At 39.7% G+C, this 128,940-nt stretch overlaps 13 protein-coding genes, 7 long non-coding RNA genes and 1 pseudogene across 33 annotated transcripts; 14 read left to right on the top strand and 7 right to left on the bottom strand.

Annotated features, from left to right (window-relative positions):
- Positions 1 to 1,740: 1,740 nt before the first annotated feature.
- Positions 1,741 to 21,419, bottom strand: LOC130689379 (apoptosis-stimulating of p53 protein 1-like). 2 transcript variants are annotated; one of them, XR_009422089.1, is made up of 11 exons: positions 21,228 to 21,419; positions 19,513 to 19,717; positions 18,914 to 19,076; positions 18,567 to 18,760; positions 17,841 to 18,446; positions 17,212 to 17,748; positions 16,974 to 17,107; positions 16,711 to 16,877; positions 16,426 to 16,625; positions 16,141 to 16,293; positions 1,741 to 1,751 (listed from the first exon to the last, which is right to left on the bottom strand). XR_009422089.1 is itself a non-coding variant. In XM_057512341.2 (10 exons), the coding sequence occupies exons 2-10, from the start codon at positions 19,621 to 19,623 to the stop codon at positions 16,255 to 16,257; spliced, it is 2,151 nt and encodes a 716-aa protein (XP_057368324.1). In that variant the 5' UTR covers positions 19,624 to 19,717; positions 21,228 to 21,419; the 3' UTR covers positions 15,809 to 16,254. The 2 variants fall into 2 exon arrangements, 1 of the variants encoding a protein (XP_057368324.1); XM_057512341.2 differs by lacking the exon at positions 1,741 to 1,751 and having other exon boundaries at positions 15,809 to 16,293.
- LOC130689369 (uncharacterized) lies at positions 9,227 to 13,278 on the top strand. Its single transcript, XM_057512330.2, has 11 exons — positions 9,227 to 9,360; positions 10,104 to 10,205; positions 11,001 to 11,102; positions 11,233 to 11,376; positions 11,466 to 11,624; positions 11,699 to 11,899; positions 11,965 to 12,011; positions 12,137 to 12,297; positions 12,382 to 12,529; positions 12,625 to 12,988; positions 13,056 to 13,278. Exons 1-11 carry the CDS (start codon positions 9,267 to 9,269, stop codon positions 13,154 to 13,156), a joined length of 1,623 nt encoding a protein of 540 aa, XP_057368313.1. The 5' UTR covers positions 9,227 to 9,266; the 3' UTR covers positions 13,157 to 13,278.
- Positions 21,420 to 21,727: 308 nt separating the features above from the next.
- On the bottom strand, positions 21,728 to 24,545 carry LOC130689373 (inositol-tetrakisphosphate 1-kinase-like). The gene is made up of 9 exons (XM_057512334.2): positions 24,272 to 24,545; positions 23,844 to 23,979; positions 23,678 to 23,776; positions 23,473 to 23,617; positions 23,316 to 23,411; positions 23,207 to 23,250; positions 22,984 to 23,143; positions 22,670 to 22,906; positions 21,728 to 22,496 (listed from the first exon to the last, which is right to left on the bottom strand). Exons 2-9 carry the CDS (start codon positions 23,967 to 23,969, stop codon positions 22,252 to 22,254), a joined length of 1,152 nt encoding a protein of 383 aa, XP_057368317.1. The 5' UTR covers positions 23,970 to 23,979; positions 24,272 to 24,545; the 3' UTR covers positions 21,728 to 22,251.
- Positions 24,546 to 25,159: 614 nt separating this feature from the next.
- Positions 25,160 to 32,468, bottom strand: LOC130689367 (citron rho-interacting kinase-like). Its single transcript, XM_057512327.2, has 15 exons — positions 32,381 to 32,468; positions 31,935 to 32,163; positions 31,698 to 31,873; positions 31,534 to 31,635; positions 31,190 to 31,466; positions 30,254 to 31,125; positions 29,735 to 30,184; positions 29,026 to 29,667; positions 28,770 to 28,955; positions 28,502 to 28,702; positions 27,498 to 28,433; positions 27,053 to 27,424; positions 25,949 to 26,979; positions 25,327 to 25,885; positions 25,160 to 25,242 (listed from the first exon to the last, which is right to left on the bottom strand). Exons 2-14 carry the CDS (start codon positions 32,140 to 32,142, stop codon positions 25,327 to 25,329), a joined length of 6,012 nt encoding a protein of 2,003 aa, XP_057368310.1. The 5' UTR covers positions 32,143 to 32,163; positions 32,381 to 32,468; the 3' UTR covers positions 25,160 to 25,242.
- A 282-nt stretch (positions 32,469 to 32,750) lies between these two features.
- On the top strand, positions 32,751 to 34,013 carry LOC130689374 (proteasome subunit alpha type-4-like). The gene is made up of 5 exons (XM_057512335.1): positions 32,751 to 32,898; positions 32,960 to 33,002; positions 33,082 to 33,141; positions 33,219 to 33,643; positions 33,700 to 34,013. The coding sequence occupies exons 1-5, from the start codon at positions 32,896 to 32,898 to the stop codon at positions 33,940 to 33,942; spliced, it is 774 nt and encodes a 257-aa protein (XP_057368318.1). The 5' UTR covers positions 32,751 to 32,895; the 3' UTR covers positions 33,943 to 34,013.
- A 689-nt stretch (positions 34,014 to 34,702) lies between these two features.
- Positions 34,703 to 35,685, top strand: LOC130689375 (uncharacterized). Its single transcript, XM_057512337.2, has 2 exons — positions 34,703 to 34,818; positions 34,900 to 35,685. Exons 1-2 carry the CDS (start codon positions 34,798 to 34,800, stop codon positions 35,626 to 35,628), a joined length of 750 nt encoding a protein of 249 aa, XP_057368320.1. The 5' UTR covers positions 34,703 to 34,797; the 3' UTR covers positions 35,629 to 35,685.
- Positions 35,686 to 36,979: 1,294 nt separating this feature from the next.
- LOC130689368 (vacuolar protein sorting-associated protein 16 homolog) lies at positions 36,980 to 41,496 on the top strand. 2 transcript variants are annotated; one of them, XM_057512329.2, is made up of 15 exons: positions 36,980 to 37,312; positions 37,382 to 37,419; positions 37,484 to 37,554; positions 37,708 to 37,764; position 38,041; positions 38,417 to 38,568; positions 38,625 to 38,687; positions 38,749 to 38,959; positions 39,025 to 39,237; positions 39,328 to 39,644; positions 39,705 to 40,264; positions 40,324 to 40,636; positions 40,698 to 40,945; positions 41,005 to 41,101; positions 41,170 to 41,490. In XM_057512329.2, the coding sequence occupies exons 1-15, from the start codon at positions 37,161 to 37,163 to the stop codon at positions 41,431 to 41,433; spliced, it is 2,757 nt and encodes a 918-aa protein (XP_057368312.1). In that variant the 5' UTR covers positions 36,980 to 37,160; the 3' UTR covers positions 41,434 to 41,490. The 2 variants fall into 2 exon arrangements, with proteins under 2 accessions (XP_057368312.1, XP_057368311.1); XM_057512328.2 differs by lacking the exons at positions 36,980 to 37,312; positions 37,382 to 37,419; positions 37,484 to 37,554; positions 37,708 to 37,764; position 38,041 and adding an exon at positions 38,187 to 38,314 and having other exon boundaries at positions 38,379 to 38,568; positions 41,170 to 41,496.
- A 3,140-nt stretch (positions 41,497 to 44,636) lies between these two features.
- LOC130689378 (myogenesis-regulating glycosidase-like) lies at positions 44,637 to 49,290 on the top strand. Of its 6 annotated transcripts, none has more exons than XM_059497661.1 (8): positions 44,637 to 44,839; positions 45,994 to 46,052; positions 46,128 to 46,311; positions 46,405 to 46,536; positions 46,600 to 46,960; positions 47,023 to 47,420; positions 47,659 to 47,853; positions 47,922 to 49,290. In XM_059497661.1, the coding sequence occupies exons 1-8, from the start codon at positions 44,708 to 44,710 to the stop codon at positions 48,975 to 48,977; spliced, it is 2,517 nt and encodes an 838-aa protein (XP_059353644.1). In that variant the 5' UTR covers positions 44,637 to 44,707; the 3' UTR covers positions 48,978 to 49,290. The 6 variants fall into 6 exon arrangements, with proteins under 6 accessions (XP_059353644.1, XP_057368323.1, XP_059353645.1 ...); XM_057512340.2 differs by having other exon boundaries at positions 44,638 to 44,839; positions 45,991 to 46,052; XM_059497662.1 differs by lacking the exon at positions 44,637 to 44,839 and adding an exon at positions 44,978 to 45,329 and having other exon boundaries at positions 45,991 to 46,052.
- On the bottom strand, positions 49,196 to 52,652 carry LOC130689380 (uncharacterized). The gene is made up of 9 exons (XM_057512342.2): positions 52,572 to 52,652; positions 52,081 to 52,261; positions 51,548 to 52,026; positions 51,067 to 51,420; positions 50,803 to 50,991; positions 50,389 to 50,739; positions 50,129 to 50,326; positions 49,827 to 50,069; positions 49,196 to 49,757 (listed from the first exon to the last, which is right to left on the bottom strand). Exons 1-9 carry the CDS (start codon positions 52,635 to 52,637, stop codon positions 49,593 to 49,595), a joined length of 2,226 nt encoding a protein of 741 aa, XP_057368325.1. The 5' UTR covers positions 52,638 to 52,652; the 3' UTR covers positions 49,196 to 49,592.
- Positions 52,653 to 53,130: 478 nt separating this feature from the next.
- On the top strand, positions 53,131 to 54,091 carry LOC130689376 (small ribosomal subunit protein eS17-like). The gene is made up of 4 exons (XM_057512338.2): positions 53,131 to 53,266; positions 53,476 to 53,627; positions 53,697 to 53,868; positions 53,932 to 54,091. The coding sequence occupies exons 1-4, from the start codon at positions 53,264 to 53,266 to the stop codon at positions 54,028 to 54,030; spliced, it is 426 nt and encodes a 141-aa protein (XP_057368321.1). The 5' UTR covers positions 53,131 to 53,263; the 3' UTR covers positions 54,031 to 54,091.
- A 216-nt stretch (positions 54,092 to 54,307) lies between these two features.
- Positions 54,308 to 55,203, bottom strand: LOC130689377 (elongin-C). Its single transcript, XM_057512339.2, has 3 exons — positions 55,087 to 55,203; positions 54,648 to 54,835; positions 54,308 to 54,564 (listed from the first exon to the last, which is right to left on the bottom strand). Exons 1-3 carry the CDS (start codon positions 55,099 to 55,101, stop codon positions 54,423 to 54,425), a joined length of 345 nt encoding a protein of 114 aa, XP_057368322.1. The 5' UTR covers positions 55,102 to 55,203; the 3' UTR covers positions 54,308 to 54,422.
- Positions 55,204 to 55,428: 225 nt separating this feature from the next.
- On the top strand, positions 55,429 to 79,054 carry LOC130689370 (tRNA (guanine(37)-N1)-methyltransferase-like). The gene is made up of 3 exons (XM_057512331.1): positions 55,429 to 55,544; positions 55,611 to 57,023; positions 79,045 to 79,054. The coding sequence occupies exon 2, from the start codon at positions 55,652 to 55,654 to the stop codon at positions 57,008 to 57,010; it is 1,359 nt and encodes a 452-aa protein (XP_057368314.1). The 5' UTR covers positions 55,429 to 55,544; positions 55,611 to 55,651; the 3' UTR covers positions 57,011 to 57,023; positions 79,045 to 79,054.
- Positions 65,304 to 86,779, top strand: LOC130689371 (fibroblast growth factor receptor-like 1). 2 transcript variants are annotated; one of them, XM_057512332.2, is made up of 8 exons: positions 65,304 to 65,681; positions 76,626 to 76,919; positions 80,140 to 80,504; positions 82,290 to 82,500; positions 83,811 to 83,894; positions 84,300 to 84,427; positions 84,892 to 85,063; positions 85,197 to 86,779. In XM_057512332.2, the coding sequence occupies exons 2-8, from the start codon at positions 76,814 to 76,816 to the stop codon at positions 85,319 to 85,321; spliced, it is 1,191 nt and encodes a 396-aa protein (XP_057368315.1). In that variant the 5' UTR covers positions 65,304 to 65,681; positions 76,626 to 76,813; the 3' UTR covers positions 85,322 to 86,779. The 2 variants fall into 2 exon arrangements, with proteins under 2 accessions (XP_057368315.1, XP_057368316.1); XM_057512333.2 differs by lacking the exon at positions 83,811 to 83,894 and having other exon boundaries at positions 65,305 to 65,681.
- A 5,686-nt stretch (positions 86,780 to 92,465) lies between these two features.
- Positions 92,466 to 93,660, top strand: LOC130689396 (uncharacterized). Of its 2 annotated transcripts, XR_009000725.2 has the most exons (3): positions 92,466 to 92,489; positions 93,243 to 93,374; positions 93,439 to 93,660. It is a non-coding gene; the product is annotated as an uncharacterized LOC130689396 (long non-coding RNA). The 2 variants fall into 2 exon arrangements; XR_009000726.2 differs by lacking the exon at positions 92,466 to 92,489 and having other exon boundaries at positions 92,755 to 93,374.
- A 2,470-nt stretch (positions 93,661 to 96,130) lies between these two features.
- Positions 96,131 to 99,160, top strand: LOC130689365 (solute carrier family 4 member 11-like; annotated as a pseudogene).
- Positions 99,161 to 100,946: 1,786 nt separating this feature from the next.
- On the top strand, positions 100,947 to 102,314 carry LOC130689395 (uncharacterized). Its single transcript, XR_009000724.1, has 4 exons — positions 100,947 to 101,345; positions 101,566 to 101,739; positions 101,825 to 102,190; positions 102,256 to 102,314. It is a non-coding gene; the product is annotated as an uncharacterized LOC130689395 (long non-coding RNA).
- Positions 102,315 to 105,758: 3,444 nt separating this feature from the next.
- Positions 105,759 to 106,591, top strand: LOC130689394 (uncharacterized). The gene is made up of 3 exons (XR_009000723.1): positions 105,759 to 105,825; positions 106,379 to 106,469; positions 106,538 to 106,591. It is a non-coding gene; the product is annotated as an uncharacterized LOC130689394 (long non-coding RNA).
- LOC130689393 (uncharacterized) lies at positions 106,141 to 106,811 on the bottom strand. Its single transcript, XR_009000722.2, has 3 exons — positions 106,751 to 106,811; positions 106,524 to 106,595; positions 106,141 to 106,444 (listed from the first exon to the last, which is right to left on the bottom strand). It is a non-coding gene; the product is annotated as an uncharacterized LOC130689393 (long non-coding RNA).
- Positions 106,812 to 112,447: 5,636 nt separating this feature from the next.
- On the top strand, positions 112,448 to 115,879 carry LOC130689386 (uncharacterized). Of its 5 annotated transcripts, none has more exons than XR_009422102.1 (7): positions 112,448 to 113,108; positions 113,216 to 113,304; positions 113,474 to 113,667; positions 113,736 to 114,447; positions 114,505 to 114,843; positions 114,914 to 115,247; positions 115,308 to 115,879. It is a non-coding gene; the product is annotated as an uncharacterized LOC130689386 (long non-coding RNA). The 5 variants fall into 5 exon arrangements; XR_009422103.1 differs by lacking the exon at positions 112,448 to 113,108 and having other exon boundaries at positions 113,183 to 113,304; positions 113,736 to 114,202; positions 114,269 to 114,447; XR_009422101.1 differs by lacking the exon at positions 112,448 to 113,108 and having other exon boundaries at positions 113,184 to 113,304; positions 113,736 to 114,202; positions 114,263 to 114,447.
- Positions 115,880 to 117,475: 1,596 nt separating this feature from the next.
- Positions 117,476 to 118,209, top strand: LOC130689387 (uncharacterized). The gene is made up of 3 exons (XR_009000719.2): positions 117,476 to 117,647; positions 117,840 to 117,983; positions 118,093 to 118,209. It is a non-coding gene; the product is annotated as an uncharacterized LOC130689387 (long non-coding RNA).
- Positions 118,210 to 120,690: 2,481 nt separating this feature from the next.
- Positions 120,691 to 121,361, bottom strand: LOC130689397 (uncharacterized). Its single transcript, XR_009000727.2, has 3 exons — positions 121,298 to 121,361; positions 121,071 to 121,142; positions 120,691 to 120,991 (listed from the first exon to the last, which is right to left on the bottom strand). It is a non-coding gene; the product is annotated as an uncharacterized LOC130689397 (long non-coding RNA).
- Between the last annotated feature and the right edge of the window lie 7,579 nt (positions 121,362 to 128,940).

Below are 128,940 nucleotides of genomic sequence, written 5' to 3' on the forward strand. Positions count from 1 at the left end.
ATCCGCATTTCAGGTGGTCGATGCAACTCTCGTCGTCTACTTTATCACACACACAAAAAAAAAAAAGGATCAAGAGAACAGTTGGTCTGTTCTATTAAAAAAAAAAAAAAAAAAAAAAAAAAAAAGAGAGAGAGAGATTTCAACATGAAATATTCAATTGGTTTTGCGGCTGTTCTATTGTTGCGCCCGCTTTTGCCCATCCAAACACGGTAATCATTAACAAGCGTGACGGTGCCGTATGGCGATACCGACCCCTACGTTTTCCCTTTGTTACGTCAATGTAGCGTGAAAAAAAGAAAGGACACAAATGTCCAGGGAAGTTTTTTAAATTTTCCCACACACGATTATCGAACGGCCACATTTGTTCATTCATCATTTGATGAGCTCGAATGTTTGGCTGATTAAAAGAAAAAAAAAATGCCTGTTAATTTCAATGAAATTTGAATAGACCAGGTAAGTAGAGGATTTCCCAAGTAAAAAGAAAAGTCAAACCAGCTGCTGTTCAACTACCATTTTCTAAATAAAAATTACCTCAAAAAAGAGGGAGCCAACACAAATGATGAGTCGCAGAAAACGGCCTTCGTCCGCTGAAAGACTCGCCGCCTCTCCCCCCTTTTTGTTTGTAGCCCATTTGATTTTTAAAAATAAAATAACCTCAAAGTGGGGAATTTTTGAAAATAATAAAAAAAAAAAAAAATCAAAAGATATACAATCAGTTTTAAGCGGGCGCTTATTTCTTTTTTTTTTTTTTTTTTTTTTACACATGGTGAATGAATGGCCTCTTGAAGAGGAAAATGGGAAATCGGACGAGGATGACACTTTGCTTTTCTTGTTTACCCTCCCCCACTTTCGTTATAGTCCTCACAGAGAGAGAGAGAGAGATGCCGCCTTTCTGTTTGATTCTCTTTTGTGTTATTACTAGTTTTTAAAAAAATATCTCTTAAGGAAAAATTGGAGGGGGTTGGCTATTAAAAAGAAAAGATCCAAACTTGGAAAGTCGATTGACCAATGCATACGTAGCAAAGCCCCCCCCCCCCCCCTGTTGATTTTATATGACGAGGGTGCACTGAAATTTTACTTCTCTCAAACCCACCCTCGGCTGATTAAATTTGATTTTTTTTTTCTCCTTCTTCGTTTTGTTTTTACAATCCAAATTAAATCTTCGCAACGCCTTTTGTGTGTGTGTGTGTGTGTGTCTATGGTGATTATTGCCTTTACCATTCCCTAGCTAATAATAACTCCCCTCCAACTCATTTGCGTGGGGAGGGATATTTTTAACTCCTCGGTTTCAACTTGCTGACACAATTTCTATTCCAATTTCAACGGTTTTTTTTCCCCTTTTACAACCGTCTCCGAATGTCTTCTCTTTTTTTTTTTTCTTCAAAAATTTCAATTCAAACACGCCAGCAATGAGCTAATGTGCTTATCTACCCAGACACGGACAAGTAGAAGCGGAAACTCCAAACTACGCAAGCGAACACAACACGCGTGACTCGGTTTCTTTTTTTTTTTCCTAACCCCCAAAACTTGGAGTGTCTATCTCGCAGAGTCATTCATCAGCGACGTTTTAAAACTCGAAAAAAAAATATGGATGGATAATATTTAGGCCAACAAAAAAAAAAAATATATATATGCAAGCGAACCGTACAGAACCCACAAGACAAGTTTGCGTTACGCGTGTGTATGTGTGTGTATAATAGATTTCACGCCAACAATCACGCACGAATCGTAAAAGAAAAAAAGGGCGAGAGCGGTTGAGGCGACGAATAATGGCCGTTGCCAAACCCCACTTATGTGTTATCTCGTTATGTGCCGCATTTAAAAAACAAAAAAACAAAACAAAAAACAAAGCCGCGCGCAGTTGTATATAAAATAAAGGACGCACACACAATTATCGTGACACGGCGCACTACGAAAAAGAGATAGAAAAAGAATGAGTTAATCTAATGCATTTCGTTCGTGTCATTGCATCCCCCGAACGTAATGCATAATAATTTCCCAGCCTGTCACGAAAATGTTTCAAATGTGTGCGTCTTTGTGTGTGTGTGTGTGTGTGTGTGTGTGTTTTTTCTATTTAACGTGAAGACGTTCCACTTCCGGACATCTTTTCGTGATCGTCGCGATGTTTCGGGATTTAGATTTTCGGGCGGCTGTTGAACGCAATTGAATACGGGCAACGTCGTTTCGCTATAATCCTAAACACAAGCAAAAATCGAGTACGGCTGAAATCGGTTAGGCACGACGTCATTAACATCTGATTCAACTGCCATAGAGAGAGCAACGTCGTTTATTAACAATCCACCGGGGATCGGAAAATGTGATGCCGCTGAACGCCGTCGATTTCCACGTCCTCCGGGTCTGCGTTAATCAACGACGTTCTCTTGATGGCGTACGCTCGTAAACAACACGGCGGGCGTGTTGACGGGTCTTCCCGTTAGTACAACTCGCAACGTGTAAGCCAACTAATGTTAGGCACACGGGCAGCAATTTATTATCAAACAATATTAAACTGCTGTTCGATCGTGCCGCATGTTCCAAACTTAAAGCGCTTGTTCATTGCGCGTTACGATGCAATGTTTGCCTATGCCTATTTTGGGGGAAAAACAAAACAATGGAACGTTCGCTTCTTCGCTTTCTGTTTGTAGCTGTTGACATGGAAGAATATGATGTCAAAGCAACCAAGATCAAATGTCCGCTGTTTTACAAAGAAAACTAAAATATAAACTCATCCGGCTCACATCGAAAAAAAAAATAAAATACTTTTCTCCCTTCCCCCCCCCCTTTCCGTCCACTGTTCAAATGGAGAAATACGACCTCTTACCAGGAATACCAGAAGTTCACGACAGCTCCCCTTCTTCCCCCCCAAAAAACGGAAATAAAAGGAATTTTTTTTTTCTTTAAAGATAAAAAAAAGAAAAGAAATAGAACTGTACTGCAGAGGCGGAAATGTTCAGACTTGTCGAACAGGAACCAAGTACAAACAAGAGGGTTATGTTCCTCCTGTAAAGAATCACCGCATTTGGGCCTCGTCCGTTTTCTTTTTCTTAAGTGCGAAAAGATCGATAAATTCCCACACACACATACAAAAAGAAGGGCGTCGCGTAAAAGGCCACCCAGAAAAATGAAGGAAAAAAAAGAAATTGCTTTTTATTTTTTTAAACTTAATAGGAAGTGCGTCAAAAAGAAAAAACGCCCACGTACGATGCGAGTAATGCGAGACGACGTAACGTTTTTCCTTGTATTTCTGTTGATTTATTCAACATGTAAAACGGGCGACGACACCTGGGCTCACTTACTAATGTCCTAACTGTTCTGCATACATGCAAAGCAGGGGGCACATGTACGACAGAGAGCGACGGCTAAGTCTATTAGACGACAGGCAAAGGCAAGAAAGTGTCACCCTACTTTATCGTTCCTCCAACTCCCCCGCATTTTACGATTAAGCACATCCACCGTTTTGAAAATCATTCAAGTCCCTCTTCAAATGTAAAGAACAAAAGAGCATCGTGCGATATCAAACGTCCACTGCCATCTATTCCAGTCATTGATCGTCTTTAAGAAAAATTAGCCCCTCCACTCGTTTGTTTACGTACGATGGAGATTAATGCAGAGCGAACGAGCAGCTGCTACAATTAAAAAAGGATAAAAGACATTTAGGCCAAAAGACTCTGCCCCCCCACTTCATCTCGAGTGGATTTCGACGGAGCAAATTGGAGTAGCGTAGAATTGTTAAAGAAAAAAAAAATGAATTTCAGTCTTACAGTCACTTCAAGTTGGGATTAAAGACTCTCCGCATTTCACCGAAGAAGGACCCGTGAAAGGGCAAAACTTTCGCTTGATTTATTATTATCGCACATCTCGTGCAACAACAATGAGAACATAAGAAAAAGGCCACGTCTACATGTGACCGCTGCTCCGCCTCCTCTTTCCCAACTATTCAATTTATTTCATTTTTTACGACGAAAAAAAAAAAAAAACGCGTTCCAGAAAAAAGGTTTGTGCGGCTATGGAAAAGTGGTCAGCATGACGACAGGAGGGCCCCCCCCCCCTTTTTTATTCATTCATTTCTTTTTTTTTGTTAGTCCATAGCCGCTAAGGTAAGAACGTTGAGAAAGGAGCGAGACGGATGGACTGGGGGATATCACACATTTTCAACATTGAAAGGATTTTTTTTTTTTTTTTTCAAAGCGTGGGACACCTCTGCTATAGTTAGAAGCCAAAAAAAAAAAAAATGGACAATAGTCAAACTAGTTTGAAACGGGAATGTGCGAAAGAATTTCAGTTATGGGCTGTCAGTGAAACGGGCGGCATACAAATTTTTTCCTTTTTTTTTTTCTCTCTCCTCATTATTACAATCGATGCGAGGTGAAATTCTGAAGAGAGGGAGGCACAAGAAAAATGTGTTACATTTTCACGCCTTCCGGATTGAAAAAGGTAACAAGAGAACAAGAAAACATGAAATGATTCAAACACGAGTAAAACGTAAGAATAGACGATCCAAAATGGGGATACGTACTAATGGCAGTAAACGATGGAATGTGAATAAAAAAAAATAAAAAAAAAAAAAAAAGAGAAAAAGGTTTGAACATTCCCGCCTACCTACTTGACACCCAAAATGGCTGCCAAAGAAAAAAAAAAAATCGAAGGGCCTCTTTAGAAACCGCGTAAGATCCAACTGTAATCGACTATTGAAAAACTAACAAAAGAAAACAACTACCGTTTTTATTTCATTTTTTTTTTTTGCCGCTCTTTTGCTATTTAAAAGTGAATGGCGCATCATCGTGTCGTGTGCCCACCATCACCAGACACGCACGCAGACAATCAGCGTGATTCGATTCAGGCGGCGCTCGCGATCGCAGATTTGGGAGGGCCGATAAAAAAAAAAAAATGCGTGTTCCAAAGCAAGCGCTAGTCTTCCCCTTCAACGGGACTCGTACGATCCAATCTCGCTGGTGAATATAAATAAGAATAACGATCTTCATTCGAGTGACGTCAATGAGTCCCTTCGCCGTTTTTGCAATCAGTTTGGTAAAACCGGGAGCGCCCCCCCCTCTTCAAAAAAAAAAGAAAAAAAAAAGGGGAAGAACCATTTTCAATTTGGGTAAGGAAACGGAGCATCTATTTTGACTGGCGAACATTATAAATCAAGTATGCAGAGCGCATACCATCGACGACTTGATCCCGAAGATCTCCTCCTTGCTCCCCTCTTATTTATATTGGATAGAACGACGAGGGATGGGTTAAAGTAAAAACAAAAGTAATCCCCGTTTCCCTTTTTTATTGCCAACCGTCCTCTCCACCCACCTCTCCCTCCCAGAAAAGATCGTGTGTCATGGTTACAAATAAATCGTGATTCGCACATCTTTCTCGACTTGACTCACGAAGCGTGAGACGGCAAAGGATATTACAATTATCGACGAAACTATAAATAATGATCTTTTATTTCTCTCTCTCTTTGTGGAAAGTAAAAGCAAAAAAAAAAAAAATAATAATAATAATAAAGAAAGGCTTCTTGTTTTCAAACTAATCTATTGATACATATTATTTCGGCTTCGCTCCCCTCCCCAATGTGTCGTAATCGATTGTGTGTGTGTGTACGCAAAAGTCATCCCTTTCGATGTTACTCCGTGTCTTATGAAATAATCGGCTTTAGAGAAACGTCTTTTCTACACGCTCGCTGTACGGGTAAGGAAAAACGTTAAACCCATTTACAAAAAAAAAAAAAGAGAGAGGGGGAGAGACGAGCAAGAGACGGCCAACGGTGCCAGTGCAGCTAATGGTTTTAAACTGGCCGTCTCTTGTTGGAATCGTACAAAGATGGCGAACAATAGGGTGTTTAATACTACAAAGAAAAAGCGGAAAAAAGAGGAAGTCGTAATAAATGATACAAAAATTGAGAGGAAAAAAAAAATGCATGACAAAAGAAAAAAACGGCGCAAAAAAATGGAATTGATCGAAATCTCCCCTCTACTTTCCCAAACGGATTAGTCAACTCAAAAAAAATAAAATAAAATAAATATTACGAGCAGCGGATACAGCAGACAAAACCCCACGGACAATTGGTAAAAATAAAATTAGATCCTCTCCTTCCTGATATTAAAACATCCGGCTTTTCTCGTTGATAAGCTGAATTGCATTTCATATTTCATTTTCAAACTTCCCTATTCAAAGTTTCCACAGCCACAAAGTTTTCTATTTTTCCTTAAAAGCCAATCAACAACCAGTGGAGGGCCGTGTACCGCGTTACTCATGTTCAGCCCGTTCCGAAGCTGACACAGATGCATCCCAACGGGCACTGGAACGCCGAGTCATCAGTCTTGTATGCGATACGTGGAAAACAGACGAAAAGAACCCCAGAGACTACCAACCCTAGAGCATCTCGGAACCCTATCTTTATCTCTCTCTCTCTCTCTCTCTCCGTTTCTTTTTACACGTCTACCGTGTCCGCACCATCTACATCTAGCAGGATGTAATATTCATGACGTGAAAACAGAGTACCCCATGCCTATGTACACCGTTACGCTTACGCATTCTCTTAAGCAACATTGCCGGCCCGATTCCTAAAGGCGTTATCAATATAGATTGCATGCATGTAAATCCAGCAGCACGAAATGTTGAGTAGAAAGAGACGGGATGATGGGAAATTCATGAATAAAGAAACGTCGCACTCTTCCTCTGTTTTTGCTACCGGTACTTTTTTTTTTCTTTCGTAATGTTCTTACGGTAAGCCGATGATGCCTTGCCGACGCAGCAAAATAGGGCATTCATTATTAAGCAAACAAATCTTCTTTGAAATGATGCTGCATGTTTTAGTCGCATTCGGGATCAAAGGGGAAACAAGCAAGCGATTTTAAATGAAACATGTGGCCTTAAATCCACGTCAATGTCGCGTATCAACGAGGCAATAATCGTGTCAAGAGTTCCAAATGTTGTGACCAAGTTTGATTGGTGTGACGGGGGAAAAAAAATGGATGGAGGAAACCGTAGGATGTGGATGTACGGCAATAATGCATCGTACAACCCGATTGGATTGACGCGGAGCTTTCAAATCCTTCGACAACGGCGACAACAAAATAAGGTTTCGAAGACCGCAAATATAAAATATAACGGGAATGACGTCAACAGGATGTTGTGCAGCTTTGTGTGGTGACAGGACGCCATTATGCCATTCAATGTGGGAAATCAAAGGAGATGAGATTAAACTCATAAACAGCGACTTAAACAGCGCGTTGCAACAAGGAAAATTCCCATTCAAGGTAAATCAAAACATCCAACATTGTTGGTTTTTACATTAAATCCGAAGCTCCCATAACATGGTGCCACCTAGCGGTCAGTCAGGTAACCGCTACGATTGAGCACAGTAAAAAAGTGAATGAAAGAAAAAAAGAACTCAGAGGCTGTATGGTAATCCATTTTTACTGACATTGAAGTTTGAAAAAAAAATGTAAGTCGGAGAAATTTCAAATAGATGGCAATCTAGAGTGCTTCTAAAAGCACTCCTCATATTAATGTAGATTGATTGCGAAATGTAACCGCCCATCTTGAACTTCCAGTCACTTACGTCAAAATTCAAATTATTTCTAAAGCCGTCCTTGACTTTGTAACAACGTGATATTTGCAGACAGGAAGATTAAAAACAAAAAGGAAAAATTTTCTTTTTTTTTTACACCGTCTCGCCCAAGAGAAAAAAAAAAGAACGTGACCTCTACCGCAAACGACATTAGATGCCGCTGAGAGAGGAGCCAAAAATACCGAACCCTCCTATTTGTTAATTCCGCATTATTTTAATAAATAATTCATTTTCCTTTTGCAAACAAATCCGGTACGGAATTTAAAAAAAAAAACAAAAAAACGTTCGAGGAGTCACGTCGCATTCGAAAAATGCTATCGAACACCCGACCCGAGTCATGGCCTGAAATAAACGTTTTCCATCTCTCTCTCCCAACAAAAATAATAAAAAAAAAAAAAGCTTGGCAACGCACGAAGCCAAATTTGCATGACAACTACTCCCTTCGACTGCAAAAATTACGGATGAAACCAAGGTTGCATTCTTCCCAAACGCCTACACGCCTATAGGTATTCATTATTTCATATGCAGCTGCAAAACCCTTCCGATGTTCAAATCCTCTTTTCTTCCGCTTTCCCCCCGTTTGGCGTATGTCTTTTTTTATTATTTGCAACAAAACGTCATCCTTTTCGACTTTAAAGAAGTCTTCAGCGAAACCGCAAGAAAAATAAAAATTAATGATTTTTATTTATCTTTTTTTTTTTTTTTTTTATAAAGAACTCGAGTCGAAATTTTTTAAACGGTACAGCTTTAGATGTAACGAGTAGTTGAAAGTGCTGTGTGCTTTTTATCTCGGAAACCTTAGTCAGATATTGCATTAGAAAGGTTGGAACACGTTTTACCAAGAAAACGCGCAATTCATTATCGCATTAAAAGCATTTTTGAAAAAACCTTTTTCAATCGACTGAGTTTTTCTGGCGTTAGCCGACGCGCAGTAAATTACAACGAACAAAAACCCGCATTGAATGACGCAGTTGGCGTATTTTCCGTGAAAAGAGAAATGAGAAAATTGTTGAAGAAAATGAGAAACCGAATCCACTATCACGACACACAACACAGCCCAACGGCTAATGTACAAAAAAATAAATAAACTAAATATAATTTAAACAAAAAAAAAAAAACCTGGCTGCTGACAGGTAATACATTATCAGTATAGGATGTCGCCCCTGAACGCGCATCTTTTAAACGATGACGACATTTTAGTAGGAATTATCCAGCGTGAAGCGGATTCCCAGAAATAAACATGCGGTAAGAGAACAAGAAAAAAACAAAAAAACAAGTGCGCAATAAAATCGATTCGACATCGCTGATAAGAATCGCAGCTCTGCACGAAATCGAATTGCATTTGGCAGGCTTGAAAATATCTGGCCGCGATCATCAAACAAAGTCCGATAGACCTATCTCTATATCTTCTATACCGTGACATTGGCGCTGTCATAAATCAAAATGGAATTCACGCAACTATCAACATGCCTACCTGTCGCACAAAGAGACAGAAAAAATGGGCAAAAGAAACCGACCCGTTGGATTTGAAACAAAAGAATTGTTTTTCGAAAAACCCTAGTGGCAAAAAAAAAAATCAGGTGGATCAAATGTTACGATAAAGTTGAATGCAACTAGAGGACTCTCTTTTTCACCTGAATTGTCACGTTGGAAAAAGGCAGGGAAAGGCGGGAATCGAGTGTAAGGATGAGATAACATGGCGTACCTTTCTGCCATTTTTAATCGAAAGTTCAAGGCTTCAGGTGTGCCTGCGCAGCAGATTACTCTCAACAAACGAACACGAAACGCAGGTACGTCAGTGGAAATCTTAAGTTCTCAACGTCCTTTTCCTTTTGCAAACCAAAACTAAACATCAAATCAAACATACATAAAAAAAAAAAAAAAAAAAGAGAAAAGAAAAGAAAAGTAGCTATTTCTGTAGTTCGACTGATGACGAGTGATTGAACGAATTGCGATGACAGTCGGTACATTTTTCAGCATCGTCACGCTACTGGCTGCTTCCAAAGTCAGGCCATTACAGATAGCACTTGGCAAGACATGCATCAGTGCTCTTTCTCTGCCTTCGGAATTCGTTCAAACTATTTCAACAATCCCGAAAATAGTCTACATGGCCTTTTCTGTGGGTTAACAAATGAAAAAGAGCCTTCCCATTTGTTCTATTTGAATAAGAACTTCAAAATGTAGAATAGGTCGACTTTGTTTTCATCTGTTCTCACCATTGACATCCCTGACTGTGTTTAAATCAAATCCCACATTGTGTGGCGAAGAGAGCTCGTTTATCAAATCGAATCCCGTGAATACTGCAAACGTCATGATTGGAAAATTTACATAAAGGCAACAACACGTTCGAGCAGCAGGGATCACGAAGAAGGTGGGAACGGGCGAAAAGATTAGTTTCACAAAAAGCAAACTAACTCTTTTGGCTTTCTACCACGCCCTCGCGTCACAAACATTTTTTTTTTTAAATTCTATTTTCCCATTTTAAAATCTTCTTTTAAATTGTGATTTAAAAAAAAAATGTATTTTATTACAGCGTCGGCGTCGAATAGGATGAAACTCCGTTGGATCAATCTAACCTTTCAGTCTCGTCTTTACATTCTCTCTCTCACGATCGCATTGGCTGTCTGCTCAATTGGTAAAAAAAAAACTGCACTTCTTTTATCGTTTAGGATGCATAGATTTAATTTCCCCCCTTTTTCTTTACGACATTGTTAAAAAAAGAAAAAGGGAAGAATGAAACAAAAGAAAACTAAGAGGTTACAGTTTTTACGAGTTCGTAAAAACGGGACCTCTTCACAGTTATTCCTTTCGTTTTACAGAGCATTCTTCTAGCGTTCCCATTGACTCGATTTCCTCGGCTTCGTTAGAGAAATGATTTCGATAACACGGCGTTTCGCTTAAATTGGCCTGAATAGTTTTGCACTGCGTCTAATCACTTTAACAAGTCATTAAACGAAAAGGCAACGTCTCGTCAAATCGCACGGCGAAGAGGGGAAAAGAAAATGAGATTGCATTCCGATATTTTTGCCGACAGCATTTGTTTGGAGCGCCTTGAAAAGCTTAAAAATATCCAGATTAAATTGCACACTAGCTGAATAACTTTCGTTGATTATTCAACTAATTTTTACGAAGCTTTTTTTCACTGCCAATGTTACGGATCTTTTGGTTACAATTATAAATTCTTATCTCCGAAATAGACGGCTCGTCCTCGGCAATAACAAGTCCTTGAAATTCAAATGTCAACCATAAAAAATTCGAAATGTTACGATCGACTATTCTTCTCGGTGGTCGGGTTAATTTTATTCAGGGCGCTCTACAAGAATATCAGCAAAAGTTTCGCAATGGCAATTGTGCTTATTTATATTTTTATGGCATTGTAAAAAAAAAAAGAAGAAAAAGAAAAAGAAAATGTTCAAATAATAAATCACAGATGGACGCAATGATAGCGATTTAATCGGCAATTTCAACCACACCCCTTCAGCGATTTTCCTCAACTTCACTACAGAACACTGGAATGCCAACGAAACGGACGGTAAGATTGCAATCGCCTGCATAATCTTTAAAACATTTAAAGACTTTTCTTCTCTAATGTTCCGAAACAATTCCATTTTAACTAAAACTTAAACAAATACAACAAGAAAATGTTTTTTTTTTTTTTTTAGGAACTGACACCAACACAAATGTAACGAGCGAGATGTACTCAGGAAACTACTCGTTCAATCATCACACGAGCGAATCACCTAGTCCTGCTAGCGTTACACATGCGAACGCTACCACAACGAGGGGCATAACTCTAAGATATCAAGGTGAATCAATCAGTGAAAGTCAAGTTGCCTTTGTGGGTCGTAGAAGAAAAGACATTTCGAAAAAGAACCTGACTTTGTTGGTATTGCAGAGCTAGAAAATAGGAACTCTACGATGGACTTTAATGATTCCACGACATGGGCGCCAGTTTCTACATCAATTTCTCAATCAGTCTACAATCAAACGAGCGCGTTCATGAAAACTACCTCGACAACCCAAGCGGCTGGCCATCTGAGTAGTTTCCGTGAAGGTATATGTTAAAGGCGACGATAATTAGAATCGCATGAATATTTTGGATGAAAACAAAAAAAAATTCGTGTTCAGGAAATTCTTCCACGAAGCCTTGGTTTCCACATTCTACTGTTGCAGTACTTAATTCAAATTCAACCAGAAACCGCCAAAAGGGAAGCGCGTCATTGCCGTTTTCTTTGCACGCAAGTGAAATTTCCACACCGAAATACGGAAACAAATTGAACAGAACCAAACCGGAATTTCGGAATACGACGCGAAATCCAGAAATTTCCGGTAACGTGAAAAAAAGAAAACATGCAAATAAGCACTTTGTCCTGAAATACTGTTTCCCCACCCAGACAGGAGCAATTATTCATCTTTGCCGTTGAACACAACACCTCAAAATGTGAACAGGAAAAAGCTGAGATAAAACAAAATTACAAAAACAAAAACAAAAACAAAAAAAAAAACGCCAAAAAAATGTACGGAACTAATATGCGCTCTTTCGAACTTGTTTCCATATTATAATAGCTTTGGGGATTTCCATTCCATAACGCTACGAGCGAGACCTTCAACTCAAGTCAAACTACTATTTCACCTGCTACTGCTACTGCTACCCTGTCGTCGCTATGGCCAAGCACTGCCCGTCCTTCTGCTCAAGAGTTCCTTACCGGCCCGCCTTTACAACACCAGTATTTTTTTTTTTTTCTTTTCTTTACGTTTTCACGAACGCACAACGAAAAGAGGCATCTCGTGCATTCTCTTGTTGTGCGCAGATTCTCATCAAAGTTCGAACGCCAAAAACCTTGGAAAAGGTCCGACACTCCGACAGCCCATGGGCAAAATCATTTCAATTCGATCGTCAACGTCAAAGTGGATTCCAGCGCCGAGACCTTGGACAAAATGATTCGTCTCGAAGCAACGGTTTGTTTAAACGCTTTTCCAACATGATTTCCAATTGAACCTTCAAAGCGTAAAGTAATAATAAGCACCTGCCACGTTTCGTTTCATATATAAAGATCTCAAAGAAAATGAACGAGATGGAGAAGCTGGCAAAAACGTTGGCGGGAGATTTGAAATTGAGATTGAATCGCCTCGAAGAAGTGATCCAGTTGCGCAGTACAGAAACACGACGGGCGATTGCCGACGTCCAGGAAGTGAAACAACATCTCGTATCTCTCATCGACATCAAAAGTCAAACACTCGAGACGAAATTGAAAGAATTCAAATGCGGCCATCAGGGCGCGGATAACGCCCATACGACTAACGAGCCGATCACGTCCGCGATATGGGAATTGAGAAATTTGCCTACAATTCAACAACCACCCAAGGTAGAAGGAAGAGATTTGGATAGCAATAAGGATGGTCTAGCCGAATGGCGAGGTGAGTAACCCTTCCCTTCTTCCCTTTGCTTCTTCGTGGTTGTTAAACTGGAAACATTTGTATTCAGCAAAGCGCACAAAGTTGATGGAGAGATGGGAAAGCAATTTTCAAAGGGGCTTTTCACGCCAAAGGAAGTTGACTAAAAGATCTACTCACAACCTGTCGTAAAAAAAGAAAAAAAAAAGAAGTGCGTACCTTTTTCTTCATCGTTTCATTTATCGCCGCGTTCCTCTACTTTATTTTTTTTTTTACGTGCCTGCGTGCAATGGCTTTCAATAATTTAAGTCCATTTAAAACGTCATATACATATATTGTTTAAATGTTCCTTAACTTTATATCGGCCATGCAATCTTATGACTTTATTCACACTCCCCCCCCCCAAAAAAAAAAAAAATCTGAAACGGGTAGGGGAAAAAAGGAAACAACGTTTTGCTCCACTAGGCAGGTGGTGCGTGTGTAATCTCCCATTTAAGATCCACAGCAGCCAACAGAGCAAAACGGAAGCGTTCAGCTACATTGTAGATTGTGACACCTGTACAAAGTGTTTCGGATAACGGTCGTCTTCACTCTACAGAGGTTTCAACAAACAGGCCACGCAAACGTATTTGCCAAAAGGCGGAAAATTACCAACATTTTGTTTGCAACTGTTGTTATTACGATGTGGTCTAGAATTTACGAAACAAACACGAGAAAAACGGGTAGAAATCGCTGGCTGGCTTTCGCCAAAGGCAAAATGGCGCGACTAGAAGCCATCAACAAATCGTCCGTCTCGCCCAACAACAACCACTAGCCCCTCAGCTGTTTAAAACGAACGCTGGGCAAACCAAAAAGGATTTCCTAAGCCGCTACATAAAAATAAAAAAAAAGCTGATTGAACAACAAGCCTACACGGGGAAACGAGGCACGAATCAAGTGAGCTGCTGATTGGACAATTACGACATGTTTAACGCCCACGAAAATACAAAAAGTTCAAATTATTTATTTTGAAAAAAGAGGTTCAAAAAAAAAACAAAAACGAACGTTTAACGGAGTTTAAGGTTTAAATCAACAGTTTGTTACGGGTAAATGAAACGCCAATGAATCGATTCAGTTAAGCGCAAAGCTAACGGTGCGTTCAATGAAAATTCGTTTCTACAACATTCTCGATTACGATCGGAGGGGAATGAAAGGGGAACATTAAGTCAAATTCAACCAGTATTTATTGGATTCGGGTTGGACAATGGAATGTGGCAATGACTGCTGCTACCGCCGAGCAAATCAATTTTTAAGGTCACGTTTTAAAAAGTCATATGCTTCAAAAAGAAAACAAAAAAAAAATGAACGGAACGCGCAACTTTCTCTGACCGAAATAGTCGACTTACAAACCATGGCTAACTAAGAAAAATGTGCGTAATAAACAAAAATAAAACGCCACGTTTTCTATAGTTAATTTTTTTTTTTGCATTCGACTGGCCTACTTTGCTATCAAATTTTTGGCAAAATAAGGTTATGTTGGGCAAAGAGACAACGGCACTATCATACCGCCTGAATTCGAAATACATTTATCAAGATGTCGGCGACGGTGACCTAGACTTGAGACGGCTCGTGTCGCTGCGATACTTGGCACTCGTTAAGAAGCGAAAATCCCGTCTAACTCGCTCTGCGCACGCGGTCATTTTCTTGCACACCCCACAATAGCACCGAATGAAAATAATAATAAAAAAAAAAAATACAACAAAAACCCGTAGTGCCTTTTGTTTCGATGCCGTTAACGTTCGACTTAGAACGGATTGCGCAAACAGGTTCTGACGAAAAGAAAAATGAGAAACAGCGGACGCATCGGATGTAGAGAAAAAATTTTTTTAGACAAGAGTCGATATCAAAATTATTTCAAGAAAAACATTCTTTGAGTCGATTGAGCGCGAGTACTCGTCAAAAAGTTTGGGCATTAAATCATTCCTTGGAAACGAGAAAAATACTGGAGGAAAGATAATGAGTCCCTTTTGAATACAAAAAAAAAAAAGAAATTGTGAAGAATGATGGAGACTTCGAGTAGAAAAAATCATCTTTAAACAAGACGGAACGCGCGTGAATGTGAACGAAATGAAGCCGTCTTTTCTTGTTTGAAGAGACAGTTATGCATAAAAACAAACAAATCCCTTAAAAAGGAAATGGAAACTACTGGCTGATAAGGACAATCAGATCACGATTTGTTTTGAATTAATGAATAACTTGAGGACAAAACAGGTTTCTTATGCCAACCAAAATGAAAAAGAAACCTCCAAGAAAAAAGAAAAGAAACTAGCACACCGAACACGTTACACTATTTACGTGTGTAACCTGGTAACCTTTTGGAATCTTTCACCAACAATCAAAACCAAACCGATAACCGACCCGAAGCGAAAACAAAAAAAGTGTTTTGCAAACCTGCAGCAAGGGCAGGTGAATGTATTGCAGGTGAGGCGAAACGTTAGTTTTCTTCTTTTTTTTTTCTTGACGACACAACGAGAGAGTTCTTTTTATCATCACCCAGCCCAATCAAATCACTAGAACATTGTTGTTTTTTTTTTATATCTTTCGCTCATTGTTTTGTTTATATGCATAAAGAGTGGAGGAGAGTAAAAAAAAAAAGCTAATCGTGACAGAGGAAGGGAGTCTGCCATGAACAAAAACTTGAATGGCGACGACGACAAAAAAAAAATAGGGACGTAACAGCAACAATGAAAAATGCGTTTGGAGGGTGAAAAAAAAAAAGGGTAGCCAAAAAAAGCGATACCTAAAGCGATATGTGACACAGCATGCGGTCAGATTTTAAGGTGAGATAAAACCGTTTCTTTTTAGCCTCCTCCTTACACTCGAGGCTATTGAGTTTCAAACGAAAAAAAAAAAAATTTGTTTTCTCAACGTACCGAAAAAACAAGTCCAATTCACAGAGAATCCTTCCCGCGCGATGAGGAAGTCGAAAAACCCAATTTTTTTTACACGCCTATTGAGTTTCGCTGCGAACGCCGAAGGGCCCTCCAAAAAAACATAACATAACACACACAAAAAAGGGGGAGAGATTGTCAAGTCAGCCGGAGCAAATAAAAATCGGTTTTGCATGAATAGGAAGTCTATCCGACCCAACATTCCAAAAAAAAAACAAAAAAAAACGAGCCGCGAGAGAGGGGGAAAAAAAACGGGTAGATAACGATGAAAATAAAAACCGCGAGATGTTGCGTGTAGTGTGTGATGGCGTGTAAGAGCGTGTCAAATGCAGATCATCATGGACGAAAAACACGGTTCGATCACTCTTCCGATTCCTTACGTTTCATCCGAGGATACAGCTACATCATGTCATGCACGAGATAGAGAGAAAAAAAAAAAAGAGAGAAAGAACCAAAATGAAAACACTGGGCGTTTCATGTTGATTCAACTATGAATTCGAAAAAGAAAAAAGAGCAGTGCGGTTGACTTACCCCGAGTAAGTTACGAGGCACGTAACCTTCATGATCGCTGAGACGGGACCACCACCATTCGCGCTCGTAATCGTCTCCTTTACGCAGTACGATAAGTTCGTCTCCCATCCGAAAAGTCAGCTCGTCCGAGTTCTGCGCCTCGTAGTCGTAGACGGCCGAGACTCGACCTCCATTCAAGATTCCCAGTTTCTCTTGGATGCCTATAAAAAACGAATCCGATCGTTATCGTCAATCAAAACGACTGCGATCGCATCCGCAATGAACCGATCAAAATCATCGACTTACTGTAGAGATATTCGGAGCATCCGTCGAAGCCTTCCTCGTCTTCCTCGCACTTTTCAGCTGCCGTTTCTTGGTCGCTGAGCGTCGCAGCAAAGATACAGGCTCCGTGCTCCACCAAGAACTTCACCATGGCCAGATTGTTGCACGAAGCGGCACAGTGCAACGGTGTCCTATATATTTTTTTTATTTTTGCCGCAAAAAAAAAACAAACAAAACAAATCAATCATGGCGGTTAACGGAAGCCAATAAAACATGCTCGTTTTTACCATCCATCACTGTCTTGGGCATTGACGTCACAGCCAAGTTCGACGAGGAACCGCACGATCTCTAAATGGCCGGCGCATATGGCGTTGTGAAGCGCCGTAATTCCTTCGTCATTGGCAGCGCTGGGATTAGACACCTATACACACATCCAATTAAAAAATAAATAAATAGACAAGCTTCCCCCTCCTGTAATTCAAGGACGGGTGGGTTTGTAGAAAAAAACAAAAAAACAATACGCACCTCGAGGGCCGTCTTCTTAACGAGTTCTAGTTCGCCTTCCAACGAGGCGTCCAATAGCAAAGCCAACGGATCGAAGCTGACTCGACGCGACTTTCGCAAAGCGTCGGCTGTGCCGCTCTTTAAATTACCCTTGCGCAATCGTCTGGCCACGCCTTCTAGTGGCGGCGAGGGATCGCGTGCCTCTGTCATTAGCGATGCCGCTGCTCGATCAACCCCCGAGTCTTCATCGTGGATGGGTGCAGAATGTTGATGGGTCGATGCCATCGGAGATTCGCCAGACTGGTCCGAATACGTGGCACCTACTCTGTCATCCGCCGTTTGTTCTATTTGCGGATGCGACGATTCATCGTCCCGCTCATCCTCGGCATCCATTGCCTCATCTTTGGTTATCTCGGTCAAGAACTCCGGCGGCTGCGACGGCGGCGGAGGCGGCAAAGGAGGTGGCGGAGGTGGAATTACGTGTTTCTTTAACGTTAAAGGTTTGGGTTTGAGCGGCAGTTCCGCTTTGGCCAACAAATAGTCCATACCCTTCTCATCCTGAAAATTGACGTCCCGAGAATTTCAAATGAAATGAAATTTTTTCTCTGAAAATTTGGCGGTGGAAAATCATGTTTCGGTGAAAGACTTACCGAAGGGGGTTGAGGCGGGTCGATAGAAGAATCTTTGTCGGGATTCTGTCTGGGCGGCAGAAGTGGCTTATAATTCACGGCAGGCTTTGGCGGGAGAGCGGGTTTTTCGGCCACCTGCGGAGGGACCGAGGCCACCTTTAAACCTTTCATCATCGTCGGCGAGCCCCTCATATTGTTGTTGTTATTGTTGTTATTGTGGAAGTTCATCGGCAGGAAACGGGTGTTGTAGGGCAGTGTTTGATACTTTGGGTCGTTCTTGCTGAAATCCGTCACATCGTCGTCGCCGCGCTGATCGCTGGCGTTCGATTGTTGCGGCTGCTGTTGGCGATTAAACGGTTCAATGGCTGCCACCTGAGACACTGAATTCTTGGTGGGCCTCTGCTGCGGCGGCTGCTGTTGTTGTTGCGATAGAACTTTGTTGTTCTTCTGTGACGAATCACTAAGTTGACTGGCCAGTTGCTGATTGAGCATCTTCTTTCGCTGCAATCGTTCGCGTAGTTCATTGATTCGAATTTCCATATCGCCAACGTTTTCGCGATTCTCCAGCAGCCTGGCCTTCTTTTCCTTCAAATCGGCCGCCTTCTGTTCGTTCAGCTTGTTCCGATACTAAAACGCAACACGACAAACAAGCGAGAAACAACAAATAAACCCAAATGTTTGGCTGTTGGCTAGAGGGCAAGTACATAAACATCGGCGAAGTAGTCAAAACAAATAATAATCACATACCATCAGCTCGGCTCTGAGACGTTCAAGGTGAAGCTGGACAAAATACGCCTTGCTTCCCGGATGAGCCTGGGCGTGGTGAGTCTGAGCGCTGAACTGTTCCAACTGGCGAGTTAGCTCCTCCACCTGGGCCGCGGCCATGCTCAGCTCCTTCTCCTTCTCGTTGAAGAGCGCTCGGATCGACGTCAAGTCCGCAGCTGTGGTGGTGAGGCAATCCGATCGAAATTGATGAAGAAGACGAAAGAAACGAGAACAAAAAAGAAGAAAAAAAAAAGAGTTACGACATCATAACGCGCGATCATAACGAAAGATAAGATCTTTCGTTTTCTTTTTTTTGCTCTGGTCTTTACACAATGATCCATTGGTGATCCGTTGTTGGTCGACCTGGCCCCGCAGAGCTCGCAGCTTGCGCAATTTGGCCTCCTGGGCTTCAACTCTCTCGCGCAATTTGCGGACTCGCTCCGCCTCGCTGCTGGCACTAGCGTCATTGACGGCCTGGACCCCCTCCTGCACCTGTTTAAACATACGCAGATCGGACAGAACAAAAAAAAAAAAGCCATGTTATTTAAAGTTTAAATTGCAGCACACAGCATTGTAATAATTGAACAGTTATACAGCGGGACAGCATCTTCCTGCAATTTTATTCCTACGACTTTTCCTGCTCCACAATTAAACGACAGGCCGCTTTTCGTGACCGACTCTAATCATCCATGAATGTGATTGTTCATTCTTGTCTTTTTTTTTCGAGACAATTGGCAAAGGCAATTAAACACGTAAAAATAACTGTTGAATACAATTCCCAGCTGCTACTTTCTCCATTAACGTTTTTTTTTTAGAACAACATTTGCAAACAATGAACAGATAGAAGGCCAAACCATTTAGTTGGAACACGGAAATAAAAAAAAATGTTTTGCGTCTTTTTTTTCTATGTTTCAAAGCAATAATTTACCTGTCGCAAACGGTGCTCGCGGGCGGCAATCAGCCTTGCTTGAGTGTCCAGCTGCTGCTGCTGCCTGGCGGCCAGGGCCTGCAATTCACTGGTGGTCGGCTCGCCCCTCATTTTTGATTTTCCTTCTCCGTCTTGTTTTCCGCTTGCTGTCGACAGTTTTCAATGCTGGACAAACTGGCGAACCGAGTTCCTACTTCCGGGCATCCTGATTTTATCGAAGGGACAAATGGGCATTCAGTACAATGTAGAATGGAAAAGAAACATGGGGCGCATGTGAGCGCACTTGTGACAACATTAAAACCACCACACAACTTTCCCAAAAAAATTCGTGTTTTGAAAAGAAAGGAAAGCTCGCGCATTTGCCGTCAAACAAAAAGAAACGATTTGCGGTTATCCTTTATCGAATTCTTTATGTGAAAAGGAAAAAAAAAAATGAAGAGGAAGAAAAAACAAGTGTCACGGCGCGGCGGTAACCTGGCGTGAGAGACGCTAAAAGAGAGGCAGATCGTTGTGTACCCCACCTAGAATGGGATGGTTAACCTACTGCCCTAGGTGAAATGAGAAAAAGAAAGAAAATCTATAGGAAGACCCGGATTTCTTGAATTCTCTCCAGTCCTTTTCCTCCTTCTAAAACGGCCGTCCAATTTGCATCGACAACACACTACGACCGCGTTCTCCTTCTGATCGATCCTCACCCACCTCTTACCTAACTACTTTTAACCGCACACACCAGCCCCCCAATCCCCCCTCCTTTTCAATCATATATAAGATTAGGTTTTGGGTAAAAAAAGAACAAGACAAAAAAACACCTTTTCTGTTTGCATTATGAATAAACAAAGTCGACAACGAAAAAGAAAAAAAGAAGAGAAAAAAAGAAGGTAAAAGAAATGAAGGACGCTAAGGGTCAGTTCATGTCCCGCGGACATCCTACTTCTATTTTAACGGTAAGAAAATAGTGCCTTACGCCATGATGTTACACATGTTTTCTCCTACGTCTTTTTTGGCGCCCAAAGGTAAAGCTCGCAATCCAATGGGACTCGTGTGGCAAATGTGAAAAACAAATTGAGAACAAGCTTACAGGATATATCGAATAACAAAATTAAAAAAAAAACTTTAATATATCTCGTGCTAGCAACGTGCCAAGTATTCATGGTAACGCCCAGGAATTTTCGTCGATCACGTAACTCTGCAAAAAAAAAAAAAAATGGCCAAACATCAAATGGCTGCTGGGATGATTCGAACTAGCACTTGCTTCCAGACAGAACCTTCTTTTGAACATGGAATAGAATGGACGTCTGTTTTGTTCGAACCGTTTTTATTTTAGAAATAGCTCTAGCCTAAATTCAAAAGAGTTGAATAGCTGATGCTGCATTCCACCGATTGGATGTTCTAAAAACTTGGAACACCAGAATAAAGTAGAGGCGTGAGAAGGAGGGGGCCCGAGGGGGATCGAAATTCCATAAAGTTAATAGGCTTAATGAACAAGAAAATTAGCAAGTTTTTTTTTGTCACAATAAAAGTTCTCTCGTGAAAATGAGGTTCTGTGAAAAAAAAAACTTTGATTTTTTCTTTTCGTAACGGCGTGTGCAGCCAGCCTAGCAAACCAATACTGTTTCCAAAGAAGACCCACAAGCCAAAACGTCGAGTGTACGAAACTACCACTACAGGGATTAAAAATGGCCGGAATTGACAGCGTGTTGAATGCTAATACGTACACGGACAAATTTACGAAGTGACGGTTCGTCAAAGACTGATGTAGAACTGAGATATTTCCGGTTTCTCGCTCCAACAATCACAATCTCAGTGCACTCACACACTCGATACTCACACACACACACAAACAACTCTCCTCGATCAAGCGATGCACTTGTAACTTTGGCCGAACCAACAGAGACTGCACAGGTACTAGCAATTCAGCCCCACCAAAATGGATGGTAAAATGTGGGAGGGGAGAAATGCCGATGTTTGCCCTCAGGGGGAAGCGATCTTCGAGCCATCTAGCGTTCGATATTGCCAAATAGGACGAAATACGTTCTGTGTGTACGACCTGTTTGACAAGAATAACGACACATTTTTCAAAAGAAAACGTCCAACTTTCTTTTCTTTCTTTTTATTTAAATTTTTAAAGGAAAAAGACTTCAAAGTCTTTTCTTCAACAGCACTTTTTTATGTATACATGTATGCCTTATGATTAAAAGATTGACATCTCAACACACAGATGTTACATGTTGGTATGCTACCGTTTGAATTTCAATAACTGCACAAACAGGAAGAACATTACGGTTACGAAGGAAAAGAACGAAAACACGATGCCCAAATGTCCCGGGGAGTCCAACACCCCAATCCGCCGGATATTTCCCTCTATTTTTGCACGCATCTCGATCTTTCTCATGGAAAACATAAAGTTCACAAGGAAAATATACACAAGGCACCTAGTTCATTTATATATCAAACGATCATCATCGCAATGAATATACGCTGGGATAGATAAAAACTTGGAAGCTGATAATAATATGCAGACTAAATGACTTTCGACCTCTTCGTCTGAAAGCCCAAAAACACTCGAAGAATATATATATATATAAATTGTAGTTGTATACAAAAGCAAAGAAATTAAACATAAGAGATGAAAAAATTGTCGCAATGGCAAGGCTGTGTACTCCTGTATCGTCACGATGAAGAGGCGTTGTGAAGCTCTTGTGGTTTTCTTTTGTTTTTCTTCTTCTTTTGTTTCCACACTCAAATCTGAATGTTAGTGGTAGCGTTGAAAAGAGCGGACGAGCGTTTCACTCGCGAGCCTTGATTGTTCTGCTGATGGCGTTTCTCGTCGCTAGAGTCGCCTGTATCGATTCCAGAGTCCTCTTCTCCCACACGGCTAGAGGTGGTGGTAGTAACGGAAGATGAAGAGGACACCGGACTCGACTCAACTATCTCTTTCAGTACTTCAGTGACGTGAGTGAAGAAGTCTGGAACGCCTTCATAGCCTGAGAAAAATTGAAACGAACCAGACATCCATACACAACAGATTAGTTAGCTGTTATAAGATACCAGCCCACACGATTAAATTACGTCAGCAATGGCCTTAAACGAGGACACACAACTGATAGGCTGACCAGCGCAAACCGCCCTAATCAGATTAGATTATCTGAATGCGTACCTGGAAATGCATTGATGTCAATAATGGCATAATGCCCAGTATTCTTTTCCACAACAATGTCAACGCCAAAAAGATTCATTTCTAGGGCGACACGCAGCATAGACATGACCCTGTCGAGTAGGTCTCCATTGATAGTTGGATGGGCATTGCATTTTTCATCGTCATCTAAAACGCTCAATAGGGAGACGGAATCAGGTTTCGATACATCGTGGCTATCGAAAAATATGGTTGGTATTTCTGCCATGGAAAAAAAAATCAAGATTTAGCCACGTTAAATTTAGATGATTAATTCAGTTGAAACAAACTATTTATACCGGCAGCGCTAAAATTCTTTAGCGATGGTCTTTCGACCACAAAGTATTTCTTGCCAATAACAAATATCTTAAAAAGCACGGCATCGTGGGGAATAAAAGTCTGAGCAACACATGGTGGTTCACAGTCCTTGACTGCTCCTTCATGAAATATTATTGACATCTGGAGATGTGCACAAATTAGTTAAATTTTTGTCTAAAGTCAAAAGCTAACAAAATATCTTACCTGGTGAGCCATTTTGGAGCCATGGGCAACAGCAGGTTTGCATACTATAAGACAAATGCAGGATCAATGATTTTTTGTGTCTTAAAGTTGTGAATAATAAATCACCTACCAAATGGATATCTTACTCCAGCTTCTCTGAGTTTTCTTATGTTTTCATCAACATCAGAACTAACTAAATCAACAAACGGTGGGACAAACACTTCACCTGTAATGTTAGAAAAGATTAAAGTTTTCCATAAAAACTGACTAAACTATATAAAGCATACCAGCCTTATGCAGATCACTGTTATTAATTTTGCTGTATGTTTGATATCTGTCAAGGAGCTGACGAAGATTGTCAAATGGATCAATGATTTTAATTTTAGGATTGGCACAAATAAAGCGTTCAAAAGATTGAACAATGGTAAGACTCTGTAAAAACAATTTGGATTAAAGTTGATGAAAAAGTTCTATCAAGGTCTAAGATGTTACCTCTTGATCACCAAGGTCAGCTTGTGCTATAACATCAGTCATCTTGTGAATGATGACAGAAAATGGACCCTGGTCTTCAATTGGAAGGTTAAAGTTAATCTGAAATCATTTACATAACTCAAATTTAACCTGAAAATCAGTTATCATGTTTAATGTATCAACATACCTTGACCAAGTCAAGTCCAGCTTCATCACAAATTCCATGAAACTCTTCTAAATTAAATTTCTTACTTTTTTTTTCACTGAACCAATAGCCAACTCTATGCCGTGGTGAGGTAATGTCAGTACCCATGATGTGACAGCTATAAGGTTTTCAAAGAAAACACCATTAAGCACTCTCAGCAGCAATGGGGAATGTAACTCGATTGAGAGCTAGAAACACTTCCAACATAGAAGGGTTTACACATGTGTCTCTCACAGATTATTGTGCTAACTGCAAACCACAAATGATAAGACAGCCCCTCAAAATGTTGATACCTAATCTAACCATAACCTAATTTGCAGTGAAAAGCACCATATAAAAAACTCTATTTGCTGAAGGTGTTTTGGGCAACACCATGATATTAAAACTATAAAATTTCATATATATGCTACCTGCTTCAGATTTCGTCACGTGTATACCGAAGGGAAACCTTTCACAAACGAAAGTATAAGGCCAATCAGGAAGACCAGCAAACGTTTGGCGTTTTCCATAGGCTCGTCCGCACTTCTAGCCTTTCGTTGATAATGATAAATTTCGAAACAAACTCCAGTCTTTAAAACTATCGCTGGCGATCGCGATTGTATACACAACACACGCACACCCGGTTATTCAGAATAGGCCCCAGCTTTAAGACGGGAAAAGATAAGGGTATGTCAGTCGGTCCCTGTGTATAACAAATGGATAAAATCATTCCGTTATTCCGCGCAACGACGCTTTCATTTTTAAAGATTTACTAAACTTTTTCTTTAATGAATAAACCACAATTTTGCTGGTACTGCAATAATTTAACAAATATTTTATATTTTTGTATAGTAATAAAAATTAGATTTTTAACCATCTAGTGGTTTTAACTAATTCTTGGATAAGAACTTTCGCTTCAGAAATCCCACGCTATAGCCTTGAAACTTAAAAAAAAAAATTCTGCGTCGTTGATTTTAACCGAGGGAACTATAGCTAGCAGCGATAAAAAAAAAAGTAAAATAAAAACCATAGATTGACGAAATCCCGACGTCCCTTTTGCGACGCAAGCTGCCATATGAAAGAAAATACTAACGATGCGGTGCTGTGGTAACTTTCAAGTCAGGTTTCATAGACAATGCTCTTTATCCTACGATTACGGCTATTAACATAGCCTATAATGGCATATTTCTCGTTAAGAGTTTTTCAGCACTGATGGTTCTGTTGTGCTGTAGAATCCCATTTTCGGAATGTGTGTCAAACGTGGAAATGTACGCCACAACGCATTAAACACATGGATAAACAACAAAAACGTAACATGGTTATGTCAGGCTCTCGCATTTTTTTTTACTTGAAAGTTACGACACTAGTTATTGCGAAGAACACGTTTACACGCGAAATCCACCTAAAACCGGAATCCAATTTTGAATGGAAGAAATTCTCAGGAAAAAAAAGCAATCTTATAAAACTATGTTCACATGCTACTAACTTAAAGATCGCTCTCAAATTTTACGCGTTTGTTTTTCGTGTTGGCTTCAGAGGCAGACGTAATCCGCTTGAAGGGCAAATTGTTTGAGTTCCCTACACCAGAACTTTCAGTCGAGTCGTCCGATTGGTCCAGAATTTTGGCAATGGAAGGTGTAATGCTGAATTCCGAACCGCTAAAGCTGATATCGTCAAGGTGAACTGGATAGGCTCCATCGGTTTCTCCGAGAACGACTGGGGCTTCGAGCTGGACAATATCCATCACCTTATTATCATTGCTGAAGAAATAGTTGGAACCGGGAGTGGGCGCCGGCCCTAAGTAGCGTGGACTTGGCATATCGATGAACACACTGGGGGGAGGAGCGATACTCTCTTGGCTGATTTCGCTGTCGTTGGGACTCGCAGGTTGATCGGATTTGGATTGTCCTCGGAAGGAGGTCGAAGTAAGACGCATTACCTCCACCGAGTTGAAATGCAGCACAAAGAGATAAGGCCCTCGATAGGCAAATGCCAACGGCAATCGAGTCCATTTGACATCCTCTTTGCGACTTCGTCTTCCATATCTGGACAAATAAAATAGTTAAACTTAGAAATGGTATTTGTAACGGAAAGCTATTCAAACATACCCATCGACGAAGATTCCAAACTCGTGGTAACACAAGAGAAATTCGGTTTCGCCTCTTCGCGGTGTCACATCCAATATCGCTACAGGGAAGCTGTGGACTTGTTTTAGACCAAAGACCACATACGCCAATGAAGCATCTGAGGCATCCAGGAATTCTTCGGCCGAATAGTTGCTCAAATCGACTTCGTAGAAACGATCGCAACCGACCAGCACTGAATGCTCGGTAAAATAGATGCAGCTACACGTTTCCGATACGATGAGTTCTTTTCGCAAAACAAAGGCGCTATTGTTGCTGTTCCATTTGAACAATTTAACGCGATCTTGCGTAGCCGCGCAAAGGAAAATATCATCCTTTTCCAAAGTTGATATGTCAAACAAATGACAGTCATCGCAATTCGGAACAACTTCCACTTCTAAAGTCGGCTGAGCGATTTGTATGGTATCTGCGCATCCCTGTAAAACGCGCAATTCTGTCAAAACCAGTTGACGATCAACGCCAACGATCATCAGGACAGCGCTTAGTTTTGGAACTAGGACGATTTGCTGGACGTTGGTAACACCTTCAATCTTCACAAGATCTTTGCGGCTACTCTGGGGGCGGTAACTAAACAAACCTTCCTTGGCTCCAATGAGTAAGACTCCTTCGCTGATTGGGACGATGCAGTTGACGTCGAGCGGGTTTTCCAATCGCAAAACTAATTTGGGTTTGCGGTGCGCTTGAATCGCTGATTGCCGATTGGATTCTGCTTGAGTGACGGCTTCAAGAGCACTCACCCAGGCTTTTTTGTGCTGGAAATTGAGAGCCAGAACCAACAAAGTACGGCCGGGCCAGCAGGTCGTAAGTGGAACTGATTCAATCATGAACATGTATGGCACGTCTGTTTTGGCAGTGGCAAAGACTTCTGATTGCGCCACAGCACTGTGTATGGCAACAGTGCTACCGTCAGTTGGCCGCAAATCAAAAGTGTCGGTCGGTTGCATGTTATCCGAGGAAGGTTCATGGTCGTAAATACAAAGTTTAGTACCCATTAGCTACGAAATTGACAATGAAAAGAACGCATAAGACTTTGGAGAACCAGGATTACAACATTCTTGTGATTAATACCTTCATATACTTGCGCTCCCAGCAGGTGGCTTTTCCAGGTCGGGGAATTTTAACCCAGCCTTTCATGTGTAGCAAAGACGCCGGAATACTATCACCATTTTGGCTGCTTGCCTCCTGGCCAAAAACGTTGCCGAAATGTTCAGCTAAACCCACTGGCAGACCGCAAGTGCTTGGCAAATGAGCAGCACACTTTGCATGAGCAGAAGCTCCGCAATCTTGACACACCGAGACTTGACGTCCAAAGTGGATCGAATCTAGACAGACAGCACAATTGGTTGCTCGCATGACCATCTGTGACTGGAGACGATGGGGAATGTTGTGGTGCATACGTTGGCTAGCCAACCCGATGCTGCTTGTTGATGGCGAAGATTGCTAAGATATCACGTTAAGACATTAGTAAACGTACCTAGCAACCTCAAACATCAGAAAAACAACGTTTAATTACTTGTGTTCCAGGAGACTGAGTCAAACGGCTTAACGTTCGATGAGGAATACTCGGTGTTGCCATTTGGCATTTGACGACATCATGGCTCGCGGTTGGCGTTTTGGTAAGATCTTTGGCACTAGATGATCTAGAAGAATAATCATTCTTGGCAGCAGCCAATTCAGCTTTGCACTTGTTCAGTTGCTCAGTCAGGGCACGGCATTGAGCCGTCTTCTTCTCAAGATTGGATTCGAGCTCCCGGTATGCCAGTGGAATACTTGGTTGGTTTTCCTTCTTGCTTGATCCAAAGATTTTATCAGTGAAAGTCGATTTTTTCTTTGGTTGCTCTGCCTTTGCCTGCAGGAAATCAATCAATTTGGTTTGTTGGGCAATTGTCGATTCGTACTTCAATTCCCGCTCGTTGTGCATCACACGAGTAGTTTCAATTTGAGCTTCCAAGCGGATGATGTCGTTTTTGTATCCTTCTGCTTTCGAGATGGCCTGCTCCAAACCTTCGCTTAAAACCGCATTGGAATTCTTGACTGAAATCAATTGAGTTCGCAAGGCAGATGATTCTTCTTTAAGCTTAATATTCTCCTCGTCGAGGATTGCAATTTTTCTCCCCATGCTTTTCACCGACATCTCGGAATCAGCCAACTGCTGATCAAGTTCACTGACTTGCGCATTTAATTCGTTAATTGTAATAGCATTTTCAGATGTTTGCTTTTGAAGTTGGCTGATGCGTGATTCAGTGTCAGACTCGCAACTATTGAGCCGCGATTCCACGTCACGCAGTCGGCTCTCAGTGAATAATTTCAAAGACTTTTCTTCATTAACTTGTTGCTTGGCCTTACGAACTTCTTGTTTCAGACGATCTATTTCCTGTGACAACTCTGTCTTTTCTTTTTCAAACTGAGATTGTTTCGTGTCTATTCCTTTGACAATATTATCATAATCCTGAAATAAAACCATAAGCTAATGTAGCTTACTGTTCGAAATAAACCTAAATATGACAAAACAAATACCTGCAGTTGCTCGTCCATCAGCGTCATTGTTTCTTTAAGTATGTTCAGATTTTTCTCACCTTCTTCAACTTTCTTTTTCTCTTCCTGCAAAAGTGTTTGCATTTCTTTCTTTTCTTCAACCAACCTTGAAATTCTCTCTTCTGCTCTCTGCACTTCAGATTCCAAAGTGGATTTCAAACGTTGGCAGATTGACATCTCGTCCTGAATATTGGAAAGCAAATTTAAATATTAGAAAGGACTCTGACAACTTCAGAGAAAGCGAGACCACCTTAACGAACTGAAGTTCTCGGCGCAACTCCCGAGCAGCACTTGCGGTTTTATTGGCCTCTTCTAAGTCTTTCTCGTTATCGGCGTGCGCTTTTTCCTTTTCGGTTAGAAGATTTTGCAGAGCTGTGAGTTCGCTTTTTGCTTGCGCTATGTCGCTCCGTAAGGATTCGATTTCTTCGTCTTTAACCTGGTGAATAAGGTAGAAAAACGCGTCAGGCCAATGTACTTAAACTATGAAAAAGATAAAGCGAATATACCTTCAACTTCCCTTCCCACAACTTGGAATCTTCCTTGAGCTTTGCGATTTCGTTTTCGCTGGTTTTAGTTTCGCGGTTTGCGATGCGCAGATCGATTTTGGCATCATTGAGCTCCTTTTCCTTCTTATACAATTCCGTCTGAGTTTGTCGCGATTTTTCGCGTTCAAGCGTCAAATTTTCACGACTTCTCTCAAGCTGCTGTTCCAGTTTAGCCACTTGACCTTCCAAAAATACAATCTTCTGTTTGCTTTCCTCCAGCTCAGGGAAAACGGATTGATTGTTTGACTGAACTGACTCGTGGTTAGAGAGCTGAACTACGAGGTCTTGATTCTTCTGCTCCAGACGTTCAACAGCTTCTCGCATGTCCACAACGATGGTTTCATACTTTTGTAGGTGCATCGTTTCTCTCAGCGAAATCTCAGCAACCTGTTTTTGTAGCTCCAGCCGCATGTCTGCCGCGCTTCGTAAGTCAGCTTCAAGTTGCTTCACTCTACTCTCTAATTCTCCTTCGCGAATCGAGAAGCTGGTTTCGAAGCCGGTTTTCCATTGAAGAGTGTCGTCTAAACTTCTCTGAAGTTGATCAGCCCTCTCTCGCAACTTTTGACATTCGGTCAAATACGTTTTCAAACTACCTTCTAATTCCTATTTTGGTGGCATAAGAAAACGAATTAAAAAACCAGATCATTTTCACTTGCGTCGAATAATTTACCTTAATGCGATTTTCCTTTTGTTGAAGGATTTTGTCTTCCAAATAACTGATTTTTTCTTGGTATTCAGATTCTCGCTCATTTAACTGTGACATCCAACGTCGCTCTTCTGATTCGAGTCGCTTGTTATAATCGGCCTCTGATTTCTGAATTTGATCTTCCAGTTCTTGGATTTTCTTCGACAGCTCTGATTTAGCAGTTTTCTCTCGCTCAAGTTGGAGTTGAGTTTGTATCAGTGCGTCGCTCGATGGAGGCGTTTGTTGTATGCAAATACTGGCGCGTTTTTCTCCCATTCGATGACCACGAGCAGCAAGCTCTTTGTATTTTGTAGACTTTGCTTTCCAATTTTCGCAGTCTCCCTCAAGTTTGGCTACGGCCGCTAGAGAAGTTTTCAAAATTTCTTTCTGTTCGGTCAATTGGTTTTCAGCTTCCGTTAGTGCTTGTTTCCATACCTTTAAATATAATACAAGATTACATAATGTTACTGACGGAACAAAATGTTTTTATCTATATAACATTACCTGAGCCTCGTTGCGCAGTTTATTTTCATTCTTTTCTGCAATTTTTTCCCAGTTACGTTTCATATCGTTTACCATTTCTACAACTTTGGCTTCGTTTTTTAGTCGCTCAGATTTTTCTAGTTCTAATACTCGACGGTTGTTGTCGGCATCCTTTTGCGCGCGTGCCAATTGTTTTTCTAGAGTGTCACGTTGCTGTTCCAGGCGAACAATTTTCTGGTCTTGAAGGTCTTTATTCCATTGCTTATTGTCATGCTCCTGCTGAATTTTCTGTTTTCTCAATTCAGAGATTTCCTTAGTCTTCGAACTCAGTTGAGCTTCTAGTTCCGTAATCCTCTTTTTGAACTCAATGGATGAAGCTGTCGATTCAGCTTGACTGACAAGACTGCCTTCTTTAACATGAGTGAATCCAATAAAAGGTAAATTTCTACCACTAGGGGATTGCGCATTCTTTAAATTGATGGTCGAGGGGGTTTTGAGATAGTCGCTATCGAAGTCCTCAAAATTTGAAGTATCGTCCAAACCAACTATGACCGGTACGTAGGGTGGCGATTTTTCCCGCAAGGCATTCCAATCGATGCTTGCAAAAAATGGATGGTGGATCAATTTCTGATATCCCAATCGTGATCCAGCATCGCAGAGCAGGCCTGATATCAAGTTGCTAAATTCTGGACTCACTACCTTCGAAGGAAACGAGAAGGAGTTTTTGAAATTCATGATGTTGCCATAGGTGGTGCTCATTTTCTCAGATCCAAACGGTGTAGAGCCGTACACCATTTCATATGCCATAATACCCAAGGACCAATAATCGCATTCGACTCCATAACCGCCAGCGAAGTGTCCAACGTTATTCATTGAAAGCAAAACTTCAGGAGCTTTTGGGTGGCAAACAAAAACCATTAACGTTAGCCCTCAATTAAACTAGCAAAAACAATTTACCGATATATTCGGGCGTTCCGATGGCTATTTCGCTTCGAACGAAACCTGATGAATCCAGTTTGGCTGCCGAACCAAAGTCTGCCAACTTCATGTGTCCAAGTCGATCAAGCAGCACATTTTCAGGTTTAATATCTCTGTGGACGTACCCCATGGAATGAAGGGTATGTAAAGCAAGGACCATTTCCGCTAAATAAAAACGGGCTTCGTCTTCTGCCAGTGTTCCGTCACGACGGCTTAATAAAGACAGTAAATCCCCACCTGGGTGAAATTCCATTACCTTAAGGAGAATAGAAACAGCATAAGTTGAAATTATTTGCACAGTTTTTCCCAAAGAAAGACATTACAAGATAAAGATTCTCCTGATCTTGAAAGGAGCAATGCAATGCTGTCAGCCATTCTGACTTTGCTTTTGCCATGATGTCTTTCTCTTCTTCATAAAAGGAAATCTATTGATTGAGAAAAAAATTTAATATTTGTGTGATATGTGACACAAAAAACATTATCTTACATTTTGTTTGGCAAGGGTGTCAGCTTTTTTTATAATTTTCATTGCATAGACATCTCCTGTCTGTTTTTCTTTGACAAGATGGACTTCTCCAAAATGACCCCGTCCAATCACTTTTCTCAGCTCAAAATCACCAACATTTACTCTGAGTTTCCTGAGTTTGGTTACAACTGGTTGATCTAGACATTTGCAATAAAAAGTTTAGCATTTAACCTTAAATTTGTTTCACTTTTATCATACATCTGTCCACAAAGTTTACGGTATGGATATCCTTTTTTGTAATGTCAGTGCTGCACTCATCATAGAGTACCAAGAGAGCATCTATGAGTCCATCTTTTGTAAGCTGTCGCTGATCCTTGTCTCCATCAAAAAGATTCCTCCGCCCCAGTAAAATATGTTGTAAAAGAGAGTTCCTCACACAAATGGGTTCCGATGACGGTGTCGTCATTTCTGTGATTTGAAACGGTTTCTAAGGCCCAATACAAAATAAAAACATTCATCAAATGGTGCCTCAAACTGTGGTTAGGGAAATTGAACATCTAATCACTTTTGGATGCAAATCTGAAAGAAAAAACATTGAATTCACTGTCTAGAGTGTTTACTATCCAACTTCTTTTCTTTGTCACGTATACACTTTTCAGTTTACGAAAAACCTATAACAACTTTTATTAGTGTAATTTACTTACCAGTTCCAGCCGTTTCTCATCGAATCCCGCCGTTGAATGTTGACTGTTGAAAAATACGAATTGGTTTGAATATCAGTCCTACGTTGCCATTTTTGTTATTTTCAAATGCAGTTCCAACTCCGAATGAACCCGTGGAGCACCAACCCCCCAAACGGGTGGGACTCAGCTACCGATTACGTCAAATGACTGACTACCGGAAGGTACTGTACTAGCACGACACACGAACATGTTTTTCCTTAATTTTATTTTTCAGCTTCACCGGCTTCACGCCGGTATCTTCGGGTAGCAAACTGGTTCTCAGGTAATCGGGGCCGAGCCCTACGAACAGACAAGAGCCAGACCCCATTAACCGTCGTAGGGAAATGAAAAGTGTGGCAACATGCTACATGACGAGGTTGAATTGTTGTCTGTCAGTGCACGACAATTCACTGCTCCGGCTTTACATTTTGGTTCAATAAAAAAAAAAACTTGGGCCATCAACTTAGAATACTAGACGCAGTTCTCAGTTTTTCATCATGGTAATATAGTACAATATTATTGAAAGTCTTCATACTTATTTTGAATCTTGTCTTAAATTAGGCTCGTCGTTATGACACACGTACAACCATCTTTTCCCCTGAAGGTATGCGTCAAAAACAAATTCTTCCACAGAGTTTGACTAGATTTAAATGTTCAAAACATAATGAAATACAAATTTTTAGGTCGACTGTATCAAGTCGAGTATGCCATGGAAGCCATTGGCCATGCAGGAACTTGCTTAGGTAAGGTGTTTTCATTCTTAATCAAAATCAAAATCATTTAACCTTCCTTTACCAACAACAAATACATTGCTATGCAGGGATTTTAGCTTCAGATGGTATTGTGTTGGCAGCTGAGAGGCGCAATACCAACAAACTCTTAGATGAAGTTTTTTTCTCTGAGAAAATCTATCAACTCAATGCTGACATGGTCTGCAGTGTAGCGGGAATCACTTCTGATGCCAATGTCTTGACTAATGAACTCCGCCTCATCTCTCAACGATACCTTCTTCAATATGGAGAATCTATCCCATGTGAACAGCTGGTTTCTTGGCTGTGTGATGTCAAACAAGCTTACACTCAGTATGGTGGTAAAAGGCCTTTTGGTGTGTCACTCCTGTATGCAGGATGGGATCATCAATATGGCTTTCAACTGTACCAGTCAGATCCTTCAGGAAACTATGGTGGATGGAAAGCAACTTGCATTGGAAATAACAGTGCAGCTGCAGTATCCATGCTTAAGCAAGTATGTTAATTAAATTCTATAAATTGCTTTCAGATAAACAAAGCCATTTTAAACAGGAATACAAAGAAGGAGAAACTAAAATTGACGACGCTTTGGCTTTGGCTATCCGTGTTATGAGCAAAACCATGGATGCCACTAAGCTTACTCCTGACAAACTGGAACTGGCTACACTCACACGACATGATAATAAAACCTATATCAAAGTTCTCCCCGTCGCTCAGGTCAAAACCCTGATTGCCGATCATGAGAAAAAAGAAGCTGCTGAAGCTGCGAAATCCAAACCGACTACCGCCTCTTAAAAATCTTCTTTGTGTTTCACAACTTTGATTATTTTGGATTCTGAAACTTGGAAATATACCTTTCTGGTATTAATACCTGTGCTCAGTTTCATTTATTTCCGTCTTCGATTTCATTTTTATTCCTATGAAGAAACGTGATTTTAATTATGAATACGGGAAACGGTTCTTAAAGATTTACATGACAAAAATTCACGGTTTACTGAACAGTAATGCATAAGTTGAAAGTTTTTCAGTTTACGGTGATATAATCGTTTGATAGATCAGAATGAGAAGCTAGGTATTTTGTAGCCGTTAAGGCCTTCTATCGTTCTTAATTAAGAAGAACAACAGTTCCTTAAGGAAATTTAAAGTAGCTTAATTATATGGCCAAGACTTCCGTTCGGGTTTTTAAAAACCACGACATTTGTCTGGTCATGGGGCTCTCTGTTGGCAAATGTACTGTCTCAGTTCCCAATCGTACAATTTATTGTGGCGAATCGTTATTAGGGTGGATTACCTGACATGGTAAGGTATCGTTGCCATCCTTTTGCGGTTAAATTTTGCCGAATGTGAAGACCGATCAGCAAAGAATGCCACTGTCTTCCGCTGTACGAAAGCCCGGAATTGCAAATTGAACAGAAGGACCGGTAACAGAGGATGGTAAACCACAGACAATCGCACTGGTGAAAGCAAGACATAACGTTACCAAAAACTAGAATAAGACGCTGGAGATGGATTGGCTGGGCGTGAAGGCGGAGCCATTTCAGCTAAGTATAAAATACGAACGTGTAGGTTACAATTGGCATCAGTCCTCAAGTTTCATTACACGGCAGCTATTTCAAGATAAAATCCAAAGGTATTAACTTTCTAGGCATCATGCGAAGCAGCATTTCCCAGGTACAGGCAATACGAGCCTTTATTTATTTCATCACAAAAACAGACCTAGCACATGATTGATACATTTTTTTTTTCTTTTAGTTTGTTACTCTTCTTTCACTGACAGTTTTCTACTTAGTAGTCATCGGATTTAATGGAATCTTGGCAGAAGAATATGCCAACCTGAGAAAAATGGAAGTTGAACATCGGCGTAATCTTTTGGGAAACCTCACCGAGACGCGCGATCATTACAGTGGACATGGTTCACATGGATATAATAGGGGACCTTATTCATCAACATCACAAGACAAATATAAGAGACCTAAGCCAGACTATTTAGCACCAAAACCACAATCTAAACCATCAACGTCGTCACATTTACCGTACAAAGCTTTGAATCAAGCTCCGGCTTATAAAGCACCATCTTACACTCCCCCAGCCTACAATCCAGTAGCATACAGCCAACCTGCTTACAGTCCTCCAACTAACAAACCTCCAGCCTCCAGTTCGCCAGCTTACAGTGCTCCAGTATACAATTCACCAACTTACAGTCCTCCTGCTTATAACCCACCTGCATACAGTTCTCCAACCTACACTCCGAAAGGTGTTGAATCTCCTGCTTACACAGAATCACCAGGTAACAAATCACCAGCCTATCCTTCCTCAGCATACAGCGAGGCCCCAGCATCAGAGCCTGAATATCCTTATCAAAACATTCCAGAAAAAAATAATGGTGTCAGGAAGGGAATTTTTCATAACAGTGATTTCCCAAAGTTTGATGACTTTGTTCAACATGTTGAGAGCATCAAATTTGATCAATTTAAAATTTAGGTTATGAATTAACTATTGCCTATATTTATGCATTACATAGCAAGTTGAAGCAAAAATTCATTCTGCAATTCATCCCTTGATTTTTAAAACATACCTTACCTTGTTTGAATTTTATTCTAGAATGTCTTTGCTCCATCACTTCACTTGTTATTTTCAATGATATTCAACAAAATTTGTAAACCTATGTTTATTGAATAAACATATGTATGTCTAATTGTCTACAACCGCTTTTTTGCGATAACTGTAACAAGAATGTGAAAAACAAAAGGCCACTGTCGAAACAAGAGAATATAAATCTACAAACAGTTGAAGATCAATGCTCACTAGATGAGTCATACATTTGAATGAGGCGCTTCAGAGGCTAACGCATGACGCCATGTTGAATATCGCCTTTCGTTGCGCGATTGTTTTTCCGAACATGCATCGTCTGCACAGTGCACTCTTGTTCGTCCCAATTCACGACTAGATCTATTTAGTTCGCTGGGCTATTTAAATTCAGTAGTTTTTATCATTCACTTATAATTCACCATGTCTTTAGTCGCTAAATTGTACAACAACGTCCTGCGTCGTTCTTCTACGTACGCTTTGGCCATTGTTACCGGCGCTTTCTTTTTCGAGCGAAGTTTCGACATGGCCACCGAGCACTTGTACAGCGAAATCAACAAAGGGGTGAGCATAAAAAAGGAAAAATTACAATTTTTCAGCTAACTTATCATTACCTTATTCTTATTGTTCTTCTATCAGAAACTCTGGAAGGACATCAAAGACAACTATGCTCCTGCTGAATAAATGAAATCTCAGGAAAGGGACAGCAGCTGTAAGAACTTCCCCAGCAAGATTCTGTTCATGATCCTGTGTAGTGAACTAATAAAATTGTACAAACCTTTCTGCCCTCTTGTATATGATTTCTAAAACCACATAATATTTTAGATAAATAGAATATGCCCTAGTACCAAAGTTCCAGGTTTGGAATAATTATGGTTGCCATGTAATGTTCATGTAAAAAGGGCAAAAAATGTAAAACAGGCTTACCCTATACATATTCCATGTGTTTTAATCTGATAACAATACAGGCAAAAGGTAAGAATAACTGCAAAGACCCTAATGTGTTAAGGTGTGTTTGGTTCATCAATTCACTAAAATGGATGAAACCTTAGCTTGGGCAATTAGACTGAGAAACTACAATTACATCTAGTTTAATATGACTTTACAAAAGGTACATTTGATATTACATTAAAACATGCATGAAATTCCCTTTTTCTATTTCTACAGTTAGCTGCTGATTACTTCTGAGTTCAGCTGGCTCTTAGCTGTACGCCTGTTGGCTCATTGGCCGTCTCCTTCTCCCTTCCCTCGGCTTTGGCGTTTTCTGCGTATCTTTACGACAACTTGGCAACGTCAGGACGCTTCTTGTACGTTTTTTACTCAACCTTAAATTTTGTTTCAATTCCGATTTTGAGAACAGCAAATTCAATTCGAATCGGACTACATCTTTTTGATCAAGTACCCACTGTAAAATCACTTAAGACAATATGTCGATCGGTGTTCCAATCAAAGTGCTCCATGAAGCTGAAGGACACATTATCACCTGTGAAACGAATACCGGAGAAATTTACCGGGGAAAATTGGTCGAAGCCGAAGATAATATGAACTGTCAAATGACAAACATAACCGTAACTTACAGGTAGTATTTTGTATTTGCATTACAACCCTTTTTTGCAGTCAGTACTGAGGTGTTTAACTTGCTTTTTAGGGATGGTCGAGTTGCCCAACTGGAAAATGTTTACATCCGTGGATCAAAAATTCGTTTCCTTATATTACCTGACATGTTAAAAAATGCACCCATGTTTAAAAGGCAGGGTGCAAAAGCTGCAAGTTCTGGACCTGCCTCAGGAAGAGGAAAATCAGCCATTCTTAGAGCACAAGGTAAACAACTTCAAAAAAAATAAGCCAGGTTCACTCTAATATGCTGCCTTACAATAAATACTGTTAGTTTGTCATCACTTGTAGATCTGAAATTGAATAGCTGTATATGCTATTGTAGTTCTATTAACTAACATCTGTTTTTGTTGTCATTAGCTGCACGTGGAAGAGGAAGAGCTAGAGGAGGAAGTTCAAGAGGCTGGACACCTGGAGGTGGTGGAGCTCAGGCACCTGGAAGAGGAAGGGGTGCACCTCAATAACTTACTGAAGTTCTCGTCAAGTGTTGAAAATTCAATACAACTTTTTTTTATAAGTGTTCACATGTCTGGCTCTATGTTGATACAAGTAAGTGAGCTGAATCACTTGAATCAGCTTACAGAAAAATGCAGTTCATTGGGTTTCAGTGACATCTTACATTTATTTTTTGATTTCTTTCTAGTATATAAATAAATGTGAGTACGTGTAATTAATTTCTTTCTCTCGTGTAAGAGTGAATCCCACAGGGCTAATTAACTAGCTAAACTATGCTTGGTTTGGATAAAAAGAAAATATTTTCTTAATTTATGGCAATGTCGAGAGAAGACCCAAAATATTAACTTGTTAATATAGTAGGAGTAAATATAGCAGACGACACTCGGATGTCAACACTTCCCTAGAGGTCCAGACAGTCCTCTTTTGATACATAGTTTGACGCAAAATATAAAAATAGCATGGCACTTCTTACTGCGGACTGGAACCCTCTCGGAAGAGAGGCATACTACAGGTTTTTAATTTGTTGAACATCATAGAAACTCGTAATTCGCTATTTCAAGGTAATGTCTATTTAGAAAGTTTGAAGTGTACTCTATGGGATGGATCGATCAAGTCAACCTTCAGGACTTAAAAGTAACTGTTGCCCCATCGGGTGGACCTATCGCAGTGGTCAGGGACGATACGAAGTTAACGCCTGTTCAAACTTCAGGAAAACCTATAATTTTCATTTTTTCACCTTCAGGAGAATTAAAATCAACAATCAAAGTCAGTATTTCTTATTAGAAATGAAAAATCATCTACATAATTTTTTCTTTTGTTAGTGGAGTGGTGGAAAAATTGTGGAAATCAATTGGTCTTCTTCAGAAGAGCTTCTTTGCATTCAGGTATTTTTATGTTCCGAAAGGGTTAACAGAATACAGAACATGATTTTTATTTTAAATTCAGGATGATGGCAGTGTATCTGCTTATGACATATTTGGAAACTACCAAAATTCATTCCAAATGGGTCAAGAAGCTAGAGAAATGAAAATTATTGATGCTAGGACTTTTCCCTCTTCCACGGGTACAGGTCTGGTAGTATTGACCACAAACTTCAGATTTTTTGTTGTAAACAACATAAAAGACCCAAGAATCAGGCGGTTTCCAGACATTCCAGGTACATATACTACATGTCTCTCTTTCTTTGAGATTGAACTAAAAGCTATTCTTGTCATACTATAGGTGTTAATATTGCCCCTAGCTGCTGGACAGCAATACATGGTGATGATAGGCAGACACGAGTTATAGTAGCCAAAGAGAAAGACATTTATCTCCTTGATTACAGTGAGCAGCATGTAGCCCAAAAGATTCCCGAAATATCTCACCATCACCTCTCTATAATTGCTATGGCCGTATCGCCGTGCAGCAAACTAGTTGCATTGTTAACCGATGCCGGTAAGTAAATTTATCGCTATAGGCCAATTCTGTTACGTCGCAGCCATTATGGCAACGGAAAAAATGAAATGCAGTTGTTTTGGTTTAAAGGTGTGATATGGATCGGTGCGTTTGATTTTCGAAGAAAGTTCTGCGAACATGATGCCCAGTGTATGTTACCAGCCGTGCAATTGGTTTGGTGTGGATCGGGTGCAGTAGTTTTGAATCTGGGATCTGTCCTGTTAGTTCTCTCACCCAACAGGGATAACTTCACCTTAATTTTGGACTCCACTAGTCATGTTTGTCCGGAAGTAGATGGACTGCGCATTATTACCAATAGTAGCCATGAATTTCTGCAAAAAGTTCCACTACCGAATCAAGAAATATTCAGAATCGGATCGATGTCCCCCGGTGCAATTCTCGTCGAGGTTTTACAATTTTTCCGTTATTTAATTTGGCCTTTACCAAGAGAAATTTCACCTGTTTAGGCATCAAGAGAATTTCAGAAGCGCAGTCATCGAGCTGAAGAGTACATTCGGCTAGTGAAGAATCAATTAGAATTGGCCGTGACCCAATGTATTCAGGCGGCTGGGAACGAGTGGCAGCCTACCGTTCAAAAGGTGCTGCTTCGAGCCGCTCAGCTGGGAAAAAGCTTCCTGTTTGACAAAGTCGACTCGGAGTTATTTGTCGGCATTTGCCAGACTTTACGGATACTGAACGCTGTTCGCAATTATAAAATAGCATTACCGCTGACTTTTCAACAATACGAGCAACTGGGAAAGACAGGCCTACTAAATCGTCTTATTCTTCGTCGCCAATACACCGTAGCCATTCAGATCTGTCAGTTCCTACAAATGTCAGAGGCTGATGGCATACCACGCGTGTTAACAGAATGGGCGTGCTACAAGATTAAGCATGGTCTGGGAAAACTGGATGCAGAACAGCTAGCGAGTGAAATATCTGCGAAGCTTGGCACTGGTTCTAAAGTTTCGTACAGCAGTATTGCACTCAAGGCAATCGAATGTAAACAAGAAAAATTAGCAATCAGGTAGAATATGGACAGTTGTTTTCGTACCAAGTTGTTGGCCTTCATTCGAGTTCTTTTAGGTTATTGGATTTCGAACACCGGGCTTCAGAGCAAATTCCATTGCTCCTCAAACTGGGCCAAGAACCTCAGGCTCTGGCCAAAGCTGTGGAGAGTGGTGATCCAAATCTTATCTACTATGTGCTAGTCGTTATGAAGGAAACCTATTCTGCTGACAAATTTTACATGACCATTCGTCATTATCCGTCTGTGAATGCACTTTATGCAAAATTGTGCCGCACCATTCAGATGGGCTCGCTGGAACAGATTTACGAACAAGAAGACAATTTCAATGCCCAAGCAATTCTCAGTGTTAAAGACAGCTATCGCGCCCAGGTTGTTCCTAACCTTATAATTGACTTTTTAATGGTGCTAATTTGGAATGTTCGATTGGCAGAAACTTGAGAACAGGTCAGCGATGCTAACAACTGCTGTGAAGCAGTACCGACAAGCTAAAGCGGAGATAGCTGCTAGTCTGACAGAAGATCAGCTCAAATTGCTGAAGACCCAATCAGGTTACGAATCGAAATTTGGCTGTCCGGCAATTGATGTTTCATTGAATGATACACTTAAATTACTCATGCGGCGAAGAGATATAAAAGAAACCGAAGAAATGGTTAAGAAATTCAAAGTTCCTGAACGACGGTAAAATCCCAGCATGCATTATGTATTGTTTCCGTGTAATTAAATTCTGTCGTATCTAGATTGTGGTGGCTAAAAGTAACAACTTTCGCTGAAATCGGAGACTGGGCCGAATTAGAGAAGCTCAGCCGACTAAAAAAATCTCCAATAGGATACGAGGTAAGGAGGGCAAATCCATTCCAAGGAAAAGGGAATCACATGGTATGTAACTCTCTTATTTGTATTAGCCATTCGTCGACGTTTGTCTACAGTACAACAACATCACTGAAGCGCAGCGCTATTTACCGAAAGTGGAAGAGCATCTTTCCATCAAATATTATGTAAAAGCCAAGCTGTATACAGAGGCTGCTCAAATCGCCTTTCAGCGCAGAGATACGGAAGCATTGCATTACGTTCAATCTCGTTGTTCGTCCAATCGTGATGTGGTCGACATGATTAATTCCTTAATCGCCAAATTGGCTAATCCTTCAGAAAGCCAAAACAAACGTTAGGTCGCTGTTTCATCCCATTGCGCTGTCGTGTTTTGATACTACGTTTTTGCACGGCCAAAACATTTTCAAATGACATTTTTTATTGTCAAATATATGATTATATACTTATAGTGGTATGTAATGAAAGTTGCGCTGACCTACTGAAAATGGATATTCAGTATGTGAGTGTTGTACTCAATTTAACAGCCACGAGAACAAAATCCTGAATTGCTTTAATCAAGGGATTTTCTCGATTTCAAACTAGTTTACGCCCGACAAGAATAACGCCCTAAACTTGTTAAACAGGTCTTATCCAAGGTAGCCCTCGAAAAAAATGTCGCCATTTATTTTCTAAAATCGTCAACAAGGTTGTAACTTGGCGGAAAATCGGACCATGGTTATTTCACCAAATAATTGCACGTCTGTTTACGAGGCGTATTTGCGTGAACAAAACGTGAAAAAATGTTGTTACGTAATACTGATATTGAAAAACATTTTTATCTAACCAATAAAATTTTTAGCTCCAAACCTTAATAGATTCAGGGCGTTGCTCGAGTATCGGTGTCAATTGCCTAACACAACTACCTTTCACACCTCCCATTAAAGAAACACGGAAAAGCCAGCCTTTATTTGTTCTAATCGTATGGCGGGTACCGAAAATATCGAACGCGAAGATTATGAAATGGAACAAAACGAGGATGATACCACTCCGGATACAGGGGAAAATCCAGAGGAAACGAGCGTCGAAATGGCAGATTACGAAGAGCCACCGTTTTCCATCCATGATGAGCGTGAAAAATGTATTTGGGGTTTGTGGATTGCGTTCTTAGTGACGCTCGTCGGTGTCGTCATTGGCACGACGCTTTACATAAACCACGTATACTTCTTTATCAAAGATCCGGAACCAACATTTACATCTACCGACATCCTGAACGGTTTCCGTCACGACTTTTTCCATGAAGCCAGGACATTCAACGAGTCCCAAAGAATATGCTTTGCTCGTAATTCGGACTTAATCGTATTCAACAACACAGAGGAACATACCCGTTTCAACGTCTATGTGACCGAGACCTTCCAGCCTTTTATCCGCAATAATACGGATCGATGGAAGAGGGTTGGACTTCAAATCTGGACTGGAATTAGAATAATTTTCCAAGCAGGTGAACTCACGCATTTTGATTGGCCTACTAAAGAGGAGTGTCCCGAGGAAATGCGAAGATTCTATTTCGTTTCGCAAGAACATCGCTTATGTAATATTGGGACAGTTGAAAGAATGCGACTAATCCGGAAAGCAATGCAAAGCAAACACAAATCGAGACAGTTTATCGTTAAAGACTTTACAGGAAAAGCCGAAAATGCCATTAATGAAACTGGTTGTTGGCAGGTCCGTATACTTGAAGAAAACGAATCGCTTATTTTGCCGTTTGTTTGCAAAAGCCGAACTCCCGAACAGCTTTGATACGGAGAGCATAGGTGGCTGATACAAGACATCTAGTATCATAAATCGTTGTGTTCATTAATTGTCAAGTTCTCCAAATAAAAAAATTTCATACGAAAAAAATTGTTATTTGTTAAAAATTATTATCAGTGTTTTTAGGTTGGCGAACTTTCCCATCGTCAGCAGACTTGAGTGTCTTATCAGCAGCACGTGAGTTTATCATCTGTAAACAAAGCATAAAAACACTCGAATATCTGAAAGTCCCAATTTCATATTTTTTTCTCAGTCAAAAGGAATGAAATAAAACGAAGTAAGTCAACCGAGATGATGGCAAACATAAATCTCGATACCGCAAGGGGACCGCGTGATTCGTTCATCATGTGGTTTGTACGATGACGTATCACGAATTGTGATGCAAGACAAAAAGGAAACGAGAGCTGTTATTCGTAAAAATGCCGGTCTATAGCGCAATGCATGCATTCAAGGTTATTGTGTCCAGCGGGTACTTGGGGCGTATGATGACTGATAGGAACCCTTTGGTTATCATCACGAAACAATAGCACGTGCTTTAATGAACTGTTGTCATGGGAAATACGAGTCGCTGACTGATGGTACAGAAGGACGGTAGGTATTCCATCCTCTACATGGCGTTTCAAATTATTTACAGGTAATACGTATTCATTTCCTTCTTTCGTCAGTAGCCTAGGTATGGAGATGAAATTGGAAACTCCTATCTTTAGTAGCAATCGCATAACAATTCTCACGTGACTAATCACGAGCCGTCTACTAGACAAGGACATTTTCGTGAATGCAACATCGGATTCGTTGGATTTTGTTGCTATTTGAATTCTGGAAAAAGTGAAAGGTGTCGATACACCTATCTCCAAGGTCGAGACGCATTTTTCTTTTTTTTCCTTTTCCGAAAACACCAGATGGTGGAAAGAAAAAATAAAATAACATGTTCTGCGGGTCAACAGGTGCAAGTTGGAGCATTGATCTACTAGAACATTCCTCGTACTTTGCATAGTCCCGCACAGGTAGCAATAGTTTTCAGTCTGGTGCATTTTACGCAGTCGTAGCGCATTAAATTTACATATCACATGTCACCTACAGACGTCAAGATAATTGATGTGGACATGAAATATTGTCTTATTTCCTTTCTTTTTTCTTGTGCTCTAGTTGACTATCGGTTTTGTACAAAGACTATTAATAAACATAGAGCGCAAGGTAAATAATATAAATAAGAAGTTTCAGAATGAAGCAGTGTTGTACGGTCTATGGTTGCCAAGCAAACTTGCCACTACAGGTTGGCTTTGTTTGTGACAGCATGAAGGTACGTTACAAGCGGTATTACCAATAACGGGACTTGTTCGCCTTAAGCTTTGATCCACTATGATAAAAGGAACCGGTGGTTTCTCAAGAGCTCGGAAAGCTAATTCAAAAATAACCGAAATTGCTTATGCAAATGTAGCAAAAGTTAGGAATAACAAAAAAGACAAACACTGTTTTACACAGATACTGTTAGGTCACATGGAAAGCCAAGAGGGAACTCCCTCAGACAAGTTTCCCTAATTTTTTTTCGAATAACACTTAAGAGATGGCTGTGTGAATTGTTTGCTCGCTTTTTCTCATTTAAAAACTGGCTAAATCCGGTTTCTACTATTTCCCGCGGCCATTAAGGCTTATTATTCGCATCCTGATTCATTGCGCTTAGTAACTCCCGAAAAGACTAGGCGTCTATTGTTTGCGGTCGTAGTGGTTAGTAGCCAGAACCTCGTGCTACCGCACGGTTGTCGTCTGGTGCGGCCAATCAGTTCCACAATCATTGCCTGATTTTAATCAAAGTTGGGTGCGAAGATGAACGATGATAACCAGCAAACCGTTCCATTGCTGGGTTCTGGTTTGAATTATTCCGCTGGTAATCCATCATCCGGAGACAACCAGCAACATGTGAGAATTGTCAACAATTTTGCGATGGCACAAACCAAGGTACTACTATTTAAAAAATTTTAAATTTTTGGTTACGGTTTTCCCTTTAATTGTAAATAAAGAAAAATAATACTATCGCATCCGCTGACTTCTGACCCACTGGGGTAGTTGCTGATTGGTTGATTGACAATTAAATAGGAAAAGAGGAAAAACAGGAGGAATGGATTTTGTGTGGCGTTGCGCCCATAAACAACTGACTGTCGCTTTCCAGCTTGACAAGCTCCCTCACGAGCCCAGTATTCAGTCAGATTACGTAAAGGGACGCGAGTGCACGCTTCGTGCTGAAGCTTAGATAAGTCGAGAAAGGTTTCTTTTTTTATCAAAAGTGTGCTTACCGAAAAACCACAGAGTAAGAATCCTCAGTTTGTTCCAGTCTTCAACAAGTGGTTTTCTGGTTGGGTGGTTGGGGTGCGTTTGCCGTTTCTAGAATTTCTGCTAAACTATAGAAGAAAAATCAAAGTTTCTGGATTAGATGGATGATAAGATGAAGGTAAATATAAATATGCCTTGCCATGTACCAGACCTTTGCTGAGATTTGAGCGTGGCGAATCTGTTATTTAGCATCTGTCATAGTGACGGAATTGCCTTGTTGTAGTTGATATGGAAACTGGAAACCTCGTCCCCATTTATGGCGCCCTAACGAAAGGGAAAGGAAGTCATCTGCCCTTTAATCTTCTTTTATTTTTCGGGCACAAAACTAAATCGAGACACTCGATCAAATAGGATTCAATCTGACAAGTTGTGCTACGGCCTTGACGCCCAATCTATTGCCAAGACTGTTTCTCGTAAAATTTATGGTCTTAGCTTCTTGTTGTTCTTTATTTTTCATTTTTTATTTAATCTACTTTAGTAGTCTATTGTTCTGAAACCCCTACGGCACGATTTTTCCTGGTCTACCTGTAGTTTTCAGCGATTACCAACGTGGGGCATGCAAAGTCATGCACGTGAATAACGTGCTGTCCTTTGTGCTTTTTTGTTTCGTTACATTTTTTTTAAGTGGTCCCACTTCCTTTCCCTCAAATTTACCTCCAACCTAATTCAAGAGATTGTCTAATAGATAATTTTTGTGGAATTTGTGAATACCTTGTGTGGAAATCCTGACAGATTGGTGATGAGCACGGTTCGTTAAGCAAATCCTTTGTTCTTTTCAGCAGACGAATATTGCTGTAACACCAACTGACGATGAATCGGACGGTGATACAATCACGTCAAGGTACTTTCTTTCTCAAGATAAACGTGCTAGCATTATGTATATATTAATATATTATTTTGAAACTATGTAATGAAGAACTCTTCTCAAGAAAAGGACTGGATTTGTATTGCCAACACCATCCAATGCCGACGTCGAAAATGGGAAAAAGGAAGGAGAAGCCGATGAAGCTGATAAAGCAAACTGCACGACACCGTTGAATCCTAACAACCAGAAAAATGGCAGTCCTTCCTTTACCGACCGCCTCAAAGATAAAATAAGTGTAAGTGTTTGAATTTTCAGCTGTTAGGGGTAACAACTGACAACCTGTGGGAGATTTTTTGGTGATTTAACATAATTTATCACTTTGTTACAGATTGCAGTTCCAAATGTGATCCAGAAGAAACCACGAGAGTACAAACTTAAGGCCTTTGTTGGATTTTTATTCCTACTTGTTGTCTTTCTTGTTGGCTTTGCCTACATATTTTACTACCAACAACTTGCTAGAGTAAGTAACTTTTGAGTTTCTTTAATATTTTCAATATTTTAATGTTAGCCTTTTGGATGTTAGAAAACTTATTTTGAGAGAATTCGTTTTACTAAAGAAGATCGTATTATGCGAGTATACGACGACAAGGGACTAGAAGCTCTAAGGGGTCACATGGGAGCATCGTTTCCTACGTCACAAAAATCTTACAAATGCCACGACAGAGATCGTCCACCCAACTCTACGTTGTGCCTAGAGTGGATGGGGCGTGGTCGATTTTCCCTTGCTCAAACCCCAAATAAAAATCAGGATGATAAATCGCGGTGCTACAGAATCATATGGCAATCGCTTTCTGCTGACACCTACCCCACAGACTGTTACGAAATGAATAATCAGCTGTGGTTTGGAGCAGGAGCTGTTTTAGGTCAACAACACGACTTTGCTGGTAATTGTTAAAGATTAGCTGTTTTAATTATTGAAATGAAAACATGATGGATTTCTCTTTAGGTTGGCCTCTAAACCGAGCTGAAGTGCCAATCAGTCCATTTGTCACGGGTAGTGAAGTTCGAGGACATAATGGCTGGGGTCAAGTTCTTCGCCGATATTTCATGAATTCCAAAGCGGCTGCCATTATCGTGGACGATTCTACTCCGTTGTGGGTGTCAGTCAATGCCAATCAAAGCCAAATGCTTTGCCTCCAATCCAGGAGTAGTGGCTTCCCGTTTTTCGATCATGGAGAAGAGTCTATTGCTTCCAATACGAGCACCAAGAGAAATGGGACCAAAAACAACCCAATTGTTCATTCAGTCTTGAACTATACAATTTGCACAGCTGCCGATCTCGAAACGCTATTGACCTCGTTGGCTGACGCTTGGTGGGACGGACTAAGGAAAGACGAAATGGAGGTAAACTCAAGGATAAGTTTATGACTGAGCCAAAAAAATTTATATTTTGGGGAAGGGGAGGCGAAAAAAAAGCATAAATAATAAGCTGTTTAGAAGGGAAAGTGTCCTTGATAGTCTTCATTTCTATAGAAAGTAACCATACTCGACACCAAATCTTAACAGCTGTATCTCTTTGAATTCGCTTTAAAATAGGTTGTTTATTCGAAAACGATAATGTCATGATTTTCTTTTTTTGAAGGTCGTCAAGAAACTGATGGAAGATCCCGTCTGGAGATTCCAACCGTCGGCTGATGATAATCAAACTGTCCAAAGCTTGATGAAGTACACCAACAGCATAGTCGGCTCGGTCTGGACCAGTCCAGGTTATTTGTTGATTGATACCCCATGGGAAGAGCGTCCTGGTGATTTAGAATTTGATGCAAATCGGTTCCAGGTTAGCCCTCCTTTTTTGTGTGTTAAATTTTTCTATTTCTGTTGTTAAATATTTGCGTTAAACTTTAGGGTTTGAACGAAGCTCTTGAAATCATTCATCGAAAAGGATTCAAAGTTGCTGTTACCGTGCGTCCTTTCGTCAGTACGTTCTCCAAGACGTACAAGAGTGGATTGGACTTTTTAATGCCCAATTCGTCGCGTGATTCTGTTGGGACATGGATTCGTCAGCCATACGGCGAAGGATCTCCAGCATTGACGAGCTACAATGGGGATCACAGTCTTGCATTAGCTGACGTTACTTCACGCAACATCTCTGAATGGGTCGCTGATCGTCTTAATACCCTCATCAAGAACTATGAGTTGGATGGAATCTTTTTCGAAAGCGTCACAGCAGATTACTTGCCCCATTATTATGTAACAGCCAAGCCTTTAACTGATCCGTCAAAGTTGAGCAGTCTATGGGTGGATGCTGCCCGCCAAGTTACTACAGTTCTCAGCGTCACTTCGGCCACCCAAATGCCACGGCTTCCAACGTTTGTAGCCATTCCTCGGCTTCCGTCCACGTGGGAGGGTCTCACTCATCTACTTCCGTTGGTCTTGACGCTCAGTGTCTCTGGCTACCCGTTCCTGATCCCCCCTCCAGTTGGCGGCATTTCAAATTCAACCAAACCTGACAAGGAACTGTACATTCGCTGGCTTCAAGTGAGTACCTTCTTACCGGTATTGCAGTTTGCAACTATTCCCTCGTCGTATGATGCTGAAGTGGAACGAATGGCCAGCAACTTGACTGGACTCAGGCAATCGACCGTCCTTCCTATCCTCCAACGTTATGGCGGTAGTTCTGTATTCGACGGACTGCCAATCATCAGGCCGCTCTGGATGTTGGATCCTTTTGACAAAGAGGGATTAGATGTAGCAGACGAATTTTGTGTCGGTGACGAGTTGCTCGTTGCCCCCGTCCTGGAGCCGGGAGCGCGCGAAAGAGAAGTCTATTTACCCAAAGGTGTTTGGAAAGACGGTATTGATGGTAGTCTACGTAAGGGAGGAAGATGGATACACCACTACAGAGCTAAACTTGATCAAGTTCCGTTCTTTACAAGAGCAGCAGAGGGAACGCGCTTATAAATAGCGGGACACGATCAACTTTCACCTGAACGATTGGGTTATTTTTGTAGATGTAATGTTTTTGTGTTGATTTTTTAGGATGTATTTTTATTCGCGAATATGTGTCTTAGTTCGTTGACATTATGTTGCCAACTGTCCAGTGAAATTCATTTCTTTTATAAGGAAAGAATTAGCATTTCCTCCTTTGGATCCTCTATGAAATAAATTTATCTACCGTATTTGTGTCTGTTTTAAAACTTGTTGATTCCAGAAAATCTAGCGACGATGTAATATAACTTGTCCAGAATACACTCGTAATTTATCCCTTCCACGATTATGAAGTTCTTGTGCTTGCAATGCAAGGCGACAATGGAACATACAATAGCTCATGCCCCATTGGGCTGACGAGGCAGCAAGCAATGTAAAGTCAACTTTCGAGGATTCTTCCACGTGAAAAAGAAAATTATAAGTTTTAATGGTGGTAATGTAAAAAAAAAAAAAGAGGGAGGGAGGGGATACTAGGTACACGAAAGGAGGTAAAAGAGAAGAGAGATGATGGGTAGAACATTTTATGTTAGTTGTTTTTTTTTTTGCCAAAAATATTGATTTGAAAACGATGGGGAATTGAATAACGTTTCAACTTGGTTTCTGTCTATTGTCGATTAGTTCCTGCACAGCGTCTATTAGAGTCTGTACGGCGTCCTGATTGGAGGCAGGTTCAGTTTTAATTTCTCCAGATTCATCTTCCTCGACAGCTTCCGTGTCATCCATCGTCTGAGCTGTCGCATAAGCAACGGCGGTCTTTAAAAAAAAAAAAAAAAATACAGATTAATAAAACGTTTAAATGGGCACGCCAGATTGGAATTTTACCTGTGTTCCGTCTTCGTGGGTTTGTACGAGAATTAGTTGTCCATTCTCCGTTTCGACCAGTTGTCCACCTGCAGGCGCTAAAACAGCACTTCCGTCAGGTTGGAGGATAACAATTTGTCCCGATTCGACAAAGGCGTGACCGAGATCTCCACGCAGCATGCCATCCTCATCGTCGTCGTAAACTCCACCTTCCACCAGATCATGTTCGCCATCTGCTCGACCCGGTCCGACCATGAGTCGCATCTAATTTGGGGATTAGGGATTTAAGAATGAATTATTTCAAGAATTGATCAATTTAATACCTGGCCATCCTCGCCGTAAACTAAGTGATGAGTAGATAAAACTTCTTGTCCAGACATTGGTTGCTCCAGTTGAACCATCTCTCCTACGTCGATTCTCACTGGTTCTTCCTCCTCCTCCTCTTCTTCTTCCTCCTCTTCATCGATCTCAGCATTCTCGTCCAGTTTGAACATTTCTTCAGGGTAGCCTACCACCTCACCCTAAAATCAACTCAATCATGAAATGAAATCGCTGGCTAACAGTATGTTATAAAGCCGTTTACCGTTGAAGTCACGAAGGCCCCTGTCTGATCATCCAAGAGAGTCTCTTCTGCTGAATATGGACCTATGTCGAACTGGCTGTCCGGCCTCTCAGAAGGTCTGAGCTCTACAACGGTTTCAGGAACCTTTTTTCGTCGAAGAGGCCGACCACTTGATCCAAAACGTTGTATGGACGGCCGGAATCGCCATATTTGCGTTCGCTCCATGAATTCATCCCAATTGTCCCAATACGTGGGAGGGAATACGACCTTCGGCGTTTTAAGCCCAGCGAAAGGATCAGTAGACAGGCGATTACTGATTACTCCGCGTTTGGTGTAGACAAGAGCTGGAGTTCCCTTATTTCCATTTAACATCTAGTTAATGAGAATGCAATGAAATTAGCTTCTATGTAAAAAAGGAAACTAATGGGATAATACTTTGTTAACCACAACAGGATCGACTTTTTTCTGACCAGTTTCCATGGCGCCACTAGTGGAAGGACCATCTTTGCTCTCAACTTCTGGCATTTCTGCCGGAACTGGTTCTAATTCAGTTCCTGGAATTGGATGAATGTATCGAACATGATTCTCCCAGTATTCTCGCTTTCCAAACTTGAAACCACAGACCTAGAACAACAGGAAAAAGAGCATAAATAATCATGTAAATATACTTAGTAATCGATTAAATGTCTTTTTTTATACCTGACAGTGATGAAAGAGTTTACGATCGTGGTTACTTAGATGCCAGCGTAAATTCTTTTTGTCGCCAAAAGTGCGATGGCATTTGCTGCACTTGAAAGGCCGATCTTTGTTGTGCACCACTTTTATGTGGCGTTCCAAATCGCCACGTCGGGTAAAGCGGGCGTCGCACAAATCACACGCATGTGGTCGTTCGTGGGCATGGGTCTTCAAATGTGCCTTCAACGAACCAGGTTTCATGATACGATGGCACGACAGGCACTCGATCCTGGCCCCTTCTCCCTCACCAACAACAATGGTGCGCACTTGGATACGGCCTTCGCCGTCCTCTTCAAACTCTTCTAAATCCTCAGCATTCTACACTCATGCGAATGGAACAAAGCATCTAGATAAGCTACACATTCTTTTCTCTTGCACTGTCAACGTCTTGAAATGAATTCGCTTTAAATCACTGAAAATATAATGCTTAATGCGCAACACTCACCGTTGGGACGATAAAACTATTACTAGCAGTTATTTTCTTCTTTTTGGCGGGGGGTGAGTGGCTAACCGGTTCTTCTTCATTCTCTAACTTCCATTCAAAATCACTATCATGGTCTTTAGTTGATTCAAAGGTAATTTTCTGGTGTACTTCTAGATCTTCCTGAGAAATTTGGATGTTAGCATGTTTACTGATTTCCTTCTGTTCTACTTCTTCTTCTTCTTCAGTTTCCATTGTGACACTCATTGATTGCACAGCCAATTCTAGAACTTGACCTAAGTTTACTTTCTCCTTTTTGGGTGGCTCTGTATTTGTATCCTCAGATTCTGCCATTTCTTCAGATTGAATGCTCAAAATGTTGACTTCAATTGGCTTAATTTCACTAGATTCTTCTTCTTTTCGTAAAGCAGGTGCTGTATATCTTCTTGGGCGGCCTGGACCACGTTTGATTTCTATTTCCTGCGTAGCTTTGTGTTTTGCACCTAGGACTTTAATACATTTAGCACAACTAAGTGAACAGCAAAAAGTTTCAATACCTGGAGGCCTTCCTCTTTTCCTTTTTACTTCTTGAGTGTCTGCAGTTTCAGATTCATCAGCTGTGGATTCACTCTTATTGCCTTTGCTGTAGTTTCGTACAGCTGGAACGTAATATTCATAATCCTCATCATTATAGCGTTTGGCCATTGATCTACGCCTTGGAGATGACTTGTTGCTCATCTGTTTAGAAAACCATTGAAGAAAAAAAACATGACCAGTCAAACTAGGTCCAGTCACTTTTAAACACAGATGACAGAATGATAAAGTTCAATTCTTTTCTTTTTGAATGCGAATGTGCCCGTACAGTTTACGATGGCGATGGCGTCCTCTGCCAACCAGGAGACGCTTTTTACTTTTGCACCGAGGAAGACACAGTGATCGTTACAAAGAAATTATATGGTTTGAATGAGAAATTGCAACCGCTTTTGAACAAAAATACTCAAGCCTGTTCCCGGGAACAATCAAATATTTTCGTGTTGACCGTGCCTACCTTCTTTCGAGGTGATCCAAATCGTCGAAAATGGCCGACAGCAGCGCTTTTTGATAATGATGGCATGAGAATGGGATGTTTATATTAAATTATTCGTACACAAAAATTGGTCTATTAACTCAAAATATTTTTTAAATAAAATTTTTTTAAAATTTCGAAAATGAAAATTTGAATTAGAAATTGCCATCTAACCTTAATGAAACGTATCTAATTTCAAATGTCCCATTTAACTTGAGTGCCGATTCAAAACAGACTTTGGCGGGAAATAACCGATATGTTTAATTAAGCTTGTACAATTTTTGTTTTCAATCCAGGCTGTTATGTGATATTTTCTCCCATTGATTATTTCCCTATATTGAAGTATCAAACCCATGCTGGAGGCATCAAAACGACTCAAATGACGGTATGGAGATCAGTTAAAAGTTGGTTAGAAATCAAAATGTTGAGAAAAAAATGCATTATAATTTACTTCTTCGTAAATATGTTTTTTAGCAATTTCTATGTATAAAACATTTATTTTTCGTTTTGTTATGCAGGCTACACAGCTGCAGAAGACGCCAATCCCCCTGGCATTAACAGCGTCGTCTTCGTTTTCAACCGACTTGGCATCGTCCATTCTTTTCCGACTTTATTTGGTCTATCACTCATAGTGTTCTTTTTCCTCAGAGCCGTCGTCTATACCGCTTCTGATAATGGTTGGTATTTTTACGTTTTTCATCTGTCAAAATCCCGAGCATCGTTTAATATTTTTGTCGTAAAACTGATGGTGTTTGCCAGCGGTATTTTTGCTGACTAGTTCTAGATGACTAGAAAAGTGTTGAAACTTTGAATCTAATGTCATGTCGATGTTTGGGAAATGGACGTTTGTTTAAAATCATGGTTGTATATTATGTGGTGATTGTAGGGCCGCGTACGTACCAAGACCGTGAAGAAGGCTGCCAAGCTGATCATCGAGAAGTACTACACTCGATTGACGCTTGACTTCCACACCAACAAGCGAATCTGCGAGGAAATTGCCATCATCCCTAGCAAACCGCTGAGGAACAAGATCGCTGGGTATGTTTGTCTTGATATTTCAGTAGTATGAGGAATTGTTCAATAACCATTTAAATTAATTTTCATCAGGTTCGTCACCCATTTGATGAAACGTCTTCAACACAAGACTGTCCGTGGTATCTCCATCAAGTTGCAAGAAGAAGAGCGTGAGAGGAGAGATAACTATGTCCCTGAACAATCTGTCTTGGATATGGACACTATTGAAATTGATTCAGAGACCAAGGAGATGTTGAAAATGCTGGTCAGTATCATTGTTCTGCATAAATTCAATATTTTGTTGTATACATGTGGTTCTTAACTGTAGGAATTGGAGAAAATCCCAAAGCTTCATGTGGTCAATCCCACACCAACTGGACATACTGGTGGACATGGTGGTCATCCTCATGGTGGTCAACGTCGTTAAAATTTCTGTATTGCCCATCTCCTTGTTTGGTTGTAAAATACAATCTGGTATCAAGGACAAATTTAGTTTGTTTTTTCTCCACCAATCAAGAAATTTGAAGTGGATACATGGTCAAATTAATGATTACAATAGCTTTTAGTTGAGTAAATGTTATTTAGAAATAAGTGTTTTAAAAAAGTCTCAGATATCTTTGAGTTAAAAGCAGTTTAATATTGAAAAGGTTTTATTCCAAATAGTATGAATATATCATGTTCATCTGAGAAAAGGGTAGAAACAATTTACTTTTATTTAACCAGCTGGTGCTGATAATGTATTTTCATCAGCATAAGACAACCACATTTAATAAAGTGAGAAATTAAATTCATGGAGATTGTTCAATAACCTTGAATGTTTTAACAATCCAGAAAATTTGCAGCCATAAGCAGCTCAAGAGCAATTTCAGGGGCAATAGGGAATTCAGGAATTTCCGTTGAACTATTTGTGTAGCGCACCTTGTATGTAAAATACATGCATACCTTCTGCAAGACATGAGATCTGAAAGTTGAAACACATCCAAAATTAGGGGAAAATTTTAATTTGTAATGCATGTTCACTATTAAAATTTGCAGAAGTCTTACGGAATTTCACGAAAGTTGACTTCATTGGTTTCATTTTCAGCAAACTGCCCTGGTCCAGACAACATAGCCTTAATGGTTCCAGATGTCAGAGCATGTTCTCTCTTGACAATAAATTCATGTCCATCAGATGAAATCAGCTTAACATACATGGCATTGGGTCCCTCACATCCCCCATAAGAGTTGTTTTCCTGTAATGAGAACAGCACCAGTTGTACTTGATTGTATATCTCAGGCAAATTAATCAAGGGAAACACGAACGGAAAGAGGCACAATGCATTTTCAGGCAGATTAGAGATTTAATGTAATAAACTTCTCAATTGGCCAATCGAAATGACTCAATATCGAATGACTTCTTAGCTTGCCGCGTTTTCAAACAGAAAATATTCTATTACATTTCTGTAAGGAAAGAAGAGGAAAAGGAGGAGATTGGGTTTCTTACATTTCCATCCGACATACTGACGGAAATTTCACTTTCTATAAAAAGTTAACAGAATCAACTTTTCGCCTAGAACCAGAAATAATTTTTTAGCTGGATTGCTAAAGTTGTCAACAGAAACTCGGCGTTGCCATTTTCAATAAAAGATCTCCAAATCCAACGTTTGCCGATGAATATGAAATTTAAAATAATGAAAATCTATAAGAAACTATAACCTTAACTGATGTTTTGTTATTGCTCTTGTTTTTTTTAAATATTTTTGATTATGTCTTTCAAAGCGAAAAAACACAAGGTCTGTAGAAAAGTAGATTAGTAATGATTCGCGAAAATTCTTGTTGCAGACGAAAAGCTGTGTCCCCACGTGGCGGTTCTCATTGCTCGCCTCTCATTTTCAAATCCCCTGGCACTGGAAGAAGTTGAATTGTTGGCACACCACACACATTTACATGAAAAGACACATGGTATTTATTATTAAGTTCTATTAGAACGATTTGTGTAGTTGCTAAAAGTCTTTTCTCCAATGACAGAATTTGGTCGGATGATTATTCTGTGAAAACCCGTTTTTCTCATGGGAGTGGACTGCGGGTTTCTTTTCAGTAGACTAGCCAAACCTACATCCATTGGTTTTCCATTTCTGCGAAGTGTATGGACAAAAATGGATTTATCACTCCCTCACGTCCGTGGAATGACTGAACTAGACAGAGCAAAATTTACTAAACAAGTGACTGTGCCATCTGTGGAAATTCTGAGTAAAAATGTTGGAAAAAGTATGCCAGTATTCAAGAAATATCTCCTCAAAATGGAGAAGCTTAAACCAGTTACTGAAGTTCAAGGAAATGATGAAAAGAGGAAATTACTCTTGGATCCAATATTATTTGAAACATTGGACAAACTACGGGAAGATGACCAGCAGAAGCTTTCTGAACTAGATGTAAGCAAGACTAGCTTCTCCAATACTTGTCTGCAATTAGAATACCATAACTACAGAATTGATGATGTCTTCAAAGCTGTTCTACCAGAAGGAAAGGAAGGGTGTACATCCTATTCACGCATTGGTCACATCATTCATCTCAATCTTCGGGATCATCTGTTGCCTTACAAAAATCTTATTGGTCAAGTCTTAGTGGACAAGCTCATTGGAGTTAAAACAGTGGTGAACAAGAGCTCGTCCATTGATTCTACGTATCGCAATTTCCAAATGGAAGTATTGGCGGGAGAAGCAGATTTTGTAACTGAGGTGAAAGAAAATATGTGCACTTTCAAGTTTGATTTTAGTCAAGTATACTGGAATTCAAGATTGTGCACCGAACATGAGCGGATTATCAAACTATTACCACAAAAAAGTGTATTGTTTGATGTTTTCGCTGGTGTGGGTCCTTTTTCCGTTCCGGCCGCTAAGATTCGCAAATGCCGAGTTTTTGCCAATGATCTCAACCCATCGAGTTATCATTGGCTCAAAGAAAACGTCCGGCTCAACAAAGTGGAAAACATCGAAACTTTCAACCTAGATGGGCGCCAGTTCATACGTGAACAAATGCCACCTTTCCTCCTTGCAAGGCCCAGTGAACCGATTCATGTGACCATGAACCTTCCCGCGCTTGCAGTCGAATTCCTTGATGCCTTCATCGGACTCTTATCTGGTGTTGAATTAGATCCGCGTCTAGACATTACGGTCCATGTCTACAGTTTCTGCGAAGAGTCGTCTGCCTTCTCAGAGATGCGTACTAAAGTGGAATCAGCGCTGAAGCATTCAATCGAAGATGGACAAATCGTCGAGTTGGTCGACGTTCGAGATGTTTCACCCAAAAAGCATATGCTACGCCTGTCTTTTCGGATTCCGCCAAATGTTCTTACGAAGGCCACTGAAGAGGAAACATCTTCTGAACCGAAACGTCTAAAGCTGGATTTAGAAACGCAAGGTCGATGAAAATGCCAAAAAGGTTTGAGTATTGAAAAATTGCAACGTTTCCTGGCACTTAACGAATTAACAATTTTTGGGTATATTCTTTTTTGTAGGAAGATGGCGGGCTTGATGCTTTGTATCCAGTTCCGTTAGATTTTGATGTTTTTGAACGATCGATGTAATAAAAAAAGAAGTTTCAGCTTTAAAACCCATCGAAGACCTTGATTCTTGGTAGGTCTCTATTATATACTGTTAGTAGGCAACTGAAAGAGCAATGATGCCAATTACAGTTCTATGGCATTTTCATCTTGTCAGACAGTTTCTTTGATATTAGATTTTCTGTTTCTCAAAAGAGGCCTATCTTCTTATTCCCGACAGGAAAACGAAATTCTGTGACTTGAAGCGTTATTTTGATTTCGGTACGAGCCGGTTAGCTTTCGCCCATCTGCTAGGATTCACCCTCCCGCTAGATGTTTCCGTGCCAACTCGAGGAATAGCCAGCAAAGGTAAGGGCTGCTATTCTATATTATACGTCTTTGTAGAGTTGCTCTGGAGAGTTTTCGTGGAACTCTTCTATCGTCTCATGATCTAGAGTCCTGAAATTCACTTTCATCCATGAAGGTGAATTAATGACAATGCCGAAAAATGCAAGAGTGAACGCGATCCCATTGTGTTTTTTGATGAATGGGACCAGTAAGCGAAAACGAAAGATGTTTTTCGCGCTGACATGTTTTCCTTTCCCTTAAAAAGGAGTTAAATAGGTTCGTTATTCCTTTTGATCCGACCGCGTTCTCAGATGGTCGCGCTGTCATCAGCGTAGACGTTTTACTTTTACTTTAATGGCTGTCGCCAGAAATACCTCGGGACTAAATAACGATACCAATGGTGCATTGGTTCAATTTTGTTTTGTTCTTTTTCTGACATTTTCTTGGCTACAACAACTCCCCCACCAAACAATAATGCAATCATCGAAAGTGTTCGGCGTGTTAACCAAATGAGCGAAGAGCTTGTTGTCTGGGGGGATCCAACCAACTGATTGATGAACTCTCGATGGGTCGTCCAATCCGCTCGATAAAAAAAAACATTTTTAGGCTTCTTGTATTACGCTTGTTTGACTCGTGCACATCTCTAAAGAAAATCTTTGCAACCAACAGTTGTGCAAGTGTAGCGCGCCGTATAAATCGTTGCCATAGTGCCGACTCCCACAGATGTAGGCGAATTTTGTTGAATCTATTTGTACCCAAACTTTCCTCCTGTCTCTACACGATCTCTAGTGGCTCATTTGTAGGGTTTCTTTTTTGCGACACCATTAGCGAGCTAGGCTGTAGGAGATAGTCCGTCCACACTCTCGGACTGTGTCTGTTGGCTTACCCTGCGAGAAAACGCACTCGGTGTGTGTGTGATTCACTCAATCGCCTGGCTGGTCGTGGATACGCGCTTCTCTGCGACAGAGATGGTCGTCTAATCAATTTACATGGAGCAACAAATCTCCCTCCGGCCAAACGAAAGAATACCAAGCATCCTAGATTGATGAGGTACGTAGTTGCTGCAGCAGAATTGGAGAAGAAAATCGCGTTGCTAAATTGGCAATTAAAAGGTTCTGGCGTTGCTCTCGCTATTCTGTGCCTAACGTTGGATACGTTAAATCCTGCACGCGCGCGCGGATGGATTGGCGGAATAGCGTAGAATGAGAGATTTCAGAATTAAGAAGGGAAAAACAAAACATGACGATATTTTTAGACGAAAAAAAAAACTTGATTATTTGATCAACAAAATATGCAAGTTAGACTTTGTGCCAAATGAGATCATTGATGAGCTTGTATAGTTCATCATATTTGTTGCCCTTTTTTGGTTTTCCCTTTTTTTAATAAAATGTCGCGCTGATACACTCAACCGAGTGACGTAAGAGCAGGCAAAAGGGACTTGAGTCAATCAGCGCTTCATGAACGAGGGACTCTCCCCACTTCTTGTTAGCATATAAAGTATAGCAAAGGGAGGGGGGAGGCCTAGTAGCTATTTAAATGAAAAGGAAAAAAAATTGCGATTTATCAGGATTGGAGAGCTGTTTGAATAAGTTTGGTGAGGCAGCAGCGGGAAATCATATTTCTTGTCAGACAACTCTGTCTCGATGGGGTGGTATGTTCCTTTTCGGAGAAAGTGTGTGTTGGCACGTCTCCGTGCAGCCCTTTCCGTCGGGCGCTTATATCCACGAATGGCTATCAATTCTGATTCTTTGGATCTTGAAGCTCCCTATACCACTATTACGATGTTGCCGCCTACCATCATCACGGGAAAGGGTGTGTCTATAAGCTTTCAGCCTTTAAAAGAAAAAACTGAGCCGTAGACCTCGTCGCCGAAAACGGTTGGCCAATGTGTATATGCGATGTGCGTAGTAAGTGTATATTGTCTATCGACCCGTGCTAGCGAGGCTGTTGGAAATATCAGCACGCAGATGCTCCTTTACCCCTCCCAGTCTACATACAAAAGGTTTTTCTTCTTGCACTCGATGAACTTTTGTATTATACTCTTTAATGACCAATCTCCGTTGCACAGCAAGTTCTTGTTGCCAAACATTTTGCATCCCGTTCAAGTTTTGCAGAACATCGTCTCTTGTCTGTCGGAGGTAAGTTTCAAAACTCCCTTTCGACAGCAAGATTCGCGAAAATTGTTATGACTAAATTAAATCTATGGTGCAGTGATTCATTCTGCACGTTTGCTTCGTTAACGAGAAGTTTCCGGTCTAATTCATTTCAAGAATAGCCAACTTTTTGTGCCGAATTTTCTTTTTTCTCTCATTCTTAATAGTCGAAAAACATCCAATCGCAAAATTAAATTTCTAGCCCAAAGGTTCGACTCTGGTTCTTTTTTGTTCCTAAATTGCAAAAAAAGAATTAGGATCAGTTTTTTTTGCCTTATAATGTCTGCAACCGTAGAAGTAGATTGTTTGTGCGGAATTGGTGGGTTCAATCGACAAGGTCCAGCGCAACAAAGCCCGCTTTCTTTCGTATCAGAAGCTTTTCTTCCAACTCGCCAATTGGATCGTTTTTTTTTTTTTTTTTTTTTTTTTAAGTGTCTTTGGTGGTGTCCGTTACCGAGATCAATAGAAGTGGGGAGGGGGGGGGGTTGCAGCTAGACCATTTTCGCTTCTTGTATCCATCGTCGTACACTCAACCTTTCCTCATACGATAAAAGGCTTATGCATTCATGTGATAAACCTTGGAAAACATCCTTTCCTGCTTGACAGACGATGGCTAAAGAACAAACCAACGTCCAGCAATTGGGCAAAAGGTTATATCTCTTTTGTACTTTTTTTTTCTTTTCTGGATCGTCCTATAGACTCTTGAAAGCTTCTGTTCATTTGACGATACACCGCTGACGTTCTGTTTTCTTTTTACGATCTGCGTAACATCAGCTTTTTCAAATACCGCAAATACTTGATGATCACTGCGGAAACGACCTATCGTTTGGAGTGCAACCTCTTGTTCGCAATTCATAGAATGATTCATTTTGAAGAAAAAAAATCATTTGGAGTTTTCAAGTTAAGAAACTTGCTACTTTTTAGTTGGTCATTCAGTCGATGCATTTTTATGCAAACGCCTTCATTTGCTCTTAAGAAAAGAAATTCAGGCCACTTATTGTTTTGCCTTACCAACTTGACTTTTAAATCCCAAACTCTGGATGCGTTATTTATGCGAATTTAGTCAAACTGGTTCGTGCGATGAACTAAGAGAGCATTTAAAGCGATAAAAGGCCTATACTGAGTCTACAATGGCATCACAAGCTTTTCTCCAACACATCAGCCATTGAAAAACGAACATTTATATCGTCCTACTCTCTTTAACTTTGTATTTCAGTGACACCTCTTTTTTCATTAACAGATAATTTTTCTTTTTCTGTTGACTTTTCTCCAACTTGAAATCTGGGCGCGTTTGTGTTGGGATTGATGCTTTTGTTGTGCGCTCTCTGTTGCCGGGACTAAATGAATGATCAGTAGAATTGTAGCATCCCATAAATAACGCACGCTTTTCATCTCCACTCTTGTTGGCCAACAAGAGGAGCTACGAGCGAGGCAAAAAGCATCGAGAACATTAATGTAGATCATTTATTGATGAGACGTGCACTTCTTGGTGCAAAGGGAGACCTGCATCAACCCCTCCCGGCCTGGCAATCGTTATAATCGAATAAAAACTAACGATGTAAGCCCGGAGTAAATAAACGTGTAGGTTAACAGATAAGATAAAACAGCAATGAGTGTGTATTTACGCAGCGAAGGAGAAATCGCCTGTGGGGTGAAGTTGTGACAATCCGTCCATCAACTGCGTTGCATTGTAATTCATTGTGAACTATTCGTGGGAGGGTTGCGTAACACTGGTCGTGTTTAATGTACCGTCGCATGTGGATTTAATTTTTCGAGTAGATGCGGGAAATTACGGAATCTAATGATAAGATTATACGCTAACCGGGAGAGAAACTAGAAAAGTAAGACGATTCGAGATTCAAAGGCATTTATGGAAGCGACTGACTATTTATTGCTTATCACATCCATCATTCCCGTCGAGTGGAAAAGAAATTCTCTTTTGCTAGCCGTGACATGCAGTGTCGTTTCATTTAGAAAGGGAGGCTGTTGAAAGTGGGCGGGATGAATCAACAGAGAGAATTATGTTCAGTAAATACGCACATGGAGATAATAACCCGAGAGACATTGAAAAACAACCGGATGAAGATAAAAAGTTTGTCTTTTGTTGCACAAAGCGGCGAGTTCTTAATGTACATTTTTCTTTTAAAACAACGGCTGGAAAGATTAGAATTCCAGCTGAGCAAAGAATCGAACGATTCCAAGATTTATTTTGTTTTTACGCTTTTTCTTGTTTTCTTAATCAGGACAAAGGGAAAAAAAAAAGAAAGTCCTGTCGGATATCTTCATAGTTTCATTTTTCTTGCTGACTGATGTCCTGTTTCCTTTGGGATTTCATCTTGAATTTTGGCGATATACATCGTTGTATTCGCTATTTTACGGAAGATGGATGAGCTCTGTCCAGTAGCAATCGCTATAAATATCTTATTGAAAGGATACGATTCCTCATTTGGATTCATCCAGAAGAAGCAGCGAAATCATTTTGCCGAATTTTGTACCGAGGACAGCAGATAATTAACTGCATTTTTAATCAGCGTTTGTCTTTTTGGCTGTCTATGACAGTTCCTATTGCTCTTTCAATAGCTCATTTGCATTATGAGCCAACGTTCGTATCTTTGAGATGTTTTGCAAATTTATCTGCCAAACAACAATTTGTTTGTCTACAGGGCATTTCTCTTGAACGTGCTCAGTTGATTCATTCGTTTCGTGGAAAATGAGCCGCCGTATGGAATTTAGATATTATGTGTGCATGGCAATGTGTGTATCCGCTTTATTTCATGGCATCATGCGCAGCGCAAACTTGACATGGTTGGCAGCACGACCGGTCGAAGTGTGTAGTTGGTTCTTATTTTGAAAAAAAAAAAATGGGCTCAGCCCGTCTCTCTGTTGATTTATTGACCATCATCAAGTCAACCGCACTTGTGCTGTGCGGACTGGCTGCTTCTTTCATAGATGAATGAATATCACTGTTTTTGGCATGGGTAGTTTGAGGTCAAGTTCAAGGCAAGATAAAGAAATGGCTGATTTTTTTTTTTTTTTTTTTTGGATGAGGGTTGAAATGTTGGATTCGGCAAATGCTTTCCCGTCACAGACAGCGCATTTGGCAATAAAGCCTATATACATGTCTACAAGCTTCTTTTTTTCTCTGTCGAGGGGAGGCTCTTAAGGAGCGACGTACAGCACATATAAAGATCGAATTGAATATAAATTCGCCAACAACATCTGGATCGAAAAGAACTATTCAATTTGTTTATCAACATCTGGGGTACTCTGCTGCTAGACTATTTGATAAAGAAAAAGAAACAAAAACAGTTTACTTGACAACAAAGGAGTGCTCAGTAGTCAAGGCACTCGTCGTTTTTGTTTAAACTTCAGCAATTGTTTCAATCTCCCGAAAAAATTTTTACGTTGACGACTGTATTCACGTAAGATCGTTTGAAAATGAGAAGCAGTTGAACTGAATTCAATTGGCGCAACATTTCCCATGTTTGACTCCCGCACGCCCTCGTGATGGACTCGACCATAATGTGTCCCTCCTTTTTGTGTGTCTGCCGAATCCCCTTTCTGAAAAACAATTGAGGACCGTTCTTGTAGTTTGCTTGGTCGCGCATCATCCAAAGTCCAACTTGGGAGAGTATAGCCCCTCTTATCTTCTTTCGCCCCCTCTTTTTTTAAAATGCATTTTTCGCTTTTAAAAGAAGGACCTCTACGGTTGGCTAAACAGTCGAGTTAGAATATCGCGAGCTACAAGACTTTTCTTTATCCACCAGTATAGGGAGGGAAGAGCGCAAACTGTGCCAACCAATACTTTCGTCTTTTATGTTGATTTAGCTTCAAGGGATAGCCTTTACGTGCGCTTTGGCAATGTGAAAGACACCAAGCTATTGTTTTGTCTATATACATAGAGGCTTTTATACGTTTGACGTTATTATTGTCGGGAAAACAATGGATCGAAAATCAAAGCGAAATCAATATTAAATATTGTCGGCTATTGCTTTTCGATGAAGCTTGTTTTGATTTTTGTTTAGTAATTATACGCGAAAACTGCGCAATACTCGGGCGAAACTCATTTTTTGATAGATGATGTTCGATCAAGCTTTTTGTTCGGTGTGTTGCTCTAGTTATGACGCATTTGCCTCCCACTATATTTGAATTTTAATTCTTGAATTTACGTGCATTATGATGTTTTTAAACCTCGCTATTTAGCGCGTTTCAATTCAAGATGCTCAACCTTTTGTAGTTGTTGCTGTGCCGATTTTTTTCTTTCTCTCCTCTTCCGCCTTCCGGAAGTAAAACTGCTAGAGACTTTTACCATACGTTATTGTATAATGTGAAAAAAAAAGGAAAAGATGGAGAAAGGGGAACATTCTTTAGCGCATATACAGTAGCAGTATATATATGTTGCCCGGCAGCGTCAGCAGCGTGTCTATTCTTAAAACGCCACACACTCTCAACGAGTCCTTCTTTTTTCTTTTGTTGATATGAAAGTTTGCCTCTTCCCCATTTTCGAACACACGCGTGTAGACGCCAGCCGGTATACTACTTATACACACTCACACATACTCTGTGTGTGTGTGGCATTCTCTCCGTTCGACAGACAACGATGCTGAGCAACGCGCGTTGGGCGTCTGTAACTTTTGAAACAAACGCGAAAACATGACAACAATCACATAAATGCCCCCTCTTTTTTTTCACCAAGTAACAGCAGTACGGGAGAGTTTAACTGTAGTTGTAGCTTCACGTGGAGTTAAAGGTGAACTAGCTCAGGGGTTAAATGCGTAAAGCGGGGAGGAGGAAAACAGACGTCAACAAGGATGTTTAGAGCAGCCGGACGCAGGAGGTCTTTTTCTTTTCTTTCCAGAAACCCGGATATTATTCTTCCTTTATTTCATGTTCAGTTACGCGTCTGTTTTTTGTTTCTGCAATTTTCGTTTGAAATATTTCAAAGTTATTTGCGCAGAAAATGTGGAGGAAAACGCGTAAAAGCGAAGTACATTGGTTGAAATGCAATCGAGGAAACACGTAGGTTGCAACACATCTGTAGAAGCTGTTCTTGACATTTGACAATCATTGCGTATGTATGTAATTATCCGTTTGATTATTTACGAAAACAACAGAGCGCAACTGTGTTTGTCGTTCTTGAACAGCGGAAAATCGATTTCCTGTTTCTCCTCCTTTTTTTGATTTTGCCGTTCGCTTTATTCGATTGTCGAAACTGTCTGCAACATTAACTTTGCTACATATAATAGAATAGAGTATACCTATAAACACAGTAGTGAGCGCAAGGAGTCGTAGCGAAGAAAACGTTCGGAGCAAATGCGCAATAACTTTCTAGCGAGGCTTTTAAGCATTAACGCACGCAAAGTAGAGGCGAAAGAATGCAACCGATCTTTCGCGCATACCAACATCGTCTTCAGCTCCTGATGGCAAAGCAATAAACAAAAAGAAAAAAAAAAACGCGCATCGGGTGTGTAACGGACGGACCGGAACGATGGAAGACGAAGCAGGGCATAAAACTGAATAAACGTACGTGTATAACAAACGGAACCTGATGGAAGAGTCGTGGAGCGAAGCGCCGCGCGTTTTTATTCGGGAAATGGCGAAAAAAAGAAGCGAGGGTTTGCCGGGCACAGTCAAGTCAGACAGGGTAGAGACGGTAGGCGTCAGTGCCGTCGCTGACGTCGAGCCAAACAGTCGCTCTCCTACACGATCTGCTGGAGGTTGTTCGTTTTGTTTTTTTATGGTTCTAAGTTTTCCCCGAGTTTTCAAAGTCGTTACCGTCGATCATTTCTGCAAACAAGTTTTTTCGTTGTTTTGTTTTTTTCGGGACTGTCGTTTATGATCCCCGCTGGCTGTTTTTAATTGATTTATTTTATCTTTGGTGACAACAATCGTTTCCCTCAATCAAAAAAAGACTTGAACTGTGCCAAAAGTAATTTACGGAGGACAGTTTCTCTTTGGAAAAATCGGTCCACTTGATTTATGTATTTAACGAGGCTCAAGTCTCGGGTGCGGATCATCATGTGAAAGGACTTTGGCTCAGCGGATCATTGACACCAGGTCAGAATGAACTGAACATTTATCATAATCGCACGTCTCTTTATGTCTTGCACTGTTGCATATTCACAATTCTACATCATTACTTGATGTATTGTGCGATACATGCAAACTAGTGTCTTGTCTCTAATTGACTGTGCAGCAAGCGCCATCAATTGTAATCAGACAATTACGTTATAATCTCAAGAGCCCTGCCCATTAGGTAAATAAGAAGACAAACAGAGCAAAATGTGCGAAAGTTTGTTTTCACGTTCTCCGTTCCCAATCTTCTGTTAACGATAGAAACGGATGTGTCGCCCTTCACATTTAACACATGATCTCTCCGTTATTATCACATTTTTCTGCATCTTTTTTTTTTTTTTTTTTTTTTTTTTTTGAAAGATTTTTTTGTTGTATGAGGGTGGAGGAGGCTAACTTCAGAATCCAACTGTTCTTTGTTGACTCGATAGGGTCTGACACGCAGAGAAATGCTGCTTGCGTTTTTATTGCTTCCTTTTCTTTATAGTTTCTCATCTGTAAGGTTCGTCTTTTTGGGGTTGCTTTTATTTGGCAGTCGTGTTGGTTTTGGCTCATATGGGTCATTCATTTTTTGATGCTTCATTTCAACTTTTTGCGTGCCCGCTTTTATAGACGTGCACATTTTGTATCACCGTCGTGTCCCGCACGGCTTTAAGATATGAAGTCTGCGTCAGCCACACGGTTTCTATGTGTGTCGTTTTATGATTTGGAGGGTTGGGTTTCGCGCTTTGCACAATAGCGTCATTTTTTATGGCTTTTGGCCTCTTTCGAATGTGTTTGCTGGAAGCGTCAGTTCGCGGATCGTTTGGGTTTGTCGTATAAAAGCGTTTGTAACGAATCACCTTGTTTTTACTATTTTTGTTTTGATTTATTGAACGTCGTTGTTTTATCTGGTTAGGAATTTTGGTGGTTTAGTTTGATCGACTGATGCGTGCGTTTACTTGAACCAGTTAAATTTCATAGTTTTAGCAATATCGAAATGGGCTGGATTTTTTTTAAATAATGCAATACGAACTTGAAATTCGTATTGCGCATTTATATTTTGTTGTATATGTTTGGCAGCCTACATATTGGATCCGTCTAACTTAAATCTTTTCCGTGACTGTCAGTTTTGCGCCTTCGTCACCATCAAGATTTCACACCGACTTTAACGTCTGTGAGGTTTTCTAGATGTGAAAAAAAGAAATATATTTCAGACAGGAGATTGGATTTTCTTTTTGGGTTGGGGGTGTTCGACAGATGAAATTACTTTGACCTTCTACCGACTTGCAATGAAAACACCGAGAATTGTAAAGGTAGTGGGAAGATTTTTGTGTGGAGCAGAATGGGACATACAACACCAAGGTGAAGCTTTTAAAAAGAAAAAGTGGCAATGCCTCACTACCCACGCAAAATAGGAGACAGTCCAATTTCTTGTGAACCGTTAAAAGAAAAATTAGAGCATTTTTTCCTAAAAAAAACAAACAAAAAAACATAACAGAATCGATGTCTCGTGCTGATTTGTAGAACGAACCTTGTGCCACTAAAGATGAAAATTTATATTTCGCCTGTCTCCTGGAAAGAAACAAGACGTGCCAATGTGATTGGGATCACCATATTGAGCGCACCGGAGCGTGTTGATGTGTATTCTGTCGGGTGCGTGACTGCAAGGAAGGAAATGGGAACAGCGTTGTCTTTATGTAAAGAGTTGTATTTCTTATTTATCCTTTTTTTTTTTACTTTGCCAACGTTCGTCAACTGTTTTCCTCCCTTGAAATCATCATCAAATACTTTTCCCTCCCATTTTCTGTTCGGATCATCGATCGATAGTTAAAGGTTGGATTTTTCAAATAGAAAAAAAAGCAATTGGGAGCGAAGGAAACACATTGTGTCACATGAAAATAATAGATTCGTTAATTCTACGAGACAAAATATTTAAATAACAAAACGACACGCATTCTTTCCTGTTGGATTTAGTTGAATCCGTGGGCCTGTGCCTGTGTAATAAGAGAGGAGTAAAGCGATCCATAAACAAGTCAAACATTCGCGTCTTATTACGACAGTTAGACTGATGCGAAAAAATAAAAGCACGCTGGGGGAGGTGGGGCAACGAAATATTTTTGCTTCGTGGCACGGGTGTAGTGGATCTCATATTTTCTTTTTGGCTTTCCAATGATGGAGTGTAAACACTTTTCAAGAAAAAAAAAATTCTGTTTGTTATTGGTTTACTATCCGCTTTGGAGACAGCGCAAAAAAAAAATGTAAGGGCTGATGGATATGCATTGCAAGTGGATATGTACGCTCTGCATACATTGACGAGGCCGAAGTTTTGTCCGCGCAAAAGAAGTTGGCAAGATTAGTTTTTTTTTTTTTTTTTTTTTTGCGCATATCGAGAAGATGTAATTTTTCCCGTACTCTTGTTACGGTTCACGTCGTAGAGCTTTTCGAAATAGGAGAAAATGGCTCTTTTATAAACGGGAATGAAAATCCGGTTTGCCAAAGAAGAAGAAACGTGGATGTGTTGTGGAAACGAAGCAGAAAGGCTTGCGCGTTGCAGAGAGATTTTCAATAAATACCGTTGATACAATGTTTTGTTACGTCTAGCGATACTACTGTCCATGATACGCGGATCATGTGGGGATTCTTTTCTACGTTGTCTGGAGGATAGCGACCATCCGTCATTTTTTCTTGTGGCTCTCTCCCTTCTTCCGGATGCTTTTTTTTTTGTTGCGTGTCCGTGCTGTCATAGCAATTCCTTTCGGACATTTGTTTGATCTCTTTTTTGTGATACGCGCCTGTCTTGCCCGATAATCTCGTATTCTTCTGATGCACACCTCTTGTACTACTTACTTTTGTATCGTAGATTCTTATTCTTGGCCCTAAACAACACGTGTTACAGCGCTTTCTCTCTAGTGCGTTTTCGGCTCAGTACATGAGCAAGAAGCCCCTTTTTTTCCCTTCCGTTTGTCGAGCGGGTGAGGATGAAGATGGATTTATTCCTTTTCAGACCTGTCATCCGATGGACATAACGTAAACAAAAACGAGGAATATTGTTATTTACGATGAAGGATCTTAGCCGTCATAGCCAAGATGATCCGGCTGACATCAGCGTATCCGCAAATGTGTTAGGCTTTATTGTTCTTGGCGGAACTGAACGAAAATGTCGATTCGACAGGATATTATCGACATCGCCATTTTTTTTTCGTAGCACTTTTATACTGAGTTACCAATCGATTTGATAATCAAAGCGGCACTTGTTGCCAAGGGACCCAAATTCTTGCCCAATCAATCGTGCAAGTTCGTAACTCAATTGCCTTCATTTGCTTTCCGTTTCCTTCTTGTTATCGCCAAACTTTTTCCTCAAACATTAAACATGTTGCCTAGCACGACGCCTTGGCGTCGCTGAGCGTCTTCCTTGATGAAGTTAATCAAGGTAGCGTGTAGGGAAGAGACAAGACACTATTACCTGCATCCATCAACTCCCATCACGGAAGCCATTTTCCAATCAGACTCCGCTCCGAGAATCGAACGATGGATAGTTTTCTCATTTAAAAAAACACGAAAAAACATCACCGTATCCGACGCTTTGAATGCGAATCCTTGTATGCTTGGCCGTGTTTCCATAGCAACGACGGGAACAACGGATGCCTCCTTAGAGATCGACAATGAAAGACCACACATCGTTCACGTGAGTGCGCGGGTACTCCCTCTCTCAAAGCAAAGAAGGTGTCGTCTCTGTAAAACGCGTGAACCTTGCGTAATCGTTATTAAAAGGAGTAAATGAAGCTCTGTGCGTTGAGACAGTAGAACAATAATGAGAAGCTACAGGCCCGTGAAAAAAGGAAAAAAAAAGGCTGCAGCGTGAAAATAAAGGAATGGATCAGCGTGAAAAGAAGGATTGGTGACAGCGATACGGTTGCTGCGGCTTACGTGAGGGGTTTAGTTCTTCTTGCATTGTAGGTTCGGTGGTGCCACAATTCTCTTGGCCGGTTTCTCGCCCGTCGGTTAAGCTTTCTTCCTCTCCAACCGTTCCTCCTCTCTTTCTCTCTCTCTCTCTCTCTCTCTCTCTCTATATATATATATATATACATATACATATGAATGTGTGGGGGGGGGGGGGGGTATATAAATATATTTAGCTCTGCCGCTTTTTGGCCTTTTTTTTTCCCCTTTGATCTCTCTCCTATTTTTTTCTTCTACTCTTTACAATTGTCGGGTTTCTGACGTCGTACTCTGTTCGTTGTATTTATTCGCAAGAGAAATAGTCAAAAGTAAAACTATTTACTTGAAGACGGTGCACGTAGAAGATCAATGCCGCGCGGACGCGTTTGATTCCAGCCAAAGAAAATTGTATATGACGGAGCCGGGGAGATCTCTGATTTAGCCAATGTCCTACATCATACGTATTATGTAGCGAAAACAGTTGATTGCTGATGTCGCGTGGTGGCAAAAGCCACGCCTTGATCCCCCCCCCCTTTTGAATTGCTGTAATGAGTTGACACAACCCGAGCGTGATTATCTCCCACCCGTTTTCGCCGACGTTTCGTTGTGTGTCGCACACGTCGTTCTACAACTTTCTTTTTTTTTTTTTTTTTTTTTTTGTTTTCGCCCCGCAATCTTCTTGGAAGACATGCGTGGGTGATGCGCTTCATCTTCTATAGAAATGCCTAATTATTGATGCGTTGAAATTATTAACTTGTCAATTTGTAAGACGGCAGTAATCACGGTAGCGCACTCGGCGTATTTCATATCCAAATAGCGTGGCAATCAGTGCGACATCCGCATGAGCGAAGAGCTAATTACACAATGCGCCCGTATATGTATACTTTAACTCTATTTAATGCGTCCGTTGTGTCCCGGAGGCGTCCACTCGTGAGTTTTCGTAGTCGAATAGGTGTAGCGCGTAATAGGCTTTGGGCGTCTCACTCAAACTCTTTGGGCTCTGTGTTTCGTGGCAATGGAGCGAACCCGTCCAAGCGTCACATATATTTACAAAAGAAAGGGTCGCTAGGTGTGGCGGAAAAAAAAAATAGGGACGGGCTCATTATTATACGCAGACACAATTTGTGTTATGAAGAACACACACACACACACACACACTTCTTTTTGCCTGTTATACCTCGAGAGGCATCATAGTGATGCTGAATGCAAATTCAATTAGCGCTCTCTTGGTGTTCTGTGATGATAGCGTTTCTCTTTCATCCTCCACTTTGTGTCGGGTTCTTTCCTCCAAAGAAAAAAGAAACTACGAATTTAAATCTTTCTTCTTTTCTTTGAAAAGTTTCCTCTTGAAATTGATAACCTAACAGGTTTTGTTTGTTTTTTTGTTTGTTTTTTTTTTCAAAGGAAACAGCTAACGGCCGCAAGTTTGATAGGCACCGTATAGACATTATTGTAGTTTGCAACTATCCATCATTTATTTTTCCTAACTTTTTTAAAGTAACATTCTAGGGAAGTGAGGGGGGGGGGGATTTCTTTTAAATGAACCGGACTTTGATTTCGAACAATGGGGTGGATATACGAAAAGTTAGGCTAACCAGAAGAAAAGAAACCATCGAGAAACTGAAGCATCTATTGATTTTTGTTATTCTTCGCGTTTACAATGTATCGATTTATTGGCATCATCTTTTTCTTTGTTGGTTCCCAGTCCAAGTCCTTGATTTTTTCAGGGAAATTTGTTATTCATTTAAATTCAGAATTCCAACCAAAGACGTCGTGTTCAATAGACTTGAGAGATCCGTCAAAAATTAAAGGGAACATTGGCGGGGAAAAGAGGGGTCCGTCTGTAGGTTTTGGCAACCAACCAAATCTTGTTGTACACTCTTATTGTTGCTCTTTATAAAAAAAAAAATGTTTTTCTTATAAAAAAGAAAAAGAAGAAGAAAAACTTGGGCGTCGTGTCGTGTACAGCAACAAAGAAACAATGCGTGTCGTTAGGTTATCACTTTGTTGATCCTGGACGTCGGTGACAATGAGCCCCCGTCAGTAGCGCGCTGTCCAGCCAAAAAGACATTTGTGCTGGCCCAGGCGGCGTAGTGCAAACAAGGAAACAACAACACAATAAACTCGACAGGAAGGAAACGGAAAAAAGTTGTTTTTTTTTTTCCTTTTTTTCGTCGCTACTTTTGATGGCTTGTGGCAGGTCGATTGGCGTGTGCCAAACATTTTTCTCTTTTCTTGTGGTTTGCTTTTCTTGTCATAGGCGGTTTCTGTTGAACCAGACTTTGTTCGTTCGCTCGCCACTTTTTAAAATCTTGTTTATTTACAAAAAGGCGATTTTTCTTGATTGTTTTATTTTGTTTTTAAATATTTTCTTTTTTTTTTTTTTTTTTTGGGGGGGGGGGGGGGGGGGGGGGGGGGGGGGTGTGTTCGTCTTCCGAGAACGGAAAACGTCAGCAGGAAGAGGTTCTGTTTTTGGCTTTAGCTGTCGCCTGTGCGTAACAAGTGCACGCAGGCAACGAAACGAGCTCAACTGGCAATCGATAAATGTGGGGGACTTTTTTTTTTTTTTTGTATTTTATTTAGAGTCACTAAGCGATTTCGTTTTCTCTGCCATTGTTTAGTGTAGAGCAATCGGAGACAAATGAAAGTTAGACATTTGTTTCAAACGCGCTTTGTCTCGTTAGTTTTTCCAGAGAAAGAATCAGAAAAGAAACGCGTTTCATTATTTTCGACGTTTCTCTGTGCAAGAGTATTTCTTTTTCGTTATGTATATATATGTACATGAAAACGAGCTCGACAGGTTCCTCTTCCTTTGAGGCTGACAGACGATGTCGAACGAACCGTAACCCGTCGACTTGGCGGAAGAACATCACAGAGAGAATCCGCCGTTTGAGGAGGAAAAATCCCCGACGACATATTTCAGTTCTAATCCCCATCCTCCCTCTACTCCACCCTTCAATTTACATAATACAGTGTGTGTATATATTTATATATACACACATCTCTAACGATCGATACATCTCTCTCCGTGCGTGCCTGTGTGCCGGTGCATTTATTCACATTTGCCCTTTTCAAAGAACAAGTTGGATAATGGGGCATCAGTAGAAATGAGGAAATAAGAATTTGTGCCTTTTATTTTCGTTTGGATGAATTGGGCAGAGAGAGAAAAAAAAAACGTGAAAAACGAAAGTTGTAAGAAATTGAGCAGATTATTTATTTTAGCTTTAGCGCACGACGTATATAAGAGGATCGGATTGGTGCAGCACCAGACTTTCATCCATTGTCCGTCTTCGCTTTATTTTTTTTTTTTTTCAACGACATTCCACCTGACTGAAGTCTTGCCCGTTCTTCAGTCTTTTTTTTTTTATTTTTGCCCCATTCAACCAGACGGAAGTACGCTTAAGAAAAAGTGTTTGAAAAAGGGAATTATAGATTTTTAATATTTCAAGAAATAGAAGTTTGTTTGGGTGATGTTTCTAAGGATTGGAAACGAGCAAAAATTGAGCCCCCCCCCCTCTCTCGAGAAGTGCTGCAAGTGCTCCTTGTGATATAAAAGCTTTGTGAGCCGATTGCGTAGCCAAGTGTAACTACTAAATTCTAAAGTGAAAAAGATGGAACTCAAATAGAGGAAAAAAATGATTTTCGCACTCTCTTTTTGCGCCCAGCACTTGAATAGAAAATTGCGTCCGCCCCTCTGACGCATTAACGTTCGATTGTTGGCAAAATTTGATTCCATTCAAATATTATTCGTTCTACTTAAATGTCACGGAGCAATGTATCATCATCATACGAAAATGGCCGAGCGGATGTAGCCTCTGGCTGCAGGTCGAACAGGAAATGAAAACGGTCACTGAGGATTGTGTGTGTGTCTCTGCGTATTGTCCGTCCCTGGGAAAATCAAGTCGTATATCTTTTTCGGCCAACGACGGCCGTTATGAACTGCCATCACACTCAAACGCAATGATGGGAGGTGGCCCTTTTTTTTTTCTTTTTACAGGCCAATCAACTGGGGCGTTGCCATTTTCTCCGAGGGGGATGGGTGAAGCACTTTTAGACATGCTACGTTTACAAGTGACATTTGAACTTATCCTTATGCCCGACGGTCAAAAAGGTCCAGCTCTTACAACATGAGAGCGTAACCTTTTGGCTTCATTTAAACAAACAACACTTTTTTTTGTAAACGATTTTTTTTTTCCCCTGGTTAGTTAAGAGGGAAACTGATATTGATGCTCATTGTTATGTTGGAAGTGAATCAGCATGAAATGAAACAGTTGATAAGCAAATAACGTTTGTACAAGTTAGAAAATCGAGCCAAGGCAAACCACGGCGAGTATCTCTCTCATCGTCCGCTTGCATTTACGGTCCTGTGTGTGTTTATCCTCGAATAGAGTTTGCTTTTCGTGCAGTTTGGGCCGAAAGAGAGGCCCTTCTGGCAGTCTGACGTTGCCGAGGGAACAGACGGGATCTATCTCGTTTGGGGAGCCCAGCTGAGATTGTTCAAACTCTGTTTGCAGTTTGCTCTCCCCGCTCAGCTTTCAAGTGAAAAAAGAAAAAGAAAAAAAATACTCACCAGCGTACATAACCCTGGCTACTCGGCCTCAAGCGAAAGATACCGTACAAACTAGTCAGCCATTCTTGTTGGATGATGGCACATTACGAGCAAAAGTTTTCTTTTGTTACAGAATTGGGATAGGAAAAAAAAAAGAAAAGAAACTTTCTATTTTCGCAAAAAAGGTTATGTAGTTTTAGGTGTATGCTATTAAGTGATTCTATTTCAGCTCTAGGATATGGCAATCTTTTATTTTTTTAAATGATGGTGAATTTTCGGAAACAACATTCGACATGTTTTGTTATGTTTTACGATTCGGCTCGATCATTTAGCGGCCGTCCTCTCGTGTCAATGTTACTCCGACTGTAGCCAAAATAAATAGATAATTGATTGAATAGACTAAAGGATGCCTTGTTTTGCAAGTTATCGATTGTATTATGTTGATCTTCTAACAAAGAAAAACGTCGTAACTTTGATCAACAACCATTCCATTTTGTCGACTGTTTTTAGAAGCCATAAGATTCTTACGACAATGCGAGAGAGTTGGTCCGAACGACGACGTGTATAAACGACATCAAATCAAATGCAATCGTATTTCTTTCCTCCTTTTTTTTTTTTTTTTTTATCTCTACGGGCAACCAAACCGTCTGTATATTTTTATATCCGTCGTATAAACTGAAAGAGACTTGAATCCACGTCATTCCGATCAGACAAGAATGGCTCTCGAGGTCCATTGGGTTTTTTTTCTTTTTCGTGCAGATTTCCAGGAGAAGCAAAGTAGTTTTTCGTGGAACTCGAGTGTTTTGTTTGACCCAACGAAGAATACGAGAGAGCCAAAAAACCCTCCCCGCCGTTTGCACAGTTTCCTTCAAGATCATCCCGAGAAAGTATATGATGCCTTTAAACGCTTGACTTCTTGCTTTTACTGGATTTCTTTCCCCGATTTTTTTTTCCTATATAAAAAGAGAATCTCTAGGCCCTTGCAACGAAACCTATGTGTATACATTTGCTGTGTAAAGTCGTCGAGCTCAAAGTATGGCCGTGATGCCATGGGCATTTCAAATCGAATCCGGTCCTTCTACACACACACACACACTCGAATTCGAGTGGGCAACGGGGGCAAACCTCCACTCGCGCTGTTACATCGATACGGTGGTGTATAAGATTCCTTTTTTTCTTTTGTCATCGTGCCAAAATATCCTTTGTTTGGGACTTTTTTTTTTTTTTTCCGCTCTCTCTCTCTCTCGTCATACTGCTGGAGAAGAGCCCAGGTTTTTCTGGGGGGGGGGGGGGGGGAGCTTTAAGGAATTGCGTTGGTCATGCCATTTCTTGTTTTTTTTTTTTTGTTTTTTTGTAATCAGCTCCCGATCTACCTTACGTCTAGCGCAGTTGTTATGTACGATTTGAAAGAAAAATAATAATCAACTCATTTCTTGTGTATTGATCCGAGGGAAACGCGTGGAAAATTGTATTTTCCAATGATATCAAAAGTAGACGAGCCCATTATGCAAATCAACGGCCGTGTACACATTTCAATAAAAAAAAAAAGGGGGGGATGGTGGGCGATGCATCAAATATCAACTGGGAACGGGCGGTACCGCGTGATTTGGCTACCTTTTTTTTGTGAAGGGCACATGCGATTCTCGAGCCAAAAGAAAAAGAGTCTTCGATATATATATTTTTTAGTATTATTATCTGCGTGCCCAACGACGCGGTGGATGTCTCGGTCCGTCTGACCTATGGACACCACCTCCTCCGTTCCGTAGAAAGAGGGCGTTAATTATCGTAATGGAGTCGACTTTTGCGGTCGACTACGTTACAAGAACACAGTCACTATGGCTGGGCATTTTTTTTTTTTTTGTGTTTTTTAAAAGCTATAGCCTATTTTTGGCTACGCACCACACGGAGAGAGAACAAGGCGAAAATGGTTTTTCTTTGTAAAGACCTGCCCCCCTACCACAGCAGCCGGTTCTAATAATATGAACATGGCGGTAGAAAATGTTTTTTTTTTTTTTTTGACGTCATCTTTCCCTTCGCCGTGAAATAGTTAACTGTCTCACGGCGTGCCCCGCTACATTATGCAAGTTGGAAATAGACGATGGCTTTCGAGTTCGTCCGCTTTGCCCACCTCCACTGTTTTTTTTTTAATTTATTTATTTTTGAATTATTGCAACTATTGCCGTGTCCCGACGTTACGTCCGTAATACTTTCCCAATTGGCGACGAAGCGTTTGAACAGACGCAGCACCGCCTGAATCATGTCGATGATTGAGATAATGACGTCGAAAGTATTTAGCCAACAGATTTTACTTGCCCATATTTGTTTTTGCTTTTTGTTTTTTTCTAGCGACATTAAAATTTGGCATCTACGCCTATTATGAGAGCCCCTTTGTTTTCTGAATGTGTTGCTAAACATTTTTTTTTTTTTTTTTTTTTTTTTGCTCTGTTCTATTTATACAGATTGCGGGTAACGTGGAAAAAGCAATCTCAACCGACTTGGGCCCAACGGACCTTTAAAGATAATCATCGCTGGAAGAAATCAGAAAAACAAGTTAAGGGGAGTGTAGACCTCCCCTTCTGCCGACATTTTCAATACAGCTGGAAAGAAGAAAAAAAAAAAAAAGGGGCACATCGGGCCAGACGAACGAATGAAGAGAATGAGGAACAAGACCCTTTTACTCCAAGTGATGAATAAGAGCACTTTAGCGCCGCTGTGCGTCTTTTGCATCATTTTGCAGGCGTCTCTCTCGCGAGGTATGTCAACAATTTCTATATTTCTTCGTTCACCATTTTTGCGGGAGTCATTCGCGCGGTTTGTCCCGCACTTTTATTGACTGTTTATTTTTCGCGGCGTGCGAGATATCGATCCCGTTCGACGTTGTTTCTCAGCGTAAAACTTTGTCGCCATTCTGTTCCGCTCCTGCGATTTCTTTTGTTAGTTAGAGGGCAAATTGTCAGCGTCCTTTTTTGTCTTTGTACCTTGTAGTGCGAACTTTTAGACGTCTCGCTATTCCCTTCGTTTGCTTTGGAATGACGCCATTTTTCTTTTTGTGCAAAAAAAAAAGGGAAAAGAAATCGATCGCCATCGATTTTTCCGTGGTGTGTGGTTTCGATGTTTATTCAACAATTTTTTTCCTTTTCTTCGCCCCCCCCCCCCCACACACGGATCGTTTGTTTTTCTATCGCCTCTGATAGTGCAGAAGCGGCGGAAATTATAATGTGGGGGAGAGCCGAGAGGCTCCAGTGAAATTTAACGTACTCCAGGCCGCCGTGTCTATTTGCCAGGACGATGCGCCTCATTGGATTCATCCAATTGATTGACTATTGTCCTCTGGTGTGGAACACTTGCCAAGAAACTTAAACCCTCACCCGAAGACATTCTAAGTGTAGTTTGTAAAGCAGCATCTTAAACTTGAGGGCATCCTCTACATCTTTTCTTTCCTTTTTTTTTTATATTTTAACTAACATGATTGAGCTCTTGTATGCAGATGTGACTAGTTTGCAGTTCACTGTTTCCACACACACACACACACTCACACGCACACAATTACATATATTAAATGTTTATGGATGAAGTACTCTGCAAGTTTAGGGCATTTGTCTTCAGAAAGCAGTTTAACTCCTTCCAAAAGTTGATTGCTGCACTTGCCCTCGCCGCATTTCATTCCAGACTCGCACACACGCACAATATGTTTGACGTAGTCGTCGCGTACATACTGCCACGCCCTTATGGAGGCTGATTCAAAACGTCATCGTAGAGCGTCTGTGAATGACGTGTTCCATTCTCTCGTTTGTTTGTTTTTTCTTGTGGGGAGAGGCTGTAATAGAATTTGATTCCGAGTAATAATGGGCAAGAATGTAGTGAATTGTTGCGAACATTTTAGACATCCTTTCATAGCAAGAGAAATTGTTGAATCAAAATCACCGTAACAGCGTCATTCACGAGACCAAAGTCGCGAACGATCAATTAGTTTTCTGCGCAAATCTCGGCATTTTTGATCGGATGCCTCGGATCATTTCGCGGCGTGTTTCAACCCCAGGTTTCAGCATAATGGGTTACTCATTTGGTAGCTTTCGCTTGAAGCGCGAGCTGCATTACAGTTTGGCTCGGAATAATCATTGTCGAATGCGGAGGCAAACGGGGGAGCGCTGTAATCCGAGTCTAAACCAAAGTGCACTCTCTGATCATTAAGACCTTTTCTCAAGAGCGGGGAGCTGTCGTAAAACAAGAGCGAAAAATTTAAAAAAAAAAAGGAATACAAAAAAAAAAAAAAATGGCTAATTGAGTTAGTGAAAGAGTAATGGTAGGTAGCGAGCTCGAGTATCACTTTTCCAATTAAGCAAGAGCTTCGACAATGATATGAAACGAAATAACGCTAGAAAAAAGGGAGGGAAAAACAGGAAGAAAAAAAAGGGATGGAACATCTTTTGAACTAGAACACAATCGAATTCTTACATCATTTCATTCCGCCCTCTCGCTTTCACGCACATTGAGTTACCTGTAGACGTATGCGCCACTCAATTTCGGCCCTCACACTTTCAAAGATGTAAAAAAAAAAAAAAAAAAAATGCTTACTAAGCAGGTCGACATCAAAATTTAGATGTATTTTGTATGCATAAGCCAGGGGGGCGGCGGCAGCAGCAAGAGAAGGTCGATGAAAGAAAAGCCCGGCGCGTGATACGTCCGTGTTGCGTGCGTAGCGGGGACGAGATAAAATTCCAGATGCATTTCGTGATGCGAGTGTATATAGTGAATGCCCCACACATAAAAAAAAAAACTGAGCAGAAACTGAATTAAAGCGTAGCGTTGCGCATTGTCACTTACGTCTTATTTAAGCCGAAAAAAAAGAAAAAGGAGCTTAATAGAAGAAGAGGAAAGAAGATGGCGGACGATCGTGCAGTGAAAACCAAGGACACAATAAGCAACAATGGCACGCTGCTGGCAAAAGAGCAAATGTAATACATTTAAAAAGATAGAGCCTCATTTTCTGGCACGTCCAGGAAAAAACTTCCGTATATCAAACGAAATAAACAACCGATAATAATAACGCACCCCGTACAGATACGATCTCCCCGTATAACTAGGGACATTATTGGACTGTATGACGTCAACAAGGCGAAGATGATTCCATGGTTTTTTTTTTTATTATTATTATTCACTTGTGCTTGAGATGCCAGTTCCCTACTACCTTGTCATATGATAGCGTATGGAAATCGCGTGGGATGCCCGTATATCCGTTAAGACTTGACTACGCTGCAACGTCCATCCATAGTAGTTTTATATAAGTAGGGGGGGGGGATTCGCTTTCCACTGATTATGTACGTACGGGTGGGCGATGGGTATACCGAGAGTATCTGTCAAACCGTGTCAGACCAATCCCGCAAGGTGAAAAGTGAGATGACGTTCAGAGACTGTCGCGTGAAACTTGCGGGAATCGAATCAAGAAGCGTCAGACGAGAAATCGTCCGATGGATTAGTGAATGCGACGTTGCATTTCGTTTTCTCCTAATATTAGAGGGAGGGCATGGTAGAAGCTGTCTTGACTTTCAGTCGCAAATTCAATTGACTCAAGGGACTCTAAAAAACTGTTACGTGTGCCGTGACGAGTGCGTAAAATGTCCGCTATTGGACTTGAGCTCGCAGACGCAATTATTTCATTTCTGCAAGGTTACGTCAGTTGCAGGCTTCGCTTCAGTAACAACAAACCAAACCAAAAACTGTTTATAACTTGTAGATGATAAAACACGAATGTCATGGCCAAAATATCCGCACGTCACGCGTTTCTTAATGTAAAAGAATTGTTGATATTGGCTCAGGAAAGCTGTGTTGCGAAAAGCAAAAGGCAACTGCTAAATTTAATATCACGTTAGAAGTTGATGGAGTGGCGCTGTAGATTACGAAAGAAGAAAAAAAAAAGGGCGTGATTGTTCTGTGTTTCTGATGACGTTTATTTGATTGATTTACAAAAACAAGGAGCAGCAGCTGCGACGGTGGCGTCAACAGCGGCCATTGAGAAGAAAACGGAAGCGAACAAATCGTTTTCCTTTTCGGATCCAGCCGGACTTTTGCTGGCTCAGGCGGACGCGCCCTACCATCAGCAGCAGCATCCGCAACAAGAGCAACTGAACGACGTAGCCACTCCGTCACAGATGGACCTGTCAACGGGTTTGATGGGATTGGATTCGGCCAACACGGACGAGCATCAGAGCGGCCCTGCAGCCAGTCCCGGGAGCGAGTCCGGTCCGCTTTTCGATCCGACAACTGAACGCAACGTGACTGTCCTCGTCGGTCGAACTGCCAATTTGCACTGCCGTGTCCGTTACCTTGGCAACAGAACAGTTAGTTTTTTTGTTTTTTTTTCTTTTTCTATTTATTTATTTTTATTTTCCAAACTTCGGACTTGTTTGTTAGTGGAACAAATGACCAACTCGTGAAAATAAGCGGAGGAAGAAAAGACCTTTATTTATTTATAGAGCACATCCCATTCTTTTTTTTTCTCGAGATTGCGGAATAGCTAACGCTTTAGAGCATCCTGTCCGGCCCAAAAAATATTGTTATGGCTTTTGATTGGCCATGCTTTAACTTTATGAACTGTCCCTTTTTTTTTTCTCTCTCTGTTGCAATGTCGGGAACTCGAACTATTGTTAAACATTAATTTATCTTTTTTAAAAAGGAGGTTGGGGGGGGGGGGGACCAAAAATAGTATGGAAAAGCGGATGCTTTCTTAACGGCTATTGTATTTTTACCACATCGTGATGGCAATTTAGTGGCCAGGGTAACCCATTGTGATTTCAACCACAAGGCCTATTATTTTAACTTTGATTTGTTTCATCCCCCCCCCCCTTTTTTTTTGTTACTTCTTTCTTTAAGATGACAAAACTTGTTTCGTTTGTTGCCAGTCGATCATAACAGACAGTGTGTCACAGGAAAATATCCTTTTAAAAATCGACATCGAAGCATGTACACACAGATGGGTGTTGTGTGTACAGCGTCAAGGGGACTTCAGCGGATCGTGTTCGATCCAATTAAAGGAGCCTCTCTCTCTTCAGTGCCACTCGCTCAAGGCAACAAACAGTGGAAATCTTAGTGGTTAACATTGGCTCGCTGCCGTCCTCGTTCGAGGGTAGGCTTCTTCGTCAATAGAAAAACCCATCGTACTCGTTGTTGGCTGACGGCTGTACCTGGAGGATCGGATTGCTTTCGCTTCACTAGTTACGACAACATCCTCGATAATAAGTTGAAAACGAATTTCACCCTTTGATGATTGTCGTGGATTTATATCGGATACACGGACGAGGATGACAGTTCTGCGGAACAAACGTCAATTCCAGTTGACCAATGTCCTTCGATTAAAAATTAGATTTATAACCAGCCGATTGAAAGGTTAGCTCATTTTTCAATTGACTTTGACAATTGTAAAAAAAAACACACTTGAAAAATGAAAGCTAGACAGATTACGTGTGTTCAAGTGGTAAGACAAGTATGTCTACGTGACGAAATCAAGAAGTTGGTTAGTTCTGGATGGGATCAATAATGCTAGCACATGCCAATACTACGTCCGTGTGTGTCTCGTCTTGTGGTTAACAAGAAAACAAGTCAAGTTGAAGTAGACGGCGGGGCAAAAAAAGAAAAAGTAATGTAATAGAATACTTGGGTATCATTTCCTATCTATTCAGTGCAGGAGAAAAAGAGAAAGGAGTGGCGCTTTTGCAGTGAGGTTGTCTTACAAAAAAAAATTTTCCCAACGTTCACTTCCAGGAAAAGCCGCCATCTTGGCTGTGAAGGCAAAAAAGAGCGAACACGTTTTTATTTGACAAATGTCTTTTTTTTTTGGCCGTCAGTTACAAGATGTGGCAGCGCATAGATGTCAGCCCGGGACCCTATAGATTTGCCCCTTTTTATATATATATATATATATATATTTTCGTCAGTCGTGCAATCGAATAAAAAAGAGGGGGTCCTCTTTTTGACTCACGCGTTCACTGAGTGCAGAAGGACATGCCTACCTTTTTTTTCCCGAAATGTCCTGCTAGTCGCCATGCTATGAATAATGAACGCATCATGCACTAACACCAATGCCTTGCTATCATCTTCTTCTATTTTTTCACGAAAAAAAAAAAAAGGTGAGCTGGATCCGACATCGTGACGTCCACATCCTGACAGTCGGTCGATACACGTACGCGTCCGACCAGCGCTTCAGCATTGTCAAAACGCGCCCGTCCGAGGATTGGACACTGCAAATCAAATTCACGCAAGCCAGAGACGCCGGATTATACGAATGCCAGATATCCACTCAGCCGCATCGCAGTCAATTCATTCGATTAAATGTCGTCGGTTAGTTTCTTTTATTTGTCTTAACGCTGAACTGTTATTTCATCGCTCGCGTATATTAGGTACGCTATTGACAAGTAGTTTTTGATTTATTTTTATGGCGTCCTTACTGGATAGAATCAATATATCACACTGCATTAGGAAAGGAGACCTCCTTTTTTTTTTTTTTTTTTTTTTGCTCTCCAACTTATAAGCCGTTCACGAAAGGAAACAAAACTGTCGTTTTCGGCTGTTGCTTGCGTTTCCGCCTTTTCTTTTTATGGTCGTGACACTCACGTCGCGACGTCAGTCTTTTTTTTTTGCAGAGGACGAAGAGAACGAAAGAAAAAAAAAAGAGCGAAAGTCTACTTTAAAAATTTATTGTACGGGCTCTCTGACTGTGTGTTGCAACTGCAGTTGACAATCGTAAAATGTATCCGAAATAAAGGGTTATCATATTATCCCGAATGGCAGCAAGGTAACGTGTCCCCTTGCGTATAAAATGTGTAAAAAGCAAAAAAAGCACAAAGTTATCACCCGAAATAAAACAATAGCAAAACCGAATTGAGTGAGGGTTTTTACGGAGTTAAAGATTGCGTTTGTCTTTACGCGTCGAATGCGATTTGGTCTTTTATTTGCGTGCGTGTTTGCCATCATGAAACGTCTGAAGAAAACGAAAACAACCTATGGGATTGCAGAGGTTAACTTTAAATGAATGATGATTGTGCTCTATTATTTCGATTGCAATGAAACCTCTTGATAATTTCAAGAGTAAACTACGAGATTTAAAACACTGTGGTTAGGAAAACAGTAAACAATTTTTATTTACGACGCTCTACTCAAAGTTAATATACGGCGCCTACTACTAGTTTCTGTTTAAAAAAAAAAAAGGAGGAGGGTGATTGCCATAAAGTATAATGCTGCAAGGTCGCGTGCACTTGTTTATGTATGAACGATACGCACCCATGAAACATGTAAAGACCGTTTCTTTTGTTTTTGTTGGCTTTGCAATATTCTTTTCTTGATTTACTTTTATTGCTCGATCGTTACGATCCCGTTAATGTCGACTCCTTATTTTTTAGGGTGTGTAGCAATTTTATAGTCCCTTTTTTTTCGTATTTGTGTGTGTGACAGACTAAGCTCTCCCGCTCGTTATTTCCATTTTTTCCCCGTTTTGACGTCTAGTTGCATAATATTTCTTCTTTTTTTTCGTTTATTTTCTTATTTATGTTTTAATGTCAATATTTCTTTCATTCCTTTTTTCAGCCAACAAAATTTTTCAGTTACTATTTTTTCCGTTTCCCCCTTTTTTTTTTTTTTTTGTTGATGTGTAGATGACAGTCCTGTCGGTGATCAGGGTCACGCGGCCACCGGATCAAAGTCATCCAAACTGGGCAAAAAGAATCTCGCCCAGTACAGTAATTTGAGTTAATTGAGTTCCATTTTGTTACTATGGTTGCCACTTTTGCTGTTACTCTATTGAAACATCACTTTCATTTTTTCTTGCGCTTACAATAGTTTATTTTTATTCCTCTCTGTCTTTCTTTCTCTACTTTCGCCTACCGCATTTTGATTGAAGTACATCACATGACTTCCATCATTAAATTCTCATCGTTTCCTTTTTCAGAAAAAAAAATCATTACTATTACTCAAATGAGCAGATATTAGCATTTGTTAATCTTTCCATCTCTTTAAATTAACTTTTTTTTTTTTTGCTTAAATGAAAACTGCTCGACTTTCCTTTCAACTTTGGTTTATACTGTACTGTTGTAAACAAAAACAAAAAAAAACGAAAACAAAAAATCTTCTGTGAACGCTTCCAGCTCCCAAGGCGGTGATTCTGGGCGGACCCGAGTTCCACGTCGACGTCGGCAGTCACGTCAATCTGACTTGCATCGTCCAGTATAGTCCCGAACCGCCAGAGTACGTCTTTTGGCATCATCACGATCAAGTAAGCCTCAATAATGAATGATTTTTTTGATTTTTTTGTTTAATTTAAAGAAAATGTTTCTGTCTGAAAACGTGAAATTCGTCGTCGTGTCGTTTCGTTTCCACTCCGATTTTTGGCTAATCATCCAAACGTGATCGAATACTTTGCATACTAGAAAGCCACTCAGTCATTTTCACTCCTCTCAGACACAGAAATACTCTGCATATTATCGTCGCCAAAATGTGACATTTGACGAATTCTTTCCAGCGAATTTCGCCTTTTTTTTTATTATTATTTAACGCCCCGCCTTCCTTTTCTCATCCTTTTCTTTTTGCCTCATTGTACACGGACGATGTCACACGGCTGAATGCTGATGTTTCCCATATTCACTTTGCACCATATATAACGAGAAAGCTAGTTTCCCGTTCTCTTTTTCTTTTAAAATCAAGAATACACATTTTCTTTCTTTTTTTATTTGTCAAAAGGAGCTGAGACACGACTCGTCACGAGGCGGCGTCGCCATCGTGACGGATAAGACAAATCAAGTGACTTCAACTTCGCTGCTGCTTCGCCAAGTCCGTCTCTCCGACTCGGGCAAATATTCGTGCACGCCGTCCAACGCTGACCCGGCATCTGTCACCCTTCACGTCCTCCAAGGTTTTACATCTTATTATTTATAGCTGTTTTTCGTTCGTTTGGCTCTTATGAGAGATTTTTTTTTTATAAATTCCGCTTTATAGTCATAATTTTTTGTTTGATTGGTATAATTTCTGTGTGCGAATATCATCAGGTGAACGACCGGCTGCCATGCAAAGCAACGCTGGAGTTTCGTCGCATTCGATCCGCTCTATTCTGCTGTTTCTTCCGCTAGGATTTGTCTGGCTCGATTACCGCCTAGTCGCTTGGGTCACGTGATCATCCTCAATCATCATGCGTGACCAGTTTGTGAAACTTTTGCGGTGGAGTTACAAGAGGGGAGTGCGTGAGTCGAGCACTTGAAACTTCATTTCATTTCTTTTCTTTTCTTTTTTTTTTCTGAATTACGTTCGATTGACAGCGTCGACAACCCATCAGTTTCCGTTTTCCGCGGTCTTGTCGAGTATTTTTAACCATCATGTTACCCTCGATTAAAAAAAAAAAAAAAAAGAAAGTAACGAATAGAGAACAAAACTGATGGAAACTGGGAGGGACTATTAAGAAAAAGTCACGTAACGGCGGGGAATTGTACGATTTTTAAACAAACGCCCAGAATTATGAAAAAAGAAATCCAAAAAAAAAATCGAGTTTTATATTTATCTATAACTACACGCATCTACGACGTACTTATCTATCTCATTAATAACCATTCATTCATGTCTGCCCCGCCTCTGATCCCCTTATGATATGCATCCATTACTAGTACACACGCGTCTAGTCCATCATTTTTCCCTAGGCAAAACATGCGTCCCACCTCACTCCCCTTTTGTTCTATTGTACTACTATTTACTCACATCGATCGTTGGCCGTCATTATTATACTAATCATGAACAACCGGCGTCTGTAAACTTCTCATCCAAACAGGAAATCTTGATGCGTGTTTTGTTGCCGTTTTCTTTTTACGAATCATTTCTTTTCCAACTTTAATTGTTCCCAACACACAGACACGCGGCCATTTTATTCGTTCACTCATGGAAAAATCCTTCTTACAAAAACGTGTCTATATAACAAAAAAAAGAACTCGTACCTTGTCAAGTGTTAGTGTGCATGATCTAGCAATCTGTTAGCTTAAGGGGGAGGAGGGCGTGGTTATGTTGTGGAAGAGTGCGGGGGGAAGCGTGAGAATGTAGGGTTATATAGGCTGACTAATGAGGCAGCAACGTTATGCATCATCATCGTTTGAAACTGCAATCAACACGGCCGTTTTGGAATTGAGTTGTAATTCCGTTTGTTTTGCCAAATTGAAATGATTTCAACTTTCTTTTGCAAATCATGGAACAAAAATGGGAATTTTTTTCTTTCTTCTTTTAATCTCATCTCTATTTTTTTTTAGCTTCCCATTTTTTTTGTTATATTCTTTTATTGTACGGTTAAGTATAATATCAAAGCTCCCATCACTTGCATTTCATCAATCGTCTTGTGTACATACATTATTATTGTCTGCGACAGGTGTCCAAAAAAAAAAAAAACATTAGTCATCATTTGGAATTGGAAAAAAAAATTACAGTCCCGTCAGAATCATCATTTGAATTCCACTATTGTACCACCCCAGGTTGTTTTTCTCTTCCTTCCGATCTATCAACAGGTTCACATTTTTGTTTGAAGCCTCCCCAAAATACCAAAGCGATGATGACATATGAATGATGTTGTTCTTCAATACATACCATTTCGAATCGATGTTCATGGTGATTCATTTTATTTTCTGTTAATTCTGCAAATAATTTAATTTTTAAATGAGACAATTCTTAGGCTCACCAGGTGGCACTTGCAAATATCGATCATGAAATTGTTGTTTACTTTTGTTGTCTGCTAGTTAAAATCGCATGCAGGTTATTGCCAACGTTTAGGGAAAACGCAGCAACAACTTACCACTTGATACAACGGCTGAAAGATACACACACCAACGCTGAAATGGGTAAGTTTGCCACACTTTTGTTTTTCATCCATTCGTTTATTTATCGCCGTATGCCATTTGAGAGCCAGAACAAAATAACTTGTCCTTTTGCTATTTGTCAGGTGTACACTGTATCTGTTTTACTCTTTTGTTTTTCAACACTTTCCTCATCTTTTTGGTTTATTCAATCTTTTCTGGAGTGTTTGCTTTGAAAGGCTTCTTTTTTTCTCTCCTTTGCAAATATGCCCTAGCTTCACTGTTGCTTATTCTGTGAACAGTTATTCAAACATGGCATACAGAGTGCTTTAGAGCTTTAGTTAATTCAGTTCAAGGTCTTCCAGGATTTCCAGGCATAACTTTTCCTTGGTGGCACAGATTAGAAGTTGAAAAGTCAACGGAAAAAGTCTTTTGCTTTTTTTCCTTTTATGATACACATAATAATGCCTGAGTCTATATATATTTTCGTGCGGAGTTCCGACATTTGGTTTTTGTTTAGTTCGGTTCATTGGGCGAAAGCTTATACATGATCGATGTGTAAGAGGATCTCTGTCGTAAAAAGAAAAATCTAAAACAAAAAGAAATTCATGAACTTTGCAAGGCTGAAACCCGAACTTTCTTACCTTAATTCTCTGTAAATGTCAACTTTGCCTCACGCAGGTTGGCTCAGCTCGCAAACATCAATCATGTTTTCGATACTATTTGAAACTCTACTTGAAAGTCGACCCCATTGCTCCCTAATTACTAATTATTCATGTAAAGCCTTTCCCTGTGATATTTGATTTGATCTCACGTCGCATCAAATGATATGACAGTTTACTCCTCCATCCCACATTTCGTACGACTTGAATTTTACAGCTCGCTCAAATTGTATTACTGTCGTTTCTTTCTCCCTCGTCAACGAAAAGAAGAAAAGAATCTTTACTTTTTTCAGAAAGGACTGCGTGTTGTCGACATGCAGAGCCTTGTAATAATCGCATTAACCCCAGCTGCATCCGTTCCACACAACTTCCCACATTGTATACGTCACCAATTATCGACTTATTTTCGAGGTCAGGGCAGTTCGAGTCGCCCTCTTCTTTTATTTTTTCTTCCAATGGATAAAACCCATCGTATTCTGAAACTCAATACTCGGGCAGTGAAGTCCAGCCTGTACATCCACTGATTGCCGGGCACAGTAGAAAAAAAAGAGCAAAGAAAAGTAAATTGGGAACCTTTATTGCAAGTCCACCAAACCTTGGCTTTCGAACACACACACACATACAAAGACGCGAAATAAAATTAAGTCTTAAAGTATATACTGTATACTGTAGGTCAGCGAAGTAATCTTCAATTACTTGCACACGAACGGTGGGCAACATTTGTGCGTGAGCTGAATGACTTTTCGGCGACAGCAACTCACCGCCGCTTTGCTCCATACATCAACGACCTAATGAGTTGACATGTCTCTCCTTTTTTTTTTTTTTTTTTTTTTTTTTTCCAATTCTTCTTCTCGTCAACCGACACACTCACACACACGCGCGCTAAAGTCACTACAATAAATAAAAGAAAGGGAAAAGGAAGCTGTTGTTTTATTGATTGCTGCGGGATCGTGACTGGGCAGGAAGCGCGTGGGCAAAACAATCAACTGTTTTCGGTAGGCCAGCATTATATGGCTATTGGCAGGGGCAACGAATCGAGCCTTTGGTCTTTGATGTCTTTCGCCCGCCCTTTTTTCATTCTTGCTGATGTCCTTAGATTCTCAATATAGGAAGATCCCCCCCCATCCTTTCTGATGAGTGGCCTGCCATTTACAATGAACAGGGATAGAGTTTATATCAGGGGAAAGGGCGACACTATCATCGAAGAAAGAATCGTCTTTTTATTTCTTCCCCCTAACTGTAGACGAGTACGATATAGAAAAGGGCGAGAAGGAGACGCAGATCAGGTTACGTAACAAGGTGCACATTGGGAAAAATGTCTCTTTTTGCGGATTGATCGCTTGCTGAAGCCGTTTTTCCTTTGTTCATTTTGTTTGCCGGTTAGCTTCCAGCGAAAGGAAATGGCTCGAAATCTACTTTGAACAGGACCTTTTATTTTATGTTTCTATTTGCGGCCAAAAGTTTCGGAATCACGTCGTATTGATTTGATTGATTTACACGGAATTATGCCGCTGGTCCAACCTTTTCTGGCGTTGCTTCGACTGATCTATTTGATGTTCCGTTTGAGGGGAATGGAAATAATAATAATAAAAAAAAAAGATAAGAAAACAAGATCTCAAGTCTCGTTCCTGCAATTCCAAAGTTTCATGTCGACGCCGTGATGAGCGGCCCCCCATTTTTTTCCGCGTTGGAATTGGGCAATGGTCCAAGCATTTGCATGGACCAGCTTGCGGATTCCTTGCAACTGTCCCGATCTTTTTTCCCACTTCTTTCTTTGTATTTCCAGTTTGTTGCAAGCCATTTTGAGTATGCGCGAATTACTGTTTTCAAAGTAAGTAGAAGTAAAGATTTTCTTTTTACCGAAGCGATTACGTAAACGACAAGGGAAATGTTTCATTTTCGGTCTACTTGCCTTTGATACGTACAGGTTAGATAACGTTTTTTTTTTTTTAGCTTCTTGTTTCTTTTATTTAGTCCAGAAAGCAAGGAGAGTAAAAGTAAACATTGAAAACTGAAAGTGTGTGATGTTGCGTATGAATTAAGTGTCGGAAGAGTGGAAAGCCAAGAGCTTTTTATAACGAACTGAGACAGTACAGAGAGCTTCCTTTTTTTTTCTTTTTTTTTTTTTTATGTCCTTCATTAACAAGTCAAGAAAGTGCCCCTTTTTTGGAAAATGCATTTCCTTTTGAGAGACTTCAAAGCCTACAGATTTCTTTCATTTCTAGCGAGACTGTTTCTTTTTCTGGGAATGAAACCTTGCAGAGTAGAAACCGGACACCATGTTTTTTCCATCGCTGTCCATTTTCTTGTCTTTCAATTTGTTTTAGTATTACTTTTGTATTTATTTGTGCCACTGTGGGCATAGCAACGCGATGGCTGAAACTGCATTTCTTTTGGTTATCGAACCCATCCTTGTTGTACCCGAAATGCTAGACGCACGAGCAGTGAAACTAGGCAACAACCGTAATTGCGTCATTCACTTTGATTCGGGAGTAGTGATACCCGTAGACTGAGAGTACCTTGTCATTATTCTTAGCCACTTTGTCCCCACCAACCGCCATCTTACATCAGTTCCAATTTAGGCAATTAGAGCGGTCGGCAGTTTCTATTTTAACTAGTGTGATCACAAGCTACCTCGATCAACCAACGATAATCTATGACATTTTATCGAATTTCTCTTTTACTTAAAAAAAAAGTGTTTTTATCGCAAGACTAATTGTATTTCAGTGGCCTAAAATGTGGAATTCTTTTGACGAATGTCTTTCAGTACCCACCGCCTTCATTAGTTCTTAAAAATAAACCAACGCGATAAGCTGGAACCATGCCTTGGCATCTCTTAATTCTTCAAGAAATGAATAACGGAGTCGTGCGAATGCACCAGAAATAAAAAAATGAGGATAAAAAGAAATGAGGAGGAATCGGATTTTCTGCGACCTACTTCACATCGGGAAGGGACAGTTCATCTCTTTTTTTTTTCCATTCGTGAGCCTATCGTTGTGCCTCTGCTAACAAATAAAAATGCCCTCATATGTTGCGTGACTCCTCAGATCTTGTTGTGCGTTATGTCCTAGTCGTAGAATGGCTTCCACGCGACAATAGGAAATGGAGGACGAGCGAAATATTTATATGCCAGCCCGGATGCGGACAACGAGTACATTGCGCAATTTGCAAAGCTGTAGAGAGCATTTCGAGTTGGTAAAAGCCGCTGAGCCGCTGTGCGTCACCCGTGACTCGAACCAGCATTACAATATCAAAAGAATCCGCTTGATGGCTAAATTTTCTCCCATCCGGTTTGCTGGGCGGAACGTTTTTTTTTCTCTCTTTCGTTTTTGCGGTTGAAATTTTTGCGTAGGTGATTCATTGTGTTGCTTCAGGACTCCCGCTCCGGCCTTGTTGTTTTTAACTTTTATAGAAGAATCGTTCCTATAGATGAATAAGATCTCAATTTGTTGGAGCGAATGAAATCGGCAGTTGTGTTCAAATTGTTTTCATGCGTTTCAGCTTGCCTCGTAATTCATGGACGCGTTCTGTCGGGTCCAATAAAACATGTTCAAATATTTATAGGCGTCGGTCGTTAGTTTATGCCCAATGTAATTTATGTACATTGAAACTCTTTTTCGAACGCCTTTTCTTCAGCGTTTTTCGCTCGGCTGCGCTGTACATGTAGATCTCGCCACCGGGAGCGTTTCTCGATCTTTTGCGCGTTATTTTTTTTTTTCTTTCTGCCTTCCTATTCCGCAAAATGCCCTCCGTGCCACGCCTCCTGCATGAATTCATATAATATTTAGATTGAGCAGCCAAGAGAAAAGCGAAGAAAAATGACGATTCATTTCTCTCTTCCGCTCGTTTCTCTTATTCTCCGTCCGCATCGTCGATGAAGACTCGAGTATATGATTCGATTACGGCATCAGCTTCAGCCATCATCATCGCAGCGGCGGATGCAGAAGAAAAGAAAGACAGAGATATGATACGGAGGAAAGCGAGGACGGCCCGTGCCTGCTGGCCCAGGCCATCATGAATAATTCACGAACAAAAAAGAAGGCGATCGTTTGCGGCAGCCAGTTTTCTCTTTCAGCCGGAATCATCCGCACACACATCCACAACGACCTCCGTTGTTGCCTGGAGACAGTGTGACGTGCGCGCTGCTTGTATTGTTCAGCTGGGCAGATGGTGAACGCAGCGTGGGCAGGAAAAACATTTGCGGAGCGCACCAAGAGTCGACAGAACTTCTCCGTAAAAAACCAAATTGTTTATTTTTATTTTTTTTTATTCAGCGCTTGTTTTTTAAATTGTGAATTTGATTAAGTGGCTTTGTTCCTCTTCTTTCAGGTCTCTATTTTTGCAACGAATAGATACGGATACGGATATGCTACGTTTTAACATAATGAAAATTCAAGTGATGTGTGTTTGCCGTTTCTCTGTTAGGGTTGTAAAAGAGCCCGCAATCTCAGCGTTGGTCCAATCTCATCAGCCAATTGACGAACCAACCGAATGGGTGACAAACCGAATACTGACGCCTACGCTGAGTGCAGCAAACACGTACATACTTTTCGGCCAGCCTTCCATCGAGTCTTAAATGGATCTCCTAACGTCCAATTAGATCGGATACGTAAAATACTTAAGAATGTTTGAGATTTCCGAGAAGTTTGGCAGCTGAACGTATGAGAATAAAACGGAGTTAAGGTGGAAATCGGCGAAGAAGAGGATGGCATGTTCTATTGTAAGTGCAGAGAAAGAGCGCATTTATTTTAGATTGTCAACCCATTGTTATTTTCAAAGGTAACTGCGCTGGAGGCCCACGATTTATTGTTACGACGTCGACGCGGAATCGCTGCAACATACAAGTTTAATCGCGGTGAGTTCTATCATTTTTACTGTGAAAGAGTCCATTTACTGTCAAAAGCCATTTTGTTTAGGCACTTTGTAAAAAAACAAAAAAAGGAATATTATCCTTACGTAATACGGTTACCTTTTGGTTTGTCCATCCGCGTAATGCTGATGTCGGCGGTTGATAATAGCGCTCCATTTATTCCGCTTCGAGGGTAGATTTGGCCATCAATCGATTAGCATCTGAAAGGCTGGCTTGCTTTTTTTTAAACAAGAGGGGGAGCTGCGCCTGGTGTTGGCTGATTCATTCGCCTTGTAATGCTTAATTGAAAACTGGTAAATGGAAAGTTTTCGATCCGACGTAGACTTGCATCAGCGGAGATGCGGACAAAATAGAAAAAAAAAAGTTTAAACAGCAGTTGTAGTGGAAGCGAAACGAAAATGGGAGGGGGGTTGAGGGCGGCGTTGCTGTAACTAATTGGGCAAACTATATATAGCGACAGGAAGGAACTGGCGGCCTGGAATTCATTGTGAACTCGTCGGACGCGTTGATTGGTCTTGCGTCTTTTTCTCTTTTTGTTCGGCAGTACAAGACGATTATATCGTATACATGTGTGGGGAGGGAAAATAGCTAATCGCTTGCCACGCTATTTTGTACGGAAAGAAAGAAAAATGGGCGACGATCGATCGACATGCATTGCGGGTTTGTGGCAAAAGAAAAGAAAAAAAGAAAACAAAAAAATTTCCCTTTTTTTTCCTGATTTTTCTCTTTCACGAATAGCGGGGATTTACCGGTACTACCGTAAGCCAGCCGGCGTGGAGGAAATAAAAAGGGAAAACACACCCCGACAGCATCGCTTCGTTGAGCCGTTGCAGATCGATGGCTGCCAATTCAGCAGGAGGAGTTCCCACTGTCTGTATATGTATACATTCTTTCTCTTTTCTCATACACAGACTTGACGTTTCTTTTTGTATAGACGAAAAGAAAAGAGCTTCGCAGATTGGCCATGTGCTTTGCGGGATGGAGTGTGTGTGAGCTGGATGTAGCAAAGGCGAGGCAATGAATGGGCACAGTGGGTGAATGATGTTATATTGTTCCAATTCGATGATTTGGCGCCAGGGAAGGACGGCCACAGGAACTAGGAGCTTTTATCCTCTCCCGTTTTGCTGGCCTTCCAAATAATAAACGATGCTTCGTAGAGTTGTATTAAATGTAAGGCGACGGTTAAGGAATAGCCAAAAACTGCCGAACGGGCGGGGTTGCGCTCAGCATGCGTTGCCTTTATTTTCGTCTCCTTTCTCTTTTGTTGTCTCTTTTTGTTTTCCTTTTTTTTATTGTTGTCTTTTTCATTCTTCTTATCATTTTCCACTCTACTCATCCTTTCTACCCCTCTGAGGCTGTATTAAGGCTACGGGACGGAAGAGACAACTATACGGCCAGTCCAACGAACTAGCAAGTCACAGTCCACCGCTGGCTTTTCATTAGCTCTACAATATAGACGACGATTTCAAACTGGCTGTCATCAAGGCTTCTTACATAGCCTATAATGATAGCTCCGTCCCTTCTGTTTGGCCTTCCGCTTTCCTGGCTTGTTTGGATTGCCTGTGCCGCATTCACTACATTTATTTTGGTTGCCGAGGAAAATAACATTCCGTTAGTCCGCGTCCTGGTACCATTTATATTTTTTCTTCTTTCTCTTCTTCCCAATGTCAATGTGCTCGTTGATGCTATGAGCTTCGTTAGCGATTCAAGCCCCGTAGCCTCATCTCCCGAACGTCGTCGTTCCTTCTTTTGATGCAGCCAAGGCTCTCATCATCAGCCGTTCCCGCTTGTTCGTGTCGTGGAGGCGGAATGCCTGGACTTGTATTACAAGCAAAGCAACACCCGCATAATTTGTATATTGGGCCAGCGACCTTCATTTTTTTTTTACCCAAAAAAGAAAATCATTCGTTTCAGTTTAGTGTTCTATAATTGATTGTGCAGTTCAACTCTTCTACGGTTCATGCATTTAACCACATGCTGTGGAAGAGTTCAAACATCTTTGCGCTGTCAATATCTCTCCTGCTGGACGGAGGAAGGAGTGAAGACTCTGTAATTTCCTTCTTTCTCTCTTATAGTTTCTGCCTGCACTTGTGTAGGTTTTCTTCCGTCAGACTATTCATCATCATTTCGTATAGACATAGCATAGATAGAGGCCGCTGCAAATTCTGACGTTGAAACTTTTTGCTGATTTTTTTTTTGCCCTCCCCTAAAAACGGCGTCGGATGATGATGAAGCTCTTGTCAAAACCCAAGCTCCGGTAGAGCTACATCGTTTTCTTACGCCCCTGTCTTCCGTTAAGCTATGTATAGCTAAACAGAGAGCCCTCTCTAATTGGAAGATTGAGAGGAGGAACAAGGAAAAGAAAACAATTACTGATCAATTGATCTAACGTTTCTGCGCCTTGAAACATTTTTTCTTGAAACCTTTTTTTTCTTAGCTTCCTATTATTTTCCAACCAATGCTAACTAACGGGTATACATAAATACAATCGTAAAACCACGTCTTTTACTTGTACCTCTGCAGACATTGAGCTAAGAAAAAAAGCACAAAATAAACAGGCCTTGTCTCAAAATGGCAGAAGGCATGGCACCAAAGAAATTGAAAAATGGCTTTAAGTTGTTTCATCGAGTAAAAACATGTATCAAGACATAATTATAAGCAGTATAATTTCACCTTTCGGAATCACGATACTAGAAACAAGCAATAAGAATCTTTTTGAGTAATCTGAATTACGAAAATGGCTGCGGTATAACTACTTTGTTTGCGTATGATTCAAAAACTTCACAAGTGAAGGCAAAAGTAACATGACAGTTTGAATCAGCGTTCAATTTTGGGCCCAATGTATGGTTCTTATTGAATTCTAAGAGATGTCGCATTTTCATGATTTTCGCCAAAATGAGAAGGCCTAAAAATACGTTATTTAGATTCGAAATTGATCGCTGATCACGAAAATCGGGTATATTTTTATATTGGGCTTATAGATTTTGAATTAACCGTAAAAAACTAAAAGTCGGGCTTATTTTGTTGGGCTTATTTTATCGGGCTTAAAATTTGTCCTATTCAAAATTAATATCATTAAATCTCGATAACTATATATGATTCTGATTCAAAATTTAACAAGGAACACAAAAATGGAAGTTGTTTTTAAGTAGAGTCTATAGTCAGTGATGAATTTTTTAAGTAGACGTCTGGAATTGGGCCTTTAATTTCTATCGTACTTCTATTTGTATTTTAAATAACTCGAAAGCCATGAATTGTACAAAAAACAAATTTCATTTTATGATTCTTATTAAATTTAGAATCTAAATAATGTATAGTTATCTAGTTTTATTGATATAATTTTTTTAGGTAAAAGTCGGGCTTATTGCTTTGTCGGGCCTTAATTTCTATCGTACCTACTTTTATATTTGAAGTAACTCAGAAACCATGAAGTCTACATAAAAACAAGTTTCATTTTCGTGAGTCTTATTAAATTTAGAATCTAAATCATATATAGTTATCTTGCTTTATTGATATTAATTTTTTTTCTGTGGCTGAAGAAGCTAAAAATATCCTCTTTACACATAATGCTGGTATGTAGATAAACCATTAAATGCAGTGCAATTTGGAGCAGGGCCTTGGTTATAATGTCTTCTCACATTCAAGCCTCAAGTAGAACAACTCAGGCTACATACAGCCCCAAAGACAAAATAAATGCCAGTTTTGCCTACGATGAATCTTGGATGTGCTTGGTGTAAGTAACATTGTTCTTGCTGATATTGAACCCAAAAATACCAGGGATAATTTTCTTTAGTGGCAAAATTCCATCACCTGTGCAGCGGCACGTGGCCATCAAGCATCCAACGAATATGGGAACGAGTTGCAGTGATCTCCAACTTTTTGTGCTCGTACTCTGTCCAACTAAAGAGCTAATGACATCAAACAAGTTATATTGTATATTCTGTGAATCAAAAGTACTTTACACACAGCAAATGGTAGAAAGGAACAAAGAATGCATTGGAGACGGGGTGTACATTCGCTGCATTGTTTATCATCTACGCTGTCAACTGGTGGAACTAGCTACAGAAGAAGAATTCAAGCAGCTTACTTTCAATCGAACGCGAGAATTGATTAAGGAACAGCATCAGAGTCGTTCAGCCGTTGCTATCTAATTGAACGCCCTCGTTGAACCACCCAAAAGCACCGCAATGAGTAACGTGGGTTTTGCATTTCGATATGGTTCGTTCACAGACATTTCTTATGCAGCTAATTATATTCCGTTATATATCAGAGAATCGGGAGACTTGTCAGTCTGAGCAAGGCATCCGTGAGGATCTTTCACGTCGACTACCGCATTATGTATCGGACTACGTCGATGGCATAGTTGGAGTCAAGACGCCACAAAAGGTTCTTTCTACCACTTTTTTCTTCTATTTTGCCTGTTGACATCCGGCCATTGCGTTTGGAGTCCTCAACGATCACAACACCACGGCAAAATTGATAAATGAAATGAAAGAAACCCAAAACTTTGATGATTGATGATTTTAACATTGTTCTTCTATTAGGTGTCAAAAAGGTGATCATGGGGCAAACGATTGGTGGCCTGGTTTTTGCTGTATTTGGTGGCCAGCCACTGTTAATTCTTTTAACTACTGCACCTCTAGCACTCTACATAAATGGTTTCCCATTTTTCAATGGATAATTGGGTTTTGATCGTCATTTAAGCGTTTATTTTTGACATCAGTTATTTCCAACATCTGTGATGATTTCCAGTTGGATTTCTACGCAATGTATGGCTGCGTTGGCCTTTGGTGTGCCTTTTTCCTTTTGCTCTTTTCGCTTTTCAACGTCTCACGATTGATGCGTTGGTGTACCCGTTCAACGTAGGACATTTTCGGCCTTTTCATTTCGATTGCATTTTGCGTTGATGCTTTTCGGGACACTGCTAAAAGTAAATAATTATAATAATCATTTTTAGAGTATATTTCTTACGTATGATTTTATTTTTTCAGATTTTCAAAAGAATTTCAGTTCTCCCCAAAATGTTTGGGCGATGTGAACATGACGGAAGGCATCAAATCATCGTTGACTTATTACTTTGTGAAGGAAAATAAAACAAACAGCTTAACGGCAGAAACACTTGTTGCGGCCATCGAAGTGCCAATGACGATTGTATGCAACCAGGCCAGCTCACTGCTGTTCCTTTTATTAATGTTCGACACCGGCTAGGCGTTTCCATCTTTAATTTCAAGAACACGTATGGACGCATGATTTCGATGCAGAAATCTTTACAAATTGATTAAATTTATTGGATTTTTCAAGGAGTTTGCTCTCCGCTGGATACGGGAAGCCCTGGCAGATTACGCTTTACCCATCGCCGTCGTCACGATGAGTTTTGTTGGTTCCTATCTCTTCCAAGATGTCAAAAGTAAATTGATTATCATTTCAGCAATAATCGTCCAACCAGTTATGTCTTCTATTTCATTACAGTTGAGTCATTCCGTTATGATGACAGTGAAAATGTATTCTCTTTGACACCGTTGGATCGCCTTCCTGGACTGGCCATCGTCGGAGCAATGGGTTTGAGTTTTGCCTTGTCGCTGCTAATTTTGATGGACCAAAATATTTCATCGGCGATGGTGAACACACCACTCAACAAGTAACACTGCGGCAGTTGTTTCATTTCGCTCAGTTGTTTCATTTCGCTCCTTTCACGTATAATCCTGTTTTTCAATCTCTCCCACCAGTTTAAGAAAGGACCGGCATACCATTGGGATTTATTTGTCATGGCCATTTTGACTGCTGCATTGTCTGCTGTCGGATTACCATGGATGCATGCACTCGTACCTCACTCGCCACTTCACGTCCGTGCGCTGGCCGGTGTCGAGCAACGTGTTCATCAAGGCCACGTCTATCAAAATGTAATTCTCTTTGCTTTAGATAAAAAATTGGACTTCAGTCTTAAATAAGATTTCTTTAGGATTGTCCGAGTGAGGGAGACCCGACTGACGGTTCTATTTTCGCACATCCTCATTGGTTTATCGATTCTGTTGTTGCCCTACCCGTTGACCTACATCCCGCCGGCCATTCTCAACGGGCTTTTCCTCTATGTGGCCATCACCGGATTCGACGGCAATCAAATGTTTGAACGCATCACACTCTTCTTTACGCAGAAATCTGCTTATCCGCCAAATCACTACATCCGCGGGTGTTCCACAGCGCAAAATCCACCAGTTCACCGTATATCAATTAGGTCAGCTTATGTTGATGTGTCTGTTCGGTTTTGTGCCCCGGCCTTACATGAAGATGATTTTCCACTTGATTCTCCTTTCGCTATTACCAATTCATCACATGATTATCACCCGACTAATTGGTGATCGTTTTCTTTCGGTCCTTGACAGTAGCGAACATTAAGCAATTTACTGAATGTTATTTTTTTTCTTTTTACACAATGTATTGTACAGGACAGAATATACTGTACTTGGTACATGCCCACGTTGATCGGATCGATTCTCGGGGTGATCAGGCGGGCTGTTTTTGTTTTCGGGGTTTCTCGTGCGGGTTATGCGTTACTGTTTGGCTGTGTTGTATCTGGTTTTGTTCGTGTCGTATGTCGGTGTACGTAAACCAGCTGCAAGCGATAAATTGTTTACGAAAATGCAATCATTTTTCTGGCTGATCATCGGAAGGCTTTTTTTTTTATAATGTGGTTTCATCGAATCCGCCATCTTCTAAAATGACGACAGGGTTATCGGTGTGGCCCAGGAACTGAGCCATGCCACCGCCTCGGTGTAGAAAATGTCTCTGACATCCCGCGACTGACCCATTCCAGGCATAGAGGAGGGTGGTGAGCCCCGGATCACAGCCAATCAGGTGTTTAGTGCCGGCTACTGCTTTCATTTCGCATTACGGCTTATTTGGAAAAGTATGACAACAAAGCATGAGGTATTTTCTGGCGCTTAACCAGCCAATCCACTTCTAGGGATATTACCCTATTTAGGGGGATTTAAGGAAAATTTTTGGAATCTAGGATGTAGTTTTGGGAATCTAGGGTTTCAAGGATTGTCCAGGGCCTATTTAATTTTCTTGGGATTTCTGGGGATTTTGAGATTATTGACCCAACCGCTGTTGCCTTTGGCGCCTCTATGCAACTTCAAAAGTAAAATGTTCCTCAATAAGAGCCACCAAGCGGGCAACGTTGAACGGTGTGCTTTTCAGAAAGTAACAGGGATTTTTCTAGGGATTTTATTTTTTTTAAATAGGGATTTGTGTCCCCAGTCTGGCAACGTTCTAGGGATACCACTTTGCGGAAAGTGGAAACACTGCGCTTAACTGACAAGAAAGAAAAAGGCTTTCTTCATTCGGACGCAAAATTTTTAGTCAAGAGGTGAGAAAAAAAAATATCTGGTACCGTAACATAGGTTAGGATTAACGTATAACTTAACCCGTAGATTCCTACAAGTAATTTCCGTTCATTGGCCTGTCTGACAAATACTGGTTATTTCCATCTCTTGTCAGCCAAAAATGAAGCATGGCATTCAAAAGAGCCGTTTCTTCTGTGAGTTAACATCCAGCATAAGCAAGGTGAGCTTAAACATGTGGATCTTTTGTAACTGCTTATAAATGATATTTTGAATTGGTTGTGTCAGTCACAGGGTGTGGGGCTTTGCTTCCCATTTGTGGACTGGCATTATTCATGTGCAGTGAAAACATAAATTAGGATGAAGAGAGTTGCATGGGTTGTGATCACTCTGATCATCCTCTAGGTCTATGTGGCTAAAATTTAAAAATATTGCAATTTCTAAATTTTTTGGTTTTATGTTTTTCATAATGCACCACAACATAAGTTATTTACCAAACAAAAGACTAGATATGGTTGCAGAGAAACGAGCCATTTGCTGCACTTGCATTCAGGTAATCTTAGCAGCATTTTATTGAAATTTCAGCATATTTTTTCCAGCTCGAACACTTGGCTGGTTACCTGATGATAGATAGATTAACTTCTTTTTCTTTATCTGTTGCGCAGGACTTAAGGGGATATAGAAAAAGGCACCTGCTAATGTATCTGTAAGATGCGGTGTAGCCATTTTACATCTTCAGTACTTACCACATTCATATTACATTGATCCTTACTTTGCTAATAGCATTGAACATCATTTGGATCAACAAGTAATGATAAAGGTAAATATTGTCTTTTTCTTGTATGACATTGAAATTTAAAAATTACATATATATTAAATAAAACAATACAAAGCACGTTGTCATCGTTATGTTATAGGTAATTGCGTGACATGGACATGTAAGTTACGGAATTGCTTAGTAATATTCTTACCCAGTTACAAGTTAATTTATTTCATTAAATTTATAAGTTATTTTTCTTGGTACCAAATCAACGCCATTTCAAAGAAAAAATTGTATTTACATGCAAAAGTACCAGAATAATATGACAAATATTGACAATGATAATTATTCTTCACAGGTAACAGTGATTTGCCAACGCCATCTCTATCACTAAAGTGTACTGGCGGTTTAGTACTGAACAGCCTGTGCTGGTATACTTTTTGCTTAAATTTAGAGAACTTACAGTCCATCATATTCCAATTTATTTATTGCGTATATTCTAATCAGAACTAATTTAATTGCCTTAAATTCAATTCACTAAACGTTCATTTGGGCCCTTGCGTGTAAAAATTTTACAACAGGGCGATGTTTATAACAATTCCGCCTATTGGGCTTCCTCTCTTCTCATTGCCAGTGAACGGCCAATCATCAACGACCTTTTGTGTACTGAACTACAGGCGTCTGCAAAATTCCATACGGTGTGGAACGAAAAAAGTGCTCGTGTTGGAGGTGTAAAAAGCCGTAAGAATAATTTCTCATTTTCTTTTTTTTTTCGTTATGCAAGTGAGCTTAGATTTTTATCTTTTACCACGTTTTTGAACTGTTGGTATATTGGTATGCAAGATGAAACTTAATTGAAAACATTTTCTACTGTGTTTCCCATGCTTATTGCAGTGTCTTCAGTTGACCCCTAGAATCCGGGAATTAGTCACGCACATCTAATCTGACTTGAATCTTTCAGGTTGCGTGGAAGGATATTATGAAAAAGACTTAACTTTCACCGTAGCCTTCCCAATCCAAGTGATTTTCGTCTTGCCTGAAATAGTGAAGGAAAAAAGGGGTCACATCAGGCTTCATCTCCGCTCAGTGACATGGACGATGAAGAATGCATTGTTGGGAAAATTCTCGGTCTGAGGTTAGTTTGGAAATTTATCTAACTGTGTACATTAATATAAATTGACAGTCTTGTGATTATAACTTAATCTGAAATATCATATTAGGAGAAGGATGGTGAAGTTGGGTACTTGCTGATAGGAATTGGTGTTTAAAACGATGGCAATACTTGGGAGCCCAAGAAAATCTTTATTGTAATAATTTGATTGCAGCATTTGAAAGCAAATGTCTATCGTTGACTGAGAATCCTGAAAACAAGCTAAGCCAAGAGAAGAAAATTGTGAAGAAAAAAAGAACTAAAGCACAGTTTGTTTCAAATTCGTAACTAGAAGCAATGAACATCAAGATGTGGTCAGGAAATCTATAGTTTTCTAGATGTCACTATGGATGCCCAGTCTTCCAACAGGATTTGATCGAAATGTAGAGGCGGAGAAATTTTAGGAGTGAGCGATGACGGTGGCGAAACTATATAGGTAACCGTTTCGTTTTGTGTTTTATTAAAACTTCCCCATGTCATTTTCAGATATTTTTTTTTTAGATAGTTGTACGGATGCGTAAAGAATGATGATTGCAGGGCAAGAGAATTTTCTTTTATACAATACTTTTCTATTTTTATTGTTATAAATATTGTCTTTTTAGCCGTTGAATGTAGCTGGAACAGAACACATTCGAATTGCAGCATCAGGATATCAGGGTTGCTGGACGATTAAATGTCGCTGTGTGTGGATACAGATATTGTGTCTCGTTTTTAACCCTAAATTATTTCTGGGATAATAACTTTACTATTAATACTATAAATTAGATGAATAACACTTGAACAGCTTTTCAGGTTCTAAGAAACAGTTAAGATAATCGTGTATTTTGTATACATTTCTTTATAGCCTATCACTAATGTAAATTCTGATGCTGTATATAAGGTCGTCCCGGGGTTGGTAATCATATTATGCAATATGTGATTTAATGTTTTAGTCCAAGCTTGACCGGAATCACTAACATATTGGATGAAAACTACCATATTAAACAATTGGTAAGTGAAATAATAGTAATAAGAAATGTAAAGTACATTGCCAGTAACAAATGTTTTATCCCACTAAATGGATAATAATTGTACTAATATTTATCCACCGTTTAGCTTTGTAACCCGTAGACTTTTTACTTTGCTGATGTTTTAGTGTTCAGGACAACTTGGTGTGTGACATAACATACAAAACAGTTGAAATATAAAGTAGATCCAGATGTGCATCGAAAACTTTTCGGCAATGTTTTGCAGGTACAAGAACTACACTAACATATTTTTATGGTATTGATAAAGATTGTCAATGCTTAATAAATTTACATTCAGGAGTAGGAGGTCAGTGTGAATTAACGTACATGATTACGTGATGAAAACCAGCAATAATGCAACCTAGCAGACACAGTGAACATACACTATGGTACTATAATTTTTTTTAATAACTAGTGGTACTTAACAATTTTCAATTCCTCATTTGATGCAGGTTGAAAGACGGTCCGGGCAAACTCTTCAGCACCTACCCGCACACGGACTGGAAAATGGTCGTTCCTTAAAGAAATGGAATACTATCGGTAAGAGTTTGAATTGATTCAAAATTAGTTTGCTAACATAGATTTAGAGCTAATTTAATAGAAGTTAAGATATCTTCTTACTTTCTACAATTATAAGGACAATGAAGTACAATTATTATCCATGTAGTGGGATAAAACATTTGTTACTGGCAATGTACTTTACATTTCTTATTACTATTATTTCACTTACCAATTGTTAAATATGGTAGTTTTCATCCAATATGTTAGTGATTCCGGTCAAGCTTGGACTAAAACATTAAATCACATACTGCATAATATGATTATCAACCCTGGGATGACCCTATATAAAGCATCAGAATTTACATTAGTGATAGGCTATAAAGAAATGTATACAAAATACACGATTATCATAACCGCTTGTTAGAACCTGAAAAGCTGTTCAACTGCTAGTCATCTAATTCATAGTGTTAGTAGTAAAGTTATTATCCCAGAAATAATTTAGGGATAAAAATGAGACAAAAATCTTAATTTTAGTACAATCGATGAAACTCTGTGGCAGCATTTTGAGTCCGGTGGCCGAATTTTCTCCGCAACTGTGGCCCGAAAAAAGGATCCGAAAAACCCTGGTCAATATTTGTCTATGGGTTATGGATGTTTTATCCCACTTGTGTAGTTATTAGCTCTGCTGTTGCCCAGTTTCGGAATTTTATTGCACATCGTTCCCTGTCGAAATTGTCTGCTTCGTGCTGAGAACCTGTATTTACGAAAAATACCTTGTCATCGTTGTTTTGTCGTAGGTAGTTGTGTGGAATGGGCATGTAGCTAACGAAATATTTTAGTAATAATATTGTTACCCGGATTCAAGTTGAATTATATTCATCAAAATGATAAATTTTTTATTATGCTTGATACCAAATTAACATGATTTCCAAGAATAATTTGTATTTCCATGCAGGAGTACCAGAGTAATGTGACAAACATTCACAATGGTGATTACTCTTCACAGAGCTAACATTTAGTATGCTACTATTATATGTTTTATAAATTTAGTTATAATTTAATTCAGCTTTTTATTTAGTGGAATATAATTTATTTCAGTTTTTCTGATGCAGTTTGGAAGCCACTTGGAGTAAACTTTTCGTCAGGTACTCACAAAAAACAGATTGGCAAATCTAACAAATGGTATGCAATGGGTAACAGTTTTATTACAGTTGGAAATAGTTTTTCCAAACATACATTCCGAACTCATTTTTAACACAGGTAACATATACTTGCATCACATGTGGGTGGGTGAGATTTTGTTCCAGGAATTTCAGGCGTTGCGACTGAAAGATTGGCGAGCCAAAGGACGCCCTGCCCTGTTTACCACAGCGTTGAAGGATTGATGTATCCACTGCAAAATCGCCACAGCTGGAACGTTTGTATCGGCGACAAGCACCCACCAGCAGCAGACGAAGTCCGAAGTGTGTGTACGTGCACGTGTGACTCGTTTGCCAACATCGTAATTCTCGAGCGAAAAGCGAGTATTTCGAGATTATTGTTGAAGTTGTGGGCAGTTCTTGGTCCATGTGTGATTCAACGTAAAGGTATGTGCAGCTTGCAATCGCCCAGTTTCTTGCTTTCCCATTTTTCCTTTAACAGTTTGACGCTTTCGACGTAAATACCCCGAGGAAAAGCGTCTTGCATTAAGTTGTTGAAAGTGTGGGTGAAGGACCGATTTTTGTAGCGTCATCCAAAGCTATTAGCAATGCTGTTGGATGTCAGTATCATTTACGTTATTGCCTAGACTTTCATTGCCTTCTAAAATCGTCTGCTCGACGAAACTCTATTTGCAAAAATGCTTAAGTATCTTTCAGTGTTACTCCTGTTGAAGCCGAGGTGAATAGCTGAAACGCAAGTATCATTTCATCTCTTTTTTGCCTCATCATTGTACGGAAACTATGTTGGTAACCCTTTGTTTTGCGTTTTTGTGTTTTGTTAAAACTTCCCATATCATTTTCAAGTGAAATTTTTATTTGTTTTTAGGTAGCTGTACGGATGTGTAAAGAATGGTGGTTGCAGGTCATGAGAGCCATTCCTTTATACAATACCTTTCCATTTTTATTGCTTTAATTTTTGTCATTTTAGCCGCTGAATGTAGCTGGAACAGAACACATTCGAATTTTAACGTCAAGACATCTGGCTGGTTGGACGATTAAACATCCCTCTGTGGGGACACAGACATTGCGTCTAGTTTTTATCTGTAGATTATTTCTGAGATAATAACTTTGTCACCAACACCGTGACTTTGATAACCAGCAGTTGAACAGCCTTTCAATTCCAAACAAAAGGAGTCATGGTAATTGTATGTTTTGTATACATTTCTGTATAAACTATCACTTATCTAGATTTACTCAATTGACATGACACTCTATATGGCTGGCATTGGAGTAGCTAATGCTGTTCATATGCAGAATATGTCACTGAGAAGGGGTTCTATTATGGTAGGAGTACCATGTTTTACTACAGGCTGACCAGAATCACAAACACATTGATTGAAAACTATCATCAGTTCCAACAATTGGTAAGTAAAATAATAATAGTAAGAATACAAAATTGTAATAATATTCTAATGGTAAGAAAATACTTTGGAATTGTTGTTGGGAAAAAACGACAATTTATAATATAAATTGGAGTACCAAACGTATTGTTTACTACCATATGGGTTACGTAATTATTAACATTAATATATAATTTTTCGTAGTTATTGTATTACAGAAGTATTGAAAATTTATTTTTTAACTTGTTTATGGTAAGGTACAATATATATCAACTTTGATTGTTTGTTATCCTACCAAATCGAAAATAATTGTACTTTTTACTTTGTTTAATTGTACTTTGTAAATTATAGGTTTTTTTTGCTTTGCTTATTTGTTAGTGAACAGAACTATTTTTTGGCTTAGTGTAACATTAAATAATTTAACAGTTATTCAAAGTCGAACAGTTGAAATATCAAGTAGATTCACATATGCAGGTAATACGTTAAAATAGTGTTTTGCAGGTACAAGAATTACACATACATATTTAAACTTTATTGATAAGATTTTCGATGTTTAATAATTTCTATTTACATTCAGAAGTAACCGGTTAGTAATGTGAATTAAAGGACATGACTATATGATGAATACCAGCAGTGATGAAACCTAAGAGTAGCAACAAACATAAAAAGTATGGTACTATAAATTTTTTAAATAATTAGTGGTACTTAAGAAATTTCAATACCTCATTTGCTGCAGTTGAAAGGCAGCCAGAGTAAACACACCAGCATCTACTCATGGATTGAAAGGGTCGTTCCTAAAAGAAATGGAATGCTATTGGTAACAGTTTGATTTAATTAAGAATTAGTTTACTAACATAGATTTAGAACTAAGTTAATTGAAGTAGAGATATCCTCTAACTTTCTACAATTAAAGAAGACAATGAAGCTAGTTAGCATAAATTCAACTTACCTGATAAGCGAATCGATCGACGATGGTGATATAGTTGTGGTACATCTGTAGAGGCAAGACTCCGAACGAATGTTAATATCTATCATCTAGACGACGCCTTAAATACTCGCAGACACGTGTCACATTATTGCTTTCCAGGAAGTAGAGCGTAGGGTAGAGGGACCTAATTCTGAAGGTCGATAGGTTGAAGGACAAATTTTTATTTCCAGGTGAGCCCGAGGTATAGCCATTCCCCATCGATTGACCTTAGGTTACTTTGAATTTTTTTTTTTGATTTTTTTTGTTTGTTTCCAAGTGCCTAAAACAGACGAAGAACCTCGGGCATACACAAAAAGGAGAGGGAAGGGGGGAGGAAGAAAAAAAAAAGAAGCTAGAAGCTCAGTAGCTCTTTCACCTGCACGCGGTGCACTAGTGTAGATTTGTTGCTTGCAATCCACGTCTAATTATTCCTAGAACTTTCGCACGTGCTCTTAGCTTTCGCAAATTGTAGATTCATCAATAACGCACTGCATCAGCACCTGGGTTAGCCTCTGCACTGGCCTTGATTAGTTGGGTAGTATAAGTCTAGATGAAATAGATTAAGTTAAGGATAAGTAGGCCTAAAGTTAAGTTAAGAGTAAGGCGTAAGCGTAGTCCACCTCAATTCGTTACCTTTGCACAACACTATCTCAGCCATTTTCTTTCACTGTTTTATGCAATTATTAACCGTAGTGGTCGTTCGCAAACTATTTTTTTCCTTACAAACAATTGTACATTTCAACTTCTTAACACAATTTACACATGAACCGCCAATCCGGCCAATTTAAAAAAAAAAAAAAATTTTTCTCCATGTAACTGTAATTCGTGTACCTGATGTCTGTTAAAATTAAGATGAAATTTGTTGCTGTTCAAATGTTAAAACAAAATTTTTTTTTCTCGTTTCTGTACAATCAGCAGGGTAATCTCTGGGGCTGAAGGGCAACGAAGATCGCCGTCGCAGCCATTGGAATACCGCCCAGGATTCTGAGGTATATATTTAAAAACTCGGTATCTCATCATGATTTTTTCTTTAAATTTTATGTGCCTAGGAAGGCCATAGCTCCACTGAAGAGGACCTTTGGACAACGAAGGTCATCACCAGGATTCTAGTCCAAAATTCCAAGGTATTCAAAAAATTGAAGTGCATTACTATTCTATGTAGTAATTTGTGTATAGGAGGTTTGGCAACGCTACCGATGAGGATTACTGGACGTCGGGGATCACCGCTGGAGCCGCCAAGGATTGCCAGGTATTACTTTCACAATTTAAAGTGTTTAATCGTGTTTCTTTATGTATTTAGGACGGTCCACATCATCTCCGAGGTGGGCCACTCGACAACGAGGTTCGCTTTCGAAGCCTCCTGGAATTATCGCCCAAAATTGTGAAGTATTTAATTGAAAGTCTTAGGTTGTGATCTATGATTTTATTTTGTTTTTATGTATTTAGGAGGGCCTCACCATCATCGAAGAGGATGCTGGACATCGTGGATCGCCGCTGGAGTAACAAGATCGTCGCAATGGATATTTAAGGTATATGTTTTACACGTTTAAGTGTCTAAACATGTTTTTTAAATGTATTTAGGATGGCCCACATCATCACCGAAGAGGGTAACTGGACAACGAAGTACGCCATTGGAGCCACCAGGATCGTCGCTCAAAATTGTCACGTATTTTATCGAAAATTTTTACTGTCAATTCATTAACCATTAATTTAATTTGTTTTTATGTATTTAGGAGGGCGCCATCATCGCCGAGGAGGACCATTGGACAACGTGTTTCGCCGTCGGATTCACCAGGATGATCGCCCAAAATGGTCAAGTATTTAATTCAAAGTTATAAGTTTTACATTATGATCTCATTTTGTTTTTATGTATTTAGGTGGGCCGCACCATCATAAGAGAGGATGCTGGACATCGAGATTCGCCGCTGTAGCAACGACATTGTCGGCATGGGTATTGTGGGTTTTTTTAAAATTAACGCTAAGTGTTTAATCGTGCTTTTTGGGCTTCGAAGAGGGCTTCACCACCACCAAAAAGGACGCTGGAGCATCGATATCGTCGCCGTGGATGTTTCAGGTATATCACTTACTCGTATAATTGTGTATTCATGTTTTTGTTTTGTAATTAGGAGGGTTCCATCATCGCCGAAGAGGATTACTAGACTACGAGGTTCGTCGTCGGAGCTACCAGCATCGTCGCCCAACATTGTCAAGTATTTCATTGAAAGTCTTAAGTCTTACACCACTAATTTATTTTGTTTTTTATGTGTTTACGAGGGCGGCATCATCGCCGAAGAGGATCACTGGCCAGCGTGGTTTGCCGTAGGAGGCACCAGTATCGTCACCCAAAATCGTCAAGTATTTCATTCAAAGTTATACGTTTTACACTATGATCTCATCTTGTTATGTATTTAGAAGGGCCATACCACCATCTGAGAGGATGCTGGACATCGAGAAGCGCCGCTGGAGCAACGAGATTATCGCAATGGATGTTTCAGGTATATTTCTTTACATGTTTATTTGCCTAACCATGTTTTTTTATGTATTTAGGAGGGCTCCGTCGTTGTCGAATAGGACCACTGGACGTCGTAGGGTGTCGTTGGAGCAACGGAAATCGCTGCCCATCCCGTCGTACACGCCCATTAGGTCGATGGGGAAAAAATATGGTACGGTTGAGTATTGCCTAATTGGCATTTTTCTACTTTATTCCATGTTACTCGTGTGTTTTACAAATATGTTGCTCTTGTCCTATATTCCTTACCTTTATTTTTCCTTATGCATGACGGCTTAGTTTTAACTTTGACTGAGCACGCAAATTCACTACACCTGTACCCGACGGTTCACTCACGGTTTGTTTGCTTTTTTGCACCGGGTTGGGGTTAGCGTATCAGGTAATGTAGGCCTGCTCACATTGGTTTCAGGCCAAGGATTTAGTTGGTGCAGGTTTACTAACACTTACTACTTCTAAAATAAAAAGTAAAACAAAATAAATCTATTTTATGTCTGCATACTCTTCTTTTGAGTATGGTTTCTTGACTTGAGTAATATATAAATCGCGTGCGATCGGGTTGTAAACCCCGATTTGACAACCCGACAAAACGTGATGGGGCAGCAACCGTTCCGACCTGTCGCATAGGCAAGAATGAAAAACCCGCTGAACAAGAAATCGGTTCGAGCGATACGGGTTAGTGAGGTATAGTTCAGCATGCGACTATACAATACTAATATGTAAAGCCTTGACCACAGAAATCACCGGAGTCTTAGAAATCCTCCTTGATCGCGGAATTCAGACCAGAATCGTGAGTTGCATTTCATTTAATTCATTTCATTTCATTAAAAAAAAAAAAATAAGCTCAGTAGCTGGTTTACCTGCAAACGATATGCATTAATGTAGATCATCGCGGCAAAAGACGGTGTAGTGATTCAGAGAATTTTCATACGCCCATGTAGTTTTCGTCTACAAGCTGGATATGTTCTTTTTTTTTTGTGTACAAACTGGCTAGAATGACAAAGCTGTTAAATGAACTAGGAATTTGTATATTGGAAAGTGGGGCATACTATGCTGGATTTAAAATTAATGCCCAACGAAGAAAGATATTAGGGAAAGATTATTAAGAAAGGAAATTATTCACAAAATATATCTTTCTGATTGGGTTTATTTAATACACCAGCCCAGGGGAAAGGAAATGATATTGCTAAAAATAATACAAATAATCGATGGAAAATATATAGCACTTCTAACGAGTGGGATGGGGGATATTGGTACTTCATTAATTGTTGACTGTGAATCTTGATTAATGATAAGTATATAGTTACGTCATTTCGCTGTTTAATAGTTGAACCGTATAAATCGGTATTTTAAAAATTATAGGGGTTTAGCTTATTGAAAATGTATTACAAATTAAATATGACGAACGTTAATAGTAATGACGCTTAATATTATATTAATGTAATTTTATGAATACTAATCGCCTTCAAAAAAAATCATCGCTTGTGTTCGGGTTGCGTGTCCGATAAAAATGAACATGGAGTTAATAAAAAACAGCTTATTACTCGCTACACAAATTGTGATCCAACGGGCGGTTTTATTAAAGAAATTAGATGTTTTACAACGCTGTTAAACATGTTTCACATGAAGCTACTGAATCTTATCCGTGACATTGCAGAAAGTTGTTAAACTGTGGCAAAACTTGTACTTAGGTTTAACATTGCATAACTCTGTCAAAATGTAATGTTATAATATCAGTAAAAAAAATTTAACTTATCTTGCAACAAATGAAACTATGTGACGTCAACAAATGTACACTGTCTTGTGCAAAGAAACTCTTCATAGAAAAACTGGGTGATAAAAACTTAAGTTCTTGTATGTAGTACTTGTAAATTTTGTGGGGTTTGTCTCTCGTTGAATTTATTGTTTTTTTATTTTTTCTGCTGTCTGTATGTGTTGTGTTTTGATGTCTCCTTTGTCCTAGCGTTTGATTTGCGAAAGGTTAGTAAGTTTTAATGTAATGACGATTATATTGTGATTTAACCTCGTGTATATTAGAAGTACCGATTTAAGTTTTCGTTTATAGTCTGTATTTTTATCACCAGGGAAACATATACATATTCATTTTACACAATTTATTATAACTGAAACATTTACACAATTGACACTACATACAACAACTATACACAATTTGACACCCATTGAATTTTCCGTAACTATAGGGTATTGAACCCTAATATTCGGCGTAGCTTGCCGATGCTCAACCATTGAGCTATAATCACTTTCCATTTCAATGTTTTATACCTTGAGTCAACACACGAAAATATTGTATAGTTAATGTTTTAATCTTGCTATACTATTTGTCAGTCTGACCAGTAAGTGTATGTGTATCATGGCGTATATGTAGAGGTTCCATTTACGGTGTCAGAAGTTTGAGGTTCAAATCCAGTAAGGTATAGAAATAACAAAAAGCATTAATTAAACGTAACAAATTTTTACTATTACTTATATTTTAACATTGCTATAGTATTTGGCAGTCTGACCAATTAATGTAAATATATCATGGTATGTCTGTAGAGGGTCCGGCTACGATGTCAGAAGACAAAGGTTCAAATCCATTAAGAGGTAAAAAACGAAAATTTAACAAACTGTCTTATATTTTAACTGTCACTCAAATATTTGAAAATGTGCAAAAGATGACGCTTCGCTATATCATTGGTTAGTCTGACCATACATTTCAAAAATGTTATAGCGTATGTGTAGAGAATTCGGCTACGGTATGAGAAGACTAGGTTTCAAATCGTAGGCATTGCTAAAGTTATCGGAAAACACGCATTAAATACTTTTATGTTTATTATGTAATATTTGTTGAATATGTGTAATAGGTTGTCTAAAGATGACTTGCAAAAATGGTTATCAGCAGAATGTGACTCATGGCTCAATGGTAGAGCATTGGCTTCGTAAGTCGAATGATTTGGGATCGATCCCCAAAAGAGTTCAATCATATAATAATTCATATGAACGATGTATCAAATTCTATACATTGCATAAGGTTTGTAAAACTGCAACTGCTATGCAACAATTGCAAATGTAGAAACCATCATGATATTTAGAATTCTATCAAATGATTCAAATGTTGCAATATATATGCAGCAATGCAAATACTGTTATTAAATTTTCCTCCTTTACCACCAGATGCCGTTATCACGAAATCATCTAAAGTTTGTGACCTTCATTTTGACGACGACGCCATTGTTAGAAGTCGTCTGTCGATTGTGGACGGGAAACCAACATCAGTCGTCGTTCGTCCCGTTCTAAAACCTGGAGCTGTTCCCACAAAGTTTCAGAGCATTGTTTATTTGTGAGTTTAAAATCTCGTTCGGATGTTCCCTGAAAATCATTAGCAGTTTATGGTAAACGTATTGTTTCTTTCCGCCATGACATCGAAGTTTTTTCTCTTTCTGTTTTCTGACGCATTCGTGCACGGTCATGTTGCATGTGCTGTCCGCAGGTAGCGTTCATACTGAACGAGTACTGAATAACCTCGTTAGCCTTGTCTTTAGCCAAGACAATACATCCTTGTAACCAAGTTTCCGATATTGTAACTTGTTAACTGTTAGTCGTGAATGCCTTGCAGGAATCTAGTACGAAACTTTTACTCAATACACCCAAGAAAAGCGGATGTAGCAGATATTACAGTATATCTTGACATTTCTTTGTTGTGTTAAAAAATAGCAGACAGCCTGCTATTGCTTTTGATTAGCAATTACCAGTGGATTAATAATCGGTACTTTGTTGCACCAGATGTTTAGACCTGCAGGTTGCCAAACGATAGTTAATGTTAACATAATAAAGGTAAACACAAAAAGCATTTAATTAACTGTAGTTTTTATTAATCGAAAGCGTTATCTTGCATACGGCATTACAAATCATTCTTTAATTTTCATCATCGATTAACGAAGACGTGGCACATCACTTTTCGGGAATGCCAGACGAACAGGCAAACGTCAGACGAGGATTTGAGTCTGCTGGGAAACCGAACCCCATCTCAGTAAGTTCGTTCTTATGGTAAATCTGCCAACATGCACGTCCATTTGCCTCAAACTTTTTTCCTGTATAGTCTTTAACAATGTACAACATTGATTGGCCTTGGCTACAATCTCGGCAGTCTGGTTGGCAACGCAAAAATTACTGTATTCTGTCTTAACGTTCTTGTCTAGCCATTGCCAGTGATCACCCGTCGTTAGGTCGAAGAAACCTCCTGTCCAAAGCAGCCTACGTTCTTGATCCGTTTTTTGGAATGGTGTACTCTTATTGTTCCGTACAGCATTATCGACGAAAATGTCTTCACATCTCGACCCGATCGTGAGCCAACTTGCATCGTTTTGGCAAACCTCCTGCATTGTCGAATACGGTACGCGACCAGAATACAAACTTAAGTTGCCATTTAACGTCGTGCTAACGTGACTCGTTTTACTGTAGGCAACTTTTGGCACGAAGGTGAATCTTATTGTCGTTACGACAATCAGAGCCACGATCAGTGGCACAAGAAAAGTAAAGCAAATGGCTGTGATTGAGGTAATTGATCTACTTTTGTTTTTGGTGTCCTGTTTCTGGAGTTTAGTTTGTTTTCTGTTTTTTTTTATAGGTACGTGAATCTGTTCGCCTGTGTGAGACCTGAGTGGTGGTGGAACGTAACTTTGTGCTTCATCGTCTAGGGCAATGATTTCATCACGTGGTGTTCGGGAATATAAGAGAAATTGGGCCACGATGGAAACGACACAGAAGAAAGAGTGCAAACCAACGAGGAGAGTTATGACAGCCGAATCTCCGACTAGTACTAGTTCGTTTTCAACCATCAGGACGTTTTTGTAAAACAAAAGGACGCTCTGGATAACTAGCATGAGCAAAACGAATAGGATTGCACAGCGATGGACATTGGCACCGGAGTAAGTTGGCTGATATGTTTGAACCATTGTATAGCGATCAATGATATATCCAATTGCCAGACACAGGACGCTTATAGCTATGATGGGGGGAAACGTGAAATATCCCACGCACGTTATGACAAACTGCGCCACCAGTTGGGAATAGCGTTCTCCGATGTTGAACCTGTCACGCAGAAATGGACTGTCTGCCTTGGGAGATTTGGTTAAACGCAGCCACAGTCTGTTTACCCATTGCGTTACTCGAGGTAAAACGAAAAAACTGTGAGATAAATTCCATTCAATGACGGAGATTGCCATTTCAGAGCCCAAGTCTGGCCGGAAAACGCACTGCAGCCGAATCCAGTGATTCAAAACGTTTGGATCTGTTTGAGTCCAGATGATGGAATTCCAGATGTCCTTGAAGTTGAGCATGGGTAACACGATTTCAGACACCACGATAATGATGAATGAAGAGAAAAAGAGTCCTAAGTGAGCACTGGATTTTCTCATGTGATCCACTTGGAAGGCTGGACAGAGGCGAACAATTACCAAGAAAACTATTGTCAAAATCGATTTCGAGTAACGTAGAACAGCGTAGAAGATGTTTTGTTTGTCGACTAGGAGTTTCAGCGATTCGACGAATATCGTGGATCCTGCTAGGGGTAAGAGAATGCTGAAAAAGTATTGGATAATCATTTTTAATAGACAGATGTGGCTGCCCTTTTGATGCAGATTGGACCATACGATATCACGAGATGGTGGAGCCCATTCAACTCGCCAACCTCTTAGTGTCCGGTGATTGATTAAGTATTTGCTTGCTTTCACTGCATGCTCTCGTGTTCTGAATGTGACGAAAGCTGCAGTGGCTGGATGGCTTGTTGATGGCTTCTCCATTAGCTTGTGGATAATACTTATTCCAGTCACAATATCAGCATTGTTGTCTCGGAAGTATGACCTCAAATATTCCTCGGTGCATTTTTCGTAATTGATCCGTGAGATGAGCAGTGTCCGTATTGTTTCACCGTTGCCCATAATGGTTTGGTTTCGGTACAGATGATAGGAAAAGGTAACGACGCTATGCTGAAAAACCACCCACAAGCATAAAGCTGTTCTTATTACATTCCAGGTTGAAAATATTCGCATTAGTAAAACCGTGATTACCATTAAGAAAGATGGTATCAAAATGGCTATCAAGCAGAGTTGAAAACTGAGTAAAGCCAGTCCGTCTGTTCCTTGCTGTTCCGTCAAATGTCTAGCGATGTCACCCCAGATTCTACGGGCCGTACTTCTCATCGAGGCCAGTGTTCCTTCTCCTACGTGCTCCATTTCGTCGTCTTCTTGGCTATGGGCGGATTCAGTGTCATTGTGACAGTAGGAAAGCGGATTATCGTAGGTTCGAAATAAAAATTCTCCCACTCCAGAGATTCCTAGGACGATTAACAGTGTTAATATATAAAACAAGATTGTCTTATTCAATAAAAACACTGTGATGTTGTTGAAAACTCCCTGATCTGATGGGCAGTTTCGTGTTAGCATTAACTCGTTTGACGGGTCATATGCCTCAGTTTCAAGGAGTTCCAGAATAACCTCCATGATCCCATCAATACTCACTCTTGGATTCATTTCGTGAATTTTTCGCACATCGCTACAAGTGAAATGCGTTCCATCACGTGTTGACAAATAGATAATGTCAAGTAATTGTCTTCTATCTAGCGACGGGAGAATTCCATTCGATGGTGATGATGGTGTATATAGTGGATTTGAGATGTCTGGGTTTAGTGTGGAAAATTCGGCTACCCCTCGAAACCCAAAAACGGCTGCGACCACTAGGTATCCAAAGAATACTACTAAGGCCAAAATTGCAAGAATAGTCTTGCATTGTTCTTTCCTATTCATGTTCAGAGGTTGAAAGTATGCCGCGTATATGCTGGAGGGATATCGATCTAGGGATCCTAAGAAAGTATCCACTCAGTGTATGTCTTACGTGATAAAAATGTGCGGGTGGCAACTGCTAAATAACTCATGGCAACGAAGTAGTTAAATGACAATTCGATAACAGATTTAGTTTTCTTGTACATCAATAAATGTTGCATCATTTCGCACATAGCTCATTAATTGGTATTTATTTTGGCATGGAATTCATGGTTTTTGTGTAAATTTTACGCACGACAAAATAAGCACGACTTTTAGTTTTTTACGGTTAATTAAAAATCGATAAGCCAATATGAAAATACACCCGATTTTCGTGATCAGCGATCAATTTTGAATCAAAATAATGTATTTTTAACCAAATCTAGAATTTGACGAAAATTGAAAAAGTGAGAAAGCCTTCTTGCTTTTTCATTTTTTTGGCCAAATTTCAAATTTGGCTTACAATACGCATGTCCTGAAAGAAACTAACAAATCCAATGAGGAACGAACAGTCGACAGGGTGTCGAAGAGGAACCCGTAGTCAAGCCAATCGTTCTCGCCGATCAACCATATAAGGATAGTCGTCTTAAAATTCCTGGTTTACTAAATTCAAAGTTGGTAAAAAGACTGAAAGATTTATGTGTTTCTTTTCTAATAATGATAGGCTGCCAAGAAGCAAGGCTCAATGGCATCGGGGACGAAAAGGCTAAAAACCACCAACTTGTTGAAAAAGAACAGACAACTTAGACAAGTTTTAGGGGATGTTGGATCGCTCATGCGGATAGTGGAAGGATACACTGCTCATCTTTTCAAGTATTTGAAACTCCATGGAGGTCATGCACAAAAAAGCAATAAATAAGGTAATTACATGTATTATACATGTTGTTGCATATTGTGCATACTGTTGCACGATGAAGAAATCTGATGTAGAAGCTACATGTTACCAATCAGTTGCTGAAATAGGAGAAACTTTGATGAATGGTTTTTGTCATCAAGCTGTTGGTAACTGAGCTAAGGACATTCAAAGCGCTGCTGTTTTCCCTATTTGTACCTTTGGACTTTCCACACCAGCTTCTGGTCTTCCTATTCTATAAGTCTGTCTGATAGGATGGCAGAGACAGCAAGTAAGCAACCAAGTTTTTAATACTGTACTTCAAAAAGTGTTGAAACAAATCTTTTAGGAAACAGTGTGTTGAGTGTAGTGACTAAGAACCTTTTCAACCATGGAGTGATGACTGGGATGTCATAAGTGTACTGTGTCAACTCTCGAACTGATTATTCATTGCTGATTTCCATGTTTGGATCTGGATGAGCTAGTCGCTTAGCCAAGCCTTTCTATTCATCCATAACTTTTAAGGAAATTTTTGTCTCGAACCCAAATAGGTTTTTCTAGGTATGCAATGTGGCTTCATTACATAACCTGGCATTATGTTGTCCAAAAAGAAGCCTAGTACTCCTGCTGTGCTCGTGCTCATGAGAACAGTGACTATCTAACTGAAGATATGCAATCGCCTGTAAATATCAAGATGGGCTTTCATCCATTGTGAAGGGGAAGGTATGGAAACAATCTTCTCTGAAATTTATCAGTAACACCATGATTTTATTTTAGTGAGTTTAGTGAGAATTCTTTCATCAGATGAATTTTTCAACTCTAACTTCTACCGTTTATTCATTATTAGTTTTTCTTTATTACTGTTGATTTTTCCTTTGATTATGCCATAATAGTTTTCTTTCATTTGCATTGTAGGAAAGTGAACTATCATGGGGGGTGATCTTCATACCAAGGATGCTGTGTGTGTCCTCTCAGTGATCCTAGGTCAATACTGAGGGGATCTAATAAAGGGCTGTAATGGTTGCAGAAAAACGAGCCATTTGCTGCAATTACGTGCAGGTTATCTTAACAGCATTCTTCCATTGGAATTTCGGCCCATATTGTCTAGCTCGAAGACAGGGCTGGTTATCTGATGCTTGATAAATTAATTTCTTTATCTGTTGCACAGGAATAGTGGATACTTGGGATATCAAAACACAGCTGCTGATGTATCTGTAAGATGTGGCCTAGCACTTACCACATTCATATCACATTGATCCTTACTTTACTAATGGCATTAACGGACAATTAGATAAGATGTAAGGCAAGCAATGTTACAGGAATTTTTTCTTATAGGATGAATTTAAATTTTTTTCTTTTACAGAAGTGTTGATCAAAGTTATCTCTTTGACTTTGTGGAACATTCGGGTTTGACGTTAAACTTATCAGAAGCGAGTGTGATTAAGAACAAGAAAATCACGGGTAAGAAAGATTGTGCAGCATGGCTTATTAGCATGGCATATTATGGCAGATTTCTTTCGATACCGTTGTCTTTTACCGTCGTTTTTATACCGTCATATAGTTATTAACTCTGCTGGTGCCCAGTTTCGGAATTTTATTGCACATCGTTCCCTGTCGAAATTGTCTGCTTCGTGCTGAGAACCTGTATTCGCAAAAAATACCTTGTCATCGTTGTTTTGTCATAGGTAGTTGTGTGGAATGGGCATGTAGGTAACCAAATATTTTAGTAATAATATTATTACCCGGATACAAGTTAAATTATATTCATCAATTTGATAAATTTTGATTATGCTTGATACCAAATTAACATGATTTCCAAGAATAATTTGTGTTTCCATGCAGAAGTACCAGAGTAATGTGACAAACATTCACAACAGTGATTACCCTTCACAAAGCTAACATTTAGTATGCTACTATTATTTGTTTTATAAATTTAGTTATAATTTAATTCAGCTTTTTATTTAGTGGAATATAATTTATTTCAGTTTTTCTGATGCAGTTTGGAAGCCACTTGGTGTAAACTTTTCGTCAGGTACTCACAAAAAACAGATTGGCAAATCTAACAAATGGTATGCAATGGGTAACAGTTTTATTACAGTTGGAAGTAGTTTTTCCAAACATACATTCCGAACTCATTTTTAACACACTAACATATAGTTGCATCACATGTGGGTGGGTGAGATTTTGTTCCAGGAATTTCAGGCGTTGCGACTGAAAGATTGGCGAGCCAAAGGACGCCCTGCCCTGTTTACCACAGCGTTGAAGGATTGATGTATCCAGTGCCAAATCGCCACAGCTGGAACGTTTGTATCGGCGACAAGCACCCACCAGCAGCAGACGAAATCCGAAGTGTGTGTACGTGCGCGTGTGATACGTTTGACAACATCGTAACTCGAGCGAAAAGCGAGTATTTCGAGATTATTGTTGAAGTTGTGGGCAGTTCTTGGTCCATGTGTGATTCAACGTAAAGGTATGTGCAGCTTGCAATCGCCCAGTTTCTTGCTTTCCCATTTTTCCTTTAACAGTTTGACACTTTCGACGTAAATACCCCGAGGAAAAGGCGTCTTGCATGAAGTTGTTGAAAGTGTGGGTGAAGGACTGATTTTTGTAGCGTCATCCAAAGCTATTAGCAATGCTGTTGGATGTCAGAATCATTTACGTTATTGCCCAGACTTTCATTGCCTTCCAAAAAATCGTCTGCTCGACGAAACTCTGTTCGCGAAAATGCTTAAGCATCTTTCAGTGTTACTCCTGTTGAAGCCGAGGCGAATAGCTGAAACACACGTATCATTTCATCTCTTTTTTGCCTCATCATTGTACGGAAACTATGTTAGTAACCTTTTGTTTTGCGTTTTTGTTTTTGTTAAAACTTCCCATATCATTTTCAAGTGCAATTTTTATTTTTTTTTAGGTAGCTGTATGGATGTGTAAAGAATGGTGGTTGCAGGTCATGAGAGCCATTCCTTTATACAATACCTTTCCATTTTTATTGCTTTAAGTTTTGTCATTTTAGCCGCTGAATGTAGCTGGAACAGAACACATTGGAATTTTAACGTCAAGACATCTGGCAGGTTGGACGATTAAACATCCCTCTGTGGGGACACAGATATTGCGTCTAGTTTTTATCTGTAGATTATTTCTGAGATAATAACTTTGTCACCAACACCGTGACTTTGATAACCAGCAGTTGAACAGCCTTTCAATTCCAAACAAAAGGAGTCATGGTAATTGTATGTTTTGTATACATTTCTGTATAAACTATCACTTATCTAGATTTACTCAATTGACATGACACTCTATATGGCTGGCATTGGAGTAGCTAATGCTGTTCATATGCAGAATATGTCACTGAGAAGGGGTTCTATTATGGTAGGAGTACCATGTTTTACTACAGGCTGACCAGAATCACAAACACATTGATTGAAAACTATCATCAGTTTCAACAATTGATACGTAAAATAATAGTAATATTACAAAATTGTAATAATATTCAAATGGTAAGTAAATACTTTGGAATTGTTGTTGCGAAAAAACGACAATTTATAATATAAATTGTAGTACCAAACGTATTGTATACTACCATATGGTTTAAGTAATTATTAACATTAATATATAATTTTTCGTAGTTATTGTATTATAGAAGTATTGAAAATTTATTTTTTAATTTGTTTATGGTAAGGTACATTATATATCAATTATGATTGTTTGTTATCCTACCAAATTTAAAATAATTGTACTTTTTACTTTGTTTAATTGTACTTTGTAAATTATAGGGTTTTTTTTTGCTTTGCTTATTTGTTAGTAAACAGAACTATTTTTTGGCTTAGTGTAACATTAAATAATTTAACAGTTATTCAAATTCGAACAGTTGAAATATCAAGTAGATTCACATATGCAGGTAATACGTTAAAATAGTGTTTTGCAGGTACAAGAATTACACATACATATTTAAACTTTATTAATAAGATTTTCAATGTTTAATTATTTCTATTTACATTCAGAAGTAACCGGTTAGTAATGTGAATTAAAGGACATGACTATATGATGAATACCAGCAGTGATGAAGCCTAAGAGTAGCAACGAACATAAAAAGTATGGTACTATAAATTTTTTAAATAATTAGTGGTACTTAACAAATTTCAATACCTCATTTGATGCAGTTGAAAGGCAGCCAGAGTAAACACGCCAGCATCTACTCATGGATTGAAAGGGTCGTTCCTAAAAGAAATGGAATGCTATTGGTAACAGTTTGATTTAATTAAGAATTAGTTTACTAACATAGATTTAGAACTAATTTAATTGAAGTAGAGATATCCTCTAACTTTCTACAATTAAAGAAGACAATGAAGCTACTTAGTATAAATTCAACCTACCTGATAAGCGAATCGATCGTCGATGGTGATATAGTTGTGGTACATCTGTAGAGGCAAGACTCCGAACGAATGTTAACATCTATCGTCTAGACGACGCCTTAAATACTCGCAGACACGTGTCACATTATTGCTTTCCCGGAAGTAGAGCGTAGGGTAGAGGGACCTAATTCTGAAGGTCGATAGGTTGAAGGACAAATTTTTATTTCCAGGTGAGCCCGAGGTTATAGCCATTCCCCATCGATTGACCTTAGGTTACTTTGAATTTTTTTTTTTTGGTTTTTTTTGTTTGTTTCCAAGTGCCTAAAACAGACGAAGAACCTCGGGCATACACAAAAAGGAGAGGGAAGGGGGGAGGAAGGAAAAAAAAAGAAGCTAGAAGCTCAGTAGCTCTTTCACCTGCACGCTGTGCACTAGTGTAGATTTGTTGCTTGCAATCCACGTCTAAATATTCTTAGAACTTTCGCACGTGCTCTTAGCTTTCGCAAATTGTAGATTCATCAATAACGCACTGCATCAGCACCTGGGTTAGCCTCTGCACTGGCCTTGATTAGTTGGGTAGTATAAGTCTAGATGAAATAGATTAAGTTAAGGATAAGTAGGCCTAAAGTTAAGTTAAGAGTAAGGCGTAAGCGTAGTCCACCTCAATTCGTTACCTTTGCACAACACTATCTCAGCCATTTTCTTTCACTGTTTTATGCAATTATTAACCGTAGTGGTCGTTCGCTAACCATTTTTTTTCTTACAAACAATTGTACATTTCAACTTCTTAACACAATTTACACATGAACCGCCAATCCGGCCAATTTTTTTAAAAAAAATTTTTCTCCATGTAACTGTAATTCGTGTACCTGATGTCTGTTAAAATTAAGATGAAATTTGTTGCTGTTCAAATGTAAAAAAAAATTTTTTTTTTTCTCGTTTCTGTACAATCAGCAGGGTAATCTCTGGGGCTGAAGGGCAACGAAGATCGCCGTCGCAGCCATTGGAATACCGCCCAGGATTCTGAGGTATATATTTAAAAACTCGGTATCTCATCATGATTTTTTCTTTAAATTTTATGTGCCTAGGAAGGCCATAGCTCCACTGAAGAGGACCTTTGGACAACGAAGGTCATCACCAGGATTCTAGTCCAAAATTACAAGGTATTCAAAAAATTGAAGTGCATTACTATTCTATGTAGTAATTTGTGTATAAGAGGGTTGGCAACGCTACCGATGAGGATTACTGGACGTCGGGGATAACCACTGGAGCTGCCAAGGATTGCCAGGTATTACTTTCACAATTTAAAGTGTTTAATCGTGTTTCTTTATGTATTTCGGACGGTCCACATCATCTCCGAGGTGGGCCACTCGACAACGAGGTTCGCTTTCGAAGCCTCCTGGAATTATCGCCCAAAATTGTGAAGTATTTAATTGAAAGTCTTAGGTTGTGATCTATGATTTATTTTGTTTTTATGTATTTAGGAGGGCCTCACCATCATCGAAGAGGATGCTGGACATCGTGGATCGCCGCTGGAGTAACAAGATCGTCGCAATGGATATTTAAGGTATATGTTTTACACGTTTAAGTGTCTAAACATGTTTTTTAAATGTATTTAGGATGGCCCACATCATCACCGAAGAGGGTAACTGGACAACGAAGTACGCCGTTGGAGCCACCAGGATCGTCGCTCAAAATTGCCACGTATTTTATCGAAAATTTTTACTGTCAATTCATTAACCATTAATTTATTTTGTTTTTATGTATTTAGGAGGGCGCCATCATCGCCGAGGAGGACCATTGGACAACGTGTTTCGCCGTCGGGTTCACCAGGATAATCGCCCAAAATGGTCAAGTATTTAATTCAAAGTTATAAGTTTTACATTATGATCTCATTTTGTTTTTATGTATTTAGGAGGGCCGCACCATCATAAGAGACGATGCTGGACATCGAGATTCGACGCTGTAGCAACGACATTGTCGGCATGGGTATTGTGGGTTTTTAAAAAATTAACGCTAAGTGTTTAATCGTGTTTTTTGGGCTTCGAAGAGGGCTTCACCACCACCAAAAAGGACGCTGGAGCATCGATATCGTCGCCGTGGATGTTTCAGGTATATCATTTACTCGTATAATTGTGTATTCATGTTTTTGTTTTGTAATTAGGAGGGTTCCATCATCGCCGAAGAGGATTACTAGACTACGAGGTTCGCCGTCGGAGCTACCAGGATCGTCGCCCAACATTGTCAAGTATTTCATTGAAATTCTTAAGTCTTACACCACTCATTTATTTTGTTTTTTATGTGTTTACGAGGGCGGCATCATCGCCGAAGAGGATCACTGGCCAGCATGGTTTGCCGTAGGAGGCACCAGTATCGTCACCCAAAATCGTCAAGTATTTCATTCAAAGTTATACGTTTTACACTATGATCTCATCTTGTTATGTATTTAGGAGGGCCTTACCACCATCTGAGAGGATGCTGGATATCGAGGATCGCCGCTGGAGCAACGAGGTTATCGCAATGGATGTTTCAGGTATATTTCTTTACATGTTTATTTGCCTAATCATGTTTTTTTTTTAATGTATTTAGGAGGGCTCCGTCGTTGTCGAATAGGATCACTGGACGTCGTAGGGTGTCGTTGGAGCAACGGAAATCGCTGCCCATCCCGTCGTACACGCCCATTAGGTCGATGGGGAAAAAAGATGGTACGGTTGAGTATTGCCTAATTGGCATTTTTCTACTTTATTCCATGTTACTCGTGTGTTTTACAAGTATGTTGCTCTTGTCCTATATTCCTTACCTTTGTTTTTCCTTATGCATGACGGCTTAGTTTTAACTTTGACTGAGCACGCAAATTCACTACACCTGTACCCCACGGTTCACTCACGGTTTGTTTGCTTTTTTGCACCGGGTTGGGGTTAGCGTATCAGGTAATGTAGGCCTGCTCACATTGGTTTCAGGCCAAGGATTTAGTTGGTGCAGGTTTACTAACACTTGCTACTTCTAAAATAAAAAGTAAAACAAAATAAATCTATTTTATGTCAGCATACTCTTTTGAGTATGGTTTCTTGACTTGAGTAATATATAAATCGCGTGCGATCGGGTTGTAAACCCCGATTTGACAACCCGACAAAACGTGATGGGGCAGCAACCGTTCCGACCTGTCGCATAGGCAAGAATGAAAAACCCGCTGAACAAGAAATCGGTTCGAGCGATACGGGTTTGTGGGGCTGATTGGTCTCACAGTTTTCCTCAACGGATGTGTTGCAACGCTGTCTCACAAACGTCTGCACACGAGTTCTCACCTCAGTTTTTTTAGTGCAGTGAAGAAAGTTATGCAAACCAAGGATATCGGTACATATTTGACAATTTCATGTTAACGATTATTTATTTAGATGTTGTTATTTAGATGTTTAGCTTATTGAAAATGGATTACAAATTAAATATATGCCGAACGTTAATAGTAATGACGCTTAATACTATATTGATGTAATTGTATGAATACTAATCGCCTTCAAAACAAATCATCGCTTGTGTTCGGGTTTCGTGTCCGATAAAAATGAACATGGAGTTAATAAAAAACAGCTCATTACTCGCTACACAAATTGTGATCCAAGCCGGGCGGTTTTACTAAAGAAATTAGATGTTTTACAACGCTGTTAAACATGTTTCACATGAAGCTGCTAAATCTTATCCGTGACATTGCAGAAAGTTGTTAAACTGTGGCAAACCTTGTACTAAGGTTTAACATTGCATAACTCTGTCAAAATGTAATGTTGTAATATCAGTAAAAAAATTAAACTTATCTTGCAACAAATGAAACTGTGTGACGTTAACAAATGTACACTGTCTTGTGCAAAAGAAACTCTTCATAGAAAAACTGGGTGATAAAAGCTTAAGTTCTTATATATGGTACTTGTAAATTTTGTGGGGTTTTTCCCTCGTTGAATTTATTGTTTTTTTATTTTTTCTGCTGTCTGTAATGTTGTATGTGTTGTGTTTTGTTGTCTCCTTTTTCCTAGCGTTTGATTAGCGAAAGGTTAGTAAGTTTTAATGTAATGACGATTATATTGTGATTTAACCTCGTGTATATTAGAAGTACCGATTTAAGTTTTCGTTTATAGTCTGTATTTTTATCACCAGGGAAACATATACATATTCATTTTACACAATTTATTATAACTGAAACATTTACACAATTGACACTACATACAACAACTATACACAATTTGACAACCATTGAATTTTCCGTAACTCTGTGGTATTGAACCCTAATATTCGGCGTAGCTTGCCGATGCTCAACCATTGAGCTATAGTCACTTACAATTTCAAGGTTTTATACCTTGAGTCAACGCACGAAAATATTGTATAGTTAATGTTTTAATCTTGCTATACTATTTGTCAGTCTGACCAGTGAGTGTATGTGTAGCATGGCGTATGTGTAGAGGCTCCAATTACGGTGTGAGAACTTTGAGGTTCAAATCCAGTAAGGTATAGAAATAACAAAAAAGCATTAATTAAACGTAACAAATTTTTACTGTTACTTATATTTAACCTTGCTATAGCATTTACACTTTGCTATACTATTTGGCAGTCTGACCAATTAATGTATATGTTTCATGGCATGTCTGTAGAGGGTCCGGCTACCATGTCAGAAGACAAAGGTTCAACTCCATTAAGGGGTTAAAATGAAAATTGAATAAAATATATTATATTTTAACTGTCACTCAAATTTTTGAAAATGTGTAAAAGATGACGCTTCGCTATACCATTGGTTAGTCTGACCATACATTTCAAAAATGTTATAGCTTATGTGTAGAGAATCCGGCTACGGTATGAAAAGACTAGGTTTCAAATCGTAGGCATTGCTAAAGTTATGGGAATACATGCATTAAATACTTTTATGTTTATTATATTATATTTATTGAATATGTGTAATAGGTTGTCTAAAGATGACTTGCAAAAATGGTTGTCAGCAGAATGTGACTCATGGCTCAATGGTAGAGCATTGGCTTCGTAAGTCGAATGATTTGGGATCGATCCCCAGAAGAGTTCAATCCTAAAATAAATGATTCAAATGAACGAATAGTATCTTCAAAGTATTCTGAAATTGCAATTGCTATGCAACAATCCCAAAAGTAAAATACATGATATAAAATGAATTTCTATACAATGCATAAGTTTTCTAACGTTCATTTACTATCATCTGTCTATACAGAGGACAATGGCTTACGGTTAAAATCCGTTGTAAATTATACAAATTTCTAGATACTCTATAAAGAGTGACATATCATATTTACTATGCTACGGTTAAAAACCATTATAAATTATACAAATTTCTATATACTCAATAAAGAGTAACATACCATATTTATTGAAATTTTTTACTTTTTTCGAGATTAACATTTGGTAAAATATCCGTTCGCGTGCTTCGCACGAAGTTACCCAACTCGACTGGCCCCGTGGAATCGTGACACCTGGGAAGGTAGGAAGACTGTGGAATCGGAGACCTGACTGGGAATCGAACCAGGAAGCTTCGAGTTGGGAAGCGGACGCTTTGCATTTCTGGCATCTGCCCCCCTATATCCCCCCACTAGGGTAAGGTTTTCTATTGACTTGCGCGCACTGTTCTGTTATGTAAGTGTTAAAGACTTAAACTTTCCTGAAGTGTCACAAGTATCTCAATGGTAGAGCATAGACATAGTTATATGGGATTTGAACCCACGCAATTCAACTATGTTCGTTGTGCAGAAAGGAAAATTTAATAATAGTTTTTGCATTTAGATTGCTGCATATATATTGCAATATTTGAATCATTTGATAGAATTCTAAACATCATGATGGTTGCTGCATTTGGAATTGTTGCATAGCAGTTGCAGTTTTAGAAACCTTGTGCAATGTATAGAATTTAATACATCGTTCATTTGAATTATTTTAAGATTAAACTCTTTTGGGGATCGATCCCAAATCATTCGACTTACGAAGCCAATGCTCTACCATTGAGCCATGAGTCACATTCTGCTGACAACCATTTTTGCAAGTCATCTTTAGACAACCTATTACACATATTCAATAAATATAATATAATAAACATAAAAGTATTTAATGCATGTATTCCCATAACTTTAGCAATGCCTACGATTTGAAACCTAGTCTTTTCATACCGTAGCCGGATTCTCTACACATAAGCTATAACATTTTTGAAATGTATGGTCAGACTAACCAATGGTATAGCGAAGCGTCATCTTTTACACATTTTCAAAAATTTGAGTGACAGTTAAAATATAATATATTTTATTCAATTTTCATTTTAACCCCTTAATGGAGTTGAACCTTTGTCTTCTGACATGGTAGCCGGACCCTCTACAGACATCCCATGAAACATATACATTAATTGGTCAGACTGCCAAATAGTATAGCAAAGTGTAAATGCTATAGCAAGGTTAAATATAAGTAACAGTAAAAATTTGTTACGTTTAATTAATGCTTTTTTGTTATTTCTATACCTTACTGGATTTGAACCTCAAAGTTCTCACACCGTAATTGGAGCCTCTACACATACGCCATACTACACATACACTCACTGGTCAGACTGACAAATAGTATAGCAAGATTAAAACATTAACTATACAATATTTTCGTGCGTTGACTCAAGGTATAAAACCTTGAAATTGTAAGTGACTATAGCTCAATGGTTGAGCATCGGCAAGCTACGCCGAATATTAGGGTTCAATACCACAGAGTTACGGAAAATTCAATGGTTGTCAAATTGTGTATAGTTGTTGTATGTAGTGTCAATTGTGTAAATGTTTCAGTTATAATAAATTGTGTAAAATGAATATGTATATGTTTCCCTGGTGATAAAAATACAGACTATAAACGAAAACTTAAACCGGTACTTCTAATATACACGAGGTTAAATCACAATATAATCGTCATTACATTAAAACTTACTAACCTTTCGCTAATCAAACGCTAGGAAAAAGGAGACAACAAAACACAACACATACAACATTACAGACAGCAGAAAAAATAAAAAAACAATAAATTCAACGAGGGAAAAACCCCACAAAATTTACAAGTACCATATATAAAAACTTAAGCTTTTATCACCCAGTTTTTCTATGAAGAGTTTCTTTTGCACAAGACAGTGTACATTTGTTAACGTCACACAGTTTCATTTGTTGCAAGATAAGTTTAATTTTTTTACTGATATTACAACATTACATTTTGACAGAGTTATGCAATGTTAAACCTTAGTACAAGGTTTGCCACAGTTTAACAACTTTCTGCAATGTCACGGATAAGATTTAGCAGCTTCATGTGAAACATGTTTAACAGCGTTGTAAAACATCTAATTTCTTTAGTAAAACCGCCCGGCTTGGATCACAATTTGTGTAGCGAGTAATGAGCTGTTTTTTATTAACTCCATGTTCATTTTTATCGGACACGATACCCGAACACAAGCGATGATTTGTTTTGAAGGCGATTAGTATTCATACAATTACATCAATATAGTATTAAGCGTCATTACTATTAACGTTCGGCATATATTTAATTTGTAATCCATTTTCAATAAGCTAAACATCTAAATAACAACATCTAAATAAATAATCGTTAACATGAAATTGTCAAATATGTACCGATATCCTTGGTTTGCATAA

The sequence above is a fragment of the Daphnia carinata genome, chromosome 2 (genome assembly GCF_022539665.2).
Source record: "Daphnia carinata strain CSIRO-1 chromosome 2, CSIRO_AGI_Dcar_HiC_V3, whole genome shotgun sequence".
In the NCBI taxonomy this organism is placed as follows: Eukaryota; Metazoa; Arthropoda; class Branchiopoda; order Diplostraca; family Daphniidae; genus Daphnia; species Daphnia carinata.

Bases quoted from the DNA above. Each gene is read 5' to 3' on its own strand.
- LOC130689369 (XM_057512330.2), top strand. From the start codon at position 9,267: ATGGCGTACCTTTCTGCCATTTTTAATCGAAAGTTCAAGGCTTCAGGT. The intron at 12,298-12,381 runs GTATTTTTTTTT...TGTTGTGCGCAG, and splicing joins GGCCCGCCTTTACAACACCA to ATTCTCATCAAAGTTCGAAC. The intron at 12,989-13,055 runs GTGAGTAACCCT...ATTTGTATTCAG, and splicing joins TGGTCTAGCCGAATGGCGAG to CAAAGCGCACAAAGTTGATG.
- LOC130689379 (XM_057512341.2), bottom strand. From the start codon at position 19,623: ATGAGGGGCGAGCCGACCACCAGTGAATTGCAGGCCCTGGCCGCCAGG. The intron at 19,077-19,512 runs GTAAATTATTGC...ATGTTTAAACAG, and splicing joins GCGAGCACCGTTTGCGACAG to GTGCAGGAGGGGGTCCAGGC. The intron at 16,626-16,710 runs GTAAGTCGATGA...CGTTTTTTATAG, and splicing joins ATGCTCCGAATATCTCTACA to GCATCCAAGAGAAACTGGGA.
- LOC130689373 (XM_057512334.2), bottom strand. From the start codon at position 23,969: ATGGGTACTGACATTACCTCACCACGGCATAGAGTTGGCTATTGGTTC. The intron at 23,144-23,206 runs GTAAGATATTTT...GCACATCTCCAG, and splicing joins GCTCCAAAATGGCTCACCAG to ATGTCAATAATATTTCATGA. The intron at 22,907-22,983 runs GTATAAATAGTT...TTTCCATGGCAG, and splicing joins AAAGAATTTTAGCGCTGCCG to AAATACCAACCATATTTTTC.
- LOC130689367 (XM_057512327.2), bottom strand. From the start codon at position 32,142: ATGACGACACCGTCATCGGAACCCATTTGTGTGAGGAACTCTCTTTTA. The intron at 31,874-31,934 runs GTATGATAAAAG...GCAAATGTCTAG, and splicing joins CGTAAACTTTGTGGACAGAT to ATCAACCAGTTGTAACCAAA. The intron at 28,956-29,025 runs GTATATTCGCTT...CTTATTCACCAG, and splicing joins TGTGGGAAGGGAAGTTGAAG to GTTAAAGACGAAGAAATCGA.
- LOC130689374 (XM_057512335.1), top strand. The intron at 33,142-33,218 runs GTAAGGTGTTTT...ATTGCTATGCAG, and splicing joins CCATGCAGGAACTTGCTTAG to GGATTTTAGCTTCAGATGGT. The intron at 33,644-33,699 runs GTATGTTAATTA...CATTTTAAACAG, and splicing joins CAGTATCCATGCTTAAGCAA to GAATACAAAGAAGGAGAAAC.
- LOC130689375 (XM_057512337.2), top strand. From the start codon at position 34,798: ATGCGAAGCAGCATTTCCCAG. The intron at 34,819-34,899 runs GTACAGGCAATA...TTTTTCTTTTAG, and splicing joins TGCGAAGCAGCATTTCCCAG to TTTGTTACTCTTCTTTCACT.
- LOC130689368 (XM_057512329.2), top strand. From the start codon at position 37,161: ATGTCGATCGGTGTTCCAATCAAAGTGCTCCATGAAGCTGAAGGACAC. The intron at 37,313-37,381 runs GTAGTATTTTGT...CTTGCTTTTTAG, and splicing joins AACATAACCGTAACTTACAG to GGATGGTCGAGTTGCCCAAC. The intron at 38,569-38,624 runs GTCAGTATTTCT...TTCTTTTGTTAG, and splicing joins AATTAAAATCAACAATCAAA to TGGAGTGGTGGAAAAATTGT.
- LOC130689378 (XM_057512340.2), top strand. From the start codon at position 44,708: ATGAACGATGATAACCAGCAAACCGTTCCATTGCTGGGTTCTGGTTTG. The intron at 46,053-46,127 runs GTACTTTCTTTC...TATGTAATGAAG, and splicing joins GGTGATACAATCACGTCAAG to AACTCTTCTCAAGAAAAGGA. The intron at 46,312-46,404 runs GTAAGTGTTTGA...ACTTTGTTACAG, and splicing joins GCCTCAAAGATAAAATAAGT to ATTGCAGTTCCAAATGTGAT.
- LOC130689380 (XM_057512342.2), bottom strand. From the start codon at position 52,637: ATGCCATCATTATCAAAAAGCGCTGCTGTCGGCCATTTTCGACGATTT. The intron at 52,262-52,571 runs GTAGGCACGGTC...TTTTCTAAACAG, and splicing joins TTGGATCACCTCGAAAGAAG to ATGAGCAACAAGTCATCTCC. The intron at 50,070-50,128 runs GTATTAAATTGA...TCCCCAAATTAG, and splicing joins TTTACGGCGAGGATGGCCAG to ATGCGACTCATGGTCGGACC.
- LOC130689376 (XM_057512338.2), top strand. The intron at 53,628-53,696 runs GTATGTTTGTCT...AATTTTCATCAG, and splicing joins CTGAGGAACAAGATCGCTGG to GTTCGTCACCCATTTGATGA. The intron at 53,869-53,931 runs GTCAGTATCATT...TCTTAACTGTAG, and splicing joins AGGAGATGTTGAAAATGCTG to GAATTGGAGAAAATCCCAAA.
- LOC130689377 (XM_057512339.2), bottom strand. The intron at 54,565-54,647 runs GTAAGACTTCTG...TTCAACTTTCAG, and splicing joins GTCAACTTTCGTGAAATTCC to ATCTCATGTCTTGCAGAAGG.
- LOC130689370 (XM_057512331.1), top strand. From the start codon at position 55,652: ATGGGAGTGGACTGCGGGTTTCTTTTCAGTAGACTAGCCAAACCTACA.
- LOC130689371 (XM_057512332.2), top strand. From the start codon at position 76,814: ATGAAGAGAATGAGGAACAAGACCCTTTTACTCCAAGTGATGAATAAG. The intron at 83,895-84,299 runs GTAATTTGAGTT...GAACGCTTCCAG, and splicing joins AAAGAATCTCGCCCAGTACA to CTCCCAAGGCGGTGATTCTG. The intron at 85,064-85,196 runs GTTTTACATCTT...GAATATCATCAG, and splicing joins CACCCTTCACGTCCTCCAAG to GTGAACGACCGGCTGCCATG.